This window comes from Trichosurus vulpecula, chromosome 2 (assembly GCF_011100635.1).
Source record: "Trichosurus vulpecula isolate mTriVul1 chromosome 2, mTriVul1.pri, whole genome shotgun sequence".
In the NCBI taxonomy this organism is placed as follows: Eukaryota; Metazoa; Chordata; class Mammalia; order Diprotodontia; family Phalangeridae; genus Trichosurus; species Trichosurus vulpecula.
In genome coordinates, this window is record NC_050574.1 from 107,204,203 (window position 1) to 107,348,381 (window position 144,179).

The following is a 144,179-nucleotide window of genomic DNA, read 5'->3' on the forward strand; positions in this document are numbered from 1 at the left end:
TAAGATTCCTCCCTGCTCTAAGAATCTATGATCCTTTGATTCCATAAATTTAACTTGTGTAAAAGAATATAGCTTCATTACAAGCAATTTCTACTTTTTGCCATTTTGCCAATGTACATTTTTAGGTATCTGACAGTGCCTTAAAGATGCCAGAATTTTGTTTCTCATACTAATAATATTTTCTTTCTCAGCTTCTCCCATTCCCCAAAATAACCCAAGTAACACAACAAGACAAAACCCCAGACTTAGAGTGAGAAAGACATAGGTTCAAATCTCACTTCAGATACTATTAATTGTATGACCCTAAGTCACTAAATCTCTCTGGGTCTCAGTTTACTCATCTATAAAAAGAGGGGGTTGCACTAGACTTGAAAAACACTTCCAGCTCTAAATCTATGATCCTATATTCCTGTTTTCAGAACATAAACCATCCACAGTCATTATTTGTCCTAAACCGTGTGTTACTGCCATCTGATGGCAAGAGAGAACTTCAGGTTTACAGTTAAAGGAAATTGTGCGGAGGCTCAAATGTTTTTTTTAATCCCCCCAGACTGTAAGTTACATGACAACAGGATTATATCTCCTCTCCCCACTAAGATTAGCACACTACTCTATTCACATTAGGCACTTGGTAAATGTCTGTGCCTCCTCATCCTGGGCAGCTCTCTTCCAGCAGGTCTTCTTGTAAATCACTCAAAGAATGGACCTAACATGTTAGATGCCTTTCCCTAGGGTCTCTGTGAGTTGCCATGGCCAAACTGTTCATCAACTAATATCCCAACTTTCCGATTGGACAACTAGCTAGGCTACATCTTAGACCACCAATACTGTGACCAGTATTCTATTTCTGAGCTTGGTAGACAGGGTCACCTCCATGCCACGAGGAGGCGAGGCAATCCTGTAAGACTTCAAACAGAAGAACCCTTCTGTTGCCCTACACATTCTTGAGGTCAAAACCTATGAAACAGCTAAGTAAACTAGTAAATTGAGACCAGACATATTAAGGCAACTAAATTAACAGATATCGCCTAGCATGTCTACATAGCATAACTAATCTTTTAAGAGTGAATCAGCACTTTAACGGTTCTTTTACTCCACTGTCAAATAGAAATACACACTTGAGATTAGCGTAATTGTTAGCATGATAAAATGGTAGCCATAATTTATAACGCTTTTTAAAAATAACTGTCATTGTGAAAACTCCAGACACTTTTAACTTCACCTTTATCTTACTATTCACAATTTTTCAAGTGTCATACTCTCTGGTTAGCTTTCATTTCTTTTTCAAAATAGTCTAAATGTTTATTCCCCTAAGTACAGACACGCAGTCATACATGCTTTGATTCTAATGGTAACAGTTCTCTTGGCAAAAAGCAATGTTACTGTGAGAACAGCCTTTCAAAGATCTTAAGTTCCTATGCCCAAAGGGCTATAAATCTGTGCATGTGCTTTGATCCAACAATACCACTACTAGCTTTAACCCAAAGAGATTTGTTTTAAAAAGGGGGTGGGGGGAAGACCTATTTGTACAAAAATATTTGTAGCAGCTCTTTTTGTGGAGGCAAAGCATCGGACGCTGAGGGGATGCCCATCATTGGGGAATGGCTGAACAAGCTGTGGTATGTGATTGTGATAGAATGTGACTGTATTGTAAGAACTGATGAGCAGGTTGATTGCAGAAAATCCTGTAAAGACTTACATGAACTGATGCAGAAGTGAGCAGAAGCAGAAAACTGTACACAGTAACAGCAATATTGTGAGATGATCAACTATGAATGACTTAGCTATTCTCACCAATATGATGATCCAAGACAATTCCAAAGGACTCATGATGAAAAATGATATCTGCAACCAGAAAAAGAACTAAAAACTAATGGAGTCTGAATGCAGATCGAAGCATACTGTTTTTCATTTTTTCCTTTTTTTGGGGGTGGGAGGGTCTGCTTTTTTTCTTCACATGACTAATATGGAAATATGTTTTGCATGACTGTACATGTATAACTTATACCAAATTGCTTACCACCTCAAAGAGAAGAAGGGGAGAGGAGAGAATTTGGAACTCAAAATTTTAAAAAACATGTTAAAGATTGTTTTTACATGTAATAGGGGAAAAATAAAATACTACTTAGAATAAAATAAAAAATTTAAGTTTTTTCTATGATTTCACTGCAACTATCTGATAATCACTCAGTCAGGTTTCTAAGTCTTTCTTTAGAAAAGAGACTAAATCAATCCTTCTAGAAAGGGACATCTATCCCACACTGTAATGGATTCATTAATAGCATTCTTTGATATTATTAAAAGTAATTACCTAATCTCATACCTATTAGATTAGATTCTCTATAGCTATACCTATTCCCCATATCTATTGGATTCCCCCCACCCACCCACTGGAAGGAATGTAGGAAAAATGAGACTTTAATGTACTGCTGGTGAAGCTGTGAATTGATTCAACCATTCTGTAGAGCAATTTGGAGCTATGCCCAAAGGGCTATAAAATCATGCATATCCTTTCACTTAGCAATCTCACCATTAAGTCTATATCCCAAAAGAGATAAAAAACAAAAAGGAAAAGAATTTATAGGTACAAAAATATTTATAGCAGCTTTTTCTGGGGTTAAAGAATTAGAAGTTTAGGGGATGCCCATCAACTGGAGAATGGCTGAACAAATTGTGGTATATGAATGTAAAGGAATACTATAGTACTATAAGAAATGATGAGTATGATGCTCTCAGAAAAACCTGGAAAGACTGGTATGAGCTGATGCAAAGTGAAACGTACTGTGTGCAAACTAACAGCAACATTGTGAGATGATCAACTGTGAATGACTTAGCTATTCTCGGCAATACAATGATCCAAGACAACTCTGAAGGACTTGAGACGAAAAATGCTATCCATCCCCAGAGAAAGAACTGTTGTTGGTGTCTGAAAATAGATGGAAGCTTAATTAAAAAAAAAAAAGTAATTACCTAGTTTCAATTCTTAATAGTTATTTTAGTACAGTGATTTTCATTACTTATCTATGGTATCAAAACCAAGCTTTAAAACCAGACAAACTTTCCCTCACCAGTTGCACTGATGTGTATATAACAACCCCAAAGGCACTACTACCATTTGATAAGTTCATGATTTCCACTTACTCTTAACTTCCTACCATTTAGATGTACAATGACAGGATTTTCCCAAGATCATGCTTGTTGGTACTCCAATTTTTAAAATGGAAAAATCAGCAGTTTTTGGAAAATTCAAAGTTACTTTAGGAACTGAGGAAGATCAGAAAAGGTGCTAAACTGCAGTTCACAATAATTAATAGACCATCCATGTTTCATGGATAAAACATAAAATGGAATTAAACTTTGAACACTTGACTTATTATACTTGCTTGATGCTCAAACTGCTGGAGGGAAGGTAAGGTAGTCAGAAAGACATTTTGTATTTAGAAAAGTCAAAAGGAGAAAAATCCTTACAAGAGGTATACAATCCTATTCCTCTCCTTCATGGCTTTAACTTGATGGTGAAACCATACCATGCACTGGCAATGTGCAACTTAGTAAGTATGCCAATCCCCATCAGTCTTACTTAGAATTAGTAAAACAATTTTCTCTTTATGTAAAAATGTTGCTTCTAATTGTGACAAGTATACATATATGCAGTACAGATGTGATAATATGCAACTAGCAATCCCTTCCATGTTGAATTACATGTAAAAACTATTATTTGATTTAAAGCTACAATTATTATACTTATGAGCCTGCCTGTTAAATGCTCACTCTTACCAACATTATCACCCTAATGCTATCAATAAATCTGTCATGTCCCTGGGCCATGAAAAAACGAAACCTAGAAAAACCAGAAGCAAGTATATACATGAAGTAGACAGTTCTCACTTTATGGAAGTGGACTGATCTGCAGACCTCTACGTACAGCAATTTTTACGTAATGCAAATTTGCATGCAGACCCGGGGAAATGAGGGAGGCAGAAAAGGGACCATCCACCCACAGAGGGACAGGGGCCAGCACAAGGTTCTAGAATAGGTAGGGGTAGGGCACAGGGAAGCAAGAGCAGAAGCAGGAACACAAGGGGGCCAGGCCAGGGTGGGAAGGGAGCCAGCCTGAACCAAGAGGAAGAACACTGTGGGGAACAGACATGTGGGGGCCAGACATAGACAGGAGAGGATTAGCAACATGGGGAAAGGAGGAAGGGGATAGACACATAGTACCTAGCAGGGATGGACAGAAAACAGGGGCTGGACATGTGGGCAGAGCAAGGCAAAAGTCTCCCCTCTTTGCCAAATATCTCAATCCAAGCCCTCAGTCCACAGTGAGGTGGTAGAGTGTCAGTTCTTCTGATTTCACTTGGAGAGGGTTTGGTTTTGTTTTGTTTTTTGTGCAGGGGTGGCAGGCCTTAGCACCTAGCAGAGGGGCAGAAGCAGACAGAAGGAGTACAGTACTGTTCTGTAAAGTTAATATAGATTTTTTTTTTGGAATGTGGATTTCTTTCAGAATTCTTTACATAAAGTCAAATCTCCATAATGGGAAGGTACATAAATCGAGAACTGTCTATATATGACAACGCTCTAATTACAAGGCAATTTGTCTAAAGAAGAAAGTCAGCATAGTACTATACAGTGAAGTTAACGTGTTCTTTTGGAATTCTTTCGGAATTCTTTATATAAAGTCAAATCTGCGTAGTGCAAATGTACATAAAGCAAGAACTGATTGGGAAGCTCTGGTTTGTCTAAATACAAACATTTGGACCATTTTGATCCAAAGAGAGGCAGCCTATTTTTTCTGGGAATTTGATCAATATAAAACCAGTGCACAGTCTAGAATCAGTGATATTTTTCATCCTGTGCCTTTTTTTATTTTTTACACTTTCAGTAAGATCTTATTTTAGGGGTGGGGGGAGAGGAGAGGCTCTATTTGTACCAAATGCTTTAAATACAAGTAAACTATTACCTTTTGGCTGCCCTCCCATCAAATAGGCACAAAAACAATATCACTTACACAATGTTTATTTGTGTGTTTTTTTAAAAGCATGAAGATTTTTCAAAGTAGAAAAGTGTTTTTTTTATTCTCCATTCCTCCCTCCGACCAAGTTTACTCTAAACATGCACAGTTAATGAATTTCAATATTCTATAAACCTAGAGCATTATTCATGCTCATTAATGAACATTACTAAACATGCAGAGAAAAAAAATGAGCTTTCAGAATATAAAAACTGCAGTCACTTTTCTTAACTTGAGACTACTTTAATCATAATAAAAAACTAGCCCTGTTACTTTCTAATACATGGAAATTTGTATACTTCTGAAGTTTTTAGAGGGAGAAATCTACAAAAGAAATTTTACATAACTGGTTATTGAATCTGGAACAAAATTTTTAAAATAAATTAAAGAGATTTATCAATGTGATGCCATTATTAGTTAAGTTTCATATTGCTCTTAGAGGCATCAAAATCATGACGGTTAAAAATCTATTTTAATTAGTGCATATTCAGATTAAATGCTTTTATTCTTTTTGAATAGGTTTAATCTGTAAAGAAAAAACACATTATAGATTTTCTGTTTTTAATTTAATTTTTAATTTTAGTTAAGTTTAATAATTCAGTTTGGATTATTTTTCTTTTATCCTCATGCTTTTAAATGGTGGTTGGTTTATTATCTTCAAAATATGACAATGGTTCAGAACCCTTTAAAAATTCTTTTATTTAAATCATGTTTTCCAAAAAAGAGGGTTCTGGGTTAGTCGCCTTTGAAAGTTTTCATACCTAGAAAAGAAAGCAAACACAATTACACGTAAGAAAACTAAAATGGTATCTTACCATCTGCCAAATTATGCACAAGTCAGGGCACAGCAGAAAATGAAAACAAGTTAGCAAATAAAAAAGGGGGAGAAGCAATTACCTGGTAAAAAGTTACAATCGGGTATTTTAATTTCACCGGTATTCACTGAATTTCAAATCCAAAGCAATCAGGGACAATAATAGTAGTAATGTTAATAGTGGACATTTATGTTATTTGAATGTTTACAAAACACTTTACACACACTTTCTTATCTGATCCCCCAAACAACCCCACTTGAAGTAGGTGCTACAAGTTTTATCTCCATCTTACAGATGAAGAGACTTAGCTGTTTCCTCGAGTGGCTTACAACGGTTACAAAGCTAGTAAGAGTCAAGAAGCTGGACTAGAATATAGGTCTCAACTCCAAGCCTAGGTTCTGTTCAACTCCTACGCCACCCATGCTGACAGAACTAATTATTATTAATGGCTGAAATGTATGTAGAGCTTTAAGGTACAGAAAGTGCTTTGCCTTTACATACATTACCTCATTCCAAAATGTTGTCCTACAAGGTATAAAAAATATGGAACTTGAAATCACCTAGAACTATAGATTTGGTAGCAAACTACAGAAACATAAAAATGCCACAATGTAGCATATCCTGATATTTATGAAGACCATTACTGCGTCTAAATTGTAAATTCTTATTGAAGTTTGATATGACCAAATTTTAAGTCTTTCTAGATATGTCTTCAAAGTACATGTAAATTAATTTAAAATCTTTAACACAATATTTCTAAGAATCTCCAGATAACATTTCTGGCTTTTATGTGTTAAAAAACCCTCCCTGGTTTTAAAATCCTCTAGGGCAGTAACCACACACATCTATGCACGGGAGTCTCTCACATATACCATTAATCAATTTTGTGACGATATGACATCAAGGGAAACAACTTTATAAGATGTAGCTCCATGTCGAGAGAAAACCAGAGCTGTGGCAAGGAGCACAGATGTGAAGTCAGAAGACTTGTATTCAAATCCTTTTACTTACCACCACATAACCTTGGACAAGTCACTTAACATCTCTATGATATGAGTCAGGTGGACTAAAGTAATGTTGTCTACCTCAAGTTAGAAATGGGTTACCCATCCCAGTGGCCCATACTGACTTAGAAAGCCACTTCTTAACATTATGTTCTATTGTACAGTTATCCCCTCCACATCACAGGGGTTAGGGGCACAGCACCTCTGTGATATGGAAAATCTGCTTAAATTTTTTGGCTCTCCCTTCGTACCAAAGAAGATATTATACAATACCATACATATATTTTATGCATTTCTGAGTTTCTAAACTTTTTCTGTGTCACCTACTGGCCTTCGCATATTATCTCTGGCTTCTGCAAAACTACCAAAAAATTCCCATTTAATTTCTAATGCCAACCCGTAATACATTGTAACCATGATGGGAAAAGTCACAATGTGGAAGAGCTAACTGTTTTTGTATTTATTTTGTTAAATAATCCCAATTGCATTTTAATCTAGTTTTAGCAGCACCAGGACTTGTCTGATACTCTGGGCTAGAAAACATTATGGTATAGGGGGAAAAGTAGTAGCTTTGAAGGTAAGAGGCCTGGCTTTACCTGTGTGACCTTGGGTAAGTCACTTTACTTGTCTGGGTCTCAGTTTCCTCATACAATGAGCATCTGGACTCAATGCCTTCTGGGGGTCCCTTCCAGCTCTAAACCTATGTTCCCATGGTCTTATACTAGGATGGCATGTGGGAGAACCACCTGGGAGATAAAGTGCTAAGCACAAGAGTGTAACAAGGACAGGGTGGTCATGGTAGTGTTTATCAACCATGTGTGAATAATATTATCATAAATGAGCGTGGTTGGCACAACTGTACTAACTCCATAGTACCTAGTTTAACATCATGCAAGTAACCAGCTAATGAGTACTGTTAGTGATGAGTTAAAGACAATTTCTTTAAAAGTCTACTTGGCTATAAAATGACAAGATCAACAAAAAACAGAATCATAGAGATTATCTGACGAGTAAAATGAGACCCAAAGGTCAAATAGTTAAGAAAAAAACTCTAAAGCCATCTACTCATATCTCATTTTACAGATAAAGAAACTGAGGTCCAGGGAGATTAAGTGATTAGGTCATGGTCACATAGATAGTTTATTTCAAAGAAAGACTTGAAGCCAGGTCTTATACCTCCAAAGTCAATGTTCTTTCTACTGTAATATGCTCTCTGGTAAATGGTAATTTGGGGTTCAATCACGAGTCCACTGACTCCAAAGTCAGTATTCCTGACAATATAGAATACATTCATTCCCTCTGATTTTACAAATATACAGTCAGGAAATAAATGTTATTAAAAGTGAAAACATATATTTTCACATACCATTTCAGAACCACATTTGCTGGAATGAAAACTTCAGATGGATTTGGTGTCATCTGGGCCTGAGACACAGCAAATGATGAAGCAAAATTGTAGAAGTTGTCCAACATCTTCTGAGTAAACTGAAAAGCAAATCAATAGTTTATGAATTACTATGCATGCTAAAAATATACTGTTTATTTGGTTCTTCAACTTTTTTATGTATTAATAATTATGTCTAATTATTTATTAAATGAAATGAGATTCCTTTCTCATCTTGTCAAACAGTAAGTCTTGAACTATTTATTACTCATGCCCCAAAGTTAACTGCAATCTTAAAATGTGGGCATCTTTCCCTTAAATAGGTTTTAATAGATTTATTTATTTTCCAGCATGCTATATTGTTCTAGAAGTCATAAGTGTTTCTCTAGTACTGTCTTTATAATTCAAAAGCAGTCCTTATCAAGTAGTTTCAACTTCCAAACTTACAAAATTTTAAGAATGTGTAGAAAAAGGAAAAGAAAATGTTTTTTCCAACATAAATACTCCCAGCCCTTAAAAAACAAACAAACAAAAAATAATCTCAAAGCTTTGCCCAGGACAGTATAAACAGTTAATTAAACTAGACACTTAAGTCACAGAGGTGAAAGTTAACTAAGTCAGGTGCTAAGTACCACTTTTTTGACCACTAGAAAATTATTCTCTTCCCCCTTTCACAGAAACAAAAATTCAGCATCAAATGCCAGCTGCAGGCAACACTTTTAAAAACTTTATAGTGGAGGATCCTCCTTAACAAGAAGAGAATTAGAAAAAGTGCTTCCGAAAACAATCATACTAAAATATCTATGTTAATAAGAGAAGGAATTAATTCTAAAATAAAGGGGAAGGAGGGGACAAGGTGGGAGAGTGAACAAAAAAATTAAACTATTTGAGCTATTATTAATGGATAGCAAATCAAATAACAAAGGCATATATTTGGGAGATACTTTTTATTCGAAATCAGTTTGAGTTAGAAAATTTGAATTTTTTATGCTTTAAAGAAAAAATATTTTAAATGGATAAAGAACAAAATCTTTCCCCCAGTCTAACAGGAATAGAAATAGGGACTGGATCTATAATGTCACTAGGGTAGGGGAATCCCTCATCAATGCAGTCTGAAAGTTTCTCTAAGACTTGGTCTCAGACAGCCACCTACAACACTTGCCCCAGGTCACATAGCCAAGAGGTGTCAAAGGCAATATATGGACTCTGCTTTTTCCTGGCTTCAGGGTCAACTCTATCCATTTTGACCCACTGTCTCTTTTAAAAAATAAACCATAAACATACAGGTTTCCATTTTTTAAGTAATTAAGTGAATTTGCATCACTTTGTGAATAACAGCACAAGAAATACTTGCCTACTATGTTATAAACTCATTTTAATTCACATACTTTATGAGAATTTATTTGTTGTTTTCCTTAATACGTCTGCATTAGATGCTATTAATTTTTAAATTCAATAAGCAATGTGATAGCATATCACAAAAAGAACCTTTTTATATTTAACACAAAAAGAATCTCTTCTTTATACTTAAATCCTTTTTCCGTATTCTAACTTTGAAAAGAGTGCATTTTTAGTGTTCTGATCTGAAGTAGATAAAAAATACTACAGATCTTCCCCTCCTCAGTTAAAGCAGAGTGCTGATGCACTCTGATGCACAGGACTTTATAACATGTCAGAGACTCATAGGTCTCAGCCCCTGACAGGTTTGTGTAAATGTCAGTTGTGACAACATTCCACTTAAATTCACATGACTAATCTTCCGATCTAAAAAATTAACACACTGGATATTTCTCAACTGATCAAAATACTTGGTGGGAAAACAAGTAGACCAGTTTCTAAATGCAGAGCTTGTTAACTAATAATTTGTGATTTTTTAAAAAATGTTTAATTTGTACAACTAACAGGCTAACATTTGAAGTATGCGAAATTATTCTCTATTTTCATTACATTACCTGAGTGAATGAATCAACCGATGACACAGCAGCACTGCCCACAGGAGTCAGCTGGGCCAGATTATCCAGTAATTCCACTGAAATGCCAATCTGTGCAACAGTTGGAGTACGGGTAATATTCATGGCTCCAAAAGGATGCTGACTGCCTTCCCCTGAAAGAAATATGGCAAGTACAGGATTACATTTATGATAATACTGACCCACATACATTAACAGATCTGTATAACATGGTAAAAGTTTGGCCCATATATAAAAGTAAGTAACAAACACTTTAAGAATACTAGTCTATTGTTTATATTTGGAAGCCAAAAAAAAGGGTTGAGTTTTTATAGGTTTTCTTACATCAAGAAATAGTTTTTCAAAACTCACAAAAATTGCTTTAAAGTATGACATACATGATACTAGAGAAAGAAACAATACTAGGTCTATGGGATAATTTCCTAAATCTACAAAATGTTGTATAGCTCTTCATTGCTGATCGTTTCCTCTAACAAAAGATAATTAAATTGTCATCATGAATGGTCAACAGCAAACATTTTTTACTATCCTGTAATTAGGTAATTTTTTGGACTGCCCATGTGCTAATACTCAAGGATCAATGAATCTGCAGTTTAGATAACTTAGTCCACCACTCTAGGGGTAAGTCTAAGATTCAGAAAAATAACTATGGCTTAAATGACTTTCCTAGGGTCAAAAGCAAGTTAGTATCACAGTCCAGACTTCAACCCACGTCTTCCTGACTCCAAAGAGAGTTATTCATTTTATCCACTAGATCTCATTGCCTCTTTAAAAAAAAATCATTTTTAGAACTTAAACTACTTTATTTTCCTGACATCCAAAGTTGACTCTCCATTATGTTTCTAGACCCCTTCCCTCTTAAATGTAAATCACTAGGTGCTCACTGAATGCATGTTAATCTTAATTAGTTTTCATCTAAACACAATTTGATAAAGTCTTTTATGTTATTCTTATGGAAAAGATGTAGGCTAAACAACAGATGGATTTAGACCTAGCTGAACAGGCTTCAAAAAGAAAACCCAGACAACTCTCCAAGTTAACTAATTCTTGGGAAGTGGTCTCCAGCAGAAAGCCCAGGGATTTTGCTTAGTCCTGGGCAACTTAATATTTTTATCAACTATAAATGATTTGAATCAACTATCAACATAGTCTACAGATGATGCAAAGATTAGAGGAATAACTAACACTCTGGATATCCCCAAAGTCATGATACAAAAAGAACTTAACAGGATAGAAATAAGTTGAGCAATAGGCTGAACCCAATACAATTAAATTTAAGAGAAACTTGTTAAATCTTACACCAATGTGATTTTAGGTTGAATAAAGGAAGCTGTTAACATCCAGAAATAAGGAGAAGACAGGGGCAGCTAGGTGGTACAGTGAATAGAGCAACAACCCTGGAGTCAGGAGGACTTACTAGCTGTGTGACCTTGGCCAAGTCACTTAACCCCAATTGCCTTGCCTTCCCCCCTCCAAAAAAAAAGGGGGGGGGGGGGAATACAGCAATAAGGAGAAGATAGTCCTCCAGAATTCAACCCTGGTGACACCACACCAGAAGTATTATATTCTATTCTGGACGCTGTTGTTGTTTAGTTGTTTTCAGTTGTGTCTGACTCTTTGTGACCCACTCTGGGGTTTTCTTGGCAAAGATACATTTTACAGATGAGGAAACTGAGTTCAGTGACTTGCCCAGGGTTGCACAGCTAGTAAGTATCTAAGGTCAGATCTGAACTCACCAAGATGAGTCTTCTTGACTCCAGCGCCAGTATTCTATTCACTATACCACCTAGCTGCCTGTCATTTTACAAATGACATTGATAAACTGGACAGCATCTAGGTGAGATGATGAAAGAAGGGCCTTGAGGACTAGCAGAAACCTCAAGGATTACAGGAATATCCAGTCTGGAAAAGAGCAGACTCAGAGGGGATTTGATAGCTATCTTTTAACATCGAAATCCTTCAGCTGGAAGAAGTTCTACTTAAGGCAGACACAGGAGCAAAGAACGGAAACTGCACGAGGGCAATTTAGGCTCAATGTCAAGAAAAACTTCCAAACAAGAGTGATCCGTAAGTGGATATCCACAGAGGTGTCTCAGCAAAGGCCAGATGACCCCATAGCAGGCACATTGTAGAGGGAATTCTCTTCTGGGGCCTGGACTAGATGGTCCCTGAGGTCTTTTCCACTCTGAACTTCTGTGGTTCTATATACGCTGGTGTTAGCCTATGACGATTAATCATAAAGGTCAATCTGCTGGGGGGAATTCAAAAATGCTTTCCCAAATACAGTGCCCTAAATAAAGTATCTTAATAAATGCTGGTGAATAATTCTTAATTATCTCTTTTCACAGATTTGGATTCACATTCTATATGAATATATGCTATGTTTTATGCTATAGATGTTGTATGTTACACATAGCTCTTCATCTCTAATGTAGACAACAATAAAAATCATATTTATATAGTGCTTCAAGGGTTTACAAAGGCCCCTCCTCACAAAAACTCCACGAAGTAAGTAGAACAATTATCATCCTTTTTACAAAGGAAGAAACAGGCTGAAAAGGTTAGGCGACAGAGGGCCAGAGGGGTGAGGTGACTTTCCTATGATCATGCAATGTTTCAAATTCAAGTCCCCTAATTAAAAATCCATCATTCTATTACCTTGAACTACTTACCCATAACTCTTAAATGTTTAACAAAAGTATAAAAATGGAAACATGGGACTCGAGAAAAATAGTTCAAAGAAATAGATACTCTATGGGTGCAAACTTCAACACTTAAAATTTTTTAAGCTTTACAAATAAGTGAATTTTACCAAAGAAAAAAATCTTGCAAACAACTAGTTTAATTTTGAACAGTTTTAATATTTCTACATGATTGGTTCATTTTGAAATGTCATGCAAATTCAGAATTTATGAGACATGTTAAGATTCTTTTTTTGCCTCATTTAGTAAGCAGCATCCAAAGCATCCTATGACGGGGAGGGAGAGAAGGAGAGAGAGAGGGAGAAGGGTAAGGAGGAAAGCTCTCTACTGCTATCACTAATGTGTGTCTAGAAAGAGACATGTTAATTCTTGGAATCTTTACTCTAAAAACTCTTAAACCTCAAAGCAAATGGGAGCAGTCCAAAGAAGGCTCTAGGAGTAAGGGGAGGATGTTTGTTAGCAGAGACTGTTTCACTCTTTGCATTTGTATCCCCATAACCTGACACAATATCTTGCATATTAGGTGCTTTAAAGATGCTTGGTAATTGACTGTTAGTACAGAATTCCACTCTACAGAGATAGTATTAATTCTCGAATTAAATATTCTGCTTTCGTGTCAAGGCAATGAGAAAGCCTTTGCATGGCTTGAAGAAACATCATACAGGGTAAGACTGACACACCTCCTCAGTCTCTGGTAGCACGGGATCTGCAAAGTCTACAGCTTGAGACCTTCAAGTTACTAAAGGGTTCTAGATGTTCATGACAGCAAGGAAAGGTCAAAGAATAATGACTGTCTTAACTGGAATGACATCACTAAGATAATCACCATGATAATGACACAGGACAGGCTAGACAATCTAGAAGCAATATGGGTATCTAATTTTGATACAATAGAAAGACAAATCAAATGGCGCTCAGTAAATATGGTCTTTTACTCAACATAAAAAGTTTACTCATGCACACTTAGATGTTTTCCTTTTGCTATAAAAACTTAAATACTACAATTAAAGTAATCTTTACTGTCAATTTAGCAGAAAAAGCAATGAACAGCTAACATTCAGAATTTTATTCTTCTTTTCAGTGTCTTCTAATAGGTGTTTGGTCTTTTATACAAAAAAAAGGGTCTAAAATTGGATTACCCTATCTATCTAGCTTCAGAAAGCATGTGAATATAGATGTGTGATATTCACTTAGTAAGCAAACCAAATCTTTATTGTGCCCAGAATTTTGCTAGGTACTCTAGGGGATGTCAAGGTATGATGGTGCTTGCTTTCAAGGGAGCTTACAATCTGGGAAACGAGACTAATATACACTAAAAAAAAATAAAGGAATACAAAAAGCATATATTTAATGGTGAATTATATAGTACAAACTTTAATGACATTCTGGGAATTCACGACATAATAAATAAAGACCAGTCAGCTGACTAAATCAGATTTACAAAACTTCTTCCCCATTCTATACCTCTTATTCTCCCCTCACTTCACGTGGGGGGAAAAGCATCACCCTTCAGAAGGAAATATAGCAGTCTGAGTCCACGGTGCCTCTTTACAAGCATCATTCATTCTTTCCTCAGAACAGAAATTTGCAAAATAAGTTGGGCATTACTGTCTTTCCTAAAAACTGAGCTGGAACGGGAGAAAAGGAGACCATGAGGATCAAGAGATTCTTAATGAGCCATACACTGAGGAAAAAAACAACCAAATATGGGTAGCTAGGTGGCGCAGTGAGTAGAGCACCAGCCCTGGAGTCAGGAGGACCTGAGTTCAAATCCAGCCTCAGACACTTGACACACTTACTAGCTGTGTGACCTTGGGCAAGTCACTTAACCCCAACTGCCCTGCCTTCCCCCCACCCTCCCACAAAAAAAAACCCCAATCAAATAACAAAAACAGGAAGTGAAAAAGAAAAAAGGACTAACTGAATATTATCCCTAACTGCTTATTTTAACTCCAAGGTCATCTTCATAGTTACAGTACTAAAAAACAGTAACATCACAAAGAACAGGGAGTTACAGAAGCAAAATCAACAGGGAGAGAGGCAATCTCAAAAAATGGAAAAGAGAAAGCCGAATCCTGTTTCATTACAAACTTTAATTTTAAAAGAGATGACAGAGTTGTTCTTTTAAAATTCCTCTTCAATGCTTAGTTTTCTTTCCTGGGAACATAAAAGTTTTGAAAATTAGCACGTAAGTAATATAAATACTCTAACCCTTAATACAAGGAGGAAAATGTGGAAACAAGTGAGGGAAAAAAAGAACTTTGGAACTGTTTCCCACACTCTTAATACTGTCTCACAATAGTACCTCTAAGATAAAGTAAAATGAAATAACGAAGAGCCTCATCACATGACAAATTCAGTTGTATTCCAAGTTTTAAAAAACTGCGTTCTCTGAGAAAACTGTGGCGCATATCTCTTCTCCCTAAAACATTACAGCCAAAGGCTGGGGTTTCACCATGGTCTCCCAATACCAGTATGATTCTACTGTTTCTGCTCTTTTATTTCATCATCCTGAGATTAAACACAACTATGCAGTGAAAAGTATTATAGATATGATATTAAGTATCTTTAAAGCCAAACATAAAAACAAATACTTTTATGATATACACTATCTTACATCTGAACTAATGTCCTACTCCCCCACCTGCTCCTCCAATCTTGGCCTCTTCTGTTTCCCATCCTTCATACAATTTTCCACTGTAGATGGCACTTCCGCTGCCCCATCTGGAACTCTCCCTGCCTGAGACATTGAGCCATTTCCTCTTTGTATCTTGAGACACTTTACAAATAGTCAACCTACAATGAAAAGGAAGGTTTTAGGTTGAGCTTTTAGGGTATGAAAAAGTATAAGGGGGTTGTGTTTATGAACTCTTCAAATACATATCTCTGCATGGGTAAGATCATTGCAGAGGGAGAGTCCAACAGTTAGAAGATTATAAAGCCATCTTGACAAAAAACCAAATAGGATGTATAAGGCAACCATATGTATTGCTTCAATTATATATATCCAATAATAATAAAGGTCTTCCTATTTAAATCCTGAATTAAAAGTTTTAAATTTTTTCTTATTTCTGAAAAACATTCTATGATGACGATGATTTGGTCATAGCAGAAGGAAACTTAAAATTGGTAATTTTTGGCTTCTCATATTCAACATAGATATGGGAAAGATGTTTAAGTTTCTATAAACAGCCTTATTAGTTTGCATACCATCTCAATTCTGATTGGATTTTCAAGTTTGATGATAATACAATTTTAGTAGCATGGCCTGTATATAACACCACTTTCTAAACTCCTGATAGGAATAATAATGGATAAAATCCTGAGTCCATGACAAAATGTCAAATATGACAAAATCTCAAAATTTGACAAAACTGATACTGCAAGATTTAGAAAACAATGCTTTGCTATCAACAGAAAATTTATTTTAGTTTCTAACTACAAATGTTCCTTATTATGGAATGGTGAGTAGAACATAGCCTGTCAAATTCAGTTTCTCCATGGATGTCAGTAATAAAATTGAATGCCACTGAGGAAACTGCCAGCATAAAAAGAAATCCTCATCGTAAATTTCATCTCAGCTCCAGCCCAGTTTAAGCCAAAGCACCAATTAAACCATTTGACTTGCTTCTGCCATTCAGCCTAGTAGGTTTGAAGAGAACTGAAGGACCAGACAGCCAAGACATCTTGCAATGCTTTTCTGATTCCTACTTGTCATCTGATTACATTTGTTTTGGCAGTTCCAGAACTTCAGGAGTTTGCTAACATTCACGACAATTTTAATGTACTCCCAGATGCTGACAATGTGCCATGGTTATAAATTAGCCCTACAAGGCTTCCACTGAGATTTGGGAGATATAAGCCTACCTCAAAATGTTTCACACCAAAAACAAATCTCTTTATTATCCAGCTTATAGGATAGAGATAGTGACAGGACCTGTGATTTCAATGATATAGAGAATTCCCAAATAAGGAAAACTCTTACCAATGCAGGTTGGCACCTTCTGTGCAACTTAATCTCTGAGAGAAATGCCTGGAGCACAGAAAAGGGAAATTACTTGCTCAGGGTCATACAACCAATATGTGTAATAGACAGGATTTGAACCCAAGTCCTCTTGGTTCTAGGGTCAGCTCTCTAGCCATCACACTGGGGCTGACTTTTATAGCCATTTATTTAAACTAATGTTATAGGCAAACATTAAATACAGGATAATTCAAAATTAGTGCATTTTTAAGCTATGAAAATGTGCAGAGATAATGCTCTTCCTTGGAGCAATTTATTAAAGAAAATGAAATGTCCAAGATAAATGATATTTCCTCATTAATTCTTAACTAGTCCCAGAACAATTTATGTCCACTTCATTTCTAAGATGGCAGAGAAAGCACAAGAGTTAAGATAATCTAGGTTCCTTTCAATTCTAAGATTCTATGAAACCTTGAATCTTAACTTGGGTGTCAAAAACTGATGCACTCAACACCATGTATACACTTCCTGTTTTCAGACTTCAAAACCATTCATTGTTTCTCTCTGCTACCAGGAGACCTGTTTCCCTTACAGCACAGGATCCTGAATCTTTCTGTGTTGAGAACTTATTGTGTTCCTCACATAAAACCTAAAAATTAGTAAAGAGAGTAGAGTATCAAGGAAGTGCTTGTTTAATGGTAAGGCTTTTTAAAGTGGTGGGACTCACGGACTCTGCTGCATGCCTATCTCCACATGGAGAAACACCAGTGAGACCTGGGACAGAGGCAAGGTGGGACCTACAAGCCCAGAATCAGCTAATTTGAGATCTCTGCCTTAGGGGATACTCTCAACACTTGTTTCTCAGCCAGGGATCCTCTTTTTAATTTATGTATGATTCTGGTAATTAAAAAGCTCTATAGTTGTTTACCTTAACAACCCATACTTAATGGTTCTTTTAGAAACTGCTTCAGATTCATAGTTTAAAATAACCATCATAAGAGCTGAGAGAAAAGGAGAGGAGTAGTTATACATAGAGATTAAGATCTCTGTAGAAAAAGGCTTCAGGTCCAGTGAAAGGTTAGAGGCTTGTACCCATGCTTAAACAAGCCATCTCAGAAGGGCATGACATAGGCAGTCAGGGGGTTGCATCTGGCCAAGGAAGAGCCTGGCAGGAGATTCGAATTGGGAATCAATAAAAGGACTGGCGTTTGTCTGAGTCCTTGTACTCTCCCTTGTACTCTGTTCAGAGGATGTACCCATTTATTCAGAACGAATAATTAAAACCTAAAAAAAAAAATCATCAAGGATGCAGACAAAGCAATGGAGCATTAAGTGTTCCTGAAGCAAGCTTGAGCTATGAGAACAAATGTAGATGACAGGGGCATTGTGAATGAGCAGTTCCTATAAACCCCAAGGAGATCATTGACAGGGAGAAAGGTCTCATTTATACAAAAATATTAATAGCAGTACTTTCTGTAGTAGAAAAGAGCTGTGGGCATTGGGCACACACAACTGTTGTACTCTGGAATCAAAGAACCAAAATTCGAACCTGCTTTTGTCGCTTATTTCCTATGTGGCCTTGGGCAATGGAAGAGGAAACGTAGTAGAAAGACAGTTGCTGGTTAGTAGACAGTGATAAGAGCATCAACAAAACATTTTTAGAGGGAGTTTTTGGCAAACAAACAAAGACTAAGGCTCCTAGACCCAGAAGAAAGCCTAGAAAATATCAAGTTCCTGTACCAAGTGGTGAAATTCCGAAGTGGAACAGAAGCTATAGACAAGGGACAGAACTGTGATGTGGTGGGGCAAACCTAAAATATGACCTTCAGTCATACAATAAATTATAAAGATTAAGTAGGTCCAGGGGTGGAAAGTGCTCCTTAATGCTTTCTTCTTTTAGGGATAGGCCTCAATCCCAGGGTATTACTGTTAAATCTGAAGAGTTGAATGTGTTCCTCAAGGAGGTGGGGAGCAACAAAGGAGAAGGTGCCAGATTCTATAACAACCCTAAGTGTTTTTCCCATATGTTACTTTTAAATCTTATTTCTTTTAGGAGAAAGTCAAGCTTATGTTAAAACAAAAGAGAAAACTTATGTTTATAACAAAAGCATGAATTTCAATTTGAAAGATGTTTAAAAAACATAAATTACAATCCATATAAACAGTGGAAGTTTGTTTTCCAAAAATGTCAATGAAACAAATAATTACTGCCTAACTTTCACACATTAAACTTCAAATGCAACAAATCCATTGTACCTAGTACTAAAGACACACTTGCCATAAAAACCACAGCAATATGAATATAAACCTTCAATCAGTAAAACCAAAAGTATATTACATGAATGTTAAAGGGATTGCCATTTATTCTGAACTTGTTCTAATGACTGTGACAAGTAAAGGAACCTTTCCCTAAAATTACTATCCCTCTACTATTTACTTAAATATGTAATCAATTAATTCTATAAGTTTTCCTCTGGTGGTTTTAATATCTTGAGGAAATCAATGAATACTTGGGTTATCTATTTTCTTATTTTTAATACATGTTCATTTTATCTCTTTGTTGCCATATGCATCCTTAAGAATGTCTTTTATGCACAAATCATTATAAGTAATATGTTACAGCTTACTTACAACTAACATTATCCTTTTTAAATTACTTGCAGTTTAGGTTCTTCTAAAATTGTGTACTGTAACTGCTGCCATATGACATTACTGGGAAAATATTTGTGTTAAAAAGTTTTGCTTTCATATCCTAGTTTATTGTTTATATGCAGTATCTGTTCAAAACAACTATGTGCATGGACTAAGATGGCTGTTATAGTCTGAGGAATCCATTGTTCATATACTGTTTTTTCAGTGTTGGTTTAAAAGATTTCTCTCAAATAACTGGTAAACTATCATCTCTGAGTAAGAACATTTAGAGAATTCTATTGTTTAGACCCTTTGTGTTAACATTTTCCATGACAGTGGTAAGCATATAGCTCTCTATTTTATGAAATACTTGGTATTAAAACTCAGTGGATCAGTGTATCAAGTTATTCAGTAGACACATTCCACAAGGAGAATCTTGTCCTATTTTAATAACATATTTTGAAGACACCTGGTTTTATGAGAACCCTCAAGATATTTTGTTCAATGATGTCAACTTTTTAAAAATTCAATAAATAAGACCACGGAATATTCCATTCTCTGTATTTTGTTCATAGGATCATAAATTTAAGAGCTGGAAGGGGCATCAGAGGCCATAAGAATGGGTTGTAGCTACTGATATTTTCAGTTGCCCTTTTTAGTAAAATCCATTCAATAAGTACTTACTAAGTATCATGCCCCCAGAACTGTGTATCATCCAGGATCTTTTACACTCTTTTGGAATCTTCCCCTCTTTGAGATTCTGTTGTCTTCTTGATTTATACAGAAATTCAAACAGGTTGATATGGCTTAGTTGGTTCACATGCCACATCTTCTTCAGGGTCACTCTCTCCTCAATTGAGTGCCTTTTACTCTTTCTTGAAATAACTGCTTGTAAACTGGCATCATCACCTTCTATAAACTTGTACTCTATGGTGTCCTTGGCACATCCTTACATCATCAAGGAGATAAAGAGTTTGAGAGGCAAGGCATTTTATGAGTTCTTTCAGCCTCCTCATTGTAGCAACCTTATTACACTAGTTACATTTCTCTACAGTGGTCAATATGAATCAATTATTTTGCTTTTGTTCATTTCCCAAAGTTGATAACCTGGTTAAATAAATCCAATTAGAGTTAATATATCCATGCATAGAGTCTTCTGATCATTATCTATCTCCTAATTGAGGAAATAGAACCTTTATTCTAATTAGTGCATATCAGACAGCAGACTGGGCTGATTATGAAGCGGAATCTATTCATCTCTTCCAATCTATAAAGTCAACTTTATTTTTGGTGATAGTTATGCTCTTGTCACATCCAGTCTTCAATTCTTTTTTCAATATTCTTTATGACATATGAGAATCAGACTCCTGAGTACTGTACAAGTACTTGGCTTCTTTAATTTCTTGAACCCAAACCACATTTATAGTGAGAATGTCAATATGGATATGGTTCAGCTCCCTTGCTTTTATGCTGATCTGCTGGTTACAAAACAAAGATTACACATTAAAAATCCTTATTTGGACCAGATGTGTGATATTATTGGTATAGGAAATTTCTGGTGAGGAAAACTTCCTCTAGAAATGCAGATAAGCAATTGTTATTTCAACTTAAAGCTTCTGATAGCTACCTAAGGCAATGTGAGGTTATGTGTTGCTCAGAGTCAAACAGCCAGTATATTTAAGGGGAAGAATTTGAAACAATATTCTGACTTTATGGATAGTTAACTCTATCTTTTATTATGCGATATCTTCCTAGCCCATTAAAAATACCAATAGTTATTGTGTAATTAGATAAAATGAATGTGTAATTTAAAATCCTTAATACTTTCTGACCCTAGGTCCATCATCGTCACTTACAGAAGTAAAATGGTACAAAAGATCCATTTGTATTTCTTTGGAGCAAAACATCTGAAAATATAAATCATGATCCTACGGCCAAGCTCTACACTTAGGTAGGGTGATCAAGAGCTGACCGCATCAAGTATGACTCAAGACCACTTCTGTTTGGAAGAACTAGATAGAATTTGTGCTTCACTAGCAAAGCCTTCAAGAATCTAGAGAAACCTCTAAACCATGATGAAGCAATGGACATTATGCGTAGAATCCCTCTACCACTATCCATCTGCAAATACATCTTTCATCACATCATCTAAGCTTTACCAATCAAAAACAAACATTTATTAAGCATTTACTATGTCCCAGGCACCGTGCCTGAGGAAAAGTGGGGAAACAAAGAAAACGAAAAAAGAATCACTGCCCTCAAGAAGGAGCAGAGGACACAGAATTGAGAACACACAAGATAAATCCAAAGTAGAAGGAAGGTAACCTTAGAAGGGACAGCGCTAACAGCTAAGGAGACCAGAAAAGAAGTCCTCAGAGGAGGTGGCCCTTCGTATGAACCTTAAAAGAAGCCAGGGAATTTAAGTCAGTGGCTGGAAGGGAAGCATTTCCAGCATGGGAGACATCCAGGGCAACGGCACGCAGACAGGAGTCTACATATCACGTCCAAAGAATTCCAAGTAGGCCAATCCGAACAGACAACAGAGCGTATAGAAAGTAGATCAGAAAGGCAGGAAAGAAACAGTTTGTTAAAAGTTTTAAATGCCAAAGGAATTTATATTTGATCCTGAAGGCAATAGGAAGCCATAGAGTATATCGACCGGCAATGACGTTGATACGTTCAGTCCTGTGTTTTAGGAAAATCATTGGGGAAGCTAAGTGAAAGCATTAGAGTAGAGAAAGACTTTAGGCATGGAGACCCCTTAGAAAACTATTGCAACAGATCAGGTGTGAGGTGATGAGGATAGGACGAAGGCTAACAGCTGTATGAGTGAAAAGTAGCCATGTGAGAGATGTAAAGAAACTACAAGATTTGGAAAATGACTGAATATGGGGTGAACAAGATAAAGGAGTGGAGAACTGTGAAACTGGGTGACTGGAAGAATGATGGTACCCTCAACAATAATTTAAAAGTTCAGAAGAGAGAGCTGGGAGCAGGGGAGGCAGGTGATATGAAGGAATTCTTTTTTGGACATGTTGAGTTTGAGATGCCTACAGATTATCCAGTTGGACAGGTTCAACAAGCAGCTGATAACGTACAACTAGAGTTCCAGACAGAGACTAGGGCTAGATATATGGATGTAATAATCATCTTCAGAAAGGTAGCAACTGAAACCTTTGGGAGTTGATGAGATCAGCAAATGGGAAAGTATTTAAAAAAAAAAAAGAAAAAAGAAGAGGCCCAGGATAAAGCCTTGAAGAACACCCACATTTAGTGGACATGACACAGATGAAGAAACAGTAAAGGAAGTTACAAAGGATTAGTGAGACAGAAAGGAGAACCAAGAGAGTTTCCAAGAGAAAGGTGATCAACAACGTCAAATATACCAAGAGAGAGGTCAAAAGGGAGAAAAGGAGGGAATAAGCGTTTATACAGTGCCTACTACGTGCCAGGCACTGTGCTGGTTTTTACAAATATGATCTCATTTGATCCTCAGAAAAACCCTGTGAGGCAGGTACTATTATTATCCACATTTTACAGTTGAGCAATGTAAGGCAGAGGTTACGTGGCTTGTCCAGGGTCATACAACTAATAAGTGTCTCAGGCCAGATTTTAACTGAAGTCTTCCTGACTCCAGACCCAGGACTCTATCCATTGTGTTGCTCAGCTGCCTCTAAAGGATGATGATTCTCAAAAGGGAAAGGATTTAGAAGACACCATGTTAGATTTGGCAACTAGTGACTGGAGAGAGCAATGAAAGCAGAAATCAGATTGCCAGGGGTTTAGAAGAGAGTTAGTGGAAAGAAGTGGAGGCAATGACTTGATTTTCTCAAGCTTAGTTGAGAAGGGCAGGAGACATACAGGATAATAGTACCTAAAGTTTTTTAAGCCTTGAGAGACATGTATTTGTAGACAACAAGAAAAGTACCAGAATACAGGGAGAGACTGAATATTAGAGAGAAAGTGGGGATGATGGTGGAGTAAAGAGTTGAAGAAGACAGGAGGGGATGGGATAAAGGGTATATGTAGCAGGTTTGGCCTACATAAGCAGAAAAGCCACCTCATTATCAGACACTGGGTTAAAGAGAAGATAGTAGGAGACAAGGTCAAAGGGGATCTGAGCTGAAGAGGAAAGAAAAGAAGGAAGCTTTCAGAAGATGACCTCAAATTTTCATTATAAGTATGAGGCAGTATGAGCACAGGGAGGGGCAGAAGGGAGTTATATGGGAGAACTGAAGAGAAAAGAAAAGCTTTGGAACAGCTGCTGCAATAAGTGGGATGGGGAATCAATTATTGGGGAGCGGGGGAAGGGGGGTGTAGTAGGACGGCCTGCTGTGGCGAGCATGTGAATGAGATTAACTAGCATAAATTTATAGTGGATCTAGTGAGCACATACACTTTCATGATTTCCTCTGTTTTGTTCAGCAGCACAGACACAGGAATAAAGGCAGCAGATGGTGGGAGTTAATACAGGGCTGGACTTTGGTAAGGCATAAAATCCCAAAGGGACAAGGAATAAGGAATTCACTGAAGGATAAAAAATTAAAAACCAGTCTGACAGAAACTACATATAGACCAACATCTCATACCATACACCAAGATAAGCTCCAATTAAAAACATGACTCAAATATAAAGGGTGATATTACAAACAAAAAGAAGAAGTTACTTTTCAGATTTCTGGATCACAGAAAAGTTCACAATCAAGCAAGGGATAGAGTGGGTCACAGAAGACAAGAGAGAAATTTCTATTATATAAAACTATAAGAGAAAAAGGTGACTGGGAAAATATTAGCAGCATATTTCTCTGATAAAGGTCTGGTTTCCAAACTACATAAGGAAATAATTAAAATTTATAAGAAAAGCTATTTCCCAATTGAAATATGGACAAAAGTGTATGGACAGTTTTCAAAGGAAAAAATCCATTCTATTCAAAGCCACACAAAAAATGCTTAACTTTAGACTTTCAAATAATATAATATCCTCCTTCACCCCTATTTTCCCTATGTCCCATGCCAGTTCTGCATACCTGTATTGGCAATCAAGATGGGCTCTCAGCACTTATTCAACCAAATGCCCTTGAAGAGTTTGGCCTCTACATTCCTGGATTAAATTAGGAGCCCTTGATGACCTCCTTGCCTCAAAGGAAAGCCTAGTTTACATGGGTTTGAGTGACATGTTTGTGACATCAGAGGCTTTTAGACCACGTGGGTTTTAAGTTGCATTTTTGTGACACTTTTTGGTCACATGGGTGAGTTGCATGTGTGACTCACCTTTGACCCTGAAACAAGATATATAAATCCAGAGGTTGGCTTTCTCCCTTGGAGCTCTGAGCCATAGCAGGAGTGGCGTGTGACTGAGCCAGACGTTGTCAAGCTCCCAGCTGAACTCGGATGTTGATGGCTCCTTGGTAACTGAATTGTATTTGGTCTGTTTATTTATATGTTTGTAATTTGTATTTGCTCTGAAGTTCAGGGTGCTGGCTTTTCCCCCTAAACTAAGCGAATGTTATTTGTATGTTTGATTAAATTGAGATTGTTAACCCCCTATGTTGCTTTCCTTAGTAAAGCAGATCAAAAGCATCTGTGTTGGCAGCTTTCTGTGTGCTGGTTGTTGGTGGGTCTTACACCCCTACAGCAGCTGCCAGCCAGATTGTTGCGACAATACCCCTTCTTCTTTTCCCTCTGGAACACCTGCTCCACAACTAACAAACTTGCCTTTCTTTACCTTACACCTCTTCCTTTCTTACTCCTTCCATCTTATGGCACTCACTGAGACATGGTTCCCTCTGATGATGTTTCTTTCCTTGCTATTCTTTCCAGTACTTTCACCCATACTTCACATCACTGGACTGAAGGATTATGTTCAGTACTACATACATCGATGGATTTCTTATCCCCTTAATTATCCATGTAATCCACATTATCCTTGCTATAAACTTCTTAAACCATTCATTCTAAAAACCAACTAAGGCTTTTACTAACATTTTAACTTTCCTTTTTGACCAGAGCTGCAAGAAGGAAGGAGAGAATTCAAGCAAAATTATGCATGACTACTTCATGTGCCTAGCACTTCCCCAATCACCAGAACTAAAAAATTTAAGTTAAGATTACTCTCTTTGGCTTATTAATCCCAACAGCAAAATCTGAGATATGGTTCATCTATATCCCTTCTTCACCATCCCCATTGCCAAGCCTCTAAACCTAGGCCATTATAACCTCAAGCCTGTATTATTGCAAAAACATCCTAACTGGTCTCTTTGCCACCATGTCAAAATCTGGCCCTATCATACTTTTCCAGCCTTATCTCTTACTATTCCCCAAATGTGATCCTCACTGGTACTTTCACTGTTTCCCAAAGGAATCATTCTCATTTCTATCTCTCCAATTTTGAATACTCTCCCCATTCCCACTCTACATACACAAATTCCATAAAGCTTTTTCTAACCATGTTAGCCCATTTTGCCTTTTCTTCCCTTAGAATTCCTCTAGGACTCATTTTCCACAGAATTCATTTTGACACTTAACTTCATCTAATATTGTTACTGAAATGTGTCAAATCTCATGGTCAAATCTTGTCTCTCAGCTAGGTTGCAAGCTTCTCAAAGGCAAGGACTCTCTCAAATCCTTTTTTTACAAACACCACCATGCCTGGCTAAGAACACATATTCAATAATGACTTGTTACTAAATGAGATAGTAAAACAAGGTACATCAAAAAGGTGTTTCAATTGTGCATACATAATGTTTTCTCTTGCTCCACATGAAACAGAAGAGACTAATAAATTTACTCATGTTTCCCCAAAACTTTTGTTCCATATTTATTTTTTAATAGCATGTGCAAATTAATTTAAGAAAATATGACCATAGCAAAAACAACTACTGTGATATGTAAGGCAATTTATAGAACATGATTATATTTTTAAAAAACTATGACATATCTCATTTTGTATAAATGATGCGTTCCTGAAAAGCTGAATGTAAACTCTATTGGACAAAATGACTGTACTAGCAGTCCTGGGTGACCAGGAAAGGCCTTTCTTCAGAAGATGGGATTTGGCCTGATTCCTAAAGGAATACAGGGAAAATAAAAGGTGGAAATGAGTGAGAAGAATATCTTCGGCTCAGAGGCCAACCAATGCAAAGGCACAAAGTCTGGATATAAATGATCATGTTCAAGAAACTGCAAGTAAGCCAGTGTAGTTAGACTGTAGAGCGGATGAGTACACGGAGGGAAGTAGAATGTAAATAGACTCAAATAGCCCCAATAGATAAGGATATAACCAAACAGTCCTCAAAAGAAGAACTGCAAAGTATACACAAATACATGAAAAAAATGTTCCAAATCATTAATAATAAGAGAAATGCAAATTAAAACAACCCTATGATTTCACTTCACACCCTGCAAATTGGCAAAAATGACAAAAAATTATAATAGTCTATATTGCAGGGATTCTGGAAAGGTAGATACACTAACACGTTGGTGGAGCTGTGAAATGGCACAGACATTTTGAAAAGCAATTTGGAATGACACAAGGTGACTAAAATGTCCATACCCTTTTTTACCTGAGAATCTAATACTGGGATAATACCCCAAATGAAGCCAATGATAAGAAAAAAGTCCCCATATACTCCAAAATATTTATGGTAGCATTTTTTGTGCTGGATAAAAATTGGAAATAGAGTTGATGTCTATCAAATGAGGAATGGCTAAACAACTATGGAACATCAATGTCATAGAATATTACTGTGCTATAAGAAATAATGTATGTGATAAATACAGAGAGGCACAGAAAGATCTATATGAACTGAAGCAGAGCGAAACAAAGACAAGAAAACAATATATGCATAATAATGTAAATGGAAAAAAAATGTACCACAAAATCAAAAGTAAATGTAACAAAAGTATAAAGATCAAGTGGGATTTGAATGAAGAGATATGAAAAGATACTGCCAATTTACCCATTCATGGAGGTGGGAGGTCCACAGGTATTACACACTGCATGTGTTTTTGGGCTTTTTCAATGTATTCTAAGTTGTGCTGACTTTTTTCTCCTTTAAATAATACTATTTGTCATAATGGCTCTTTAGAAGGGAAGGATTATATGGGATACTATGGTGATGTAAGACAGAAAATATAAAGTAAACCCTAATTAAAAAAAAAAAAAGACTGTAATGGCAAGGTAGGAAAGGGCCAGGTTATAAAGAATTTTGAATGCCAAACAGAGGCATTTATATTTGATCCTAGAGGTTAATAGGGAGCTCCTGGAGCTCATTAAACAGTGTGTGACAATGGCAGACCACTGCTTTAGAAAAATCACCTTGGTAACTGAATGGAGGGTGGATTAAAATTAGGAGAGACTTGGGACAGTGAGAACAAACAGAAGGCTACTGCAGTAGTCCAGGCCAGTATCTTTTTTTTTCAGTTATGAAAAGAAAAAGAATTAAGTTACTTGTGCCTAAGTTGCAATTCCCCCAAATTTTGTCGATTATAAAAAGAAAAAGCACACACCTACTTTTGAATCCCAATCTTACTACTTCCTAGTTTGACGCTGACCAAGTCACTTAACCCTGTCCTCAGAAATCATACACCACCAATCCTGTCTACTTCAAAAGGTTACTGTGAAAATCAAATGAAACTATATTATGTACCAAAGTTCCTGTAAACTGTAAAATGCTAGCCTAAAATAAGGTGGTATTACAATCATTGTTCTTCTACTCTCCAAAGTTTGTAACTATGTAGTCACCTTTGACTCCCTCTCCTTTATCCCCAAAATCTAGTAAATCTGTTTTGTTCCTCTGTTTTATTCATCAAATCTGACCTTTTGTTTATATTTTCACAGACAGCATACTATTCCAAGCTGCAATACCATCCCTATATTATTGCAATATTCTACCAAGCTGGCCTCCCTGCTGCCAACCTGTTCTTTCTTTGTAACACAGAGCAGAAAAATGTGCTTCCTAAATGCAGTTTTGACCATTTAATTCTCTTTATCAGTATCTCACATTAATCTCCAATCATCTCTCAGAGTCAAAACCCAGAACTTGCTTTAAGGTCCTTCTCCCATACTTAATAGTCTTCTTTTTTGGCATTTCAGTCCAATTTGTGGTATTCAATTAATTCACAAATATTTAAATCCCTGCTAACATGCTAAATGACAGAATACAAGAGAAAAACAAAAAGTACTTGTCATCGGGGTTTCATTCTTTACTGGGGAACACTATGAACACACACACACACACACAAATATATATAAAATTACAAAGTAAGGCAGGCACTAGCTGCTAGGAGAAGCAAGAAAGGCCTCCTGTAGGAGATAGTGGCTGAGCTAAGCTATAAAAAAAGCTAGAAATTCAAGGTACCAAAAAACACGCAATACCCTTATTACCACTATCATTTTTGAATGAATTCCTTCCTCTCAAAATTTAGAGTTGAAAGGGACTTCAGTATCAAGTCCAATTTATTACCAAGAAGGAATCCCTAAATATACCCAAGTGGCCATCTAGCATCTACTTGAAGACCTCTGATTCAAGGGAACTACCTCCTAAGGCAGCCTTCCACTGACATCAAGCCAAAATTTGCCTCTTTGCAACTTCCACCCATTGTTCCTGTTTCTGCTCCGAGAAGAATCAGAACAAGTCTAATCCCTTTTCCAAAGGAGGGCCTTTCAAATATTTGAGGATGCATCATGTCCCCCTCAGTTTTCTCTTAGCCAAGCTAAACAGGTCTAGTTCCTTTAATAGATGCTCAACAGAAATGGAATTAAGCCCTTCACCAATCCAGTTACCTTACCTTGGACACTCCTCATCAATTATAATACTCCGGAGATGGTTTGACCAGGACAGTGTATAGTGAAATTATTATCTCCTTATTCCTAGATGTTTTGATTCTCTTAATGCAGCCCAAGAGGCCATTAGCTTTGGTACGTGCAACAACCCACTGCTGACTCAATCACTAAAACTCTCAAAAGTGACTTTTCACATCTTACCACTGTTTAATTTAATATCATACAACTTTACATTTATCTCTAATGAATTTCATTTTATTAGCTTCGGCCCAATATTCTGTCCTCTCAAAACCTTCTTGGATCCTGATTCTGCTATCCATTGTGTTAGCCATCCATTCCCATTCTGTATCATCTGCAAATTTAATAAATATACCACCTATGCCTTTAATGATGTCATTAATAAAAAATGCTAAACAACTCAGGACCAAGCACAGATTCCTGGTGCCCTCCACTATAGATATATCTCCTTTCAAGATAATAGCAAACCATCACTATTCTTTAAGTCCAATCATTTAACCAGTTCTTAATCCACCTAACTGTATTATCATCTAGCCCACACCTCTCCATCTTTTCCGTTAATGTATAAGATATTCATCAGACGCTCTGCTGAAATCAAGATAAACCATATCTTTAGTCTTCTTCCCTTCTTTAGATCTCTGTTTATGATTCACATCCCACATAAAGACATTTCAACCTAACCCACTGATCTCAATCCTACCTCAACTGACTTCTCATCCTGGAACTTCCCTCAATGCCTGTGGCCTTCACTCTAAAACATCCTTTCACCCCTGCAGGCCCCTTCTCTCATTGTTGAATTCTTTGTTGTTGCTGTCCAGTCATGCCTAACTCTTCATGACCCCCTGGACCATAACACTCCAGGCCCTTCTATCCTCCACTCTCGAAGGCTGATCAGGTTCATGCAGATTGTTTCCACAATACTATCTATCCATCTCATCCTCTGCCATCCCCTTTTCCTTCTGCCTTCAATCTTTCCCAACAACAGGGTCTTTTTTCCATTGAGGCCCATCTTCTCATTATGTGGCCAAAGTATTTAAGCTTCAGCTTCGCTATTTGATCTTCCAGTGAACAGCCTGAATTAATTTCTTTAAATGTTGACTGATAGGACCTCCTTGCTGTCCAAGGGACCCTCAAAAGTCTTCTCCAGCACCACAATTCTAAAATGTTGATTCTGTGGTGCTCAGCTTTCCTTGGAGTCCAGCTCTCACAGGCACATGTTGCAACTAAAAAAACCATAGCTTTGACTATACACACCTTTGTCAGCAAGGTGATGTCCCTGCTTTTTAATACGTTATGCAAATTTGCCATACCTTTGCTTCCAAGGAGCTAGTGTCTTTTAATTTCATGGCTGCAGGCACTGTGTGCAGTGATCTTCGAGCCCAAGAATATAAAATCTGATACTACTTCCATTTCTTCTCCCTCTATTTGCCAGGATCTTAGTTTGTTTGGTTTTTTTTGTTAAACTTCAAGCTAGTTTTTACATTGTCTTCTTTCAGCCTCAAGAGACTTCTTAATTCTTCACTTTCTGCCATCAGAGTAGTATCACTTACATATGTGTTGATATTTTGTCCCACCAACCTTAATTACTGCTTTTGACTGATCCAGCCTGGTGTTTCACATGATATATATATTCTGCATATAAGTAAGGTGACAATATACAGCCCTGCCTTACGCCTTTCTCAATCTTAAATCAATTAGCTGATCCATCTTCAGGAGACAAGTAGGTTGAGCTGATACTCTCATCTCTTGGAGGACTTGCCACATTTTGTTGTGATCCACACAGTCAAAGGCTTTAGTATAGTCAACAAAGCAGAAACGATGTTTTTTTCTGGAACTCCCTTGCTTTCTCCATAATCCAGCAAGTGTTGGCAATTTGGTCTGTAGTTCCTCTGCCTCTTCAAAAACCAGTCTGCTCTTCTGATAATTCTCTGTTCACATATTGCTAAAGCCTAGCTTGCAGACTATTAAGCATAACCTTGCTGCTATGTGAAATGAGGACAACCATTCATTAATATGAACATTCTTTGGTACTGCCCTTCTTTATGATTGGGACATAAACTGATCTTTTGCAATCCAGTGGCCACTGTTGTGTTTTCCAAATTTGCTGGCATATTGAATACAACAGTTTAACAGAATCATCTCTTAGGGTTTTCTTTTCATTTCTATTTTTATCCCCGATGCTTAGCAAAATGTCTGGTACAAAACAACTGCTTAATAAATGCTTGTTGACTGACTGATCAGTCACATTAATATAAATTAATATAACTTTATAGATTATCTGCTTTGTACCCACTTCTTTGTTAAACAACAAAGAAAATACACACACAAAGTAGAAGACACTGTCCTTTGTTTCTTTAAAGGACTCAAAATCTAAATGAGGGAGCAAAAATAAATCTGAAACACAGAACACTTTTTAAAGTCTAAACTATTTGATACTTACTATAAATCCAAGTTCAGTAGAAGGACAGATTAATGTGGACAGGAGTTAGAAAAACATCATAGAGGCAATAGTGCTTACCTGATCCCTGAAGAAAGAGCAGAATTTTGAAAAGCAAAGAGAAAGGATGACACGACAGCATTAACAAGAGTGAGGTGAATGAACATATCATGTTCTTGAGAACATCAAAGAATGAGCAGACCTTCCCTGACAGAAGCAGATGACCGTGCTGAAGTTAAGAAACAAAAGGTAAAAAAACAAAGCTTGATATGTATGATAGAATCAAATTATAGAATATTTTGAAAGGCAGGTACAAGAGTTTGGACTTGGTATGGTAGGCAATAAAGCAGACTGCTGAGCAGAAAACTACAAAATTAGCCATATACTGTATAAGCAAAAATTTCCAATTAGAACTGACCAAAAGTAGAAAGGGCTGCCTCTGGAAGCAGTGAGTTCTCTACACCTGAAGTTCTTCAAGCAGATGCTGGAAAACATCCAATAATCGAGGGTGTTATAGAGGTGATTCCTGTTCAGATATGAGTTGGAGTAGATGCCCTCTAGGAGTCCCCCCCAAGTCTAATTTTATATAATTCTATGAAATGTAGTTGGGTTCCTTGTTTCTACCACATCAAACAGTTAAATTCCCTTCAGGGCAGGAACCATACCTCCTCCCAACAGTGTTGGGCTCATCAAAAACTAGTCTTTCTGCATTTATGTGTGTAAGAATCAAATGTTCTTCCAAGTTTCAAGTTAAAAACTCATTATTTGTCCAAGCTCTCTAAGTAACTAAAATATATCCATTCTTTGCTAAGATGCCCTTTTTCGTTCTTCACCAACATGAAAACACAAGCAAAATAGGTCTAAGTAATTCTAAAATAAGTCAAAAATGACATATACACATGTACCATGACCAGCAAGTAATAGGCAGATTTTGCGGCTTAGACTCCCAACAAACAACATTGGTTCACATTTGATCACACATATCCTTGGCTAGATTTAGCTAAGTGTAAAATATAGAGAGTATACAAAACTAGGAATGATGTCTATAAGGCTTTAAAGTATAAATATATTTCAAATTCACCCAAAAATGTTTTAATATGCCATTTCCACTGTTGGATATTAAATTTGCTCTTTTATCAGATATTTGAGGTTAAGTATTTAAAAAGACAAGTGTTTTTCAAAAGACCTCCTCATGTAAAACATCCAGAATGGTTCAAGAATAACCCACTCCCCATTTAATAAAATTTACATGTTTCAAGCCACTAGAAGACAATCTAATGATCCTGTAATTTCTCCCTATCACTGAATAAATCTTTAACAATTGGATTGTTTCCCTGGAAAAAAAGTGACTAACAAAAGGCTCCAATCATATTACAATATAAGTAATACCACGGAAAACAATTTAAAGGAAAAGACAAAAGGATTTTCTTCCCATCATCATTATTTAAATTAAAACGGCACCCTAAACTTTTACATCACTGAACCAAATAAATTTTTAGGAAATATAACTCCAAAGTAATAATAAAAATATGCCAGTGTATAACAACAACTGAAGGCAAAAATATAATCACCTATTGGTCTAGTTCATCTGGACTAAATTTTCTTCAGATTAGCTGAAAAAAAACCAAAAAGACTATGCCTGGCCTCATATTGTTCTCTATCCTCAACCAGTTATCAAGCAAAATAGGCAAAAGATGAAAGATGGCAAAGTATAAGCCAAGAGTTTCTATATTTTTTGTGATTTATAACTCCTCAGAGCTCTGAGATACAAAGGCAATAGGGAAAGAGAGTAGCAAGATCCTGCGATTAAAGTGCCTGAACTTTGGGGTGAGTGGAAAGGGGGAAGAGGAGAGGTGTAATTGATAGTAAAGTTTCTGAGCAAGGTTGGGGTGGGGGGGAAGAGGAGTGCTGATTGTAAAAGTTCCTATGTGAAGCCAGAAAGGGGACAGTATCTCTAACTACACTGCCTTGGGGACTTAGAACACTGATAAACTACCACAGGGAGAGGGATGTTGTAATGGCACCAAACTTAGTGATCTACCATATAAGATTTGAAAATTGGCATTACATTTTGAATCCTCTAATTAGAAACCAATGTATAAATCTTCTCTGTGTTTATTAACTGATATGTAAATCTTACTGACAATTTTAAGTCCATCATAACCTATACTCTCTTCACTGAAAAAGGCACTTCCTTTATTCCAAAGGTCTGCTCAGGTTAGACCACATCTGGAATATGTTCCTTTCTGCGCACCACATTTTGAACAGGACACTGATAAACCAGAGTGTGGCCGGATATGAAGACCAGCTAAAGGAACTGAGGGTGGTTAGCCTAAAGAAGAAAATAGGAAAGAAAGAATATATTTTCAAATATCTGCAAGGTTATCAGGAAGAATCTGACTCATACTGCTGAAGTCCAAATGGCAGCAATAGGAGCAAATAATGCAAATTAGAAAGAGGCAAATATAGGCTTGATGTAAGGAAACTTCCTAACAATTGGAGGCATCCAAAAAAAAGTGGAGTAGGTCACACTGAAAAGTAGGTTACCATTCACTTGGGGTCTTCAACGAAAGACTGAATGAACATTTGCTGGGAGTGTTGTAAAAGGGATATTTTTCCAGGTAGACTGTGAATTAGATGGCTTCTGAGTCTCTTCCATCTCTGAAATCTGTGATTTTTGTGAAAAAAAGTATAGCTGGCTACGAGCTCATATATACATGCGTGTGTGTGTGTGTATATGTATATATACACACAGACATACACACACACAGAGCTATCATCTTCAACACTCTATTATGATCGTGCTATTATTATTGTTATCTTCATGAATGAGCATCACAAAGATTGATGTCTGGCCAGTAATATTTCCAGGACTCTAGGCAAAAATACTGAGCCTACAGAAACACCTATTCCTAAGGAAAACTTTCATTTTTCAGCTCCCTAGGATTTAGAGGAAAACTGGAAGATCCATAAGTTTCAGTACTGAACAATCAGTTCAGAACGGATCCATAAGTTTCAGTATTGATTGCCACAGTTATAATATTTGTATTCAGGAGCTTCATGCCATTCTCAGGGGTTTGGCTCACTACATTGCCACAGAATGTGCACTATATCAGAAGTCAGGTATCCTGAGCTTGAGTTCCAGCTTTGTCACTAACTTTTGGTATGACCTTGGGCAAATTACAACCTTTCTAACCTTACTTTTTCACATGTAAATCAAAGGTATCTTACAAATCTATTATTTTTTTTTTATTCTCTTCTCCAGAATTTGACATTTTCAGGACTGGCAATGGATGTTTTCATGACCATATGAAACTAGGTTTGCATTTTGACACAAAGAGCTGTCATATCTCATCTCAGTTGAATCTTTGTCTTATCTCAGAAATCAGAAATTTATATTGTGAATTACTAAATGTCTGATTTATCTTTTGACTTTTTCCCAATCTATTTATTAATATACCAACTGAAAGAGGGAACTTCTTTAAAGAGTCACACAATGTTTATGAAAGAATATTAAATATTTAAATGTAGAACTATATAAAGCTTACCAGATTTAAGACCTGAAATTTTGAAGATGGCACTTGGTTTCCCATTCGTGACAAACCCCAAGAGCTGCCATACTGGCATTCCACTTGAATCAGGATATGAAAAGTAGACAGATCCTCCCATGCCATCAGGAAATGGGACTGTTCCCAGCATAAACACCACGACATGGTTGATACTTTGATAATCAGGTAAGTCAAATACAAATTTATCCTCTGCCACTTGCTGTGCAACTGTTTGCACCTAGAAAATAAAAAATTCTCAGATGAAAGAGTTTGTGTGGTTCTGCAACCCTCAACCATCCAATGGCCACAATTAACTGTGTCACCAGGCATAGTCAGAGTCAAAATATTCTGGCTAGCCTAGTATTCAGATCAATAGTTACTATATCTATCACATATGGATTAGCAATTTTCAAAGTATTATAACACAATAAAACATATTTAACACTAAAACTCCTCACTCCCACAAAAGCTTTTCTCTTTAACATCAATTTTTTTCCCAATGATGCTATCATAAATTGTCACAATCTCAGAAGAATCAAAATTACAAATAGTGCATCTTCTTCTGGTAGGTGCAGAAAATTACCAAGAATAACTTGTGTGAGAAGTAAACAATGACATCAAAAACATGTATGACCAGAAACAGAGATGGGTCAATCTAAAGCAAGACTAAGACACAACAAACGGATAGCCAAAATGCTAGGCTGGCACCCCCCAGATAGTAAGAGAACCTAAGAAAGGCCCCCCAGTGTGTAGAGTAGATTTTCTATGGAGAATTTAGGAGATATCATGGATAAGAATCACTGGGCTATGACGCCATAGGAGATTGCAACCTATTATCAGTTGAGGGATTACCCACAGCAATGAAATCATGGATTCATGTATCAGAATAATGTGAAAACTATAATGAACATAATTTAATATTTCTTTGCCATTCTAGAATCCCCTCATCACATCTTACCTAAAAAGTACCATCAACTTTGGAATGTCAAACCAACTTCAACATTTATACTCTAGTAAGGGGTCTTGTGATTTGTTTAGTGTATGTGTGTGCTTGTTTTTGGAGAGGCTCTGTTCTACACAAAAAGAGGTAAGCATCACCTAGATTTTGTTAGATGAGGTGCCTGGCACTTGCCAAGTATAGCCTTTAAAAACCCCATCTTTTGTCATTTTCAACAAAGAAATGAACCTAACAACCAGTTCTGAGGAAGGAGAAGTAGAAAAGAGAAATGGGAAAAGAGGAAAAGGTAGGATCTCATTTTGAAATTCAGAAAGTATTCTTTCACAGGAATACAAACCACAAGAGATCATTCTGTAATTATACAGACATAAGTGGGTTTAATCAAAGCCTTGGTTTTTAAAGACTTGCCAGATTTGTAGGTAAGAATTTACTATATTACTAAATTCTACATAATTGGTACTCATTAGCCAGATCAGGAAATCTGAGTCACTACCAATGAATTACTTTAGGAAGGAAAACAGTCACTCTAAATGGACAATTTTCTTTCCCAAAATACACTTTCTTTTTCCTTTCCATGCATATACCTATATATTACTGAAATTACTGAAATATTATTGAATGTGCCTAATAAAACTTAGTATCTAGAGAAGGTTGTGAAGAGCTATATGAAAAACATATAATTATAATTATTGGAGTATTAATACCCTCTAAATTTGACTTTGGGTAAAGAGTACAATGTTTTGTAGACAGGGTTCATTTCTAAAGTTCTTTTTACCCTGTTTAGCCACAACATAAATAGCAAAGTGAAACACTGTATTTCTACTACCTGCCTTGATTAATATTCAATTTTGGTATTTATATGACCTCTAGAAGGCTTTAAAAACAAATCTTTTTAGGTCTAGAAATAACCAGGTATGTATGGAAAAAGATACTTGTAAAGAACCTACTCTTTTCATGATACTTGACATTATATATTCATATAATTACACATTATGAAAATCAGATCCTTGCCCCTAAAAATACACATATTTTGGTTAAGAAAGAATTTTCAGAGAATGAGAAAATATTTCAAACAGAAGAAAAAATTGATTCATTCCTTTATAGAGTTGTTTTTAAGGGCAAAACATCACTAATTTGTTAAATGGACCCTACCTACCTCAGAACACTGTTGTACAGAAAATATTTTATGAAACCTTTAAGCATGATATAAATGTGAACTAGTACTAAGAGCTACCCAAATAATATAACATCCCCCCCAAAATAGGCTGTTCTAAAAAATCTGTTCCTCAACATGACTGTTATGAAGTGTTTTGCATGACTATACATGTATATCAAATTGCTTGCCTTCTCAATGAGGGTGGGTGGGGAAAGAGGAAGGGAGAGAATGTGGAACTCAAAGTTTTAAAAACAAATGTTAAAAAATTGTTTTTACATGCAACTGGGAAATAAGATATACAGGCAATGAAGTATAGAAATCTACCTTGCCCTACAGGAAAATAGAAGGAAAGGGGATAAGAGAAGGGGGGCAAGTGATAGAAGGGAGGGCAGATTGGGGGAAGAGATAATCAGAATGCATGTTGGGGTGGAGGAGGGGGTAGACGGGGAGAAAATTTAGAACTTGAAATCTTGTGGAAGTGAATGTTGAAAACTAAAAATAAATTAACAGGAATGACAATAATAAAAAATAATCTGCTCACACAAACTGAGTGATGCATGAAGAGCTTAAAGTGCTAGGTACTGCACAAAGTATGTTGCCTCAATATAAACTTTTCAAAATTGCTGCAAACCATGGAGGTAAACAAATACAATATACCAACCATGAAATATTTTGATACTACAAAGAAACAATGTTTTATAAATTTTACAAAATCGCCACAGAAGTCTTTGTACCTTTGATACATGTTTTCAATATGTACCAAAGACAATGGGACAATGTAGCACAGTCCCCAACCACCCACTCAAAACCAAAATCAGTTATTACTTACTAGAGGTTCTAGTATTTTTTTTTAAATTTATTTAATATATTTAGTTTTCAACATTGATTTTCACAGGAGTTTGAATTACAAATTTTCTCCCCATTTCTACCCTCCCCCCCCTCCAAGACGGCATATATTCTGGTTGCCCCGTTCCCCAGTCAGCCCTCTCTTCTGTCACCCCACTCCCCTCAAAACCCCTTTTCCCTTCCTTTCTTGTAGGGCAAGATAAATTTCTACGCCCCATTGCCTGTGCATCTTATTTCCTAGTTGAATGAAAAAAAAAATTTTGTTTGTTTGTTTTTGAACATCTGTTTTTAAAACTTTTGAGTTCCAAATTCTCTCCCTTCTTCTCTCCCCACCCACTCTCCCTAAGAAGGCAAGCAATTCAGCATAGGCCACATGTGTATCATTATGTAAAACCCTTCCACAATACTCATGTTGTGAAAGACTAACTATATATTGCTCCTTCCTAACCTATCCCCCTTTATTGAATTTTCTCCCTTGACCCTGTCCCTTTTAGAAAGGGTTTGTTTTTGATTACCTCCTCCCCCTATCTGCCCTCCCTTCTATCATCCCCCCTTTTTTATCTCCTTCCTCCTCCTTTCCTGTGGGGTAAGATACCCAATTGAGTGTGTATGTTATTCCCTCCTCAGATCAAATCCAATGAGAGCAAGATTCACTCATTCCCCCTCACCTGCCCCCTCTTCCCTTCCTACAGAACGACTTTTTCTTGCCACTTTTATGAAAGATAATTTACCCCATTCTATCTCTCCCTTTCTCCCTCTCTCAGTATATTCCTCTCTCCTCCCTTAATTTGATTTTATTTTTTTAGATATCATCCCTTCATATTCAACTCACCCTGTGCCCTCTGTCTAGATACACACACACACACACACACACATATATATATATACACGTACATATAATATACATACATATATACATGCATACACACATATATATCCATATATATATATAATATATATACACACACACACACACACACATATACATATATAAATACATATGCATATTCCCTTCAGCTAACCTAATACTGAGGACTCATGAATCATACACATCATCTTCCAAGTAGGAATGTAAACAAAACAGTTCAACTTTAGTAAGTCCCTTGGGATTTCTTTTTCTTGGTTACCTTTTCATGCTTCTCTTGATTCTTGTGTTTGAAAGTCAAATTTTCTGTTTAGCTCTGGTCTTTTCACTGAGAAAGCTTGAAAGTCCCCTATTTTATTGAAAGTCCATATTTTGCCTTGGAGCATGATACTCAGTTTTGCTGGGTAGGTGATTCTTGGTTTTACTCCTAGCTCCATTGACCTCCGGAATATCGTATTCCAAGCCCTTTGATTCCTTAAGGTACAAGCTGCTAGACCCTGTGTTATTCTGATTGTGTTTCTTCAATACTCAAATTGTTTCTTTCTGATTGCTTGCAGTATTTTCTCCTTGATCTGGGAGCTCTGGAATTTGGCAACAATGTTCCTAGGAGTTTTCTTTTTGGGATCTTTTTGAGGAGGCGATCTGTGGATTCCTTCAATTTCTATTTCACCCTCTGGCTCTAGAATATCAGGGCAGTTCTCCTTGAGAATTTCTTGAAAGATGAGATCTAGGCTTTTTTTTTTGATCATGGCTTTCAGGTAGTCCAATAATTTTTAAATTATCTCTCCTGGATCTATTTTCCAGGTCAGTGGTTTATCTAATGAGACATTTCACAATGTCTTCCACTTTTTCATTCCTTTGGTTCTGTTTTATAATATCTCGATTTCTTATCAAGTCACTAGCTTCCACTTGCTCCAATCTCATTTTTAAGGTAGTATTTTCTTCAGTGGTCTTTTGGACCTCCTTTTCCATTTGGCTAATTCTGCCTTTCAAGGTATTCTTCTCCTCATTGGCTTTTTGGAGCTCTTTTGCCATTTGAGTTAATCTATTTTTTAAGTTGTTGTTTTCTTCAGTATATTTTTCAGCATTTTTTTGGGTCTCCTTTAGCTAGTCCGTGTATTGCTTTTCATGGTTTTCTCGCATCATTCTCATTTCTCTTCCCAATTTTTCCTCTACTTCTCTAACTTGCTTTTCCAAATCCTTTTTGAGTTCTTCCATGGCCTGAGACCAGTTCATGTTTTTCTTGGAGGTTTTTAATGTAGGCTCTTTGACTTTGTTGACTTCTTCTGGCCATATGTTTTGATCTTCTTTGTCACCAAAGAAAGATTCCAAAGTCTGAGACTGAATATGAATGTGTTTTCGCTGCCTGGCCAAGTTCCCAGCCAACTTACTTGACCCTTGAGTTTTTCAGCAGGGTATGACTGCTTGAAGAGTAGAGAGTACTTTGTTCCAAGCTTGAAGGGATGTGCTGTTGTTTTCAGAGCTATTTCTATACAGCCTGCCACACCAGCACTCCTTCCCCAAGAACCACCAACCAGGACCTGAGGAAAGTCTTAAGCAGGCTCTGCATTCCTGCTCTGATCTGCCACTTAATTCCTCCCAGCAGGTGGGCCTGGGACCAGAAGCAACTGCAGCTGTAGTTCTGTAGCTGCACCTCCCTCGCTGCCCCAGGGGCGGCCGCCAAACTGAACTCCTTCCACTCTGTCCCAGCAGCTTTTCCCATTGACCTTCTCTGTTGTCTTTGGTGTTTGTGGGTTGAGAAGTCTGGTAACTGCCACAGCTCACTGATTCAGGGTGCTAGGGCTTGTTCCGCCCAGCTCCTGGTCTGGTTGGTCCTGCTGCTGCCCACGCTGAGCTCTGCTCCCCCCTGCTCCCAGCTCCATGCGTGACAGACCTCACCCAGCGACCATCCAGGTTGTCCTGGGCTGGAGCCCTGCCTCCCTCTGCTATTTTGTGGGTTCTGGTAGAGGTTCTAGTATTAAACACAAGTGTTTTATGAGCAGCTAACACTGTTCAATGAATGTTATTTGATAGTCTGGCAATCAATGATTTAGATAAAGGGGAGGAGGGGGAGGAAAAAGTATTGAGATAATAGAAAAGCACTAGTTTTAGAATCAGAAGATCTCTGAATTCAGCTTTGCCACTTACTAGCCATGTGACTAGACAAATCATTTCTCTGAGCTTCATTTTCTTCATCTCTAAAAGTGGATAATAATTTTATACAAACTAACTCAAAGGATTGTGAAATCAAATGAGAGTATATTTGACAAATGTCATATAAATTTAGCAAGGTATTATTATCATTACTTTGACATTCCATGATTTCAATAGCATGGGGACTCCTTCCACTGATGCTTATTCTAATCTTCTGGCATCTTAGTAGGCTTTCCGGAGTTGTTATAGTTTTAAAAAAAATACCATGTGGTCAACTCTTCAGTCATAAGCCTCATTGAACTCAATTAGTCTGGTCTTTCAGTAAGAAACACCAATGAGTACTAACAAGTCATTCAATAAGCATTTATTAACAATCTATTATATGCCGCCGCCACCCCTCCAAAAGGTCCCTTACGTGAAAAAGCTTACGTTTAATTAGAAGGAAACAGTACATACACAGACGAGTAAATACAAAGCAATTTCAACAGGTTGTGAGGAAATAGGACTAATGAGGGAATCAGGAAAGGCTTCTCTCACAAAATGTGGTACTTGAGCAGTGCCTTGAAGGGAGCTAAATGTTCCAAGGCTGAGATGAGTAGAAAGGACATTCCAGGTATAAGAGACAACCAAGACAAAAGCAAAGAGACAGCAGATGGAATGTTATGTATATGGAACAAGCAGCAGACTGTGTGATATAAAACGTATGACAGGAATTGGAGTAATGTGCTGTCAGCTTAGAAAGATAGGGTTGGAGTCAGACTTGGCTTTAAATGACAAACAAACAATTTATAGTTTACCCAAAAGGTGAAGGGGAGCCACAGGAGTTTCCTGAGCAGCAGAGTAACACAGCATATAAACTTTATAATGATTAATTTGGCAAATATATAGAGGATGGATTGGAGAAGAGAGGCTAAAAGAGATCAATTAGGAAACTACTGAAACAGTCCAGACAAAAGGAGATAAAAGCTTGAGTCTGCCAGAAGTGGCTGTTTGCACAGACAGAAGGGGATAGATGTAAGATGCTGTAGAGGCACAAATGTTGTTTGTTGTTCATTCTCAAAGAGGACAAAGTTATCAGGAAGGTGAAGTCTTTTGACCTGCAAGTGAACTGGATTTAGGTGAGGCAGAGCTGTGCAAAGCCATCAGCTCTACTTTCTCCTCCAGAGTCATAAGATTCCAGTGATGTGATACAGACCAGGACAAATGGGAAGGGCAGAGATGGGCAGGAGAACACCTCGGCCTTTTTAAGCTAAGGTCTTTAACAGGTCTCAGCATGACTGAGGCAATGTCCATTCAGTGACTAAAGCTAGGAAAGAATTGAGGCAGAGGATAATCTAAAAAAAAAAAAATTAATCTGGGAGGGAAAGACCCTTAAGGTTGCTGGCTAAAAACAACTGCTAGTTACATTTACTCTGAGCCAATCGGGGCCCAAACAATGACCAAGTGGGACTTGGCTTGGGACCTATTGTTAGTCAATCAGTGAGAACAAGGGGGATTTTAGTTTAAAGGCATAGTTAAGTAGAAATGACAAGATTTGGCAACTGTCAGGTTATGATGGGAGTTAGAAAATGAATGTTCAGAACAGGCAGAAACAGGAGAGTAAGGAGGAGTAGATTTAGGAGGAAAGTTTTGGATGTGTTGATTCTGAAATGTCTATGAGATGCCTGTAAAGAAATTAGTAATGCAGGACTAGAGCTCAGGAAAGAGATGAAAGTTGGGTGTGTATATCTGAGAGTCATCTGCACAGGGATGGGAATTAATGAGATTATTAAGAATGAGGGGAGCCCAAAACCAAGAGACATGGATATGCCAACATACAGGGAGAAGAATATGGAGAACAATCCTGCAGAAAAACTTTGGACAGACACACAGGAGAACCAGGATTGAAGAGTACCATAAAAAACCAGGGAGAAGAGAATATCCAGGAGGAAGAAGTCAGCAAATGCTGCAGAGGGAAGGAAGAATGAACACTGAAAGGACATTAGATTTAGCAACAAAGATCACTGGTAACCTTTAGCAGTTTCAGTAAAAAACCAAGTTGGAAAGGACTGAAAAACAAGTGAATTAAAAAGTAGATGCCGTAGGAGTATATAATTGCTTATAGTACTTTGGCTGTAAAGGGGAGGACAGATGTGTGATTATAGCTTGAGGTGACAGCAAATTCAAGTGAAGATTTACAAAGGGTAAAGAAGGTCTAGGTATATGGAGAATGAAAGAGGGGATGACCAAAGGGGTAATTAATTTCCTGAAGCAGAGAAGAAATAGGATCAAAAATACCCAGAGGGGTCAACCTTTGGAAGAAAGATCACCTTTTCATCAGAGAAGGAAGACAAGGAATAACAAGAAGCACAGGAAATTGTGTTTCAGGGAGAGAAAGTTTTTCTACTCTGATAAAAATCTGTCAGAGCATGAGCACTTTCACAAACCCTTCAAAGAGTCCATAGTCACCTGAGTGCCACAAAGAAACATCTGAGCAGGGTTACAGGATAGCATTATATACTGAAGAAATTAATGAAGAGAATATCAACTCTTTCAGGATTAATGTTCTCTTCCCCCTCAAATTACTTTGTATTTACTTATCCATATACATTATGCATCCCCCAGTTCCTCGAGGACAAACAGTAAAATATTAGTTTCTGTAAACGCATTATCTACCACATTTCTTTGCAAAGAGTAGGACCTTAAAAATTATTAGTGCCTTGGCCCTGCAGGCAGTCCACAGTGTACAAAATGTGGAGCTTAGAGAACTGTAATAAAATGCTATCTAGAACATACATGAGCTAAAAGACTTTGGGCAAGTCACTTGACTTTTAGGAACTTCAGTTTCCTTATCTCTAAAGTGCAGATTTCATGGCTAGGCTCAAATGGGGTAAAGTATGCCAAGTGCTTTGCAAACTTTCAAGGGCAAAAAAAAATTCAGTTATCATTATTATAGGTGTTCAATATTCAAACAGGATCTTAGCCCTATTTAGCCCCTTTTTTAAAAATCAAGTTTATGCCACCATCCTGTCCAAAGTACTATAATAATTTCTAGAAGGGAATGGAAATAATTTATATGCAGCCTACTACCTGCCAAGTGCCTTTTATAAATATTATCTCATTTAATTTTCATTAACGACCCTGCAAAGTAGGTACCCATGCTCCCCATTTTACAACTGAAGAAACTAAGGCTCACAGAGGTTAAGTGACTTCCCTAGCGTCATATCACTAGCAAGTATCTGAGGCTGGATTTGAACTCTAGTGTTCCTGACTCCAGGCTCAGGAACTGCCTCACTGAAAACTTTAAGCAGTAAAATTTTCTTTCTAACTATCTTTTTTAAACTAGAAAGACTGGATCTTAAAAATACTAGATTGACCCAGAGTATTCTTTTTTTTAATCCATAAAGGAAACAGAGATAGTCAGTGGAAAATTTTTATTTCATAGCACATTTTTTCATCAATTGATGTGCCTGATCCTTCTAGTGTCAATCTGCTGACTGTGAACTTGTAATTTTTTTTAGAATTTTGATAACTATTTCAACATAATTCATTTCCTTGTAATCCTCCATATTTTATTTACAGCATTTAAAAAACATCCTAAGAAGGGGTCCATAGGCTTTTCCAGACCGGATTTATGACACAAAATGGTCTCGAGCTCATTAGGTAAGATAACCTAATCCAACCTTCCATTGCACAGATGTGAACCCTGTAACCTAGAGGTGAAGTGACTTGCCCATCAACCCCCTCAATCAACAAGCATTTATTAAGCTCCTACTACCCAAGTGACAGGCACTCTGCTATGCAGGTGCTAGGGCCTACAAGGACAAGGAAGTAAAAGAATTCCCAGCTCATGATGAAATTCGGAAAAGCAGAGCAGGCAGATTCAATGCCAGGTCTTGTGGTGGTTGTAAATCCAGAGCGTCTTCTGATTCACCACGATGCCTATCCTGCGCTGATGCAGGTGTGTAAAGGATGGCCATTTATGTATGTGTGCACACAGAGATGTGCACGCAGACATACACATACACTGGAACCCTCCGAAAGCATAAAACTGTATTTATAGGACCTAACACTGTCACACAACAAAAGCGATAGCACACACACTATACAGTACTTACACACTACAATACATTAAACACACTACACATGCGCACATTCAAGCACTACACACATCGTATATACACACATTACACACACACTACAACACATTACACACACTACATATGTGCACACGCACGCACACTACACAATCACACACACGCATGCACACACACACACCCATCGTCGGTCCCAGGAGTCCAAGACCCGGACTATCCCTCCTCCTCCCCGAGGGAGAATCCCCCCAGGCCCGGCACCGCCCCGCCCACCCTCGCTGCCCCACGGCCAGTCCCAGTCCCTTACCAGCCTCCCAGCCACCAGGCAGCCGAACATGGCGGCAGTGGCGGCTCCTCCACCGAGCGGGAGCCAGAAAAGCCCCAGGAGCTTGGCGAGGACGGCCCCGGCAGCTGCAGGGGCCACAGAGCTCGCGACGCTCTTTCTCGCAGGAAGTTTCCAGAAGGCGCAGCCACCCCTCCAGCCGGCGAGCTACATATCCATTGAGCCGTCCCGCTGAGGCGGTGTCTGACCTGCAACCTCTGACCTACGCTCCGAGCCCCCGCCCCCCACCCAGCTGGGGCCAAGCGCTTCCGGGGACGCCACCGAGCTCCGCCTGGGTGCGGAAGGAAAGGAAACGCGAGAAAACACACCCACACTACCCCCACCGCCACCCCCAAAGCCCCTCAACATACACACACGTAAGACTACAAATCCCAGCATGCAGTTTTCACCATACTCCCCCCCCGGTGGGCGTGGCGTCGGAGGCAACGCATGCTGGGATTCGTATTCCAGAGACTGAGTTGTGTACGTAACTTCGTCTTGAAATCACGGTGTGCTCTCCTCAGCTCTAAGAGGCTAAATTGGAGAGGAGGTGCTGGCTTGCATTTTCTGAACTAGTCCCTATTCTCATTTTAAATTTTATGGAGTACCTTACTCACAATAACCCGAGGAGTAGGTAGTCCAACGACATTGTGAGCAAATTTGTGAAGTGTTCTGCATGTTTAAAGAGCTAATATAAATATGTCCCCCGCCTACCCCACCCCCAAACTTCAATGGTTCCCTATAACGTCCAGGATCAAATACAAAATCCTCTGTTTAGCATTCAAAGCCCTTCATAGCCAACCCCAATACACCCACACACAAACACACACCTCTTTACAAGTTTTTTACACCTTGCACAGCCCCCTTTCCCATTTGTTTTTGCAATCCGATGAAGTTGAACTGCTTGATGTTCCTTGAACACTCTTTTCCCAACTCTGAGCATTATCACTAGCTGACCCCCTTGCCTAGATTATTCACCCCTTTCTTCTCTGCTTCCTGACTTTTTTGCCTTCCTTCAAATTGAGGCTAAAATCCCACCTTCTACAAGAAGCCTTTCTCTATCCTCTTCAATTCTAATGACTCCCCTCTTCTGATTATTCCCAATTTATCCTGTATATAGCTTTTTTGTACATAGTTGCTTGCATTTTGTTTCGCCCATTTAAACTGTGTTTGTTGAGAGCAAGGATTGTCTTTTGACCTTTTCTTGTATCCCTCTTGCTTAGCTCATGGCTGGCACATAACAGGTGCTTAATAAATGTTTGTTAACTGACTTCTCAATATCCCTAAGCAATTCTCTAAGACCTTAAGTTTCAAGACAGATATATTCTGCATTGGAAGAAAGAAATTTCTCTAACCGATGTGGAACATTTTATACCATTTTATATAATTTTTGTAATTTCAATAAGACACAGAGTCTGAACTGATTAACCAGAAGAAAAGCCTGGTCCTAACAGCTTTTTTGTTCTCTGAGTAAGCTCCGAGATGCCTCTTCTTATGTCAACACACTCAGATAGAGCATTCCTTTGTCTGTCCATGGCCATTAAGGGTGAGAACCTTGCCCCCAGACACTATCTTGAATTTTGGGACTTCCTTATCTTAATATTTTATGGGCATATACTATATTATGGAATGTTAATGGCAAATTAAACACAGAGATCCTGGGTTGTAATTTCAATTGACACTTTGTCAACTATCTGACTTACTGTATTTACAATCTATCCCATTAAGGAAAATCCTTGTCTTGTATCATAATTAACATACATGGGAGTCATAAAAGTGATGTAATGCAGGCTGCTGTGTTGGGACCAAAAAAAAATGTATTTAAGCTTCCTCATTTCTTTGTCTGGGGAGTCAGACTTAGTCTGGCCCCCAAGCATGCATGTATCCGCTAAGTTTAAGGGGAATGAATAAATAAATAAGCAATATGAATTTTTCTATCCCTTAGCCTGTTGTTTCCTTCAACCAACTTTCAGGTTCAACACTCAGAATTCCCTATACCTGATAAAAATCATTTATTCAGATACTGGAGTAGTTTCCTATTTCCTCCTCCAGCTCATTTCGTAGAAGAGAAAACTGAGGCAAACAGAATTAAATGACTTGCCCAGGGTCACACAGCTAGTGTCTGAGGCCAGATTTGAACTCATGAAGATGAGTCTTCCTGACTCTAGGTAAAGCTCTCTATCTACTGCCCCACCTAGGACCTTGACAAAATTGCTAGTCCAGACCAAAAGAAAAGAAAAGAAGAGAAAATGGAGTTAAGAATGTGTAAGCTTTGAGTCAGTCCTTCTCACTTGGTATAAAAGGTTTTAGGGACATCTTGAAGAATTCCAACTCCTTTGGGTCACTGACTTCACTCAGGTAAGCTAGGAATCTAGTATTTTACATTACTCAGGGTGTTATCACAGTTCCATTTCAAGCCCATGGTTCACAAAACTTAGAGGAGAAAGCATTTATTTATCTATTTATTTATTTTAGAAAACATTTAGATAGTGTTGACCTGAGAGTTTGGTTAAAGGAGGCAAACAGAGCTAAGTGGTATAAAAATTTATATTACTTATTCATTTATTCCCTTAAGCATAGCAGACAGACATGATCATGGAGCCAGACAAAGGTCTGACTGCTGGACAAAGAAATAAGAAAGCTCATGTACATTTTTCGAACAGTCACAATTCAGCATGTCTGTATTACTTCACTTTTATGATCCCCATGTATATTTAACCATGATACAAGACAAGGATTTTCCTTAATGAAGTAGGTTGTAAATACAATGAGTGTTGACAAGTGTCAGTTAAAACTACAACCCAGCGTTTCTGTGTTTAATTTACCATTCCATAACATAGTATATGCCCATAAAATATTAAGTGAGGTAGTTTCTCGGGATTGGGGTCTCATCCTTTAATGGTTAACAGGGGAAAGATTGTTCTTAGGTCAGCCCTATCTGGCCTTGTTGACAAAGGAAAAAGGTATTCTCTGAGCAAACTTCAGAGAACAAAGAAGCCCAGGTCCAGGCTCCTCCTCCAGCTGATCATTAATTCAGACTCTGGGTCTTATTGAAATTACAAAAATGATATAAAATGGTATTAAATGATCCACAATAGGAACCCATAGAAACAATAATTCCTGCCAGAGAAAAGCCCTTTCCTAAACACTTGTGTAGCCTCAGTCACTTACAGGTATCATGCAAATCTCAGCTCATATTTCCTATTGAGGTTTTCTTGGTCTTTTCTTCTTCTACCTTACTCCCCTCTAAGGCCTTTATGATCCTTGCACAAGGATCACTTGCATGAGATGCTCCATCTCTCACCTCACAAATTTTCACTGGCTTTTCTCTGTCTGAAATTCTCTCCTTCCTCCTACTTCTGACTTCCTTCAAGTCTCAACTAAAATCCTGTCTTCTACAACAAGCCTTTCCTGATCCTTAAGGCTAGTAGTGCCTTCCCTCTCTTGATTATCTCCAATTTATCCTGTGTATATCTTGTTTGTGCACAGTTGTTCAAATGTTGTCTCTCCCAATAAACTGTGTACTTCACAGTAGGAATTTTTTTTTAATTATTGTTGTTTATTTTGGTTTGGTTTTGCCTTTCTCTATATACTCAACCTTTAGAACAGTGCCTTGTATATAGTAGACCTTTAAAATGCCTATTGACTCTTCATCATCATCTCTTCCATGATTGTTCTGTTTCCCCAGCCCAACTCATGCTCTCCTTAGAATTCTCCATAGTTCCCTGCATATGGTAGCATCATAGCTCGACTCACTGAATTCCACCCAAAACTCCTATATTCTCTTTCCTGGTTCTCTGAGGAATTCCCCATTGCTTTTTTCCACCCTACAGTCCTCAGCCAAGAGTATCTTAGTCTGGTTGATCCTTAAGTGAACCCTTTCCTCAAAAGAAGGAACTATTTCCAAAGATCTCTTGTTTTAATTAGAGATTTTTGTATCCCTTGCATCCAAGTCTAACAAAATGCCAAACAAAAGTCCCTATTCTGTGTTTCTCCTTTGAGTGACAATTCTGACATTCTCTGGACTCATGAAAATGTGCTAAGTAACAGCAATAATAATCGCTAATATTTATATAGTGCTTCAAGGTTTGCAAAAAAGATTTAAAATATTATCTCATTTTATCTAAGTCATCAAGAATATGACACTCTCCCTGCAACTGTGTCCCAAATTATCTTTCTGGCCAAATTTCAGGCTTCTTCCTTCCAATCCAACAATATTTCTTGGAGTAGGTAAAAATGAGTGATGTCCTTTGATTCATGAGTAAATTAGATTTAAGTGAGGCAGAATTGCATGAAGTCATCAGCCTCACTTTCTCCTCCAGTCATCACAGTCCAGTGGCAGAACCAGAATCAAGACAACTGATGATGGTTCAGGATGCAGTGGATGACCTTGGTGTCTTCGATGTCTAACCAAGCTCAAGTGCTCCACAGCACCTACTTCAGCTGTTTTTATGGCCACTGGAACAAATTGTTTTCATCCACCCATTCCACCAGAGGAAGTTTTCACATGCTTGGGGTAGACACCCCCCTAACTCACCAATGAGTTTGAGACCCCTCAGTTACCCTCAACCTGGTTTCGCCCATCTGCTGAAACGATTTACCCGGGTGTGGCTGCTGTGCATGCTACAGCTTCTTGGAGCCACAAGTTAGAGTTGGGTGGAACAGATGGACACCAAAAGTGAAAAGCAGCCTTGAAAAGAGCTCAGCAGCCATCACACGAGAGGTACCAGTCCTCCCTGAACACATCCTATGCCCTTGGAGTAGAAGGAAAGAAGCCAAGTACTCCCCAAGCCCAGTCATGGTGGTATCATAAGGGAAGGGAGAAATTTTACAATTCTTTACACATATTAAAGATTAGACAGAGACAAAGGAGTCCAGAGGTGGGAAAAGAACCTTTAAAAACTTTAAAATAACTCATTTCTACTGAAAACACTTGAAAGTATAGGTATAAATGGATTTTTCCTTAAATTGATAAAAGCATTTATCTAAAACCATCAGCAAGCATTATTTGTAATGGGGATAAACTAGAAGCTTTCTCAGTAAGATCAGGTATGAAACAAGTGTGCCCACTGTCACCAATATTACTCAATATTGTATTGTAAAGCCTAGTCATAACAATGAGAAGAAAAAGAACTAGAAAGAACCAGAATGGGGAATGAGGTAATAAAACTATCTCTTTTTGCACATGATATGATGATATACTTGGAATATCCCAAAAAGTCAACTAAGAAGTTAGTTGAAACAATTAGTAATTTTAGCAAAGTAGCAGGATATAAAATAAAGTAAATCCACATAAATCATCAGCATTCTTATTTATCACAAAGAAATCCCTGCAAGAGATAGTAAAGACACCTCATTTAAAATAACTCTGGAAAATATTAAATACCTGGAGTATACCTGCCAAAACAAGCCCAGGAACTATATAGATAAAATTAATTTTTAAAAAAACTTTTTATATAAATAAAATCAGATTTAAATAATTGTAGAAATATTCATTGTTCATGGGTAGGTAGGCCAATATAATAAGAAAATAACAATTTTACTTTAATTTATATATTCAATGTTATCCCAATTAAATTAACAAAAGATTATTTTACTAAATTGGAAAAAATAATAACAAAATTTGTTTGGAAGAAAAAAGTCAAGAATAATGAAAAAAAATGTAAAGGAAAGAGGTTTAGCAGTACCAGACCTTAAAGTTTATTATAAGGCAATGATTATCAAAACTATCTGGTACTGGCTAAGAAACAAAAAGGTATATCAATGAAACAGGGTAGACATACAATTTACAATAGCAAATAAATACAGTAACCTTGTATTTGACAAGTGTAAAGACTTGAGATTTGGGGATAAGAATTCATTATTTGGTTAAAATTGTTGGGAAAACTGGAAAGCGGTCTGACAGAAATTGAGCACAGACCAATATCTTATACCATTTACCAAGATACGATCAAAATGGATACATGACCCAGATATAAAGAAAGATATTACAAGAAAATCTGAAGAACATGGAACATATTACTTATCAGACAGATGGACAGGCAAACAATTTATAACTAAACAAAAGATGGAGAGCATTGTGAGGTGTAGAATGGATGATTTTGATTATATAAATAAAACAAATGTAGCCAATATCAGAGGGTGGGGAGAGAAATTTTTATAGTTTCTCATATATAGGTCTCATATCTCAAATATATAATGTACCTTGTCAAATCTTTAAGAATACAAGTCATTCCCCATTTGATAAATGATCAAGGGACATGAACAGGCAGTTTTTAGATAAATCGAAACAATTTATAGTCATATGAAAAAATTCTCTAAATCATTCTTGATTAGAGAAATGCAAATTAAAACAACCTTGAGATATCATTTTATACCTATCAGACTGGCCAAAATGATTGAAGGGGAAAGCAACAAATGTTAGAGGGAATGTGGAAAAATTGGGACACTAATTCATTGTTGGTAGAATTATGAACTGATCCAACCATTTTGGAGAGCAATCTGGAATTATTCCCAAAGAATTATTATACCATGTATACAGCTTTTGACCCAGCAATACCACTACTAGCTCTGTTTCCAAAGATGATTAAGGGAAAAGAAAAAGAACCTATATGTTCTAGAATATTTATAACAGTTCTCTTTGTGGTGGCAAAAAACTGGAAATTGTGGGGATGCCTATCAATTGGGGAAGGGCAAAACAAGTTGTGGTATATGATTGTGTTAGAATACTACTGTGCTATAAGAAATGATGAGCTTGATCTTAGAAAATCATGGATAGATTTGCATGAAATGATGAGCAAAATGAGCAGAACCATGAGAACATTATATGCAGTAACAGCAATATTATTTTAAGGACAAATTGAACAAATAAGTCATTTTGGCTGTTACAAATGCTCAAATTAACTACAAAGGACATATGAAGGAAGCTTCTATCTGCATCCAGAGAAAGAATTGATCAAATAGAAGTATAGAATGTTTTTACATATATATATGTATTTATGTCTAATGGTAGCCATCTCAAGAGGAGGGGGAGAAAAGAAAAAAAAATAAAAAAAGAAATTTACATGACAACTTTATTATATTTAAAAGGAACAGCAAGTTGCACATTAACAGATTTGCAATTTCATGTGTAATCATCTTCTATTATACTGTTATGGAAATGCCTGTTTTATTCCATAAATTAAAAATAAATAAAAATTTAAAAAAATGCTTTGACATGGGAAACAAGCCTGCCAATTAATGCTAAAGACAGCAACAACAACAAAGCTTTTTTTTTAAGTTACAGAAATCAAAGAAGGGGTAGGACTAGTGTATGATATGTCATGATAAAGAGAAACCAGAACTATTCGACTCATTTTCTTTGTCTAACCAAATAAGAAGAAAAATAATCAACAGGAAATTGAAACCCAAAACAATTAGGAAAGCACCCTGGTGCCCTACATGAGCTCAAGTTACTAGGATAAACTAAGATACCAGGTACTGAAATAAATGGCAAATGTAGTTGCTGAATCAGTCAGTGAGTGATCTTTGAAAAATGGTGTAGAGGTTCCAGAAAACTGGAGGAGAGCAAATCTAATTTTTAAAAAAGTCAACAAGCGTTTATTGAACACTTTCAATGTGTGGCCATAGTGCTAAGCACTGAGAAAAAAAAATACAGGCAGAAAGAAATATCCTACAATGAAGAAGTTTACATTCTAATGAGGGAAGACAACAAATTAAAGGAAGCTGGAAAGGGTTGGAAAGAATAAAGGTACTTAATTAGCTCTGGATGTTGTAACATCCTGGAAGAAAGTCGAGAGTGCAGCCTTGAGAAGAATGAAGGCATGGTGTGGTCTGGCCATCCTACTTGAAATGGAAGTTCTGGGAAGAACCAGCCAGGCAGAAGGAGGGAACAAAGAGGTTGAGAGTACTTAAAATGTGTGAAGTCCAAGGCTGAAGTGAGTTTCCTCTTCCTAGAGACGTTTGAGTTGTTGTAGGGAAAGTCAGGGAGGAATGTGCAGCTTGGAGAGGAAAAAAAAGGGAAGGGGATTGAGGCTGGCCAGTGAGTTTGACTTTAATTCATAGGAAAATTCTAGATTCTTTTATCAAAGGGGATGTTTGTTAGCACCTAGAAAAGGAAGTGTTGATCATTAAGAACCATCCTGATTAAAAAAAAAATCATGCCAGAATAACCTCATTTTTTTTGATGGTTATTAGACTGGTAGATCAGAGGAAAACTTTAATAAACATAGCATGTCTAAATTTAAGATTCTTTTCCCTCCACTTACCCCCATTCTCCTTGATTTCTTGGCACTGTTGATCACACCCCTGCTTAGCACTCAGTTCTCCCCTGGTTCCTATGTTAAAACATGTCAATGGTTCTCCCAACAGTCTGACTCCTTCTTTGTCTCATTCAGTGGCTCCTCATCTCTCTTTCATCCCTCAAAAGTGGGCTTCTCTGCAGAGGAGCTCTCCTTGGCCCTCTTTACTCCATCCAATATTGATTTCATACTTTTCCCTATCTCCAATTATAACTTCTTTGATGTTGACTCTAAAATCTTATACCTTCACTATATCCTCCCTAAGCTCTAGTCCCACATTTCCAAATACTTGATGGATATTTCTCCCTACATATCACACTGGAAACATAAAACTTAGTAAGTTTAAAATCAGATTCCAAAACCACCCTTCCCCCATGGTTCAAAGTTTGCTGGTCAGTATTCTATCCTTTTGGAACGAGAGAGAGCTGAATTATTTCCAGGTCTTGCCTATTTCCTTCTGAGGAAGTTGTTAGAGAAGAGGTATCAAGCACACGGAACACTGGCTCCATGCTCCCTCAGCACTCCGCAGTGCTCCAGAACCAAATTAAAATGTAATTGGAGAATAACAAAATAAATAAAAACTCAATAAAACATAGATAACATTACATTTTAAAACTAAAAATATTTTCCTTGAAGTTTTATTATAAAAATGAAAATTTTATTGCCATGTTTACTAATTCTTGTTTATGAGCATTGATTAATACAGCCATTGTTGATCTTAAAAGAATATTTTCCACTTTCACATATCTAGTTGTTATTGGTAATTTTGGAGAAGGCAAAGAGCTGATAGGTGGAAATAGGAGGTAAAGAGGTGGTTTGGGCAATAATCTGATGGTCAGAGGGGAGGAACCTCAGGTGGAGTGGTTGGGAGAAGAATGACAGGGAGGGAGGCACAGCTTGGCAATGAAGCAGATGTTGGAGATAAATTTGTCATACATAGAAGGCAGAGGTCAGTACCTTACAATCATATGAGCAAAATGGCAACACAACTCTAGGCTAAATAGTCCTAGAAGTCTTGTAGTTCACTGCCAAGCTCATATCTTTTGCAAATCACAATGTTTTTGGTGCAAAATGGAAGAAAATATTCATTATAAATAATTTTGTGATTTTTTTTTTTTTTTTAGTATCTGGAGGGTTATTGGTCAAAGGTAGAAATGTCATTTTTCCTTTGCATGGTAGTTGTTGCTGTGGTACTGTAAATTACATATTTTCATTTGACAAAGTGCCTTGTAACACATTAAACTCTTAGTCATGTTGTCCATTCCTGTGCATAGGGACTGATTCTCCTGTGAAGTATCGAAGCAGGTCTTGGGTTGGCCAGTCTTTGCTTTTAAGTCAAAGTTTCATTCATGTTGGCAAAGTACCATATGGTAAGTAATCTTACTCCTAGTTCTGGAGTCCATATGGAAACCAGGCAATCAATCAATCAACAAACACTTATTTAGTGCCTACTATGTGCCAGGTACCATGCTAAGCACTTAGATATAAAAAGAGGCAAAAGACAGCTCAAGGAGCTCACAATCTAATGGGGAAAACAACATGCAAACAAATATATATATACATATATCTATCTATATATATATCTATATATATATATCTATATATATATCTATATATATCTATAAAGCAAGTTATATTTAGGATAAATAGGAAATAACTAATAGAGGAGAGACACTGGAATTAGGAGGGGTTGGGGAATGCTCCCTGTAGAGGATAGGATTTCAGCTTTGTCTTAAAAGAAAGTCAAGGAGGTCAATAGTTGGAGTGGAGGAAGGAAAGTATTTTAGGGATGGCAGACAGCCAGAGAAAATGCACAGAGCTCAGAGATGGTATCTTGCTCATGGAACAGCAAGGAAACTAGTGTCACTAGATCAAAGAGTTTGTGGCTGGAAGTAAGGTGTGAGATTAGAAAGGGAAAGGTAGCTAGGTTATGAAAGGCTCTGACTGCCTAATGATGCTGAGCTCCCCAACAGTAGAAAGGAGGAAGGAGTCAGCCATTGGAGAATGCCAGAACAAAAAGAAATTAACAGCCCTGTTGTGTTTTATTTTTCACACTTTTACATTTCTAAACAATGAAAATGAACATGCTGCTGCTGTCCTTTTTTTTGAATTTTAACGTATCTTCTTCCTGCAGTGTTTGGCCCAGAGTAAATGCTTAATAAATAACTTTTCCATTCTTTTTTCCATTTTTCACAGAGTCTTAAAATTCTTTCATAGAATCTTGTATAATTTTGATATGTACATGGGGAAAGCTTGTTGGAAGCCTTAAGAAAGCATTTTGCTCTAACAAACTATGCTATGTAATTAACAGTGGGAGAGTATATTCTCTACATCAGAGGAGTCAAACTCAAATGGAAACTGGGGCAACACATAAGGATCCCCATGGACTACATATTGACATAGAAAACCACATTATCTATGTTCTACTGTATTTTTATGTATTAAAAAAAATTTATTTCCCAACTACATTTTAGTTTGGTACCAGCCACTGGGTGGTGTTGTAGGCCACCACACTCATCCCCCATACCTGTTCTACGTCTCATCTCACATCAGATGCCTTCCTCCGCTCTCCTTCACTCCTGTCTCACACAAAGACATAGTTCTTGCCAAGGCAAATCTCGAGGCATACACAAGTGACCTAGTTTTCTAGAGTAGATTGCCCAGTCATCCTCACTCTCACCTTTTGTAATCTATCTACTTAGGCTGTTTCTTTGCTATCACCTGTTCATTTCCCCATCCTCAAAAAAATTTGTGCCAGATTTGTCTCTCTTATAGATCATCTCTTTCCTTCATTTCACTGCTTGGGAATGCTATTATAGGTATTTCTATTTCCCTTCCTCTCTCAACTCTGAAGTCTGTTCAACTGAAACTGTTATCTTCCAAGTTACCAATTATCTATTAACCAATTGCCAAACATAGTGGCCTTTTGCTCAATCCATATCTTTCTTGACCTTTCTGTAGCCTTTGGGTCAGTCAGCCTCTTACCCAATGTAAGACTGGCTTCTGTGTAGGTTTTTGTGACCCTACTTCCTCCAGGTTTTCCTTCCCAGACTTTTTTGCTGAATCTTTGTGCAGCGCATACCCACTACCTGGCCAACCCTCAAAGCTTTGTCCTGGACCCTCTTTTCTTCTACACAATTTTGCTTGATCTAGACCTTCTTAAAGCAGAAGAGTGACCACGTTAACCTCTCCCCCACCTCCATTTTTATAAACTTTAGTAATTCCCTATTACCTTTAGGATCAAATAGTAGTTCCTGTTTGACTTCTAAAGCTCTTCATAGCCTGGTCCTTTTCTACTTTTCCAGTCTTCTTACACATTACTTCAGACTCCATAATAGTGACTCTAATCCCCTTGCTCAAGACATTACCATCTCTTAACTCTGTTGTACTTTTTTTTTGGCTGTCCCCCACACCTGGAATACTCCCTCATCTGTCTTCCCTAAAATCTCAGAAAAAAAAAAAAGTCCACCTTCTACAAGAAATCTTTTTTCATTTTTCCTTAATGCTCATGGCTTCCAAGATTACCTCAAATTTATCCTGTATAAATTTTGTTTTTACATATACACATGCTATCTCTCTCATTAGAATGAGTTCCTCAAGTCCTGGGCCTATTTTTGCCTTTCTTTGTATCTCTGGCACTTAGCACAGTGCAAGACACACAGTAAAGTGCTTGACTAGAAAAGTACATTTAAACCAGTATGGCTGGAACATAGATATAATATGTAAGGTATCTGGAAAAGAAGAATGCAGCCAGGTGGCAAAGTGCTTTAAATGTCAGAGGAGCGTATATTTGATCCTAGTGAGAATAAGGAGCCACCACTGGAAATTGTTGAATGGGGAGAGGGGGAGGGGAAGGGAAAGAGAAATTTCATCAGGTAGACCAATACTTTATATGACTGTGTGATCAGAGTTCAGGTCTGCAAGAAATATCGTGGGGCTAGAAATGACAAGATTTGGCAAATGACTGGACATGAGTGAAGGCTGAGGATGCTGTACTTTTTTTCCTATGAAATGTTAAAACACAAAACAGAAGGCCTCCAGCACACTGGACAGAACTTCTGGAGTATTTATTGGTTAAGACAACCAAGAAAATATGTATAAGCTGAGAAGGAACAGATAGGTTTTCAATCTGTACCATAACAAACATATGTTACAAAAAAAGACTTTAAGGGCCAGAAAACATTTTAAAAAAATCAAACTGAAATGGTGTTTAGATTTATCTAAATACTTTATTGCTAACAGATTTTACATAAGATAATTTACTTTTCCCTTTATCATTTTAGATTTATCTAAATACTTTATTGCAAACAGATTTTACATAAAATAATTTACTTTTCTCTTTATCATTTTAAAAGGCATAAAAATTTCAAAGATTAGAGATGTTTCTGAAAATATTAGTGCCTGTGAAACACATTTTTACATATTAAATCAATTTTTCCTTTCATTATAAAAATTAGAGACATGCTCTTGCCTGGTCTGTAAGGTATACTGGAAAGAATGCTGGATCTGAAGTCATGGGGCTGGAGTTCAACTCTTGGTCTTTCCTCTTATTGCCTATAAAGACTTTAGAACCTCTGTTTTCTCATCTGTAAAACTGGAGTAGATGACCTCTAAGTTCTCTTTTTGCTTAAACTGTAATATACTGAAAAAAAAATCACGTTATGCAGCAAATCTTTTAAAAATAAGGTATTAAAAATTATTTTTCTAGACAAACAGAAACAAAAAGTGTTACCAAAAAAAACCCCCAATACCAAGTAGTTATGATTATTTTTAACACTGTAGCTTAAAAGACTAAAGGGAAAACTGTTGTCAACAAAAGTTGCCTGGAACTTACAGTCAATCTTCTCTATTCTTGAGTAGATTAATACTACAATTCTTTGCAGCTTGGCCTGTGCTCCTTAGCACTTTATGGGAACTAAATAAATGTCAATACTTTATGCTAAAAGTGGGAAAAAAAAACACCTAAAACCACTTAAGCATTCTTCAATAACTCTGGCCTGTACTATCCTTTGCTGCTTCTCAACTATAACTCACATGTAAGCATTGTTTCATAGTTTATTACTCAGTTTTACTGAACAAGTCTCATCTCACCAAGATTATCAATTCCTAAAGGGATGTCATATAACTCTGTAGCCATGTCACTTTTCTTTTTTTGGTTCCCATTCTCCCACCCAGCATGAGAAATATATTAGGTACTTAAATACTTAAGTTTCTTCTCCTAGTACATTTAAATTTTTCAAAACAGCCAAGAATATGAAAATTCTGTCAAGTCTTTGTATAATAAATATTCCTATGATTATAAAGAGAAATATTTTTTGACAAGTCATAATTAACTAATTTTTTAAAATAAGCTATTATGCTTATAATTTCTTTCAATGAAGTGTACATAATTTAATCATTCAAGTGTTAGGATCAAAATTATATTCAGAATTCATTTTGAAATATGAAAGGGTCATGTAAACTCTATTTTTTATTGCCTATAATAAGAATAATTACCAAAAACAATAGTATAACTGTGTTAAAGGCTGTAGAGCATCTTTTAAACACAATAAAAAAGGAAAATGGACTCAATACAGAGAGCTTTACAAAAATAAATTTTTATTAAAAGCTGTAGAGTCTGAGCAGGAAGACAGTACAAAGAATGTAAACAATGTAAACATCACTACGTTCAGCTCAGGCTGATTGTACACTGGAAAAAGACAACACAACTCTAAATGCTAGCGATGCTCTAGGTGCTTTTACTAGCAAGACACAGTAGAAGATTATATTGTACAAAGAAATCGTCTACTTTCAATTAATAAAAAGTAATTTATCGAAGTCTATCCCAGCGCCAAATGCTAGCATCATCACAAACAGCTATAAGAATACTGCTATCCCTGCTAAAACTGGTTTGTCTAATGGCAGCAACACATTTTGGATGAGTAAGTGTTGTACATCTGTGGGGAAAAAAAAAAACAAAAACCAAGACTAAAGGTTAAAGGAGCACACAAAATACTGGCAGTAGCAATCACCATTAATTATTTTCTCTACAATAAAACTACAAAATGAACAAATGTTTCACAATCACATAAAAAGTACTTCAGTTAGACAAATCACTTTATTCTAAGGTAATATAAGGTAATAGCTTTCCATAAAACTTGAGGGAAATTATCAATTAAAAGAAAAAATAAGTTTTTAAAGAATCCTTATGTAATCATAGCTCAACAGAAATAAAAGCACATTTATTTAATCTATCAATATTGCTTCAATTTAATAATGTCCATCTAAGGACATCAAACACAAAAGGTTTGTTAAATAAAGATAACAATGTACTATTTACTGCTTCCTAAATTGTTGGGGAGATGGGAATAGGAAGCATGAAGAGAAATTTATGAATACTCACTTGGCTTTATGAGGGTCTTCTACTTCTAAATCCCAAACATAAAGTTTGCCAACTTGATTGCCCAATGCAAGCATCTGAAGAAATCATTAGAAATATATAAATAAAAGTTTCTGGGTAGAAAGCATGCCTAAAAAATGTAGAAAACCTGACAATTTATATTTTTTCTACTGAAGGAAAATATCAGCACCTTCCTCTGATTGCACTCTCAACAATCATTACTTGGACTACATGTGATATAGTTCATATTAAAAGAATGGCAGCAAAAACTATACGAAGTGATTCAAACTCTTAGTGAAAGACATTTCAGGGTAATTTGTTGTCAACAATTCTTAGCAAATTTCTGTTCTGTTTAAATAACTGACATGTTTCTCACCACCTCCTTCTCTACTATTTCTTCTCAACTATAAGAATTTTTCAGGCAAAGGGCAGAAAACTGCTAAAGAATAACCCTTTAATCTTTTGACATAATAGCTTAGTAACAGGGGTTATTTGAAAAAAACTTAATACCCAACTGCCAATTTCACTCATAATAAGCACTGCAGATGGTACATAAACCCAGAGACAGCACCAAATATCCTCTGTAGATAAAGAAAGGAAATCAATCCACATATCCACATGAACATTCTAGATAAACAGACCAGAGGCACAATAAAATACAAATTGAACTACAATTTTCTAAATATAAATCATTTTAAAAGTATGAAAACAAAGTATTACCTTCTGCCAGAAATCCATTGAAAACCTCATGTACCAAATATCACATTGACTATAATCAAATCGCCCAAGAATAGTCACATTTGACTCACTAGGTTTAATTTTATCTATCTCATCTTCCATTTTGCCAGGTTTCCAGCACACAATGGCATTTTCACAAGACTGAAATACAGAAAGATGATAAAAGGAAAAAAATTTAAAACAGGGCTTTCCCCCCAATTATTACTTTAGTTAAATTTACAGAACTGTAAAGTTTTATAATTAGAAGGGAACTCAAAGCTAGTTCAACCTCCCACCCAAGGCACAAATTCCCTCTATTGTGAAGAGACTGAAGTAGGAAATTCAGAAATAAATTGATTTTAAAGTTCCATCACATTTAAGATACCTGATATCGCACGTCATCTGTGGACACATTTCAAAGCACTAGTTTCTCTGATGTAAAGTACAAGATAATGGCTATACAATAGTCTGTTTTGTGCCTTTGATAATTCTCCAAATCCAAATGCTTTTTTTTTTAAATGGGATAAACTATACCTAACCTTGATATGGATTCAGAGAGACTTTCAGAATTCCCAGTGAAAACAGTAACGCTTTCTGATTCTATTTTAATACTCATTAATACACACAATTATACTACCACATACCTTTTCCATGAGATCCTTTGCAAAAATCCATGTTTTTAAGACTTGACTTAAAATATGAGATTTTAAAGTAGAAAGGTTATTATCTAAACAAGTTTCCTACAAAAGGGTTGAGAATAACTAAAATTCAATGCTCTAATGTTTTCTAAAATAATTTTGCGAACTTAAAAAATCTCAAGGTACCTGGGACAAATAGGTAAAAGAATAAAAGAAGCCCAGCAGAACACTTTCTATCACCACTGACAACTATCAAGATTAGTTAAAAATAGAAGATTATTCTTTGCAAAACCAAATATTTGCTTTTGGTTAAATAAACTCCCTATTTTCTGTCAAAGAAACACAGGGCACTTATGATTTGGAAACTGTTATACAATTTGTCAAGATTCATAATAAAACTAACTGTATTCAATTGGCAAACTCCCTAAAAAGGAGTCCCAACACACACAAAGAAATACAGCTTAACAACAGCTACTATACCTTGGAAAGTATCAGATCTCCTAACCATCGCACACAATCGACATAATTCCTATGTATGTCTCTGGTTGAAAAGTCAGGGAAATGAACTTTCTGAGAAATAAATGGCCTGCAGGAAGAATGGATATGTCAAAACTCAAAAAAGGAGAACAGCAGTGGCACATTCATTTTCACTGTTTAAAAATGTAAAAGTGTGAAAAATAAAACAAGAGGAATATTAATTTCTCTTTGTTCTGGTATTCTCCAATGGCTGAGAACTTACTCCTTTTTTACTCATGGAGTGCTGCCTCATCAATCATTTTCATGATCAGTTTTTATTTTCTACTTTCTTCTTTCAACTTAATATTTTTGAAAAACACGCCTGAAAGAAGTAACTTAAAAGATGGCAAATTCTCTTTTCTTCTATTTAAATCTAAAGAGCTTTAAAATGCACTAATCTTTTGAGACAGGCTGGAGAATTATAAATATTATAGCTAAAAATTTAGTTTCACAGCTTTCTGAATAGACTGAGTAGATTTATTTAGAACAATAAATGAATCCCAGTCAGAGATTAAAAATCCAAAGGTGTTAACTATTTCATTTTAGGAAACCATAAATGAAGTGCCAATTCCCTAAAGTTCTTTTTATGTTATTCTCACTTTAGAGGAGATTAATGTAAGCAAACCAAGGGTAGACTTTAACTCTAGCACGGAGGGGAAGGCAGTTTGCCTTATATTTTTAAGCCAAAAAAGAGGGGCCTTCGGGTGTTTTTTTGTTGGTTTGAACAACAGAATCTACTATTTTTGCTGTTAACTGCTGTGTGGACTTGTACATGTCATTTAACCTCTAAGAGTTTTAGTTTCTTCCTCTGTAAAATGAGATTATTTCCAACAACATATCTAGCTCTGTGATTTATGACTCTAAATTTGCTATGAGACCATGTTAAGATTAAAGGCCAAGTTTGTCCTCACAGTGCTTACAAAGAGCTGTCATATATAAAAGTCTGATTAATGGATCTGGTTTTATATTATTTGTCAAAATTAAGTTAAATACTTTTTTGGCAAGCAAATTAGGGATTTGCTCTAAGTGTTCGGTGAAAAATAACCCTAACTAAAAAATGAGCACACAATTTTAAGTGACAGTAATTTTGCCTTTGCTTCCAGAAATATAATTTGTTAGTAATATTCCTAGATTAATTAATTAGGCAGATGTGGCCAGTTACTCCCCCATTCTTTGGTTCTGAATTAAGTAAAGTTATAATAATTCTTTAGGTCACTAAGAATTGAGAGACCCATACTAGCTGACTCAACAATCAAAGAGAATTTAAATTCATGTTTTTTAGCACCTCTAGTTCTTAGTAAGACATTATGTGAAAATTTAATACATATAAAGGATATATACTCTCTACAATGGAAGCATCACATAAAGCTTTTTTAAGGTTCTGAAAACAACTTAAGAAGTTTTGACAAAGAAGATTAAGGAAAGGTCAACCCCTTCCCATCTGACTTCCTGTAGAATGTCTTCTGTTTTTTATTTAACCCAATCTTTAATAAAATGGGAGATAATTTGGCATAAAGTAATAATGTTTGTTAGAAATTGAGACCTAAATATAAAAACCACAGACCTTTTTTTTTAAAGAAATGTTTTATATGGCATATGGTTTACACTAAGCATGCAGACATAATGGAAATAAAAATTTTTAAAGTAGCACTGGAAAGTTATTTTGAACAACTTTGTCCACAGTCTTTAGATGCTAAAATTGAAAGTTTAAGTAATACTTTTCCCTCAGACCATTGTTGAACAGAACTTGAGATTTTATTGACTATATAACTGATACTTTTTAAGTTTCTGAATTGCCATTTACTGTCTCCTATTTCTTTGCAGTAAATAAAATATGGTAATATGAAGGTTTTTGTCCTTTATTAAAAACATCTAAGGACAGAAAGTGGAATGATATCTAATTAAACAAAAATTTTTCAAAAATGAAAACAATTCTGACAAAATGAATAGAAAATGAACGAAAAACATGAAATAAACCAGACCAAGAAAAATTAATCTATTAATAAGTTATTTTTAAAAATCACTTCCCAAAATTGATTTTTTGAAGGGTTAAAAGCAATTTTTGTAAAAATAAGCTATCACCCATACTTATAATTATCTGTTTTGTATGGGAAGAGTTTTGTTTCTTCTTAAATAAAGGTCACAAATGTTACTGTTACCTGTTGGTTTTATTTGGGTTATAGTCATAAGAATCCTTAATTGCATTCATCATTCTTTTTGAATTGATCCTCCAGAGTTTGAGAGAATGATCCATTCCACAGGACATTATTTTTTCACCAAGAAGATCATAATCCTATGCAGTAAACAGTTTAAATCAAGAAAATAAGTCACAGTATCAAGTTATGCCATTTATCCAAATTAACTTGATGATACTCAAAATGATATCAACTATAACACAAATTGTATGTACATGGCTAATTTTGGGGGGGGGCTTTTCTCAATTTAGTCACAAATTATAGAAATGCCCACTAAGTGGTCATTCAGCCTCTGCTTGAAGCCTAAATAAGCCTTTTTGTAAATTCTGTCCTCTGGGGCCAAGCAAAAGAAGTCCAATCCCTAGTCCACTTAACAGTCCTGCAAATACCTATACATAGTTTTAATATCACCATCCCAACATTATCTTATCTCCAGCTAATTATTAAAAATTCAGCTATTACTTCAACCGATCCATATGTGGCATGAACTTGAAGCCCTTCACCTTCTGGTTGTCCTCCTGTGTAGACTCTCTTAAGCATTTGTTTCACCTCAGATGCAGTCATACCATGTAAGTTCAGCAGGCATTTCTCCTCGAATCTCGGTAGCTATTCCTCTCAATGCAGTCCATGATACCATTAGCTTTAGTGGTTATGAAATCACACTATTGACTCTTTGTCAGTTTGCAGTCCTCAGAAACCCATTTAATCTTTTTTAGACAAACTGCTACCTTTCTATATCTTGTACTTAAAAAAACATTTTTTTTCCAAACAAATGTAAACTTTTACACTTATCATTTAAACTTCATTTGTCATATTCAGAACATTTTAATCTGTCAAAATATTTTGGAAACCTAACGAAGCATCTAGGAAGCAAACATTTATTAAGCACCTACTATACTAGGCACTTATGCTAAGCCCATTACAAATATTATCTCATCTGACTCTCATGATAACCCTGGGAGATAGGTGCTATTATTATCTCCATTTTACAGCTGAGGAAACTGAGGAAGACAGAGGTTAAGTGACAGGAGCACACTGCTGTAAGTATCAGGCCCAATTTGAACTTGGGTCTTCCTCACTCTAGGCCTAGCAGTCTATTCATTGCAACACTTAGCTGCTAGGAATATATTTTCAAGGGCAATTGCATCTGATGTCTTAGTTACCATTTCTAGTTTTATGTCACCTGCAAATATGATAAGCATTCCATCTCTGCTAACCAAGTCATTAATAAAAGTGTCAAAGAGAATAAAATCAGACACTTATCTTTGGGACATAAGACATCCTTCTGATTTTACTCAAACCACAAACTTTCCAAGTCCAGTCATTTGCCTATTTCCAAATCTACTTACTTGCATAATCATCTAGCTCACATATTTCTATCTTTTTATGCTAGAACAACAACAAAGGAGTTTATCATGCACTGCTAAAGTCTAGGTAAGTTTTATCTATAGCGCACCCATGAACAATTTAATAAGGAAATACTGTTAGTGTTGTATGAGCTGCTCTTGATGAAAAGCAGGCTAATTCTCTGTGATCAGCACTTCCTTTTCTAGATATTCACCAAAGCCTCTTTGCTTAATTTTGAACAAGTAAAAGCTGAATCAAAATCTTTTCCCACGTGACAGGCATCTTTTACAGAAGGAAGTAAACAATGAATTTTCATTCATTTTGTGGGTTATGTGAGACTCTCACTAATGACATACAACTGTGTACTTAAAGAGACAGGTCAATGCTCAACTATGAACGTCAAGAAAGAAGGTACAGATAGATTCCAAAATTCCAAAATAAATTTTAAAAAACCTTTAAATTCGGAATCTTCCATTTCCTTCCCTATTAAACACATTTAAAGGTATGAAATAGCCAAACTGACTGATATGACTCAACTATTTTGCTTTTCTTTCTCATTCTGGTGGATAGAGATGCTAAAGAGATGTCAAATGGCCACAAAACTACATTCATGAGCAATGAGTCTGTGAATAATTTATTTTTAGCTATCTGCTATGAGTTCACATCTTTACTAAGTTTACTGCTGAGATAACTGAAGAAAATTATCACATGCTTATGGTTAAAGGTTTTCTTTTTTTTCAGACAAGGTATCTGAAATCAACATAACTTAGCATGCCATTAATGACTGTACACTGGTACAGAAATAGCATTGCCTGCAAAAGATACATTAACAGGCATCAGCACCAAAGGGCCAAAACAACAACCAAATCAATGCTAAATGCTAGCCTTAAAGATACTAAAAACAGGTCTTCCAAATAATTTGCTTAATAAGAACTTCAATTCAGAATAATTTCCTAAAAAAGAACTTTCTATTAAGATACATTAAAAAAAAAGAGAAGTAACGATTAAAAAATAAACACAATTTTGTGTCTATTTTATAGCATGAGCCTACTGCAAACATCCTGTCAAACCAGTAATTTCAGAAATAAGTCTTCTGGGTTAATCCTGCCTCTTAACTCGGTTCAAAACCAAGCAATTTAGAAGTTCAAGAAGTGAGAATTTTGCATCAATTTCCTTCTATCCCATTAATTTAATCATACAACCTTGCTAATTTTCAAAATATCAAGTGAGGTGACTAAATTTCAATGTACAAACTAAGCTGACAAACCGTAAAAACAAAAGAAAAAGCTTAACAACTTACTTTTTTAAAGTGTGACATTCTTAAAAAGCTGTAAATAGTACCTCTCAAACTAAACCCAAAATCCAACAGGGTCATGTATTCATAGTTTTTTCCTCATGTAAATTACTTTTTCAAAAATAACAGAAATATATCAAGTTCACTGACTTTGATATATTAAATTTCAGAGGTGAATGAAGCATTTCAAAACATGCAAGTTAAAAGTACAAGAAAAATTCTAAAGATATCTTATTACCCACCCAAAATACCTATGAAGCTGGGCTATCTGCATAAAGTTGTCATCATCATCCCCAGGCTGCAGTCTACAATTTCAACATATCATAGAATAGCCAATATCAAACCAATTTTTAATAATCCTGATACTTCAGAAAGTTGGTTTAAAGCATCTTGAAAAATAAAGTTTCTCTTGCTATCAAAAAACTATTTCTTCAAAGAATGCTACTTCCTTAAAATTACAGGGTGGAAGAATTCTTAATTGAATGTTCACAGAAATCTCACAGTACTTAAGACACTTTAATGCTCAGAAAAAAAAATGTTCTTTTTGAGAAGAATAATTTCATAACCTATACTAAAGAATCAATCCTACGAGATGGACCCACAAGCTACTGTAATCCAAGAAACTAAAACTTTAGTTCACAAGCCTGGCTGCTTTGTTTCTAATCATTTTACTTGGGAAAACCAGTATCAACAAGGCATTCTTCCTTAGATGGTAGCTCTAAAGTTACAGTTCATGATTTAGGGTGATAGCAGCTTGGGTTCTTCCATGTTAAGACTACTCTGCAGTTCTGTTGCCACCTCAAAAAAAAAAACAAAAAACAAACCTTATATGACTACATGTATTTGAATACTACAGTGTTTGTGGCTGAACGTCCCTGACTTATAAACTCAAGTTAGGGATATTAATTGTGTGCCTGATGTGTCCTTGCACTCTCCAAAATTAAGTTGTTTCTCATATAAGCATTAGATGGGATAACTTTTTAGTTACTACAAGAATTATGCCACAAAGTGGCCAAAATTAAGTTGAAAATCACATATATACAACAAGGTCTTTTTTTAATTGAAAACTGTTTAGAATATGTTACAGCAAACAGAGAATAGGACCACATGTGCTCTGAAGAGATTGAAAGCTACTATATCCCTAGTCTCACAGAGACATATAATTCACACAGAAAAGCTGGAAACAGTTATCTCTTTGCAACATGAACTATAATGGCAAACATGATGTTTTCTAAATGTATTTAAAAATCCAATTTTTTGAGGTACCAGACTTGTGATTTCGTTGGTTCAGGGAATTCGCTCTGAAGAAACTTCTTCATCAATCCCCACTGGCACCCGCTGTGCAACTGATAGTATTAAAGAGCTGCCTGGGGCACTGAGAAGTTAAATGACCTGCCCAGGGTTATACAGCCAGTATGTGGCAGAAGCAGGAAATGAACTGAGGTCTTGTGGACTCAAAGGCCATTCTTCATCCATTAGTCCATTCTATAACCTCACAGAAGATAAAAATTAATAAGCTTCATTAGTCAAAACCTATTCTTTAGTTTTTGCTTTCTTTCACTATTCTCTCAAGATTTATCTTAATGCAAATGAAGAAGAAATACTACAACTATTTGCTTCATTCAACCAATAAGATTGAAGTATATATTATGGATAAGTGAAATGATGGCCTGAAAGGCTATACCATAGAAACCATATGCTTTCTTGTAAGGAAAGCTATCAGTGGTAGTAATTTACAAATAAATCTCAGTCACAAATAAATAAATCACTGCCCTGTGGCTTTCTACTTACAGCACTTAAAACTTCATCTCTGTGCCCTTCTACACCTCCAAATATTGCAACCAGTGTGTCTGTCTGGATGTTCCACAGTCTCAAAGCATGATCTAGTATAAATGCAAATAATTAAGATTAACCTTTATCACTTTAGCTCTGGCCTTTCAAACCTATCCTACCTAATGACAGGTAATAAAATCTTAAGGTAATTATCAAAATGATTTAGATTTGCAATAGGCTTTCTTTGCACAGTTAAAGGCTACTTGAAAAATGGGAATGAAGATCGTAGGCTCAAAAAACTTCTTCATAATTTATAGAATAACACACCTTTTCAATGTCTTTTCATCAGCGTCATCTTATATCCTGATGAATCTGAATAAATTTCATTGAGACCAATTTTTAATATTTATTGAGCTCAAAGTTTATCTTTAAAGAAAGTTACTTATCAGCTCAATTGTTTTAAGGGACAAGGTGAAGAATGAAGATATAATCCTATTTTTGAGTTATAATATTTTTAATGCTCACAGCTTATAAGAACTTTTTTCAAAAATAAAATGGAGAAGTGCTATATAAGGAGGAATCGTGTTTAGACATTTTATTAGAAAATATTAAAAAAATTATGCTGCTTGTCATTAGACATTCTTCTTAACACTTATGCTTATACTAAGAAACAGATGGGAATAAGCAGATTTATAAGAAATCTATAGCGAGTTGAAATTATGATTGACATTGGTCCAATCATACACAGCTTTGTAGTATACTGCTCTCCATATTCTAAAATCATAATTTCAAATTCTTCAAATGTTTCGTTTTCTTTTAACATGAATGCAAGAAAAAGTACAATAATGCCCTAACTCAGAATTGGAGGAAAAAAAAAAAGCCAATCAGGGAATGTCAAGTATCTTCAATAGCAACAATGTTCAACAATGTGTATCAATAGTCAAACTTCTTGTGTGTCTTATCAGATTTTTAAAAATAGAGGACCTCAAAATAATATTAATGGCAATTCCAGTCAATTTCAACTCACTTTAAAAGTTTACTTTGATAAATGTCTTCTCCACTTTTAGATACAGAAATGAATAAAAAGCTGGGCTTAAAAGCTGTGCTAATTAAAACAAGTTAATTAAAACATGACTTGCATTACACACAGAAGTGCATTTGAGCCCAGAAACTCTTGCCTGTTTTGCTCACCACTACCAAGAGGGGAGGTAGTGAAAAAAATATTTCTACTCCTCTCTTCTTACTTCTCAGAGGTGGTGACATGTGGCACAGTTAGGAGCTGGAGGGTCAGAGGCCTAAGGTATGAAACACACAAGCATGCTTCATATACATATGTACTTTATATAAAAACACTTCGGAAAAAAATTTTTTGTAAATTAAATCATTTAAAATTCATTAGGACATTGCTTCACAAACCAAGATTTTTTAATCTGTGGTACAGCTGGAGAATAGGTCTGTGAAAAGATTACATACACTAGACCATGGTCACAGAAAAGGAGAGAAAACATGGGATGAAAATACACATGAGTACAGACCCTATGAGCACGAGTGACTCGGTTGTCTTAGGAAAGCAAAGGTTACTAATCATCAACTTCTAGGAACCCAAGGTGAGTTTGAGTGATTTCAGATTTAGAAGAGACATGGATCAATGAAAGGGAAAGCACACACAGATATGATGTCCTTGAAAGCACACATAGTGCTAGAACTACGCACTGTCTAATGGCACTTTATGGAAAACCTTTTGTAAATCAACCTTTTTTAAAACAAAATCCCACTGTTTTAGCGGTTTAGTAAATACATATTTTCATAAATGTAAATTAGTCAAGTTATATTAATGATATCATGGTATACAGATTATACCTACATAGGAATTTAAGGAGTGAAAATTACCTTTCGCATACTAGTTTGTAAAACATGCTTTTAAAATATGTCTATATATAACATGCTACTGACAACATGCTACAAAAATTTGATGACTTTTAGAATTTTCAAAATATCAGTCTTCTCTTATCAACTATACTATTCTGAATCCCCTAGCACCATCAGCATCATTTACTTTGGTAAAATGCCACAAGTAAATGTCTTCTTTTCAGAACTTACATCTTAGTCTGACACTTCATCTAGGCTTATGCTTTTATTCCTTATTGCTATAAAATTTCTAATATTTTTCAGTATAACTTTCTAGTACAATTATTGTTCAACCCCTAACTAAATGGAAAGAACATATAATTCATTCATATATAAGTAGGTCTAAAGAGTTGCTGGGTCTTACCTTTGCTTACTGAAAGAAGAAGATTTGGATCTCTCGGATGAAATTTCAGTTCATTAATAGCATTTCCATGGCCAACATAGTGCTAAAATAAAATTTAAAGATAAAGTTCATATCCCTAAGACAAATATCTTTCTCATTGCACAGAAATGGAAATCACTTTCATTTTAAGTGACTTGTACATTTTACATGTTTTTCTGCTTAAATGGGCTCCATGTTACCCTTTCTAAATCTATATGCAAGCATTTAAAACTGAGAGAAGCACAAACAGAATAAAAAAATCTGGGAGGGCAGACTGGAGGAAATTACAAGAACAAACAAGAAAACCCTATACTTTCCCTCCTTCCTTTTCTTTAGTACACTTTTTCCAGACATGACAAACATGAGAGCCTAAAAAATGGGAATCCTATGTATTTTTCTATAACTACATAAATACGTACAACACAAAACACACTTTTAATGCAGAAATTCACTTTAAGTATATTTGCTAAAGCAGTTTTAAATTACCTTAGTCCAATGAACTCTTAGGAAAATATAAGCATTTTACCTAATGCCAAAATTCAAAATTTCACTAGCTACAAACTCTGCATGACAAAGCCCCAATAATATACATTCAGGGAAATTAAATCTATGGTTTTAACTTTCAACTTACCTTTATGCACTGCATTGTTATGGGATTAATTATCCTAATTATGCCTCTAGATCCAGCCACAGCTAAGAGAGGATGGCTTGTATTGCTATCATAAGTCCAAGCACAAGTATAAAAGTTTTCATCAGCCTAAGAAAAAGTACTGTTAAGGAACACATTTTAAAAACATAACTTCTAACCACACTCTTTTCATTATCTGTGAAAGATGTGTTTAATATTTTATGATTTGATTCAAATATACTAAAACTGCCAGTTTTATCAGTGCCTGACAAGTAGTAAACTCTCACTTCCTGTCCTCACTCAGAAAGTAGGGTCTAAAATAACAATGAATAAACAAATTCTAAACCAATCAACAAAAAAAATCACAATGTTTTGTTTTCCCACCTAACTCCCTATTTCACTTTAGTTCACTTTAATTGCAAAAGATGCTGATGTTGTCTATTTGTGGTCAATTTTGTAATAATAAACAGCTAACATTCATAGTGCTTGAAGGTTTGGGAAGTGGTTTACATACACTAAAAGACAATTGTGAGTGAATATCTAATTCTTCTCCTGTGTTTTAGTCATCAACAATGTACATAGAAATTTTCCCTTTCTTTGTGTTCCTGCTTCAAACTAAGTAAGAATTTGATCACCTCAAAATTCGTATTCTTCAGTATAAGAAGAATCTGAATTATAGACATGGTTGAGAATCATTTAATTATAAAATGCTAAGGTGAGAAGGGAGGTTTCAATAACTGTAGTAAAGAGATATGAGATTTCCAACCTCGCTGGGTTGCTTACATGGTCTCACTTATTTCCTGGTATTTTGTTTCCTGGTATCTTGAACAAGTTATTTTGACCTCTCTGGGTCTGTTTCCTAACCTGTAAAATGCAGGACTAGATGACCTCTACAGTTTCTTCTAGCTCTAAATCTAAGCTACAAACTTAAATTAAACATGCAGTCTGAGTCTGAGAATACTCACCTAGATAAACCTCAAAGCCAGGAACAAAAGCTTGAGTCTTTTAAAATGCTAGGCATTTATGAGATGACACCCCCCCCCCGCACCCCCACCACACACACACACCTGTAAAGCCAAAGATTTTTTGTCTTCATTTAAAGTAAGACTTTTCTAAAGATCGCTAACTTGTCAAACTAGAAATATGCAACCAAGATTGATCCTTGGTTGGTTTATAGATGAGACACCCAATTAGCTAAACTGGTTGCAACCTGAGGACCTCTGAGGTCCCTTTCAACTCTAAAGTTATGCTTGTATACTCCCATACATGATCTCACTGAGGATCAATAGGGTCATCTTTATATACTAAAGTCAACACTTAGCCATGGACATGTTTAGCCTGGAGAAGCGAAGGCTCAGGGAGTATGTAACAACTATCTTTAAGGCAGATGAAGTGAAGATTTGTTCTATGTGGCCTCAAAAGTAAAAAATAGAAATTCCAAGGAGGAAAAGTTAGGTTTGATATACGGGAAAAGTTTGTTAACAAGAGCTATCTAAAAGTAGGATAGAGTACTAAAAGTAGGATAGACTAACTCAAAAGATGGCAGGGTCCCCCTCCTTCGAGGCCTTCAAACATAGGCTAGACAACCACTTCACTTGTAAGCTATGTTACTGTGGAGATTACTTTCATAAAGGAGTTGGACTACAAAACCCCTGAAGTCCCTTCAAACCCAAATTCTGTGATTTTGTACTGATCCTGGAATAAGAGTTTTATTGAATAAGTATAATGAAAAAATATTTCTAAGCAGTACCAGATCTCAAATTGTACTATAAAGTAATAGTAATCACACATACTACTTGACACTGGTTAAAAAATAGAGAGGTCGATCACCAGAAAAGATCAGATACGCAACACACCAAGGGTAAATAAACACAGTAGCATGATCTCAGTTATTAGGGAAAGGGTTCATTTGATAAAAATTGCTGAGATCAGAATGACCATTTAAGTATAAATGTCAACAATACTAAACACTTAAATCTGAGAAATGATGCAAACTTTTTACAATATGATACAAAGAATCATAGAATGAACCCAAGAAGCCATTTAGTTCAACGTACAGAAGGTGCACAAGAACCACAGCAATGGGCAGCTGCAATGGAGGCAATGGGTGGCTCTGGGCAGAGAGGCCCCTGCCCTGGGATTGAGGAGCTCCAGTACCAGCAAGAGGCGCCCCTAACATTCAGAATGGTTCAACCTGTGGCTCTTCCTGCTCTACCACTATGCTCTCACTGTTCATCTTCCCACTACCCTGAAAGAATAAGCTGATAACTGTTGAAGGACTTTGTTTCTAGGATGCTTCGAGGATGAATAACTTAGAAGAACGCTAATAGGTGCAATAAAAGAGTTTCCAATAGCTGTGCAACTACTGTTTATTTTGCTACAAATCAATGGATCTTCTAATAGCCTGAGAGATACTACTTTGATACTATAATCAAAGGGTGGTTAAATCACTGCTAAACTGATGCAAACATCCATCAGTTCATGTTGCAATGACTTTCACAAATATTCAATGGCTTTATAGAGGCTTGTTAGAATAGAATTTTACTCTATTTATTATATGTGTATTTTATATTGAGAAAAAAAAGATATATTCTTTTATTTTAAAGAACATTATCCCTCATCCTAAAAAATTCCAAGGTAACAAGATAGATACTGAGACTACTGTAACTATTATCATTTTTTAAAAAAACTAGCCCAGTATTTAGAATCAATAAGAAAGTTACCTTTCCAAAATAAATTGTTTTTAATGTCTACATTCAAAGGAAAAAATCCTTCACAAAGTCGTACTATGATTTCTTACTACGATGTAGTGGTGAACAGGGATTCTTTAAAACTTCACCAGTGGAATACAAGCCTGGCAAGTCTTATTATGCTGCAAATGCTTTGAGTAAGGTGCCAGTAGCAGACTAAGCTTATTTCTGAGGAACTTTCTAGCTAAGTACAGAGATGCTCATCTTAAGTAGGCAGGTCACTTGAGAGTTAACTTTTTAGCTGTGGCAGCCTATGAAACAAAGGAAAATACAAAATGATCCTCATTTCTATGAAGTTTCATTCCATTTTTGCATCAATGGTAGCAGTGGAGGAAGAGAGAGAAAATGCTAAGAATCATAGTTCTGAGACCATCCATAAACAATCCCTTTGCTGGTATCACTCTAAACGTGAGAACCTTGTCCAACAAGCAAATGGATATGCTTTGGAATAACAGAATCAGAATTTTTTTTTTTACCATTACTACTACAAAGGGAACAAGAAGCTTAAAAAAAAGTTGCAGCTAAATAGAAGGATGACTTCTTCGAAATTCCTTTAACAGTGATAATCAACAATCTGTCAACAAGCATTTAATAAGTCAGACAAGACATAAAACAAGCAAACATATGGTCACTGAAGGCTTTGATCACTGCCATGATGGACATCTAGCACTGAATGGAAGGTAAAGGAGTCTCTGTGAATGATAGTAAGGCTCTCCAAATGCTCTACATATTTGTGATGACAGCAAACAAGTTGCCTTCCCCTCTAAAGCTACTTTATCTTGTATGTATTGATTTACTTCTATGGTGTCTCCCCCATTAGAATGTAAGCTCCCTGAAGGCAGAAAATGTTTTTACTTTTTAAAAAATATTTCTAGCACTTCACATAGTACCTACAACATAGTAAATGCTTAATAAGTGCTCATTGGTTGAGTGGATCAAGCTCTAGTACCCAGTATTCTGGAAGAAATTTGTAATGAGTCAAAGGAGTTTAATTTAACCACTGATGCAGGAAAACCCAAATGGACTTGGAGATTATGACACGCAATTGCATGGGTCACCTACAAAGCTCATCCATCAGTATGTATCTCTTGAATAAACAGTACAAATGGACTACGAGTTGGACCCAGAATTAAAAAGTAGACGAGCAAGATAGTTTTGAGGAAATTGCAATGTTCCCTCTTAAGGGTTCTAAACTTCTTCCAGAAGCAAAGTCCTATTATTTGAATAGCAATATCCTACCAGCATTGATGTATTGTTTTAAATCATGGAACATCAGTTTCTAGAGTATTAAGGATAAATATCAAACAGAAGGCAAAGAAAAGGTGCGTGGTTGGTGTTTGCAGGCTGCAAAAATATGTAACAAATATGAAACTTCAAAAAATGAGAGTAAAAGATATTATCAAGGAACTGATTGATAAAGTTCACTATGCTGATCAAATGATGAGAACAAGGGAGAACCAGTGGACAATCTATACATTCCACTGGTATCCTCAAGATGTCAGAAGTAAGCAAGTAAAGTCTCTGTCACATTGCATGGTGCTCCTATGGCGAACTTATCAAGGGACACAGACTAAAGTATGGACAAGAATGGATGGGGTTCAATCTCAATTATTAATCTTCACATTGATGAAAACAAAGATCCATCTGAATAACAAATATTTAGGTACTTAAGAAAATGTCAAAACAAGGCAGTAACTAAATAGTTTTTGAATAATAAAAAGATAAGTAGGAGAATTCTCTAAATATCATAACTTTAAAACAAATAATTTTACATTTTCAAGGGCTACAGTATTATCTACACAAAGGGCATCAAGCAAACAACATTAAAAAGTCAGCTTAAAACTCACAATGAAAAATGCTGTCCACTTCCAGAGAAAGAACTGCTAAGAGTCTGAATGCAGACTGAAGAATACTTTCTGTTAAAACCTTCTTTATTTCTCCTGGTTTTCTGGGGAGAGGGGAGGAATTTATATTTTCTTTCACAACATAACTAAAAAGGAAATGTTTTGCATGACTGCACATGTATAATCTAGATAAAATTGCTTGTCTTCTCAACAAGGGGGGAGAGGAGGAGGGAGAGAATTTGGAAGCCAAAAATTTTTTTTAAAAGTGAATGTTAAAAACTTTTACATGTAATTGGAAAAAAGAAAAGAAAATCACCTTAGAATGAATGAAGAATACCGTTCACTATAAATGAGTGAATTATATTATGAAGAAAGCCAAAATTATTAATAATGTCTTTATGTATTCAGTATACATAGACACCATCAGTGAGAACAGTTAAAAACTTACAGGCTGTGCAAAACCCAGGAGCAATCCAGCCCAGTATTCTATACTGATATTAAAAATGAACTTTCTTATGGAAGGGCTAAAGAGGCATTCCTTGACATATATTCCATTACCTTAATAATCTATTAAGAGTTTTTGTCCTTTATGTACATAATTCTTTTTGAACCTGGTATTATTTTCAGCTTATACTTATACAGCTTCTTGGGGGTAATGACTTTTTAAAGTTTCTTACCTTTCAATCGAAGTTACTACTTTATTCCAAACTTAATTCTTTCAAGTTTCAAGAGAAATACCTTAAAATCCAATACACTATTTAGTAAATGCCTGTTTACTTTGTCTACACCACTCACAATTTTTAAAATTTCAATCATATCCCCAAATCTCTCAACTTTCATCTTTCTATGATAAAAAATCCTGGTGTTTTCAGACTGTCTTAACACAGTAGTCGCCCTCCCTTAATCATTTATAAAACTCCCTTCTGTAATACCCCTCTAGTTGAACTAAAGCATAGAGGCACACAAAACAGAAACATGCCCACTATTTGATGTGTGGAAAAACTAAAATTTTGTACAGAGTAGGGTGTTTCTGCTTTTATTCCTAATGCATTCTCAATGATAAAGCAATATTTTGAAGGCCTTCTGATTGCAAATGATTTCCTAGTCTTTTCCTAGATTGAAATTGATGTTTCATACTCCACTATTATAACTGACATATCACATTTCCCTAAGAGGATTACTCTGCATTAGCCTGCAGTGAAACTCATCTACCACTTTTCTACCTATTCATTTGGTCTCAAAAACTTTCGCTGCAGCCAAGTTCCATACATTTTATTTCATTTTAAGGGGGAAAATGGCAAATTTGTAGAGTAGTAGTTCTCAAACTTTTTGGCCTCAAGAATACTTTACACTCTTAAAAATTGAGAAATTCCTAGAGGGGTTTATGTACAGTATACCTATTGGCTTTTATATTAGAAATTAAAGCATCTTAGTATTGTTATGAAAGTAACTTTCACCTTGGGGACCCCCTGAAAAACTTAGGGACCCCAAGAGGTACCTGGACTACACTGAGAACCTAGAGCAATTAAGCACAGACACATCTGCTAATATTCTACAGCTTTAAGAACTGTTAAAACATCAAAGCAATCATTACTTTCTTTTTTTTTTTCATTACTTTCAATAAATCATGCACTATCTATCTTAATACAAAATTACACCTATGGCATTTTTTCACACCAATGTTAACTATATTAATGAACTCATTGGTCGAGTACCCACATTTCAAGGAACTAAACAATAGGCCAAATTAAAATTAAGTAACAAGGCCAAAGAAAAGTGTATTAGTATTATTCCTTCATTATCTCTCTCCCCTTCCTGCCTCCAGTTTTTCCTCTTTCCATTCCCTCATGCATAAACTACAAAAATGTTCCTCAGTCACAGTCTGATCATGTCACCCCCCCATTCATCCTCTCACTTTGAATATTATCCATTACCTTTAATATAAGTGTAAACTTGAGAATAAAGAGCATAACATTTTTCACCTTTGTGAGCCCAGTGACTAGCACACAGTAGGTATTTAATATTTGTAGAACTGAATGTGGTTTTAAATCAATAATTCAATTGATTCTTCTGGATTCAATTAAATTCTTCTGGAGACTCATCCAATTATTTCTACTTCCAATTTCTCTGATATTATCACCTCAGCTTATTGATCTGGACAAACTTTTCAACTTAAAATCATAGAATCCTAGAGTCGGTAGAGACCCTACAAGTCATCTATCTATCATTACTCAATTCTACGGCTGTGATCCATGTTCCTATGCAGCAATCTTTTGCATGAACACATACCTAGAGGTCTTCATCCTTTGAATACTTTCGGTCACTATCTCAAGAGGCAGTCTGCTCTTCTATTAAGAGGTTCAATTGTTAAAAATAGATATCAAGTGACTAGACTATATAATATACTCTTTATCAAAGTTTTGGAGAATGTAGACAAAGATGACAGAATAGTTGAATATGATGGCTAAATCCAAATATTTGTATTTACTTATGTGAGAGCAACCTGAAGTGGACAAACACACAAGATTTAGGACTCAGAAAGGAATAAGAGGATTATTCTAGGCAAAGGGAATAATATGAGTAATAGCTCACAGGATCACAGATCTAGTACTGGAAAGGATCTTAGAGAATGTCAGTCCAAATTCTTGATTTTACAGATGAGGAAACTGAGGCTCAGAGAGGTTAAGTGACTTGCCCAAGGGTCATATCTGTAATATGACCTTTGGTAATAAGCAACAGGTATAAGAGATGGATTTAAATTGAGGTCCCGTGACTCCAAATTCAGCATTTTTTTCCACTGATCAAGCTACCCTCAGAACAGAGACAGGAATAAATAAAGTATATTCAGTAATCAGGAGAGTACCTGAGGGTTTATGTTGGTGGTTAAAGGGATATAAGGTTAGATGAGGCAAGCAGAGCTAAGTTATAGATGGCTGTGCATACTCCATTAAAAACTCTAGGATGATATGCAAATATTTCATCATGAATTATTAATGCTCTAGGTTACTTAATAAGGTTGGGGACAACAGAAACCTTTTCAAAGCCTCCTGGATCCAATCTTCACAGTATTGCTATTGACCATTTCAATCAATCAACACACATTTATTAAGCTTCAGCCACCCTGCTAAAGTACTGAGACAAAGACAAAAACAAAACAGTTCCTACCAGTAAGGAGTTGGTGTTTATTGGGAAAAGCAATATGTACGTATAACTGAATATAAAATATACAGAACATAAATAAATATATACAAATATTGAGTATCATGACACATAACCAGTAAGATAACAAATTAGTCACTTTTTGCATGTTCCTTTAACTCTCTAACCCTTAGAAAGGAGAAAATTTTAATCCAGATGTAGAGCAATTACAACTCAATCTACTCTAAATAAGAAGCCCAATCTTTATCAATGAACACTAGGCAAGTTTAATCCTTAAACGCTAACTTTAAGCATATTAGCCACTAGCCAACATATTTATCTGGCAGGGACACTAAATGGACTCCAGCACTTGTACTTGGGTCCATCTTGGGATCTCCACTCCAACCCCCTGCTGATACTGTCAAAACACTCCTTCCCAAGACCACAGACTCTGAACAATGATGTGAGGTGGAGGGAAAGGGCTGAAAACAGTACAGTCTTCTAATTCGGTTCTGGCCTAGATTAGAGACTAGCAAGACTTCACACACTCTGCTTGAAAAATCTGCCCCATCCTGCAAAGAGGCACAAGGCAATGACTCAGCTTAGCCCCAAGAAATAAAGGAGAGCCAAAGGAGGGCTTAGGGCAGGGGAATCAGTGTCTGTAGGGGGCTGTTGTAGGTCCGAAGGAATGGGGACTGAGAACAAGAACTTTAACACCAAAAATATTCAAAATAGACTAGTGACCTCTATATTCCTCAATATAGGAAGGCTGGGGAATAGGATGGGTGTGCCCACCAACAAACGGAGATAAGTCAGAAATTGTTTAACCAGTGAATATATAAAAAGGCTGAAACACTAAAGACTTTAGGAGGGAAAAAAAAACCTCAGTAAAAGTTCAGAAAACAAGTAGATAAATCAACTTAGAGGATAAAAAACCAGAAGAAAGGATGAATACTAAATCCTTAAAGAGGTTACAAAGCTCTCAACAAATTCATAAGAAAAGTTAAATGACCTAATGCATGATGAAATCCAGAAATCCAGAATTCTCTCCCAAGAGAGAAGAGAACAGTAAGAAACTCCAGAAAGGCTCAAAAGAAAAAAGAAATTCATAGAAGAAATAATTGGGAACAAATATATAACAGAAATTAAAACTCTCAAAGCAGAATTTCTGCCTCTGACATTTACCAGCTGCACCATGACAAAGTCACAAGCTCTCTGATGCTATTTCCTCTTCTGTAAAATATAGGTAATGATACTAGTAATACCTTAAAACCTACCTCACAGTATTGTTAGAAAGAGCAAATGATATGGCTGTAAAATGCTCTGCAAACTTTAAACACTATGCTAATGTCAGTTATGTTATGGGGAATAACAAAGTCATGGAAGAAGGGGTAGCACAAACAGAAATTAATGAAGATCAATTCAAATTTTAGGGGAATAATTAATTTAGAGCATTTTTTTCCAGGGGTGATGTCCTTATCTCAAGTCAATTCACATATTCACAAAAAAACATGCTGTACTTTAGAGAAGGATACATCAGCATCCACGTAAGATTGCAATAACCGGATTTCTCCTTGTGAGTGACATTCATATAGAGTAACCTGATAAAACAAAATGAACAGTGTATTTAATCTTGAAAAGCACAGAAGTTTATTCTGCAGGTTTTGAAGAGGTTTAAGAACACATATTGAAACCCTATAAAACGTTGCTTCAACATAGAAGTTCTAGGAAGTCTTAAGTCAACCATGATAGTCTTACTTCACAATATATATGATAAATAATGTTATAAGATTTTCCCCTTCTTTCAAATAGTTTTTACAAAGTCCTTATGTAACTTGAAACTTGGATAACTGTGACTGTGTGCCAAATAAACAATCAGTAATCTTTCTGGTAACAAATGAACGTTATGGATCTCAAGTATGCTATCTACAGGAAAGAATGGACTAATAGATATGAGTGACCTCGGAGTAAAGAATTTAGATTCAAATCTCAACTCAGACATTTACTGTGTGACCCTGGGAAAGTCACTTTACCTTTCTTTTGACTCATTTTCCTCATATGTAAAATGGGGATATTAATAGTACCCAACTTACAGGGTTATTGAAAGGATCAGAAGAGATAATTATGTAAAGAACTTTGCAAACCTGAAAGCACCATATTATTCAAGTTTTAAAATATATAACTTGATGAAGATCCTGTATCTAATTCATCACTATTCATTAAAACTCAAAAGTTACCCACATCTGCATTAAGTATATAAAAAAACTCCTTTTTAAGATAATTGTTTGGTTATCAAGATACACTGCTGTCCATTTTATTTTAGAACATATAATAACAGAAACTTTAATCATTTTAAACCAATGCCTTTCATTGACAGTAAGCTCCATGTCAGCTTGGACTAGCATCTTTTTTTTTTTAATATCTTTCTAACACACAGCAGAGCCCATTTGATAAATCATTGATTAAAATTCCTCTGTAGGTTAAGCTTTGAAAAGGGAATTTTTTTTAAGATGCCTGGCAAAACACATGATTAGAAGTTGAATTTTGGTATTAGTACAGGAGGCAGCATGATGAAGTGGAAAGACAGCTGGCCTGGAAAGACTGGATTAAAGTCTCAACTCTGACACCTACGTATGGGCTCTGTTATAATGCTAGCTAAATCATTTAACATCTCAGTAAACTAGGCAACTTTCTAAAACTATAAACTGCAGTGTAGTTGTTAAGCTGTGTGTAAAGGGAGTTTTCTTGTATGGAATCCCCTATACTAATTAAAAAAAAAAAAAAGGTCTAGTTTACAAAAAACCTGTATGATCAATTGAGTGGTATATAATTTTTTTCCCTAGATTTCACAAAATGTTTTAAGTATCCTTAAGGTAATTAATGACTATGTTTCCCACAAAAGGTACTGAGTAAGTAGCCTCATTCTTCGCTTAAAACTATTTTTGTTTCTCTGTATTCTTTTCAAGGCTAGAAAACCAAAGGTAAAAATTAAAATGGAAGAGGTATATATCTTATTTGCAAAGTAGAACTTTTAAATGGCATTTCACCATGTTACCAACTTCAGTGGTGAAATCTTGGGAGAATATATATATATATATATATAAACTGAAATTATATCACTAGAGACAAGAGTAGAACAGGTATAAGGAAGCCTCAATATCCATGCAAGAGGATTCCCTTTAAAAGATAAGCAAGGTGTTTTTTTTTTTTAATCTGGAGGGGGAAGGCAGGGCAATTGGGGTTAAGTGACTTGCCCAAGGTCACACAGCAAGTAAATGTGTCAAGTGTCTGAGGCTGCATTTGAACTCAGGTCAGGAGGACTCCAGGACCGGTGCTCTACTCACCAAGCCATCTTGCTGCCCCAAAACAAGGTGTTTTTGGTATTGCAACAAATCTAATTATATATGAACCATGAAGCATCTACCTTATACCAAATTCCACTTTATAGAAATCTATAAAGAATGAAGCAGTTGTTCACAAGAGCTTTTATTCTTATCTACTTTGAAGTTTTCGTTTAAAAAAAGAAAAGAAAAAAAAAGGAAGAGACTTTTTGGGAGACTCTCTTAAGTAGAGAAATTACTCTACTAAAGTGACAGTTTAAAATCTCTTAGCACTTAGGTGATTTTAAAAGTGAGATCAAAGGAACAGAACTAGTGAATTTCAAGTTTCCAGATGAAAAATCGATGACAATTCTTAAATTCTGGGAGCTCAAGAGCCCACAATTTGAAGCAGTTTAGCTTCAAGTTTCAACAATATATGGCACTTGAGCCACAGATGATTTTCAGTGGTAAAGGTTCTAAGGTTGTAGACAAAATAGTGAAGCTGATCAGATTTGTCTTAATTCCCTTTCTACCTTCGGATACCAATCTCAACCCAGAATCTCCAAAAAAGCCCTAAGCACTATCACAGCTCCCAATCCAGTTAATCTTTTCCAAAGTGTTAATTGATTACCTAAACTGTCAGCAGGTAAGGGTTTTAGGTTTAAGGATCTACATTTTAATAGGCTATCTACACCACAGGGTAGTACAAAGGAAATAATGCTTCGCTAAAGTGAGATGATTAAAGGAAAAGATTTCCTGGAACACAGTGGATATGCTTCTGCCCTACTCTATCCATTCATACTAACAACCATCCCACAAATAAACAAATTTTGGCTTAGTTTAAAATCAACAATAAGTGTAACAACATGGTTCTTTTTCAAACAATTCTTATGTTTCTGGACTATTTTGACTTGCTCAAGGGAAAAAAAAACCAATTATTTATTGTAAATAAATCAACAGAACAATTTTTTTATATCTTATAATTTTAACTTAGATTTTGAAAAACCATTTAACATCTTTAAGGGTCTTTTTTATCAGCTGGTTTCTAAATCACATTCTTAAATTTCCTGATGGTAAAGTTATGTCTACTAACTTCTTTCAAAAGTAACCCCATACATAGTGAATTTACTTAAATAATGAGGGACATCTAAATCCATTAACTCAAAAATCTTTAAAGTGTGTTTACAGTTTGCATAAAAAACCAGGAGATATTTTTGAGTAAGCAATTTTAATTTGAAAACTTCTGGATAGTTCGTTTACATTAGGGATTTTTTCTGAGTGTTCACCTATAGTTTATTTTTTTTTTTGATCTCAGACTATTTGTATGAAAAACTCCAGTAAAATAGAATAAACTCCTTCAGCACAAAGACAATTTTGTTTATCTTTGCATCCTCAATGCCTAGCACAAGACAGGCATTTAATAAATGTTTATTTAATACCTAAGTGAAAAGAAAACACCTTTAATACTATACTCACTCTGTTACTCCCTACAGTTGCAAAAACTAAGGGATCTCCTTCCTTACTGTGCCAATTAAATTGCACTCCAAATAATGGTTGGTTGTGGTCTTCCTGTAAGAGAAACAAATACCATTAAGAAAGACCAAAATGATTTAGAAACCTAAGACTTGAAAAAGCATATTACATATCACTTTAGTATCACACATGAATCAACCTAATGAAAAATAGCCAAGTATTTTAACTGTATGCCAAGTTTACATATTTCTAAATAGAAGGTGGGTAGATTAATAAAATCAAAATATTCGAAAACTCAAATCATATATTACCTAACAATTATATTTTTATCCACAATTCCTGAATATATCTTATTTACATACTTGGGCCTAAGTAAAGCTGTCTAAATGTAGTATTTTCAACTGTACAAACTATTGTCACCTATCATACCACATTTTCCAGATCATAGTATAGGACTTACTTTCTTGGAACAAGCAATTGTGAAATGGTTGTTTCCCTTATAGAATAACATATAACAAGTTCCTCTAAAATAATAACATAGATTTCTATTGAACATGTAGTCACAAAAATTCAAAACCTTAAGTTCAGGATTTGAGAAACACATAAGACTCAAAAAGGTTTACTTGAAAAAAAAAACCACTACTCTCACAAAAGCAACTTAGAATATTTATGTGAACTTAAAAGGAAAAAGGGGGTTATCAACATCATTCACAAAAGCTTTTGGGGGAATCAGGAATTTACTGGCAACATAAAAGTTATTTTTCCCCTATTCATCTTCAGGATAGCTAACAGTAAACTTTTGTGCCACTTCATAAAAAATACCTGAAATTTCATTTCTTGTCACTTGGAAAGCAATCATTTTAATTTCTTAAGTATTTAAATAGTAACTTAAAGAACTGAAATAGCAAAGAATAATTTTCAGAACTGCCATGCTTACGTTAACATATAGAGCAAAGTATAATGATCACTTCTATTATTACATTCTGAAATTATACTTCCAAAGAAAAGTAGTTTCAAACAAAAATCAGTTACCATAAATGTCTATACTCTTGCCCCAAGTATATTAATTAGATACTTAGAAATCAAAACTAATCTAAGCTTTAGTTATCTTATTCCTACAAAAAGAAACTTGAAAACAATTGACATTTAAATTCTACCTTATTCTTTAAAAACATACATGCACATATATCAGAAATAGATAAAAAAAAAACCTCTACACAAATTAAGCCATCTGGTTCAATTTATGCTGACTTAAAGCAAATGGACCATGGGCAGTCTTTTCAATTAGCTGGTGCCAGGAAGTAGGGTTTTTGAAAAATAAAACATCTTATTAAAAGAAGGAAACTTTGGCCAGTGGGAGATAAAATTGAATAATAAGCAGCCTAAGTTACAAAATATACATTTTGTTTTCAAAGTAATCTAGTATTTGTAGCACACTTTGAATATAAAACATTAGCCATTGCAAAATAATTTTCAAGTTTGTAATTCAAGCTCACCGGTCTGTATACATACCTTAAGACTATTTACACATTTGAAAGAATATTTGCACTTCTTTGACTTCCATTTTCCCTTCCCCCAACTCTTCCTTCCAGGAGCATTTGGAGTATTTGTTGGAGTATCAGGTCGTTCAGTGTTCGGGCCACTTTCTATACTGATAGCATCGTCCTGCAAAGGCAAATTAGGAAATATAACTAAAAATTACAGAACTGCATTTAGAAGCAAATGATTTTGTTGCGGAGAATGATCATTCTCAAAGAAACAATTCATTAGCAAGGTGTGCAAGAGGGTGAAAGATATCTCATATCAAGTTTAAAATTTACCCCACCAAACATAGTGGGAAAGGCAGTATAAGACACATACAAAGATATGTACTGGGAGTCGGGAGACTTGGACTTGACCTAGTTCCAATTCAGTATTTTAGGTAAGTCATCTAACTTTTCTGTCTCTTTCTGTATATGTAAAACAAAGAAAATGGTCTAGATTAGTATTTCCCAATCCGAACTATACGTTAAACAAACAAAATGACCAAAAACTTTAATACTCCTCTACAGCTATCACTCAGGATTAGGAGGTTAAGGACCAGGAATCAAAGATGAAGACACCAGAAGACAAACAGGAAGAAAAACAGGAAGAAAAACAGAAGTCAAGTTTTAAAATTTCAGTCTTTAAGTCCTAAAAATAGTCAACAGTAAACATTTTTGGTAAAATGCTGCTACAGTTAGTCCATAGGCCTATACTTCAGAAACACTCAACTTAAAAAATGATCTCTAAAGACCCTGCTATCCTTAATATTCTGTAGTTATTTTCTAAATGTGTAAATATGTGCCTAGCACAAAGCGCTGCACAAGGCAGACACTTAGTAATGTTTGCCAAACTAATCTACCAACACATCAATATACTACTCCAAAAAGTCAATGAGAAAATAGAAGCTGTTATCCTGCAAGAATTTAATCACTTGAATTTTTTTTAGTTAAAAATTCATTCCCTATAACTGTCCTACAGGTATCACAGATTTAGTGTTCAGATCCTTCTGTATGCCTCTTCATAATAGTTACCCTAGTAGAGACCTGTTTATCAGATGTAGCTACTTAAGATAGAGAAAATTGCAAAATCTTAAAAAAAAAACAAAACTTCTATATTTATGACTGAAACCTACATTGAGTACTCCTGGAGTGGTTTTTTTAAACTAGTGACCAGCCATGGGTGAATTTAATATCAGACATGAGAATTATAGAATTCCCCAAAGTTAAATCAACAAGGTAAGTACCTCTTACAATCTCTTAACTCTTCCTTCAAGTTCTCCTTTTTAAGGGTGATTGAAGGTTTGCAGAAATCCTTTCTACTGGGAGCTTACATATGCTTATTTTGAGGGAAGAAAAAGAATAACGAAAAAACTCTGACGACATTATGGAAGCATTCAAAACTAAGTGAAATATGTATAGAGGCAGCTTCCTAACCGTCCTTGATAACGTAGTTCAATGACTCAAAAATCTTACAATTATGAAGTTCTTCAAAACGCCTGTTTATTCTTTGTGATACAATTTAAGCTAACTTTGTTTCAAACTTTCTCAGTGGGATCAAACTATAACTTCTAAACTAAAACCATCAAAAGAAGTTCCCCCCTACCCAGGTTAGTGATTCCCAAAGCTGCTTTTGTGATACAACGTTTCCCCAATGGAATATCATGATATCATGGATATCATGAACTATTCAAAATAAAATTAATTGCAACTTAATTATACGCCATGCAGCACTTTTTTTAAACACTGCAACTTATATGACATTAAATACATAGTGTTTCAATTATGGAGACCCTACTCCAAGGAGAAAAAATTAGATAAATGAGGTTTATTTTTTAAAAGGGCATAAAACATGAAATTTTCAAGTTAGGTACATGAAAGAAAAGAAATTATTCTCTTCCCTGAGTATTTCTCTCTTCTTTCACACATCTAAAACCTACTATACTAGTCCTTAAACTGTGAGACATAGACCCTGAGGTGGAGGGGCCTGCAATAATAGCAACGGCTATATCTCATTCAGGACTACATAAAAAATAAGCAAACATTCCTTTTCTAAACTGGATAAACAAAACTTCTCACACATGTTTTTCTACTATTTTTCAAATGTATGCTAATGTTGTTGTAAAAATACAAATACATTTAAACAGTCACTAAACTCATACATAATGACGAATGGTACATATCTTTTCAATATATATATATTGGGAATTGTGTTAAGGACAGGTCCCTAACACTCAAAGATCAGAAACCACCGAGAAATAGAATGTGTAGGCAATTTCTTTACATTTTGGCTACAATATCCTGTCATCAGTAGCTTAGCAATTTTCTATTTTTTTTTGTATTTCTCAAAATTCATTCTTCTTCCACTGATAAGTCAAAATCATAGAATCACAGATCTAGAGATTGAATGGATCTCAAAAGTATCTGATTTTAAGGTGCTGTTCAGTCTATCTTCTGCATGAAACCTTTTCTGATCTCCCCAACTCCAAGTGTCTCCCTCCCCCAAACTACCTTGTATTTAACTACTGACTTTTATTAACTATATTTACACTGTATACATTTTTATATGTGCTCATCTCTCTAACTAGAATGTACTCATTGTGAGTCTGAATTGTTTCACTTCTTTTTAGTACCTGTATATCCAAATACAGTGAGGGCTTAGCACATAGTAGGCTCTTAATACTTGTTGATTATCTAGTCCCTTCATTTTACAGATGAGGAAACTCAAGCCCAAGGAAGTTGTGACTCATCCAAGGTCACACAGGAAACAGAGAGAAGGAACATATGTGATCTTTCCACTATACCGTGGTAATTAACTTAACAGCTTTAATTTCTCTTTAAGGCAGTAGTCAACTTAATTATTTTGATTTGTTTCTCTAATCTTCACTTTCCAGTGCAAAAATGCATAGATGTAAGATAAATAGAAAACATTTTATATTTATTAAGCATCCAATATATATGCATGCACACACGTGCACACACCCTCACTCTTGCCGCCCCCCGCCCCCCCCCCCCCCCCCCCCGCCCCAGGACTATGCCCAGTGTTAGGAATAAAAAGACAACTAGGCTTCAACTAACCTACTTTCTACCAAATGGAAATAACAGTTACATAGAAAAATAAAGATAAATATACATAAAGCCATTTTAGGATGGGCGGGGGGGATCAGGAAAGGCCTCAAAAGAGGTGGCGCTTGAGCTGAGAGTTTAAAGGAGTTATAGGTTCCAAGAGGTAGACTTTAGCTGAAAGAGCATCATCTAGGTATGAAGAACAAGTCTATGCAAAGGCATAGGGACAGGACATGAATGTTAGATACAAGGAAACATCAACTAGACAGGCATAGTTGGAATACACAGAACTTAAGGGGGGGGGGATGCATAATCAAACTGGATAGATAGGTTAGATGCAGATTAAAAAAAAGCTTTAAATGTTAAACAGAATGGTTTTATTTGATCCTAGAGGCAATAAGGAGCTACTGAAGCTTTTAGAACAAGAAAATGATGTGGTCAGACCTCTACTTCATATTTAAATAGAATTATGATTCACATCTGTGAATTCATTTTACATTCCTAATCAAACATTTAACAAGTGCTTACTTAGCACGTGGCCAAGGTGGTAGGGAAATACGTTTCATTTCACAGATGAAGAAAACAGGAACAGAGTGATTAATTTGTCTCTAAAACTCATCACTTATTTTCTCAAATTAGAATTAGGTCTAGAACCCAATTCTCTTAATTCTTAGTGCCTTACTTTCTCCCACTAAACCAGGAATTATTTTTATTTTTTGGGATGCAGTCAGGGTTGAGTGACTTGCCCAGTGTCATACAGTTAGTAAGTGTCTGAGGCCACATTTGAACTCAGATCCTACTGATTCCAGGGCCAATGCTCTATCCGCCGTACCACGCAGCTGCCTTGAATTAGTGCTATTTAAAAAAGAGAGAGAGAGAAAACTGCTTCCCCTCTCCTACTTCCTGTGAGCTAGGTGGTTTTAAAATGACAAAAAAAAATCCCCCATGGCTAATTCAGTACACTGCTCACAAAATGTTCATGAATGTATTACCATATATTCACCCTTTATTTAAAGTTAACAATAAACATTTACGGTACCGAATATTTCATATAAAACCCCAAATAAGCACTGCCATTTCATCAAATAGATTAGGGCTGGTTTTCCATTAAGGCAACTGGCAACTGTCATCATCAGACTTCTACTGGGACATTTCTATCACACCTTTCCACTATTTCTGGAATTTTTTTCTTGTTCTTCAGTACTTCAACTCAGAATTGTAAAATTATTTTTATTTTGACTCTTCTCTCACCCTTCTATTACACTTTCCCCTAACCTACCTCCCTAACATATAGCTTTTCTTCCATATATACGTTAGGCTTGATTCCAATAGTGATAAAGTGACCTCTTTCAAATTAACTTAGTTTTGAGTATGTTAACACTTTCCTCTTTAAAAAGATCAGGAAAAGGCAAAAAAAAAAAGGTCAGTGACCTTTTACTAATTATTTACGTGTATGATTAGAGTATTTCTTAGTCTAAAATAAAGTATTTATCTGTAAAGCACAAGCTTTGTTGTCTCAGCACAGTTTGAGAGAGCAATGAGTGTGGGACTTAGAAGCAGAGAATTTAAGATTTGAGTCCAAGCTTTGCTATGCACATTTTTCTGTGAACTTGAGGAAGTCATTTAATCTCTCCAGGCCTTTTTTTTTTCATCAGTGAAATAAGAGAACTGTACTAGATGACCTGGAATCCCCTTCTCTGCTCTAACTCTATGATCCTCATTTGTCTTATTTTTGGGTACATTACAGGACCAGCAATAGAATCTTAAGACCACAAAAATCAGTTGCTTTGAAATACAACACCAAAATGATTTTGAGACATATTTCATTGTAGACAAACTGAATACAAGAATAGAGAGAGGGCCTGTCCTGTGATTTTCCTGCCACAGGAAACATCCAAGTGAGAAAAGTACATTTACCAATGCAGGTTGGCACCATCACTGAGAAATTAACTTGCCCAGGGTCACAAACCAGTGTGTGACAGAACCAGGGATTGAACTGAGGTGTTCTTGGCTTTGAGGGTAGCTTTCTATCCTACTATATCACACTGCCTCTGATATAAGAATGCTGGAGAACTTGCTGATTAAGTTTTGGTGTGCTAATCAAAATATTTCTTAAAGACCCCAATCACCTATTTCTTCCAGGAAACCTCTCAAGGTTCCAGATTTCTATTATACAATATCCCTCACTATTCTTATGTAAAAGATTCTTCTTTCTGTTCAGGGTGAGGAGTGGAAAGAGGGATGGACCTGGATTTAAATCTTAGTTCTGCCACTTAACATGTATAACCTTAAGCAGATCATTCTCTCCTTCATGGCCTCAGTTTCCTCACCTGCAAAAGGAAGGAGCTGGATTAGATGACCTCTAAGGTCCCTTCAACGAACAAGTAATTTACTAAACACCTAATACGTGCCAGGCACTGTGCTAATTGCTGGGATACAAAGGTAAAAATTAAAATCTCTGCTCTCAAGGTGTTTCCAATCTAGCTATGGAAAATGTTTCTACATGTGTATGTATGTAAGCATACACATAAACACATTATGTGTGTATATATGTACATACATGTAAAAATGGATTGAGGAGCTAATTTTGGAGGTGAAAGGACAAGCAGCTGGAGTGGAAAGGGGGAAGGGGGTGTTTCAGAAAAGATTTCATGTAGAATGCTGAACCTGAGCTGAGCCTTAGAGGAAAGAGAAGAATTCTAAGAGGTAGAGGTGAGAAGGGGGTAGATTTCCGGCACGGAAGATGGTCAGTGCAAAGCCAGAGACGCGAGACGGGAGTACGCAGGGAGAAGGTGTATTAAAGCTGGAAGGGATGGTTGGGGCACCACCCAACACCGACTTTCTTTCAGTTTAAAGTTTTCCAAATAGAGTTTGGCTCTTGTACCACTCATCTCTCTATCCAGACACCCTCTTAGGCCAAGTCCCTTCATTTCATTGGGCTCCGGTCTCTTCAACTGTAAAATGCTAGTTGGAGGTGCGTAGGTGACGGGCAAAGCTCCCAGGTGGGAGGCACTACCTGTCAAGTCCACTCCAGGTCTCCATTCTCTCCCTCGGACACAAATGCCGTCTCCCCCACACTCCCCTCCGAGGTATCCAAGAGCCACATGCCCACGCTTTAACACCCTGACCTCTTTACACGACTCGCTACCACCCGGGGCATTCCATACGCTTCCTCATCCTGGGGTGGAGGGAGGAAGAAGCCGGTGACTCAGGTGAAGTGTTCGCCCCCTCGGCCCTCCCCCTCCCCCACAACAGAAATACTTCCCAAAGAGCCCAGGGACGGGGGAGACGGACACGTAGTCACTGCCTCCTGCCCAAGTGGTCCCGCCGGCCTCCCGGGTCCGCGAGGAAGCACGACCGCCCACCCAGGTGCTCTTCGCGTTCCCCGACGCCCCCCTTTCGGCGGGATGACATTCGTCCCGCCCGGACGGAGGAGCCACGCAGGAGCCGGGACGAAAGGCTTCCCCGTGGGCTCTCTTTGCCTTCCTCCCCAGCCCCGCGACCGGCGGCAGCGGCGCCCACTCACGTTCTCGTCCCCGGACAGGTCCGGGTTGCTGTTCTCGTCACTGCTCAGCTTCTGCTTCTTGGCCGCAGGCATGTCGCTTCCCGCCGGCGCTGTCGAGACTTCCCTCTCGGACATGTTCCTGCGCCTCCCTCCGGGCTCCTGTCGCCTCGGCCGCGGCCTCCGCCACACCGCCGTCAAGCAAGCCCGGCCCGCGCCGGCCGCAAAGCCGCCGCCGCCGCCTCCTCCTCCACCACTACCGCCTCCTCCGGCCCCCCCACCGTCGCAAACCGCGCCCAGCCGCCGAGGCGGGCGGGCGTGCGGCCCCGCCACACTGCTGAAAAAGGGGCGCGCGCTCGCGCGCGCCCGCCCGCGCGGCCTCCGCTCCCCCTCCCCTCGCGGCTCCCCCGGCCCCTCCGCGGCTCACCCCACTACCCCCACCAACTCCCCACCGCCCGCCCGGCTCCGTTCACGCGAAAGGGCGTCGTGGGTCCGCGGGCTTTCAAGAGCTCTTTCCCGCGTGTCCCTCAAACCCTGGTCCTTCTGCCCCTTTCCTCGCCACCACCTTGAAAAATGAGTGGCGGGAATGGAAGGGACTCTCCCTCAACCCTTCCGCCTCCCAAAGCCGTTTAAGCCGCAATTGGCCGAAACCTTGGATCCCCTGACGGGTTTCGGGGGCCTGAGAGTCGGCGGAATGGATCAGACCATTGAACCGCCTACGGCGGGGAAGGAGGCAGAGAGATGCCTCTCTTCCCGGGAAATAAGGCTAGATATCGCAGTCGTGCCTTCGGCACTGAAGTCGTCATATCACTTTGTTTCAAAGGACTGATGCAATCTAACTCCAGATGCCGGAATGAAAGTAAAGAACCTCTGGTATTGATACCTTCGGATCCTCCACCGAAAAAAATGGAAGCTACCCATGAAGGAGCACGCATGCGCGAGGATGTCGTATGATACTGTCTCCGCAGTCGGATTGAGCCCCGCCCACCCTGCGGGTCCCGCCCCAAGGCTAGCAGCTCCACCTCCTACTAAAATTGCAGTGGCTTAGTGAGGGCTATCGGGATCGTTACTGTGCTCAAATTCAGCAGAAAAGCGAGGAGGCTCGTTGGGAAAATCTGCAGGCTGTTCTTTGCTTCCTTTCTTTTTGTCTGGCCTTATTTGTTTCCTTCATATTTGCCATTCAAAGAGTTTCACAGGACAGAGCGCTGCCACCGGAGTCAAAAATACCTGAATTCAAATCCACCTTCAGACACTTCCTAGCTGTGTGATCTCGGGCAAGTCGTTTCACTGCTGTCTGCCTCAGTTTCCCCAACTGTAAAGTGGGAATAATAATAGCACCTACCTCCCAGGGTGGTTATGAGGATCAAATGAGATAAAAATTGTAAAGTGATGCTGCACAAATACTTATTATTAATTATGTTTAGCATAGTACCTGGTGATTAGCTAGGTGGCACAGGACATGGAGTTCCTGGGGCCATCGGGAAAACACTTTTCTGAGTTCAAATCCTGCCTCAGCCGATTAATAGCTGTGTGACCCTAGGCAAGTCACTTAACCCTGTTTGCTTCAGTATCCTCATCCATAAAATGAGCTGGAAAAGGAAATGGCAAGCTACTCCAGTATCTTTTCAAAGAAAACCCCAAATGGGGTCAGAAAGAGTCCCATGACTGAACAGCAAAAATGGTTCCTGGAACATAATAAGCTCTTTAAAAAAATGCCAATTTCCTTCTTTCCTGATCTGACCCCCTAACCCCCTTTTCCAGCTTTATTACATATTTTCCCATTCCCACAACAACTACTACGAGGTTTAGCCAAACTGGCCTTCTTATCCATTCTTTATACATACCGTCCTGCTTCTTTTTTGTTTGCTTGTTTTTGAGAGGAGGAGTGACTTTTGGACTGACTTCTCCATGGTTGAGATGTATTCCCTCCTCACCTCCATTTCTCAGAATCCCTAGTTTCATTCAAGGCTCAGCTCAAGTGCCACTTTCTATGTGGAAAATATTCCTTATTCTCCTCCTGCCCCTTTTCTCCAATCCTATTGTACCTTATATCAATTTAATAATTATATATGCATATATTACCTCCCCCAACTAGACTGTAAGCTTTTGGAAGGTAAAGACTGCTTTACCTCATTCTTTGTATCCCTAAGATCTAGTACAGTGCCTGTTCCTATTAAGCATATAGAAAGTGCTTAATAAATGCTTGTTTATTGATTGAAATGCTTACTGCATTTTCCTTCACTAATGAAAGTCCTTCGAACCTAGAATGTTATGGTACTTCCTTCTCCCTCTTCAAAACTCTCCCTGACTCCACCCTCTCAGCTAATGCCCTGACCCCCCATACTTACAGAGAAAATAGAGACGGTAGGAGTGAACTCCCTATTCTCTCTTTTTCATGTCAAAACCTCTTAATGTCATTCCTCAGTCTCTAGTGCTTTAATTTAGTCTCGAATAAAGATGTAACCCTTACTCAAGGCCAGTCCCTTTTCTTATATCCAAAATCTCATGATCCCTCTCCTCTACAACATTGCCCATCTCAACCAATTCTCTTTCCCTCTTTTCCTTTCTTCCTCCTTCCTTCCTTCCATCTCTCCCTCTTTCTGTTCATATCTCTTCCTCTCCCTCTCCTTCCATCTTCAGATTCCGTCCCTGATGCCAACAACCCATGCACATACCTATATCACCTTCATCAAGCTATCATCCTATAGTTTTGATCTCTTTCTCAGCCATACTCCTAGAATAACGGCTGTTACTTCCTCTCATCTCATTCGTTCCTCAACCCTTTGCAATCTGGTTTCTGACCTCATCACTCAACTGAAACTGCTCCCTCCAAATTTGCCAAAGTTGCCAAACCTTATGGACTTTTCTCAGGCCCCATTCTTCTTGACTTCTCTGTAGCACTTAACACTTCTGAATACTCTCTCCTCTTGCATAGCCTCTCCTCTCTGAATTTCCATGACACTTTTTTTCTTGGTTTTCCTATCTCTCTGTCTGTTCTTTTTCAGCCTCCTTTGCTGGCTTCTCATCCATATGACAATCCTCCTTCTTCCCCCAGAGAGAAACACACACACACACACACACACACACACACACACACACCCCTCTATGTTCCAACAATCTGTCTTGGGCCTTCTCTTTGTATACATTCTCATTTGATAACCTCATTTATTGCCATGGGTTTAATTATCATCTCTATGCAAATGACTCTGAGATGTTTATATTTAAACTTAATCTCTCTCTTGAGCTCCAGTCTCACATCCACATCTGCTTATTGGACATTACAAACTGGATGTCTCGGAGAGATATTTCAAACTCAACATAGGCAAAATAGAACCCATCATCTTCCCCACTACACCAAACCTATCCTTCCCTATTTCTCTGCCTCCTCTAAGCTCTTACTGCATTTTGTTTAAATCTTTACATATTGCCTTGTATGAAAGTTATTTTTGAACATGTCTTATCTGTCCTGTGTTTGTAGAGCTCTGACAGGTGCCCTGATTAAGGACAATTGATTGGGTTTGTCAAGTGGAGAGTCCTCTGGAGGAAAATAGTGGTCCCAGTTTTGACCAGAGAGAGTAAAGGAAGACCTAGCAGGTTCAAGTCAGAATTCATATGAATACAAAATCCAAAGGCCAGGTCAGGAAGCTGAAAAGAGTTTGTGCCAACATTTTAAAGCAGAGAAGTCAGTGAAGAATGTATAAAAGGTCATGGGACTGTAGGTTTTGATTTGGAAGAAATTATCTAGTCCAAACCTCACCCCCACTCCATTTTGAGATGAAGAAACTTAGGCTTAGAAAGGTGATACGATTTGCCAAACACTACTCAGTCACCAGGTAAAGATTTGAACTCATGTCTTCAGATCCCAGATCTAACAGTCTTTCCACTTTACCAGGCTATTGTGCTATTCTTGAAAAAGATGATGGGCTGGTCCTATGGCATTAGCAGAAGATCATTAGTGGACAGCCCCTGTATTGTTCTCTTATCCTGGCAACATCAGGAGAAAGAGAGCAAGTCATACAGCCCACACACCCAGTAGGTTTAGGCGTACACCCTGTGGCAAACTTAAAAGGCTATAGACAAGATTTGCAAAGGATGGTAGGAAGAGATGGGTTTAGATCTGCATAGCTGGAGGGAAGATTTTTGAGGGACAGGAAAGAACTTCACATTGTCAAAAATAGAATCAACAACGTAGAGTAAAAAATACTATCATAAAGCATCCTGATGGCTAGTTTAATAGTACGTTGTTCAGTGATATGCAAGGGATGAATCAGTCAATCCATCAGCAAGCATTTATTAGGTGCCTACTATGTGCCAGGCACTGTGCTAAGCACTGGAAATAGAAAGCACACAAAAAGGCTATACACAGGATAAACCGAAAATAATCAGTGGAAGGGAGGCATTAGAATTAAGATAAGGAACGGTTTTCCGCAGAAGATGGAATTTTTAGTGGGGACTTGAAGGAAACCAGGAGGCAGAATGAGGAGGGAGAACATTCCAGTCATAGGCAACAGCCAGAGAAAATGCCCAGGAAGTTGAGTGTCTTCTTTGTGGACCAACATGGAAACCAGTGTAACTGAATTTAATAGTACACAGTGATCGGTAAGATGTAAGAAGATTGTAAAGGTAGGAGGGTACTACGTTAGGAAGGGCTTTGAATGCTACACAGGGGATTTTGGATTTTATCCTGGAGGTGATAGGAAGTCAACGGAGTTTATTGAGTTTGAAGGATGATATGGTTGGACAAGTGCTTTAGAAAATCATTTTGGCAGCTGAATAGATTATGAGTTGGAATGGGAAGAGACTTGTAGGAGACAGACACCGAAAGGCTATTACAATAGTCTAATTGTGAGGCAATGAGGGGCTGCACCAGTGTGGTAACAGTATTGAAGGAGAAAAAGGGGAGTGTATGTGAGAGATGTTGCAAAGGTGAAATCCACAGGGCTTGGTCACCAACTGGACAAGGGAGTGAGAAGCAACGAGGAGTCAGGGATGGCTCCTAGTGATGAGGGTTTGGGGTGAGAGGTGCTCAACACCCCAAAGTACCGACACGCCGGTCCTGCCGAAAGAATTCGACTCAAGCCTTCTCAGCCAAGGGAAGGGATAAAGTTTATTAAGAGTTAGCCAAATAAGCCTGCCCCGAGAGATCCCACCCCTTGCGACGCCTGTAAGGAAAAAGGGCCAGACCCATCTGAGCTAGATTGGTTCTGACCTCCTTCATGGAGGCAAGATGGAGATTATATACACAAAGGTTGTGGGAGGGATTGAGGGGTTGTCTGGGGTGACCAGAAGAGGGGTCTAGGGAGGGACTTAAGGACGAGGTCAGACTCCAGGGTGGGGGAAATAGCTGAAGGCTATATGGAAATGACAGACCATGAAGGGCTAGGGTAACAGAGCTAGGGTATAGATATTTTGATCAGGATTAAGGATGGGAAACAGGATTAAGGGTGGGAAACAGCTGGACAATTGAGGACTGGGCAAGGTAGGCATTTGGGCTTAATGGTTATAGCCTCAGGCCAAGGCCAGGTCAAGTGGCAAGATTCAAGGAGAGTTCAAGGGTTCAAGGGGTTCCCAGAGACTGTGCCCTCATCACTAGGTTGTGAGCCTGGGGAACTGAGAGGATAATCGTGCACTTGATAGTAATAGGGAAATTTTGAGCAGGGGTAGGTTTAGGGGGAAAGAAAATGAGTTCAATTTGCATTTAAGGTATCTATGAGATATCTAATTTGATCTGCCTGAAGAAGGTTGGAGATGCAAAACCTAAGGTCAGCAAGAGATAAGGGCGAGATAGGTAGATTTGAGAATCATTATTATAGAGATGATCATTAAATTCTTGGGAACTGATAAGATCAGATCACCAATTGAAGGAGTATGGGGGGCAGGGGGGCCGGGAAGAGAAGAGAACCCAGGGAAGACCCCTGTGGGAAACCTATAATTAGTGGGCATGATCTGGATGAGGGTCCAGCAAAGGGAACTGAGAAGGAATAGTCAGATAGGTAGTAGGACCAGCAGAGAATGATGTCCCCAAAATCTAGAGATAAAAGATTATCAAGAGGGTAATCGCTAGTGTCAAAGTCTGCAGAGAGATCAAGGCCAATGTGGGTTGGGAAAAAAAAGGCCACTGGTTTTGGCAATTAAAAGCTCATTGGTAACTTTGGAGGGATTAGTTTTTGGTGGAATGATAAGGTTGGAAGCTGGATTTGAGTCAGTTAAGAGAAGAATGAGAGGAGAGGAAGTAGATGAAGGCACCTGTTGGAGGTGGACTTCTGAAGGAGCTTAGCCACAAAAGGCAGAAGAAAGATAGGATGATATTAAGTGGAAAGGAACAAGTGAGAGTTTTTTGAGGATGGGGAAGACATAGGCATGTTTGTAGGCAGTATTAGACTGGAAAAGATTGAAGATATGTGAAAAAATGGGGATGACAAGAGGGAGCAATCTGTTGGAGGAGATGCGATGGAATGGGATTGCTTTTGCAATTAGAAGTATTTGCCTTGGTAAGGAGTAGGGCCACCTCTTTATGTGAGGCAGAGGTAGAGGAGATAGTGGCAAAAAAAAAAAATCTGAGTCGTATAAAATTAGTAAGAAGAGAGAAGGAGGAGCTCATGGCAAATGGCCTCAATTTTTTTTTTTCTGTAAAAAATGAAACAAGTTTCTCAGATGAAGGGGAAGGGAAGGGGAAGCCATGAAAGAGAGGTCTAGAAGAACCACTGTGAAGAGTGGAATAATGAGTTGATAAGGGAGGTATAGGAGGGCTGCTTAGTGGTAGTGAGAGCTCTGCTGAGGTTATATAACATAAATCTGTAGTACACCCAGATAGAATAGCTGCATGATTTTCTCCACCTTTGTTCAGCAGCACATGTATAGGAGTGAAGATAGAGGTTGGTTGGGAATTATCCAAGGCTAAAGTTTGGAAGGAAGAAATTGGCAATATGATAATGGAGCCAGGGACTTATGGGAACAGAAGTTATAGAGTTAAACTGGTTCACCAAGAGGTCAAGATGGGAAACAAGAAGAAAGTGTCTAGTTCAGGGGTGATGGTCTTGGACAGAATGGAAATGTTGAGGGATTGGATTGTTGTTGCTTGTCCTTTATTCTGGACCATGATATCAGGAAGGTGACGATTTGCAAGTGAATTGGATTTAAGTGAGGGAAGGCTATGCAAAGGACCAGCCTCACTTTCTAGTCTAGAGCCATCAGGGTCCAGTGGCAAGATATAGATCAGAATGACAGGAGATGGCCCCAGATGCTGTGGGAGGCCTTGGCCTTTTTAAGCTAAGGGCTTTCTGAGTTCTCACTTTGGCTGAAGCAACACCCATTCAGTGATTAAGGATAGGTAAGAAATGAGCCAAGGAATGGCCCCTTTTACCTAATAATAAAAAATTAATCTGGGAGGGGAAGACCCTCAGGGTTTCTGGCCAAAACAGGAGCAATTACTATTTACATTCCCTCTGAGCCATCAGGGTTTAAATAATTACCACTAAGTAGGGCTTGGGTTGGGAACTATTGTTGGCCAATCAATGAGAGTCAAAGTGAATTGGGTTTAAGTCATGGTCTTTAAGAAAGAAATCCAACCAGCAAACCCCAAGACATCTTGCTAAGTTTCAGCCATCAAAATTTATATTCCTTTGGGCATAGCACCTGCAGGTAAGCATATATCCTACATAAACCAAGGGAGAGGAAAGAAGGGAGCAGAGGGAAGGAGAGGGAAGGGGAGAGAGAAGAAGGAAGGAAGGAAGGAAGGAAGGAAGGAAGGTAGGAAGGAAGGAAGGAAAGAAGGAGCTTCGTTGTCCAACTGGAACTGACCAGTTGGGTCGCCAGTGGGGCATCTTGGACTACTGTCAGGTGGATATTTGTCCTTCATTCTCAAAGAGGACCATGACATCAGAAAGATGATGACATGACTTGCAAGTGAATTGGTTTTAAGTGAGGGAAGGCTGTGCAAAATCACCAGCCTCACTTTCTCCTCCAGAGCCATCTGGGCCCAGTGGTAAGATACAAATCAAGATGACTGAAGATGGCCCCCTGAGGGACTGGAGGTCACTGTATAAAAGAAGAGTAGGGTTTGGTAAGGGCAGGCAGAGGGAGAGGTGGAAAACCAATAGATTATGATCAGATAAGGGGATTTCAGAATTCTTGAACATGGAGGTGGTGATGTGGGTAATGGCAACATCTAGGGTATGACCATCTTTGTGTGTAGCTAAAATGGGGTGGAGGAATAGGGAAGTGAGTAGGTTGAGTAACTAAATGGTTAGGATGTTAGAAGGAGAGTCAGGAAGTATTTTGAAGTTCCCTAGTATGAGGGCAGGAGTTGGAGAAAAGAGAAAAATTGTGATCCAGGTACTAAACTCATTGAGAAAGGAAGGAGAGTGACTTGAGGGGGGGTCTGTAAACAGTAGCTATCAGGATTTTGATTGGATGGTAGATGTGGATTATATTGATCTCAAACGAAAAGAGGTTACTGAGTGAAGGAGGTGGGGAGAACCAGGAAATGACAATGGGGAGCAAGGAGTATTCCAACTCCCCCACCTTCCTCAGTAAACTGAGGGGAATGAGTGAAGGTGCAGTTAGTGCTGGAGTTTTCAGGGAGCTGTGTCATCAGTATGGAGCCAGATCTCAGTGGTTACTAGAAGACAGAAGGAATGGGAAATGAAAAGATTTAAGATGAAGGCAAGTTTATTGCCTATTCTACAGGCATTCCAAAGGGCACATGGAAGTAGTTATTATTTGATTTGGACTTTGGAATAGAAGGGTTGAGAGCAATAGTAATGTGTGGGATGAAAGACCCTCACCAATTAAATTTATAATAAGGAGCCATATCAGGGTGGGAACAGAAATAAATTTTATTCAGTTCTCAAGAATAGGGTGTCCTTTGCTAGAACAGATCTAGCAAGGAAGACGCTTTACAAGTGGCAAAGCACCAATAATTATACCTAACACAATTCCCAGCCACCTCTGACCCTTCTCACCATTGGCTGGGAGGCGGGCTTACAATCTGAGCATGAAAGCTAGACAAAGAACCAGGAAATGGAGGCACAGAAACTCCAATTCTCATTCCCTTAGTTAATGATTACAACTGAGGTGACATCTATAAATCTAAAGAAGGAGAATAGGATAAGGGGATGGGGAGACCCTCTCCATTCTTCTACAGTACTTTTACAGTAAAGGAAAGCAGGCCACAGTGACCCCATTCTTGCTGAACAAATCTTTAAACCAGAACCAGAAGAAAGAGCAAAAAGTTTCAGAGTAAACTTTCCCAGAGGCTGAGCCATCAGACTCTCACAGACTCAGAATTTTCCACTTCCCTATTTCTTGATTTTTTAAACATTTCTTAGTATAGACATATCTTCCCTGTGAAGTCTTCAAATTTTATTTACCTCACACAGTAATAAGGAATTGGAAATTGAGGGATAAGGAATGGGATTCAAATGATGAACTACAGGGTTCAGAATCACAGATGTGTGGAGTGTGACCAGGTGTGAATGTTAGTCATTGAATAGAAGGTACTACTCCTCTTCCCAGACGAAGCTGGAGATTGGGCTGGAGATAGAATAGCAGGAGATGGAAATTGAAATTGTATAGCAGGTGATGGAAGTCTCATTCCCCACCAACTTTCCTCTCCCTCTTCACTCAGGGGACAGGCCCAACAGTGGATGGAAGGCTCCTGGTGAAGGGGAACATTACTCCTTTTTGTATGTGGAGGCTGGAGATCTGGTGGTTGGGGGCATCAGGAGGTAGAAGTTGCCTTGAGCTGGCACAGATAGAAGTTGAGCTGCCTCCCTTCAGGGGAAATGAACAGCAGGAGAGAGAAGGTATGTGGTCAGATGAATCAGTAGAAAATTGAATCCAAAGAGCCACAAAGGACCAATAGGACAAGTTGGGAAGGAGTAGAGGAACAAGTCTTGTACCATAGAGAAGGATTGTAAATCACATACAATTTTCTATATAGCTAAGAAGTAATCTTGTGAAGCAGTCACATGAGAAACAGAAGAAAAATAAAACTGCATGTAGCTGGTGAAGATCAAGCCCATCACACAGTCTCAGGGAGCAAGAAGGGCTATCAGTTTGGGGAAGACAAGCGGGAACTGAGTTCACAGGCACAGCATCATTTCTACAGGTGTTAGATGCAGGTAGGGATGGGAGTAGCCAGCTGCCTCAGCTTAGCAGGTAGTTTACTAATGTCCAGGGCTTGACATCCTTATGTCCAGCTCTCTGCAAATTTCCCTTGTGGGGGATGATGACTGCTTATAGGGCATATAATGGGGGAATCTTGCAGAAGAAATATGCTTGTGGTTGAGAGACTAGGACTTCATTTTTTTTTTCAGCAAGAGTGAACATCTGAATGAAGTATGGGAGTGATAGAGAAGCAGGTTTCCTTGGGATATGTAATAGTTCTGGTGTCCTAGGGAGTTTGGGTTTCTCCACCCTCATCTGAGTGTGGGGTTTGTTCAACTTGACTGAATACTGAACAAGGCATTTCTATATCACTGTTGCCTTTGGGGGAGTGGTTGTATGTATCTGGGGCATTAACAGCATTAAATAATTCAAGTGTCCACAAACTGCTCTGTTAGCTACATGTGCGATATATTCTGACTGAGGTTATGAACATTTTAGTTAAGTCAGACAAACCAGTTAAGATGGTTTCCATTTACAGCTTCTTTCCCATGTACCAATGGTATGACATTCCTTTTGTCTTGTCCATCTGTGTTTGTCTATTTCTGGGCTCCTCTGCTGCTATGGTTGATTCTAAGAAGAGGGTCCTGTTTGTGTGTATCTAAGATGAAAGGGACCTCTGAGTGGAGGACTTACAGGATTATGGGTCTAGAAGAAATTTCAGAAGTTATCCAATCCAATCCCTTCATTTTATGCATGGGGAAACTGAGGCCCAAGAGGTGAAGTGATATTTCCATGGTAATATATCTAGTAAGTGTCAGGAGTAGGATTTGAACTCAAGTCTTTGGACTCTAGAATCAGTCTTTCCTTTGTACCATGCTACCTTTGCCCAATTAATGAAGAGCAAGATTTTGAACCCCTGTCCTCCAACTTTAAATCCGGGGTATTTTCTGCGTGTGTTTCTGAGGCTGCACTTAATTGAGATGCCACACCCAGAGGAAAGAGTAGTTTCTTTGCATCTTTGCACTTTGCACTAAACCTAGAGCAAACATCACTTGATTTCTTGAGGATTTCAAGACCCTTATTTGCTAACAGGTGGTAGGACAACAAATATGTAGTTCTAGAATACAAGCAGTTTTGAGTGATGCTAACAACAGCTTTACCAAGTTAGGTGAATATTGAGAATCATAGCAGGATACCAGAGCAATTGTAGTTATTGTAAAGGGGGCTTTAAGCATGAAGGCTAAAAGAAATGCATGAGAGGCTAAGGTTGCCTGGAGGCACAGCTCTAAGCAATGGAAAAGCAGGGGCTGCTGGGAACCAAAAATAGCAAGCAGACAATAATACTTCCATGTGGCAATCAAGATTAAGGCAGCTTTCTTAGAGCAAAAACTTGGGGCTGGATGAGCATCTAAGTGTCAGAAACAAAGAATAAAGAACAGCCAATCATAGAGTAGTAGTTCTAGTGGTTGTACAGGGCACAGAAAAAAAAAAAAACCTGTTGGTTTTTACAAACAGAACATGAGCCCCTCAAAGACAGAGACAGTCGCATTGTTTTTTGGCTTTTGTATCCCCAGCACCTAACACAATTCCTTAAATGTAGAAAGTGTATAGTTTCATTGCCTTGGTCATTTCAGCCACATTTCAGCATGCACAGACAGCAGTCAAGTCAGTGGTACAGTCATGAGATGAGAAGGGTGGAAAATGGTAGATCCAGGGGTAGTGAACTTGCAGCCTGGAGGCTACATGTGGCCTTTTACGTCCTTGGGTGTGGCCTTTTGACTAAGTCCAAGTTTTACAAAACAAATCCTTTTATTAAGGGGATTTGTTCTGTGAAATTTAGATTCAATCAAAGGGCTGCACTTGAGAATCTAGAGGGTCACATGAGGCCAGAGGTTCTCCACACCTCAATACCATGAGGCAGCTAGGTGGTGCACTAGAGTGCCAGCCTGGAGATAGGAAAACCCGAGTTCAAATCCAGCCTCAGGTACTGAAGTGACCCTGTCCAAATCACTTAACTTCTTGCCTCCCTCAGTTTCTTCATCTGTAAAACGAGGATGATTATAGAACGTGCCTCCTAGGGTTGTTGAGTATCAAATTTTAAAAAATTGCAAAGTGCTTTACAAACCTTCTTCTTGGTCTTGTTGTCCTCTTCCTCTTCCTCCTCCTCCTCCTTCCCTTCCTATGTAGGCAGCAATCCTGGGTCCTGTTTCTTGTATTTTTCACATATTTGTTGAAATTTTATTTCCTGGGCTTGTCCTAGCTCTTGATCTGACATTGCAAATGTATTAGAGATTAACAAGTCCATAGGGATTTTGACTGGCCTGTGTTGGAAGGGTACATTTGATGAGGGCACAGTCTCTAGACTCCTTCCTTAAACACCGCCAGTTGGGGAACGCACTATTTCATGAGGCAGCCCATTCCATTTGTAAGCAGGCCTAAGCAGGCCAGGAAGCCCTGGGTTATGATGAGGGTTTGGGGTGAGAGGTGCTCCACACCCCAAAGTACCGACACACCGGGTCCTGCCGAAAGAATTCGACTCAAGCTTTAGCCAAATAGGTGTGACCCAAGACATCCCACCCCTTGCGACACCTGTAAGGAAAGAGGGCCAGATCAATCTGAGCTAGATTGGATCTGACCACCTTCATGGAAGCAAGATGGAGATTATATACACAAAGGTTGTGGGAGGGATTGAGGGGTGGTCTGGGGTGACCAGAGGAGGGGTCTAGGGAGGGACTTAAGGAGGAGTCTAAGGAGGAGCTTGAAGGGACTGGGATGAGGTCAGACTCCAGGGTGGGTAGAAATAGCTGAAGGCTATATGGAAATGACAGACCATAAAGGGCTAGGGTAACAGAGCTAGGGTATAGATATTTTGATCAGGATTAAGGATGGGAAACAGGATTAAGGGTGGGAAACAGCTGGACAATAGAGGACTGGGCAAGGTAGGCATTTGGGCTTAATGGTTATAGCCTCAGGCCAAGGCCAGGTCGAGTGGGAAGATTCAAGGAGAGTTCAAGGGTTCAAGGGGTTCCCAGAGACTGTGCCCTCATCACATTTAAGATATGTAAAATCTATAACACCCTATTGCCTGTCTCCAAGGGAGAATGTGATTTCTACCTTTGGGTGGAATGGGAGGCACTTACCCCTTCATTTTCTTGTCTCCAAGAGGGGTAATGGGCTAGAATTATATCAGATATTTGTAGTCTAGGGGCATGATTTCCTTTTAGGGTTCAGTATAAAACTACTTTCCCCTGATTGTCCTAAAGGGGAAGATAACAATTAGGCTATGTTTGGCCAGCTTAGCTTCTTCCTACCAACTACTTGTACAAAAGAAGCTCACAAGTAGCAAGCAAACATTCAATTAGTCAGCAAAATAGAAGTTGGGGACATTATACATATTAGGTTAGAGAGTAAATGGGCTATTCAAGTTGGGAGCAAGAAAAAAAAAATCTCAACTCAACGAAGAAGAGAATAATCTCACCAGAGAAGTCTCCTCTTAACTGTTTTGGGTGCTGTAGGTGCTGGGAATCAAGTTATATGTTGCAGGGCAGATTTCCCCTATATGTCTGTGTGGGTCTGAGACCACTACTTACATTAAAAATAAAGACTGTTCTTGAGAGAAGGCAAAAAGGAATTTTATTGCTTTCTCATGAGAAAGGATACCACCCAAGTTGGGGGCTCTTTAATTATGTTTTACATTTATTCAGTCTGAATAAATGGGCATGTCCCCTGAACAGAATACAGGAGAGTACAAAGGACTCAGATGGACACCAGTCCTTTTATTGACTCTGCCTTCGAATCTCCTGCCAGGCTCTTCATTGGCCAGATAGAACCCCCGACTGCCTATGTCATGCTGTCCTCAAATGGCTCGTTTAAGCATGCATACGTGCCTCTAACCTTTCACCCCGGAGCTTTAATTAGAACTAGTTCTAACCAGTCACCTGACTCTTACATTCTGCTAAAGCTGGGGGGGAGGGGGAGAAGAGGAAAGCTTTCAATTTTGTGGAAACAAAACTGCCCCCCTCCCTTCTTACATGTCCATAGCTCTAGAGGTTTCTATTAGCCATTCAGTAATTCATGCTTTGCCTCTCTTGCTCACCTTTTCTCTCCCTCAAACTCTGCTTTTCTCTCTCCAAATCTCTCTCCTTCACATACCCGGTTGTTGTTATTGTTGTCTCAGAGAGGACCATGACATCAAGAAGGTGATGTCATGACTTGCAAGTGAATTAGATTTAAATGAGGGAGGGCTGTGCAAAGCCATCAGCTTCACTCTCTCCTCTGGAGCCATCTGGGTCCAATGGCAAGATATAGATCAAGATGACTGGAGATGGCCCAGGAACTGGAGAGAACCAGGACAAGAAGACAGGAAATGCGTGCTTTGAAGGAAGCTCAGAAATTTACAAGGGGGAAAGGAAAGAGGAGACTCCAATTCACTCCAGTGAAAAGACTCCTAAATAAGGAGAGTTTCACAAGCCACATCTAAAACAAATGCAAAGCTCATTTATACTTCAAAGCAATGTTTTATATGACTGCACATTGCATAATCTATATCAAAGTGCTTGCTTTCCCAAGGAGGGAGGAGGAGAGGTAGGGAGGGTAGGAATTATGCTGAATATGTCCCCAGTGCCTAAGCAGTGGGTGACATCAAGGGAATGTTGGCAGAATGGACAATGGCGGCATGTAGGGACTGAGTTGTAGATTCTGTGACCTGGCTTGTATCCTCGAAATCGCCATTTTGTATACCAAAACTAAAGAACCTGTCTCCTAGTGAGTGGTCTTTCACAAAAGAGTATGTTTCCTTAAACACACTGTTGCCAGGGTGTAAATGGGCCCCTCATGAGAACTGGATTTAAATTGGATCAGATTAAATAAGCATTATTCAACAAGTGGATAAGGTCATGTATGGGATGATAACTTATTGCTTCAAAAAGAGTTATAAATATTTTGTACATTTGTCAATCCTATTTTTAAGGAAAAATCCTCTTTTGATGACAAATATATTAACAGCTCTCTAACTAGAGGAAATTATTTTCAGGCAATAAAAAAATGGAGTTAAATTTTTTTCTTCTAGTAATATTTGTTTAAAAAGAAGCATCAATAAAAGTGCTTTGCAGTTTAAAGAATGTTTTTATTTTATTTTCTCTCAATTACATGTAAGACATACCCCGTACACAGAAGCTTAAAGGTCTCTCAGCCAATCAGGAGTTATGTCTCACTACACGTAAGCAGCCACACAGGGCTATCCTTCAGGGAACTGCCAAACCTGCCTGGAAAGGGGGTATTATATAAGAATATGGCTATATGAGTATTTGGGCTCTCTCACTTGCCACTGGTTTGGTCCAAATATGAGCCCAAAATAGAAAATAGCAACAATACTGTCATTTCTGTCTATGAAGGAGATAGTAGGGAGGTCTGAATAACAGTCATAACTAGCAAGGGGCTTTCCAGAGCTTCACGGCTTTGCTGAAGGGCAAGGCCCTCTCCCTTCCTTCTTCTTGCAGGGTGACAACATGAAGGAGCATTTCCTTCTCAGAGGACCAGCTAAGGAAGCATGCCCTGATATTGGGACCCCAGGAAGAGGAAGTGTGTTGAAGTATGCTTTCCTCTTCCTTCTTCGAACCCCAGCATTGCCAGGCCCCTCAGGGTTTCTTCTACCATCCAACCCCTTTTCCTGACCTGAGAATCTGCTTCAGACAGAATGTTCTAAATTTGCCCATTAGCCTCAAGATGCTCTGTTGTTTCTGTCTCTCCCTTCCCAACTCATTTGCCCCAAGTGCCAGAAGCCCTAATATTGGCTCTGCTAGTTAAATAAACTCTTGGTGAATATTAGGTTACTGTAACAAGCTGGATAAAATTGTAACTTGCTAAGTTATGAAATGGATACTGTACAATGTCCATGCTATACAGCACATGAACAAGGAAGGGACTCTCCCATTCCTGTTGCTACTCTCAAAAACAAACTTGGTGGGAACTCTAGTAAGTCTTCAGGTAACCCTTGATCTTCTGTGTACTGTATACATGTACCTCATTAGTATGTTCTTTTAGTTTTGAGCTCACAAGGAGCCTTGTGAATTTTCAAGGATAAAGCGTGACCTTAGTTTGGAGATATTGCTTTATAACTACTTTTCTCGTTAGAGTTTAATCAGTAAATTCCTAATTGATGTCAGCTGGTGGATTAATAGTGAAGAGCACACTGAAGGGGGATGGTCTTAGAAACTCTAGCCTATAAGGGTCACCTTTTGATAGAACCCTTAGAAGATGACCAACTGCCATCTGAGATCCAGCTTATCTGTAAGATCGGGATTAGAGAAGTAGCCCAGAGGGGGTCCCACATGGGACATACAAGAAAATATGGGTAAAGTCATAAAGGATTTAAAGCCCACAGTATGATGGGGAACAGTTACTTGAATAGTTGTTAGAACAGAGACTACATGCAGGGGAGTAGAGGGACGTAAGCCTCAGTACAATATCTAGGCTATTTTTTTTTTTGGTCATGGCATTCACAGAGTCCAATGATTCTTAAAATTGTTTTCCTGATGACCACAGAAGCCAAGTGTTTAAAATGAAATTAACTGAGAACTGGATCTTTGATTTTTTGCATCTCAAAATATGAAACTAAGACATTAAATAATAATAATGAAGCATATTCACTCACATTGGTCTCACTAAAATACCATTATTAATCATAATTCCATAACACAAATATTTTGTACCATTAATAAATAAAGCCTTATTTCATCCTTCCATATTTTTGTTCAAGTTTTATAGTACATAATAATCATTAGTACAATTATATATATGCTTTATAAGTGAATATATACATATACATATATAAATATATGTATATGTGTATATATATATTGATGTGGTGAAACATTAAAATGCTTGAATCTTACTGAAATATAGGATTGAGCCTGTGAAGTGAGGAAAGAGAACTCAGAGCAGTAGTAAAAACTTGAGGAAGTATTGGGTAGTGCAATGGATAGAGTATGGTATTTGGAGTGAGGAAGACCTGAATTTCTATCCTGTCCTAGACACCCTGAGCAAGTCACTTAAACTCCTCCATGCCTCAGTTTATTGATCTGTAAAATGGAAGAAATAGTAGCACCTACCTCACAGGGGTGTTGTGGGAATCAAATGAGTTAACTTATGTAAAGGAAACTGGGAGGATAAAAAGGGAAGATAAATGACTTACCACCATTCTAAGCATGTTATATCACTTCTGAGTCCTCTAATGGCTCTTAATGTACCAGTTGAGTGTGTGTCTGATCAGGATTTTGACTCAGGTCTACCTAACCCCATGTCCAGCATGCTACCCATTGCGCCACCTTGTGAAAAAAGGTATTGGCTACCCATCAGGCAAAATATCTTCTCTCTTTCCTTGTTTGGAAATGAGCAAGGACCAGGTTCAGTGGACCTCTGTGAGGGGCCTTGGGCTCTCTCCCACACCAAGAGCCTATTTTCACTTCCTAGGTCAACATGAAACCACGATCAAATGGCCATGCTATTGCTTTTGCCTTTTGGCATCAAGAGGTTTGTGATCTGATGAGCTTTGAGGGGTCAGAAGAATGCCACATTGGAGATAGAGGAACTGAAGCCCATGCCAATTTATGGGCAGAGCATACTGCATACCCTCTGAGGGCAACGTTCCCATTGTCCAGTCCCTGCCTACTCCTCTTCTCCCCTCTCCCCACCTTTACACATTCATTTGTTTACTCATTCATTTACAAACCTCTTTTAGCTCCCAATCTACGACCCCATGCATTCATTCTCAGGATACTGAAACGTGGACCTCAACCTTTGATGACCAATATATTTTGTTTTTAGAAATACATTTAAAAATGATCTCGTTACTGCTTGTAAAGTTTCCAGTGTTCCATCACTCATCCCAAGTAGGAGAGAAACACTAGACCACAGAAAAGAATTTTAATGCTGGAATGAATCTTAGAGGTTGAATCTGGTCCTCCCACGCTGTCAACAACCAGCTAGAAGTGATCCATCTTGGACTCTGAAGTCCTCTGGTCCTGCATTCAATCCAACCTAACAAACATTTAAGTATCTATTCTGGGCAAGGCACTGAATACATGATGCTTTGTGTGGTTACTTATCTTTTCAGGGAAAGGGAGACCTGGAGTGGTGAAGAAACTTTTTTCAAAGTCCCAAAGACCCAAGTCTCCTGCCTCCCAGCTTAGTGCCTGTTCCATTAGTCACAATTCTGCACCCCTCAACCCACTCACATCACATCTTGAACTGTTAGTTTTCTTTACAGATGAGGGGATTTCTAAAGAAAAATACTTCACAATCCATACAGCCTTTTTTTTTGTTTTGTTTTATCAGGGCAATTGGGGTTAAGTGACTTGCCCAAGGTCACACAGCTAGTACATGTGTCAAGTATCTGAGGCCAAATTTGAACTCAGGTCCTCCTGAGTCCAGGGCAGGTGCTCTACTCATGCCACCTAGCTGCCCCAGAGCCTTTTTTTTTTTTTTTACAATTCAAATGAAAACTGAGAGTGCCACTAAAATGTTAAATATTTCAATTAGTGTTTTCAAATGCTAATTCCCATTCTCTTCTTGCATTGAGATCTTCTGGAACAAATTTTGATTTTGAGTCCACAGGACAAGGACAGTGTCCAATGAAGCATTAGGTATCAAACTTAAGTTGATAACTATCTATAGGATATAGACTATGTCTAATTTAATTTCTATCACTAAACAGCACTGTATTAATTAGGAAACTAAATTCTACAAGTACTCATTTATTATAAGTACCATATAAATGATTGTTATCTGTTCAAGAATGATAGAATTTGATGCCCAATCCCAAGATGAAACTTATGTCCCTAACAGAACCAGGGACCCAGCTAGAAGAGAGATTTGTGGGTTGGTTTTCACTTTTCAAAAACATTTCTTTGAATAGTCTAAAGAACTGAAAGTTAACTCTAATACCACCTACAAGGCACAGTCTGCCTGAACTACTTTGAGAGATATTGCTTAACTACAGATCATTAAGGTTGAGCCTTTATAAGCAGAAAAACTACTTTTTGGATTTCTTTGTCAATATTTGGTTTTCCTTCTTCCTATGTACCTATTGGTTTACTGTATTTTGTCACAGATTTTATGATAATTTTTTTTTTGGCAAAAAAAGTGTGTCACGACCACTATGTGAAGCTTTTTTAAAAAAAAAAATTGTGCCAGTATTACTTGTCTTTTAGTTTCTACCAGTCTTGTACCAACTTTTCACTCACTGAAAACTGTCTTTCCACAGCTATGTTTCCATGCTGTTCAGTGAGCATACTTTCAGCTTGAAGCCCACAGAATAGTTTTTATACCCATAATCAGAAAGAAATGCTTTTCACATTAATGTATCACTGGCAGATAAACTGTACAGTTTAGCTAGCTCAGGAAGATGTGAGTCTTACCATATCATGTGACTTACTCATGGCAGCTTCACCTGCCCGCCGGCTCCCTTTGCACCTAAGGCTCTTCACTGGGTTGAGTGACAATACCGTTAGTACTGCAGTGCTTTAAACAAACAATGCAAGTGGGCTTTCAGAAATATACTGACAATGCATGTGCAATGAGAATTCTAGGCTCCCTGCTTGCAATGCAGGAGAGAGAAATTCATATCCATATGCCACTGGTGCTATATTGCTGCTTTATTTACCTTTTAAGCTATGTGACAAGCAATTATACCATGTGATGATTGCAAGGTTATAAACCAATTCTTGGACTGGAACAAGGGTGCAACCATTATGTGGTGAAATATGGTATCATTGCAGGGTGTTTCCAGAGTATTAGCCTATAGGCTTGGATTCTCTTGATACTGCTAGAGTAAGAAAACAGGACTGAAGTTTGGTGTTGAAACAAAAATACATAAATTGTCCCGATCCTGTGAAATGACATGAGCACTTCCCTTAAAACAGATGGCATGTGGATCAGTTGGCTTTGACAGTATGCGATCCACAAACCATCCCTGTAACCAAGGAAAGAGAGCAAATATTTCTGCATGATTGACAATATGCTGCTTTGAGGTTGGAAGGGTGCATATAAATGGAAATATAGCTAATGTGAAAGGGGCCAAGGGAGAAGATGAGTCTCTGGTCCATGTGAAGATCAGATTGAGATTGCCATAAAAATGCAGGCAGCTAAGAAGGTGTTAACCATTTGAATTATGTATCATCAATTTATAGCCCACTGTTTCTTTGGTGTTTGTTTTATTTCAAACCTTTGGGTGTTGAAGTTCATTCTTGGCAAAAGGTGGCTTCCTGTTACTAAGAACAAAGACTTTACCAACTAGCTAAAGGATTCTGGGGTAAGTTTTAATGTCAAGCGGAGCCTTCAAAATATTATTTTGATAAGGCAGATATAAATTAATCAGAAATAGATTAATTCTATCCCTACAAAATGCACATTGGTTTGACACAGTAAGCACTTGATAAATTCTATTTAAGGATTAAGGAGAAAATTCACTTGGTAAAATGCTTTGGGCAGTTTTTTGCTCCCTACCCCTGCCTTTAAATAATGCTTAATGCATTAGGTATGCACTAAGGGAAGCCTTGAAGCCCATTTCCAGTGTCCATGGTCAAGTGGATTGGAGTTCACTTGATTCCCTTTCCAGATTTTATAAACCGACACCTTGGGATTAGGTTCCCAAGTTAACTGTCATCAGGCCTGTCTCACTGAACCTGAGAGCTGGAATAGCAAAGTGTTGCCTTTTCAATTAGAGAGAGAATATAACCATGGATTTTTAGATCTGGAAGGAAGCTTAGAGATAAAGTTAGTTCAACCTTCTCATTTTATAGACAGGGAAACTGAATTCTAGAGAAATTAAGTGATTTCCACATCTTTCATGTGATTTACTCTTCAAATCAGAAAAAAATAGGAAAAATTGTTCAGATCAGAAGATTTTGACATTAAAAAATAAACCCATGGTGGTATCAATTAAAGAAAGGTTTAAAGCAGTGCTTTCCAAACAGGAAGCAATTAATGTGTAAGTTCATAACACTACCAGGGTTTTGGTTAACACCCATTTAAATTTCCTGGTGTTAAATTGGGAACAGGTGAATCCCCCTAGTGTTCAGTGGTTTTGAAACACTCAATTAGTGGGAAAGCATTTCATACAAATAGAAACACAAGAACATAGATTGAATGTGGCATTTTTGATGCTGATTGTTAATTTTGTGTGCACATGAGTATTTCTTAAAAGTCTAACCTGTGAGGGAGTCTGGTGGAAAGAGCTCCAGACAGTGGCATAAGACTTGGGTCTAATGCCCTGCACTTAGTCTTGGCTTGACTTCTCACAAACTGTGTCCTGACCTACCTATGACCTAGCTGTGTGACTTAACTTTTTTTTGTCTCAGTTTCCTCATTTGTAAAATGGGGATAATATTGTGTGTATTACAATCTCACAGGGTTATTGGTTGGTAAGAACTTTATAAATTGAAAAGTGCTGTGTAAATGTGAATTGCTGTTATGAATGTCAGGATTCTTCTGGCTATAAAATATTAACTACAATTTATTTAGCATTTTTAAAGTTTGCAAAGCATTTGCCCTGATTTCATTTGCATCTCACAACAACTCTGTGACTTAAGCACTACACATTTTATCCCCATCTAACAGATAAGGAAACTGAGGCTAGGAATCTGAGGCCCAAAGAAATTAAGTGGATCACCAAAGGTCACACATAGAGTAAGTAGAAGAGCTGGAATTAGAACCCAGAATCTTTTGCCTTCATATCCAAAACTCCTCCTGAAAAAGGTTAAGGTGGCCCTCCAATATAGCCACACTCCATGCCCCAGGTTATATGAATTCCTTTAAAGGGTATAAAGAAACATCCTTCCTTAAGCTGTCGATATCACATAGAACAAATAATAAAGAACTGGAGAGCCTGGTCACATGAAAACAACTCTGGGCATCATCTTTGCCTGTCGCCCTTGCCTGGAATGCTCTACCTCCTCATTTCTACCCACTGTCTTCCCTGGCTTCCTTTAATTACCAGTTAAAATCCCATCTTTCATGGGAAACTTTTCCCATCTCCTTTTAATTCTTATATCTTCCCTCTCTTAATTATTTCTTATTTATCCTCTATATAGTTTGCTTTGTATATATTTATTTACGTGTTGTCCCTCCCATTAGATTATAAACCTCTTGAGGGCAGGGACTATCTTTTTGCTTCTTTCTGTCTCCCCAGCACTTAGCGCATAGTAGGTGATTAGTAAATGGCACATAGTAGGCACTTAATAAGTATTTGTTGATTGATTTCATAGTCTACATTTCCATTTTTAAAAAGCCAAAGTTTTGTCTAATTTGAATTGAAACTTGATAGTCATATTCTATTAGAGAAGGGAAAGAAAATAAACATTTATATAGTGCCTACCATGTGCCAGAGGGGCATAGGGTACGTTCAGGGAAGACCAGTACCTCTGGTATGAAGGCTGTTGAGACCTTTTCAGGGCTGCTTTCTACCTTTGGTGTCCATCTGATCCACCTAACTCTCACCTGTGGCTCCTAGAAGCCATAGCAAGCAGCCACACCTCAGTAAACCTTTCTGATAGATGGGCTAAACCAGGTTCAGGGTAACTGAGGGGTCTCAAACCTGTTGGTGAGTGGTGGGGTGTTGTCTATACAAAGCATGTGAAGACTTCCACTGCTGGAATGAATAGATGAGAGCAATTTCTTTCAACTGCCATGAAGGCAGCTGAAGCAGGTGCTGTGGAGCACTTAGAGCTTGGTCAGGTGTTGAAGATGCCAAGGTCATACACTGCATCTTGAGCCATCACCAGTCATCTTGATTCTGTCCTACCATCGAATGCACTCTGAAAGAGAAAGCGAGGCCAAGGACTTTGCAAATCTGCCTCACTTAAATCCAATTTGTACATGGATCAAAAGACATCACCTACACCATTTTACCATTTTTACCTATCTCAAAGTCCTGTGGTGACAGGCAAGTGATGAAGCAGCAGGTGCAGATACACTGGGAACTATAGTTACGACCCTGCACACAGGTGGCTCAAGCCGTAGGGTCATCTTCTCACTGGAAGCAGAAGTAGGACTCAGCAATCTCCCGGGTATCTAAGCAGACTTTTAAGGATTGCAGTGCTTACCTCCTGGTGTGAGGAGGGGCTCGAAAACGTGCCCTAAAGGTGTCTGCTTACCCAACCCTGGGTCAGAACACTCACAAACATCAAGACTGGTTTGATGCAAATGATGGGGAAATTCAGAAGTTGATAAATAAAAAACGAGAACTCCACAGGGTTTTATCAGCAGAATAGTTTATCCATCTCTAAGAAGGCAGAATTTAATTCCATCAAAAGTAAAGTACAAGTGAAGCTTAGAGAAATGCAGGATTCTTGGCTCAGTAAAACGGCAGATGAAATTCAGTTTTATGCTAATGGTAGCAATCCAAAGCACTTTTATGATGCCCTGAAGGCTATTCATGGGCCAGAGACCTATGGTACATCTCAACTACTCAGTGCTGATGGAGCCACATTGATTAGTGATAAGAACATGAGCCCAGAAAGATGGGCTGAATACTTCCATGGTGTTTTCAACAGACCATCATCAATCAATGCTTAAGCCATTGACCATTTGCCTCAGGTTGAAGTCAATCCCTCCCTAGATGAAGTTCCAGCTGAAGAAGAGGTTTTGAATGTCATTAAGCTCTTTTGTATGGGAAGGCATCTGGTGCTGATTCTATTCCAGCTTAGATTTACAAGGTGAGGGGCAGGGTTCATTGCTCATACAAAAGCTGACTGAAGTTTTCCGGCTTTATGGCAAGAGGAGGTTATCCCCCAGGAGTTCAAGGATGCCTCCACTGTCTCTATAAAGGTAAAGGAAATAGACTGACCCATGACAATCACGGGGAGGGGGGAAGCGGGGGAGGTGGTGTCTTTCTCTTAGTCATTGCTGGCAAGATTCTTGCCAAAGTTCTCCTTAATAGGCTGATCCTTCACTTGAGAGCTGGTCATCTACCTGAGAGTCACTGTGACTTCAGAAAGGGCCAAGGAACAGACAATAAGGTGTTTGCTGCCCAACAACTCCAGGAGAAATGCCAGGGAGCAGAACAGAGGTCTGTACACAATGTTTGGAGATCCAACCAAGGCCTTTGATACTGTCAGTCATGAGGGTTTATGGAAAATTATATCAAAATTTGGTTGCCCTGAGAAGTTCATCAGTATTGTATGTCAGTTTCATGATGGCATGCTTACCAATGGAGTGAAACAAGGCTGTGTCCTTATATTTGTGCTTTTTAGCATGATGTTTTCAGCCATGTTGTCAAACATCTTCAATGAAGATGAACACGGCATCAAGGTCAGCTACTGCACTGATGGTAAATTCTTCAACTTGAAAAGGCTACAAGCCAAGACTAAAGTGGAGGGTGTGTTGATGCATGGGTTTTTTTGTGTGTGTGTTTGTAGATGAGCCTTCAATGCAGGCTCTGAAACTCAGATGCAACAAAGTATGAATTGATTCTCTGCTGCTTGTGCTATTTTTGGCCTAACAACACCAAGAAAATGCAGATGCTCCACCAACCAGCACCACACCATTTATAGGTGGAACCACTGGCTACAACAAATGGAGAAGTTTTGAATATTGTTCACTTACCTTGGCAGATACCTTCCAGGGATGTACATGGATAATGAGGTTGACACATGTATTGTAAAAGCTAGCTCATTGTTTGGGAGGCTCCAAAGGAAAGGGTGGTAGAGAAGAGACTGACTACCAAATTGAAGGTCTACAGAGCCATTGTGCTGACCTCATTGTTATATGCCTGTGAAACCTGGACAGTATACAGCACCATGCCAGGAAACTGAATTGCTTCTATTTGAATTGTCTTAGGAAGATTCTGAAGCTCACCTGGCAGGATAAGGTACCAGACACTGAGGTTCTTTCTTGAACTAAACTGCCAAGCACTCTGCTTCAGAGAGCGTGACTCCGATGGGCTGGCCATGTTGTTTGATTGCAAAACATACACTTATCTAAAAGACTATTTTGTGGAGAACTCACACAGGGCACCTGTTCACACAATAGTCAGGAAAAGTGATACAAGGACACTTTCAAGTCTCTTTTAAGAACTTTGGAATTGATTGTGTGACATGGGAGACGATGGCACAGGACTGCCCAGTATGGCATGCCCTCATCAGGGAAGATGCTGTGCTCTATGAGCAAAGGAGAATTGAAGGAGGTCAAAAGAAATGAGAGATACACAAATTTAGAGAATCTAACCCAAATGTTCACATGGACTATTTGTGCCCGACCTGTGGTATAGCATTCCAAGGTTGTATTGGTCTACTCAGCCACAGTTGGACATACCGTAACTCTAACATAATGATGTCATTTTGGTCCTCTTTGAGAACGAAGGGCAACAGCCAACCATGGGCTAGGCACTTTGCTAAGAGCTTTTTACAAATACGATCTCATTTGGTCCTCGCAACCCTGCAAGGTAGGGACTATTATTATCTCCATTTTAAAGTTGAGGAAACTGAGGTAGACAGAGGTTAAGTGACTTGCCCCAGATCACACAGCTAGGAAGTGTCTGAGGTCAGATTTGAGTTGGGGTCTTCCCAAGGTGCTTCCCAGCACACTCTATCCACTATGCCAGCAGCTACCTATTATTAAGTAACTAATATTATTAAAGGTCGGATTCCACTTTTTTGTATATACCAACATCCCAACTGTCATTATAATAAAAACATTTCTAAACTTTGTCCAGTGACCCATAGTAACAGAGTTTTGCTGAATTTATTTACAAAGAAATTGCTTGCTATTCATGTGATACAGCACACAAATTTTTATTTGCAAAAAAAGCAATGTGGAAATATATATACATATATATATATATATGTGTATATATATATATGGCTGAAAAAGGGAGTGTGCCAGTCATGTAGTGAGAGTGAGGGAGATAACTAGTGGGCAGCTCACATGCTGCACTGGTATCCACCTAATGGCAAGAGATATAAAGATAGGCCAAGAAAATTCGGGTGGAGCCCTCATGTAGAGGATCTTTGCCAGGCCATCGGAGAGAGTAGCATGGGGAGAAGTTGGATGGGTACTGATCTGTTCTGTTAGAGGAAGCACCCACATGGATCATCCTATTTGGTCTCCCTCCCCAAAGTCTCTCCTCTCAGTAATCCATCTTCCATCTATGTGGATGCCAAAATGATATTCGTAAAGCACTGGTCTGACCGTGTTACTCCCCTATTCGGTAAATTGCAATGGTTTCCTACCACCTCTGGGATCAAGTACAAATTCCACTACTTTGTATTTAAAGTGCCTCACAACCTGGATCCAGTGACTGATTTATTATATACTTCTCACTTTCACAAACTCTTCAGTTTAGACAAACTAATCTACTTGCTATTCCCTGAATTCCGCTTTCCAGTTTTGCATTTGAGTCATTTTCCAGGCTGTCCTGGTGGCTGGCATTTCCTCTTCCCTCATCTCCAGCTCTTAGAATCAGTCCTTGGCTTCGTTCCAAGTTCGGTTCAGTTGTTACCTCCTCCATGAGGCCTTTCCTGATCTCCCCAGCTACTAATGCCTCCTTCTTCAGAAGTCACCTTGTAATAATTTTGTATGTTTTTGTGTAGACTTACATATGTATACATCATTTTCTCTAATTTCCTCTAAGCTCCTTAAGAGTAAAAGGCAAGTTCATTTTCATTTTGTATACATAAATAAACATAACAGATCACTCCAATGTCTTAGTATAGTACCTAATACTTAAATGCTTGATTTTGTAAGCAAGTCAATGTTTGATGGACTCATTGATGAGATCACAGATGCATTGAAATATTAAATAATTTGATGCTGTAAATACTTCCCTCCAATCCTAATCCATATCCTGTAATAATAAGAAAATTTTAAACCCCCCACTAACATCTAATCGTATAGGGCACCCCACCCAGCCCCAGCCTGCTAATTTGTATTTAATGGAGTATGTTCCAGGGGGTGGAAAGAAACCCAAAGCACCCTTTATCTCTGGGCTCATTATGCCAAGCACTCTCCTTTACCCAGACTGGATATCAGTAATCTCCAGTGAGATAGCCCAGAGTCACAGACTTCCTCATATTAACAAAAGGTTTACTGTTCTATAATTGCATCCAGGTGATACTGGAACCGTTAGAGGAAGTTTTAAATTGGTATTGGTGTTTATTCTTTATCAAGAATTTAGACACCCTTTGAAGTTCCTGTTAAGGGCTTTGGCTACCATCATTGACAGGTAGGTAGTTTGAGACATTGATAGAGACATCTCTCCACTAGATTTCAAACCTCCCCAGCTCATCTTGTTTAATCCTTGTCCCTTTGTCTTCTTGATCCTCTGTAAAGGTACTTGCTGTCAAAACCTTGAGAACACCTTCCATAATTTTGTGGGGTCTTATGATTTTCTGTTTGTATTTCAGCTTAGACCTCATGTGTTATTTGCTTTCTCTTATCTCATTCAGAACAGTCAGAAATGCAGGCTGGCAAATCTGTTTTATATTCTGCCTAATTGTTGTTTACCTTGCAGTCTAGGGCAGCTAGGTGGTGAAGTGGATAAAGTGCTGGTCCTGGAATCAGGAAGACTCATCTTCCTGAGTATCCTCAGATACTTATTAGGAAATGGCAAACCACTCCAGTATCTTCGTCAAGAAAATCCCAAATGGGGTCATGAAGAGTCAGACACAACTGAAAGGACTGAACAACAACTTTCAGTCTGATTTATAAATTCTGTTCTCAGAATCACAGAATTTCAGAGCTAGAAAGTACTTCAGCATCCATCTAATCTAACTGATACCTCCAAAAGAATCCCAAAAACAGCATATCTGTTAAGTGGTCATCCTGCTTCTGCTTAAAGCCCTCAAATGGAGAGAAACCCACTACCTCCCTCCTTGACATCAACCTAAATTTGCCTCTTCACAACATGCATCCATTGCTTCTGTTCTCCAGGGCCAAGGAGAACTAACCTGATCCTTCTTCCACATCTTTGGATGACCTAGTTTAGTTTGGTTTCATGCCAAGCTTTTTGGAAATTAATAGTTAAACAGTGCCCTGGATTCCTTGTCCCTCTTCCCCTCAATCCCCATGGATTTTCACTGTTTCATGAAGCAGTAATATTTATAATATCTGCCATCTTTTGTATTTTTAAAAATGAGCCCTCTAAATTGATATTGTCCTTGACTGACATGTCTGCTAGTTCGCCAAGAAGATCGGGTATTGGCACACTGAAACTATTTGGGGGCTTTTTTTTACTCTCTTCTTTGTGGCAACTGCTTTCTCTCAGTTCAGTTGGGTCCAGTTTACTACAATTGAATATGACAAGCATTTATTTAATAGCCTAGTATTAAATACCAGCCATTATGGTAAGTGCTAGGGATGCAAAAACAATAACATGAACTCAAACGATAGTCTGGTATTAAGGAACTCATATTCTAAAACAACCTGTATAGATAAGTTAATTCAGCTTATATGAAAAAGAGATACAAAGTACTTTGACAGGGCAGAGAAGAATACTAACACCTGGAAAGACAGGGGGAAAGTCTCCTCTAGGACATGGCATTTGAGCTGAGCCTTGAAGGGATCTAGATTCTAAGAGGTGGAGGTGAAGAGAAGGTACAGGGCAAGGGGAAGAGCAAGTGCAGATGTAGTGGGGCAAGAGATAGGATGCCCTGTATGGGAAACAATAGCAAGTAGGTCAGTTTGACTGGCATGTCGAGTGCGTAAAGAGTAATGAGAAATCCGGATAGGGAGATCAGTTGATACAGTTAAACTGTGATTGGAACAGTGATGATCAAAGTCAATGTCATTTTCCACTTTCTGCATCAATGGATTGTGTAAATAGGTCAGGATGGGACTGTTGTCATTGGACACATTGCTGTAGTTCTAATCTCTATTCTTTTCTCTAAGATACAACTCTGAATCATAGACCACCAGGGCAGGGAAGTGACTTGTCCAAGGTCATAAAGTAATCAGTGGCAAATCCAGGACTAGAACATAGTTCTACTGATTCTTAGTCTGGAATCAGGAGGCAGTGAGGTGGCTCAGTGGATAGAGTGCTGGACCTGGAGTCAGGAAAACCTAAGTTTAAATCAGGCTTTAGATACTCACTAGTGGGTAAGTCACTTAACCTCTGTTTATCTTAATTCTCTGGAGAAGGAAATGGCGACCCACTCCAGTATCTTAGCCAAGAAAATGCAATGAACAGTCTGAATATGGACATGAAGAGACTGACAGCAAGGTGGCACAGTGGATAAAGTGCAGGGCCTAAAGGCAGACAGATTCATCTTCCTAAGTTCAACTCAAACCTCAGACACTAGCTGTGTGACCGTGGACAAGTCACTTAACCTTATTGGCAAACCCCTCCAGTATCTTTGCCAAGAAAACCACAGATGAGGTCACAGAGTCCAATATGACTGAAACAATTGAACAACAAAGTCCAGAGTTGCTTTCTCTACCATCTGCCTCTCCTGTTTAAGCATCTTTTAGAAGGATGGAGGCAAGGCAGCCAGAGATGTATGCTTTTTAAAGCTTTCCCTGCCTCCCCCCGCCCCCACCTCACACAGGATTTTGTTTTATAACTATCTAATGTGCTTATCTTCTAATATGGCATATTTTAGCTATCTCTGTTGGTGTCTATCTCCCTAAAACACAGCTAATAAGCACCTTGAGGGCAGGAACTATCTTATGTAAATTTTCCATCTCCTCCTTCATCTAGCACAGTATTCTGTAGGATATAGATACTTCACTGCTAAACATATGGGAGAATTAAGAGGCAAGACACTAAAATTGTGAATTTTGACTGGGCTCGGAAGTTGACAAAAGTCACCACCTCTACTCCCCTTCCAAATGCAGTGCCAACATATTTCATTAAGCAGCACATCTGCTGAATGGTTGTCCCCAACATCTAATTATGTGATAAATAACTCAGAGCAAAATGATGTTGAAACCAACTAAAGGAAGGAGTGGGAAGGGAGGGCTGTAATTATTGAATAGAGACATATTAACAATATAATTAATTTTCCCATATAAGAACTAGGTGGGAAATAAGTTGCAATGGAATGCTATTAGAGATAGTGAATGGAAGCCAAAGCTAATGCCTTTTTTTCTTATAAAACACCAGCTGGCAACATTATTGGCATCATCTTCACAACCCATTTATTAACTGTGAGCAAACCCTCTGACTTGTGGTACAGGATGTGGTATATTGCAACCTTCTCACAAGTCTCACCACCACTAATGTCAAGCTGTATTTAATTCTCAACCCTGAGACAAGCATCCTCTTCATTCTCCATTGATTTAACCAGGCCAGGGCTAGGGAACCTGAAGCCTTGAGACCACATGTGGCCTTCTAGGCTCTTGGGTGAGGCCTTTTAACTGAGTCCAAGTTGTACAGAACAAATCCTTTTTTTAAAGGGATTTGTTCTGTGAAGTTTGAATTCAGTCAAAGGGCCGCACCTGAGGACCTAGAGGGCTACATGTGGCCTAGAGGCCATAGTTCTCTACCCCTAAACCAGGCCTTTCAAAGCCCCACGATGAATTCTCCTTTTCCCCATGTATCATAAACATAAAACCAAAGAATGTCAGAGCTGAAAGGAATGTCAGAAATTGTCTAGAGACTAGACTGTAGTTCAAGTCTCTAACCCCTTAATTTTATTTATTTTGATAGTTCAGTGGATCTAACAGCTCAACTTTCCAGTATTACATTTCACAACCTAGCTACAACTCCTCAACCTGTGTTTTTCATTTAATAGTAATAATAATAACTCAAATTAAATGGTGCTTTAAAGTTTGCAAAGCCCTTTACTTATTTTATTTCATTTGGACACCTTGCTGTAATTACCTACAATTACTTTATGAGGTAGCTACCACAGGTATTATTATCCCATATTACAGCTGAGGAAACTGATTCCCAAAGGGGTTAAATGACTTGCCCGCAATTACCTAGGCACTAAGAATCAGAAGCAAGATTGAACCCAATTTTTCCTGACTCACAGGATCACAGAACTTCTGAGCTGGAGGGGCCTTCAATGGCCATATAATTCAACCTAGTCGTGGAAAAGAATCTCCTTTATAACATATCCAACAAGTGGCCATCTAACCTTTGCCTGAAGACTTCCAATGAGGGGGTATCTATTACTTCCAGATACTTTAAAATACCTGTCATGTCCCTCCAAGTCTTTTCTTTTCCAGGTTTAAACATCCCCAGCTTCTTCATCCTTTACTAATATACCCTGAACTCAATGGCCCTGACCACCATAGTTGTCTCTTCTCTGGACAGTTTCTAGCTTAACAATATCCTCCCTGGAACATGGTGCCTACAGCTATTCTAGATGTGGTCTGACCGAGTACAGTGATACTTTCCCATCCTTAGTCCCGAATGTTGAATTTCTCATAATTTTCCCCAAGATCTCAATAGCTTTCTTGACTGTCACTGGACCCTGTTGAATGATACTGAGGTGGCAGACTAAAAACAGTGACATTCTTCATATCTTGTGTCCCCTTTTCTACCACTCTGGGATGATCACTTTAGAAGTAGGAAGGGGTCATATAGGATAGGGAAATTAGGAGATAGGGAAAATGAGCCCTTGAGAGGTTACCTAAGTACCTAAGGCTACTATACTGAAAGGCAGCCCGGTGGTACGACGGATAGAGCACTAGGCCTAGAGTCAGGAAGACCTGAGTTCAAATCAAATAGTTACTAGCTGTGTGACCCAGGACAAGTCACTAAACCCTGTTTGCCTCAGTTTCCTCATCTGTAAAATGAGCTGGAGAAGGAAATGGCAAACCACTCCAGTACCTCTGCCAAGAAAACCCCAAATAGGGTCACAAAGAGTCTGCCACAACTCAATAAAACAATGCTGAAAACAATGTGTAATCAAGAAGAAGGTGTTAGGATGGTTGAAAGAACACTAGCCTGGGAGTCAGGAAACTTCTCGACTATCCTTAGTTCTGCCACTTTCTTGATTGTTTTTGGTCAACTCTTTTCACTTTTATAGGCCTTGGTTTCCCTATTGTCAAAGAAGGGATGGAAATAGATGATCTCAGTGATCCTTTCCAGATCAAAGATTCTGTAATTCTAAAACAATGTGCACATTAAACTCATCTATTTGGTGAGAGCTTCAGGGAATAGAGAGACCATTTCTTAATTTTCTTTGTATTCCCCTATAGCTCCTAGAACAGTGCTGAATGAGCAGTACACAATCAATAAATTCTGAGTGTTGGCCTGATTACAATGTTACATGGGTATAAGAGAGTAAAGTATTTATACCTTCGATAGTTCAAAAACATTTATTAAGTGCCTCTTATGTCCTAGGCATTAATGCTACAAAGACAAAAATGAATGTTGGGGTTGATGACACACACCTGCAATCCCTGCTGCTGGGGAGGCTGAGGTGGGTGGTTAGATTGAGCTCTGGAGTTCTGGACTACAGTTGGGCTGATGCTTATAGGGTATATGCATTAAGTCTGACACCAGTATGATGAGCACCTAGGAGTGGGGGATGACCAGGGTGCCTAAGAAGAGGCAAACTAGCCCAGGTCAGAAATGGAGCAGGTCAAAATTACTGCACTGGGGCTGGGCCAGTGAGTAGTGAATGAACTTACTTCCAGCCTGGGTTAGATAGGGAAAACCTGTCTCTAGAAAAAGAGAGAAAGAGAGAGACAGAGACAGAGAGAGAAGAGGGACCAAGAAAGAGAGAGAGAAAGAGAGAGAATGATCCCTACCCTCAGAGTAGTTTGTATTCTACTGGGGAAAGGAGGTAGGGGTTTCGTAGGCATGCAACAGGTACACAGGTAAGCAGATAAAAAGTAATTCAATGAGGGTAGTTTTAATAACTAGGGAAATCAGAGAAGGCTTCATGGAGGAGGCAATACCTCTGCAGAGCTTTGGAACAAGATCTTGGTCTGAAACTTGATACCTCTAATGACATCTGCACAAGTTCAATCCATGTAAATTTGTAAATGTGGGATACTGACCACATAAGTGGTATAGGATTGACATATGTTAGTAATTAAGGGCAATTAATAGGGCTAGACTAACAAAGAATGCTGTTGCCAGTTTAGCAGATAGATCTCATATAGACATTTTGTTCTTGCTTCCAGAGTATCCACATACTTCCCAGGTGTCCCAAAATTTTAATTTCTTTTTTAAAGTGCATTTCTCCAACTTAATAAATAATGGAGCAAAGGTATTTTAAAACCATTCAGACCAATTCATCAATATGTTGTTGTTTAGTCATTACAGTCATGTCTCTTTGTGACCCCATTTGGGGTTTTGTTGGCAAAAATAAGTTTGTCATTTCCTTCTCCAGCTCGTTTTACAGATGAAGAAACTGAGGCAAACAGGGATAAGTGACTTGTTCAGGGCCACACAGCAGCTAATTGTCTGAGGTCAAATTCGAACTCAGGTCTTCCTGACTCCAGGCCTGGTACTCTATTCACTGCATCACCTAGCTGCCCAATTCATCAGGGTACCGGAAGTAGATGAAGATATCAGCAAGACAAACTGCCCTTCATTGGCCCAATAGGTCTTGAAATATCGAATTCCTGAACTTCTGACCAGCTGCAGAGGCACTGAACAAATATAAGGACATAAACCAATAAACATATAGGCCATACAGGATGGCCATCTTTCATTGAACAGTTTCCCATATCCAGATCAGATTATGTTGGACCTGTAGGTCAAATTGAGTAGAGAGGTGTCAATTACAGAGGTTGACTAGTCCTAGATGGCCTTATTTTTCAAGGGTCTATAGTTATAACTCCATGCTCTTCCTGGCAAATGGTGCCAGGCTTCCACTGGGAGGTAATGTAGACCTAGATGAACTTCTTTTTCTGGTTCTTACATAGAAACTCTTTTTGAGCTATGGCATCTGGCCTAGGCAATGTTTTGACCAGAATTGGTGCTTCCAGTACAAGGCTAATTGTACCACCTTACAGGCTATGTGGCAGCGACTACTCTGCCTTGACAGCAATACAAACGTATTGAAAGTCCTGGGGCTTTAGGCTATAAATAAGGGATAGCCCGGGGCACTATTGCTGAATAGGAGTATGCCTCTGCTCCAAATAATGCTTCTGGCAGTATTAAGAGTGAAATGTGACTTTCTGTATCCTAATAGCTGAAATCTGAAGTGCCAGCCAGTGGTTTCCTGATGCCACTGAGAAGCGAAGGAAATGGTTATTCTGGCCCATCGGGATTTAGTCTCTAGGGTCATAGTGTCTTGTTATTTCACTTCACATACTGGGATTGCAGGGATACTTGCTCTAATTGGGCAAGGATAGAAAACTTCTTCTGGGGGCAGCTAGGTGGCACAGGGCCTGGAGTCAGGAAGACCTGAGTTCAAATCCAGCCTCAAATAGTTACTACCTGTGTGACCGTGACTGTTTGCCTCAGTTTCCTCCATTGTACATGGGGATAATAATAGTACCTACCTCCCAGGGTTGTTGGGAGGATTAAATGAGACAATAATTGTAAAGCACTTAGTACAGTGCCTGGCACATAGTTAAGCGCTATATAAATGTTACTTTTTCTTATTATTACTATTCTGACTGAGTAGGATGGAATTCTTTCAAGTCTCTGTTAAAATTTCACTTTCTATAAGAAACCTTTCCCAGTCTTCCTTAAGCTCAGTGCCTTCCCTCTGTGATCATCTCCAATTTATCTGTATACGAATAGTTGTTTGCCTATCGTCTCTTCCCAGTAGTGTGAGAGCACCCTGAGGGCAGGAGTTGTCTTTTGCCTTTGTATCCTTTGAGCTTAACCCAATGCCTGGCACACAGAAGGGCTAGACTTCACTTACAGGACCCCTTCCCACTACTAGATTTCTGGGTGGTTTCTAGCACAATCAAAAGGAGGCTTTATGAAAGAATACAGACAAGAATTACTCAGGATGAGATAGCATGGATGGGATCTGACTTCTGTTAGTACAGGGAATTGCCACATGAAAGAGATCATGGATCCATTAAGCAGGGGTTCTTAACCTGGGGTCTGTGAACCCCAGGTTAACTTCATTATTTTGATCACTATTTCAGTGTAAATTGGTTTCCTTTGTGATCCTATGATTTTTATGTGTTTAAAAACATTTTGAGAAGGAGTCCATAGGCACAGAGACTGCCGAAGGGATCTATGATAGACAAGAAGATTAAGAACCCCAGCCAACTAAAGTATAGTATTTCTTTAGATTAGGAAAGTTACACTCATTTAAAAATGTTACTGTATTATTGTTGTTGGGCATTTTCTCCTCAGACTTTTGCTGATTAATCACATCATTAGTCATGAATAAAACAGTCACCACCAATACAGCAGAATCCTACTTATTCGGGATGGGAGGTGTAGTGTTCAGTCTTGGACTTTGAGATCCACAGTCCAAAAGTTCTCAGGATATGTAAAGCATGTAAAGATCAGGAAGGAATGGGCACATTCCCTGGCAAGGAAGTCGGGTATTTTACACCTCAGGGCCTCACTCAGCCCCACTGACACTCATTTAACCTATATTTCTTTTTCTTTTCTTTTTGTCTGAGACCTGTGATTTCATCGTATGAATTTCCAATGAGGAAACTCTCTACCCTGCAGATCAGTAGCTGCTCTTCAATTCACTGTCTTAGAAAGACACCAAGGTCACACAGCCAGTATGTCAGAGGTGGCACAGGAACCCACATCTTTCTAACTCTGCAGGCTTGCTCTTTATCTGCTTGAGCTACTGCCTTTGACGCACAATTCCTAAGAAACTGGCTATCTGATATGTCATCTCAGAACAGATTAGAAGCAAGAAACTTGAATACTAGAAAGGAGTGGAGGTTAGAGGTGGGGGTAGATAGAGATCGGGGAAGGTCAAGAGTAAACCTGCTGTTAGAAGCAGATAAAATAACAGCAGAAGTCACAACTGACAGCCTGACATTGAGGCAGAAGACAAAAACAAAAAGGCAGACACAATTATATTACAGCATAGTTACATAGTTACACCTTCATGGTGACTCTGAACTTTTGGGAAAACATTAATCCTCTATATCCTCTGTCTGAGAAGACAAGCAAGTATGATATATTTCAGAAAACTTTCCACCATGGTTGGAAGTAAGGAAGTTTTTGGTTTTTGGAAGACCAGTTTATACTTATCTGGAAACATCACATGTGTGGGATAACTCATTAGATGACAGTGCCAGATCAAGGAAGTGTGCCTGTAGGAACACAATACCTCAGGGAATTAGCAGCCGTCAGAGTCTCATGTGAACTTGGTCTCTCCAAACCTGGCCCTTTTATTCTCTTCATCTGCCACCATTTAATATTTTCTCCTTTTTGATTGACTTCTAAGTTCTTTTCATCTTCTCTTCTGTTCTGCATTTGTTGGAATCCACCTCCAACAAATAGTTTTCATAGCTTCATAGACCACAATGTGGTTGGCTAAAAATTTACTGAAAACATGGTTGGTGTACAGCTCTCCTTAATCAAATTCGAAAATAGTTTGTACTGGAATTGAAACTTCTACTTGGGGGCAGTTAGGTGGAGCACTGGACAGAGCACTGACCCTGGGGTCAGGAGGACCTGAGTTCAAATATGACCTCGGACACGTACTAGCTTCATGATCCTGGGCAAGTTACTTCAAACCAATTGCCTCCAAAAAAAAAAAAAAAAGAAAGAAAGAAAGAAAGAAAGAAAAGAAGCTTCCAAAACCTGAAATGGCATAGGAGAAGAGTCCTAGAGGAAAAAGGAAGAAATGATCTGATCAGAAAATATTTTCAGGCTGATGGAAAACCCAAACACATAAAAATGCCTCAGTAATGTGACCATCTAGAGGGAAAAAAAGAGTTTCTGGGATTTTTATTGATAAAACAAAGACATATCTATTCCAATATTTTTACTATCCTATACATTAAACCTCACAAAAGAAAAGCTGCGATTCCTCTCCCTACCCTCAAAAATGTGCACATGGTACAGAATTTCTATCACATGTCAGTATACCTGGGCAAGTAGATGTTCGTGACATTCTTTTCCAGCTATTTTTTTTTTTCTTAAAAGAAAATTCTCAGACCTTCTAATGGTCTGCTGAAGGGGTATCTGGAGAAGTCAGTTATTCATTTAAAAAATTCAATTCTGCATGGCATCAGTTCAATTCAGATGTTACCTCCTTGGTGAAATTCTCCCTCATTGTCTCTCCTCAAATATTCTTAGCCCATGCTGACTATTCTTTTGCTTGGCTTCTGTCGCATTCTACTGTTATTATGGTATAACAGAAAAGAGATTTGGACTTGGAGTTAGGAAAGACCTGGGGTCAAAAGCTGACCTTGGAAACTTACTAGTTGTATGGTCCTGGACAAGTCACTTAATCTTTCTGAAACTCAGTTTCCTCATATATAAAATGGCAATACTAGCATCTAACTCACAAAGTTGTTAAGGATCCAATGATATAATGTTAATCACTTTGTAAACCTCAAAAGTGCTATATGAATATTTGCTATTGTTATTCTTTGTATGTATACATGCCATACCTTTCCTATTAGATTATAAACTTCCTGAGGACAGGGATTATGCCATTTTCCATCTTTGTACCTCCTGGGACAAAACAATATGCTGATAATAAGCCTTGAATAAATGGTTGCTGAATTGAATTAACTGAATATCACAGATGGCGTTTTTATAAATATGATATAAGATTGAGCAAGACCCTGATTCTCTCTGGGCTTCAGGTTCCTCATTTGAAAGGTGAGGGGATTTAGAATAGAAAAGGGGTTCTAAGCCATTTCTGTGTCATAGACCCCTTTGAGTCTGGTGAGGCATAGGATTATAAAGGAAATCAATTATATGAAAATATAGTTATCAAAGTATTTTAAAAGGGTCTATGACACAAAATAGCTTACAACCCCTTTCCTAGCAAAAAAAATAAAAATAAAAATAAAAAAAGAACCCCTTTCCTTAATCTAAATCATCTCACTTTATGAATGAGGAAACTGAAACCCAGAGAGGATCAGGGACTTGTCCAATCTTATGTCATATTTACGGAAATGTCATCTATTTTTTTTAAAGGTATCTGAGGAGATATCAGCCACTTTTTGACCTTTATAAAATCCTGGTGAAAATGGTTTCTGCAACCATTAAGAGAAACCTTTTTTTATTTAAATTTTTTTTATTTTTAAAATTTATTTTTAATTTATGGAATAAAACAAGCATTTCTATAAATTAGTATAATAAAAAAGATAATTGCACATGAAACTGAAACTCTATTATGTACAACTTGCTATTCCTTTTAAATATATAATAAAGTTATCATGTAAACTTTTTTTCTTCCCCCCTCCTCCCACCCCATCCTAAAGATGGCTACCATTAGACACAAATATGTATGTGTGTAAAATTATTCTACACATACTTCTATTTATCAGTTCTTTATCTAGTTGGAGATATTATCTTTCTTCATATACCCTTTATTTTTAATTTGTATATTTATAATAGTCAAAATAACTTCTTAAAACAATATTGCTGTTATTGTATACAACATTCTCGTTTCTGCTCACTTTGCTCTTCAACATTTCGTGCAAGTCTTTCCATGCCTTTCTAAGATCATTGAGCTCATCATTTCTTATAGTGCAGTAGTATTCCATCACAACTATACACCACTGTTCAGCCATTCCCCAATTGATGGAGATTCTTGCAATTTCCAGTTCTTTGCCACCACAAAGAGAGCTGTATAAACATTCCATTCACATTCAAAGTTCTAATCACTATATGTGAATGTCTCTCCCTCTTATTTATGCTCCCCATAGTTATCCCTTCCACATCACAAGGCTTGAGAGGAGTGGTTCCCCTGCTATCTGGAAAATCCCAGTAAGATTTTTTGGCCATCCCTTTGTACCAGAGAAAAAGTCTGAATTTTTTTCTTTTTCTTTTATGAGGTGTTTACAGTACCTTATTGTAAAATTTGAATTAAGTATTTGGTCATAGGCTCTGTGTCTTCTGCTGGCCTTCACATGTGTCTGTGGCTTCTGCAAAACTCCCCCCCCCCAATTCCCATTTAATTTCTTAGGCTGACCCGTGATACATCAAAACCACAATGGGGAAAGTTGAGATGTGGAAGGGATAACTGCATTTTCCTTCTCAGCCTCTCTTTTTATCCTATCCCTGTTACCTTATCTTCTCCTCTCACCCACCCATTCCCCATCCCACATACCCCTCCAAAAGTCCCTCCCCTCTTCCCCCCCTCCCCGCAATCCCAATCTACAGACTCCTTTAAGAGTATCTTTAAAGGAAACATGAGGAGGGAACAGGCACGCTTTCACCAGAGGATCTTCTACCACAGACCACATCTTTATAGCCACACAAGCTGGCTAAAAGGTGTAGAGAATATAAAATTTAACTGTTTTTTAAAAAAAAAATTAGAACAAAACATAGCCTTGAAGGTTCTCTTAAAACAAAGCATCTCCTTTGTATATATTAAAATTATACAAGACTAACTGATGCAACTTCACAGATAACTTTGTTCCCCTATTCACTGATAACTGACATAAAGTGAGGCATAGAAGTAGAGAGACATAGGCTCTCTCCAGGTATTCACTTTGTCATGATAAACCTGTGATTAAGAGAAACTGAGGCACAAAAGTCCTAGTATAACCTGTTTGCAAGGCTAGCAATTGCCAATAATAAAAGTCAGTGGTCCCTCAGTGACCTGAGTGAGGAGTAAGACACTACAGCTTTTTATGCAGTTTGGTGGCTGTATCAGGTCCACTGACACAAACTAAATAAACTAAGTATGTGATTGGTCAGTTTAGAGGTAAAGATGGGCTTTCATTTGGCATAATCATGCTGACTTTCAAGAGGGGTTCTCCGGAATCCAAACCAACAGGGAAAATACAGAGTTGAGTAAACCCCTCTGGAAAGTATGAACCAGATACCCTGTTTTCCCTTTACCAGAAAGATCCAGTGCTAGGAAAAACAGCTTCTGAATATTTTGGATTATCCTCCGTCCAGCTGCTTTATCTCACTTAAGAGGCAGGACCAGTCTTAGTTGTGCGCAGTTTCTTGCGTGGACTCCTCCAAACTTTTCTACCAAGGCCTATACAAAATAAATCCGAACCTAAGCCCTAGAAATTGGTTACAGTGATTATCAAAACTCTTAATTATTAATCATTAATCAATTTAGCAACTTGTGTCCTGGAGAATGTCTTGTACTCGATCCAAACAAGAGGATCATTCCCTCTTATTTACAAGGTTCTCAAAATGCTCTTGTTTACACATGACATTGTATTCATTTCATCAAGCCCCAGAGCACTACAACAGCTCTTAACTGAAATACATAGCAAGATGTAAAGGTTTGGTTTAATCATCCATATTGGAAAAACAAAGTGGATAAAAATCACATAGATAAGTATGCACCCATAGAACACATACATACATACATTTATAAATGTATATGCATATATTATGTATATCTTTCATACCTAGCACACTGGCAACATCAATTATTCAATCAACAAGCATTTATTAGGAGACTACTATGTGCCAGGCACTGTGGCAATAACTAGGGGTATGAAGAAAAAGGAAAAAAAAAAGTCTTTGCCCTCAAGCAACTTTCCTTCAAGTAAGGAAATCAGTGTTCATAAATAGGTCCATGCAAAGTAGAAAAAAGATCACCATAGAGGGGGAGGCATCAGCAGTTGGTGATAGAGATGGAGAGGATTGAGAAAGGTGTCATCCCATTCCAGCTGAGTCTTAAAGGAAGCCAGAGATTCTGAGGGGTAGAGGTGAAGAGGATTCTGGGAATGGGAATTATAGTGGAAAGTCATGAAGATGGAAGACAGAGAACTGTGTGTAAGGCATAGCAAGAAAGTCAGCATAGCTGGACTTTAGGATATGTAAATATGCTAGAAAACTTGAAATATAGCAAGGGGGCAGGTTGTGAAGAACTTTAAATGCCAATTCGAGGTGTTTATATTTGATCCTGGAGGTAATGGGAAATGAGTTTATTGAGTAATGGAATCCTTCGGTCCAACCTGTGTTTTAGGGAAATCACTTTGGCAACTATAGAGAGGATGGACTGGAGTGGGAAGAGAATTAAAGGAGAGGTCTATGAAAAGGGAATTGCAGTAGCCCAGAAGAGGTGATGAGGGCCTGAATTAAGGTGGTTGCTGTGTGAGTGAGGGGAATGGCACCTATCTAAGAGATGCTGTAGAGAAGGAAGTGGCAAGTTTGGAGAATTGATTGGATAGCATGAGGGAGCCCACCATGGGGGCCTGGAGAGATGGTGGTGCTCTTGACAGTAATAAGGGAGTTCCAAAGAAGACTGGGTTAAAGATAATGAGTACTTGGGGTTTTTTTGGACTTGTTGAATTAGAGAGGACAACACATACAGTTTTAAATTTCCAATAGGCAGTTAGTGATTCAGGCTCAGAAAAGAGATTAAGGCTGCATAAGGACAGTCATTAATCCCATGGGAACTGATGATATCATCAAGTGAAATAATATGGAGAAAGAAAAGAGCTCAGGATAGATCTTTGGAGGGACACCTATGGTTAGGGAGTATAAAATGAAGGCCCAAGCAAAGGAGTATGAGAAGTGGTCAAACAGATAGAAGGAGAACCAAGAGAGAGTAGTGTCACAAGAACAGAGAAAAGAGAGTATCTAGGAGAAGATGGTTAAAAGTATTAAATGCTGCAGAAGCCAAGAAGGATGAGAGCTGAGAATAGGTCATTAGACTCGTCAATTTGGAGATTACTGGTAATTTTGAAGAGAGAAGTTTCAGTTGAATGAGGTCACAGAGGTTTTAGAAGACAGCGAGAAGAGATGTGGAGGCACATTGTAAGTGGCTCTTTCAAGGAGTTTGGCTAAGAAGGGGAGGAAAGATATGGGACAATAGGTAGTGGGGATGGTAGGATCTAGTAAGAGTTTTTTAAGGATGGAGGAGAGATAGCCATGTTTGGAGGCAGCAGGAAAGAAACTAGGAGATAGAGACAGATCAAGGGTTAGAGAGTGAGGATGACCATGGTGGCAATCTGCTGGAGAAGATGAGAGGGGGTGGAATCTGGGTACATATAAGGAAATAGCCTTGGCAAGAAGAAGGGCCATCTCTTCATCAGAGACTGAAGTGAAGGAAGATGTGGAGGGGACGATGTTAGAGGAACATGATATGGAGAATAAGGAGCTCTTGGCAAACAGCCTCAGTTTTTTTGGCCAAGTATGAAGTGAGTTCAAGCACAGCAGATAGATGATAGGCTGGGCCCTGAATTGAACGGGCAGAGGAGATCAGGCTGTATCCTATTTGAGAAACTGAACTGTACTTTCAAGAGTTAAAATTAAAATTGCTTGCTGCCAAAGCAAACAAAAAACCCCAGTCTTCTCTCTAAAACACTATTACATTTCTGGACATGATTATGTGGTTGCAAATCATGGAGCCCTGTGATATAACAAAAAAATCAAAATTACAAGTAACCCAAAGCACAGTGTAAAGATATATGTTGGGTGTAAGTAGACAATACCATAGTCCCTGGCCTCAGGAAGCTTATAGTCTAGTAGAGAGCATAAAACAAATATACATAATTATGATAAAAGTTAATAATGTACATGATAAATATAATATTTATGATATAAACAAAATAACATGTGCATTGTTATTGTTTAGTCATAGCCAACTCTTCAAGACCCTTTTGCAGTGTTCTTGGCAGATATTGAAGCGGGGTTTTGCCATTGTCTTCTCCAGCTCATTTTACAGATGAGGAAACTGAGGCAAACAGGGTGAAATGACTTATTCAGGGTCATACAACTAGTAAGTACCTGAGGCCAGAATTGAACTCAGGGAAATGAGACTTCCTAATGCCAGTCCTGGCATGCTACCCACTTCACCCCCTAGCTGCATAGTAGAAGTTCAAATAGTTACTCTTTTTGGTAGCTTCAAGAAAGGACAGATCATTAGTAACTGGGAGGATTAGGGGAGGCTTCATAGAAGTAGAGTTGGCTTCACAAGAGATAAGAAGCTCTTAAGAATGAAGTTCTAGAGACAAATGATGCCAAAGAGGAAGAAAAGGGGAACTGTCTGTGGAAGTGTATTTTTAAAAAAAAAACCCACTCCGTTTTTAGTTTCTCTAGAGGTATTATTTGTCCAAGCCCTTTCCAAATTTTTTCCCTTTAGTCCAGTGAGAAGAACAAAAGCAAGGCTTTCCTTTGAATGGAGGAAGAGTGATAACCAAGCTTAACTCTGACCTTAGAGAGTGATCATTGCCTTCCCACCCACCTGGAGCGATCGACATCATGACCTACCTAAGGACAGCATGTTTTCTTTTGAAATTGGACGTTAAATAGGCAGAGGCTAAACTCCACTCTTGCACCCTAATACTAAGATTGTATGAGGCACACAGCAGCCATGTAGACTTATGGCTCCAGACATCACTCCCTATACCAGAAGCTATCACTGGTCTCATTTTCTTCCCTTCTTCTCCTAGTTGTGATCTTCTGGAATGCCCTGACCATCCCCAGTGCTTGACCCTAAAGGGCTCCTGCCTAAAGTTTTCCTTCTCTCCTTTTCAAGTGGTTTCTCTACTCCTTGTGTTGTAGTCCCCAACCCTTTGATAAAGAGAACCAGTACCTTGGGCCTCATCACCCTGAAATCTCTGGCCCCTAGACCTCTGAAAAGTAGGATCCCCTACCATGATCCTAACCACTTCCATATTGGTCCCGTCCAAGCATCAAGCTCCCAAATCCTTCTGTCCTAATACATTTGCAGCTGGGGGCAGGAGGGAAGTTTGTGCCATATCTCAAGAGCACAAGCATCTGTGGAGGGGTGGAGGGAATGGGATGGGCTGCAGCTCTGAGGAATAAATCTACCCAGAGAAGTTATTGCCCCTGACTTGGACTCTTCCACTCTCAGCCTCTGGCTCTTCCTGAAGAATTCCAAGGAGTCATGGGGCAAGAGCTCATCTCACCCCCTACTATATCTCAAAAGGATGCCCTTGTCTTCTTTGTGCTTTCCTTCCTTTAATCGACCTTGGCCCTAGTAGCTGGTTTCTGACATAGTGGATGGTGGACACATTTCAATCAACCCAATAAACACTTTCATTAGCAAGCCCACCCCCCCAAATATATCATGGATACATTCATTTTTTTCCAGAGAGCCAGTTGCTAAACATTTACCAGCATACCCCTAGGTTAGGGCCGTTTCTCAGGGCAGATGGAACAGTGATAATGGATGACAGAGGGAGCAAAATTATTTGATTCTGAATTTGTTTCTTTGCCAAAGAGAATTATCTTTGGATTGGAAAAGAGACAATAAACATGGTTAATAGGAAGCTGAAACTTGAAATAAATAAAGATGTGGTAAGAGCTCACCCTCAGTGAATTCAAGTCTTTAGCCCTGATTCAACTTCATTCCAGGGTAGTGAAAAAAACCAGCAGAAGTATTTGCTGACCTTCTGTCAGTGATCAAAGGCAAGTCTTGGGGGAAGATAACAAGTTCACTTTGGGAGATGTTTAATTTGAGATGATGGAGAGAAAAAAGGACGTCCAGATGGAGATCAGTAAAAAGGTGGAAATGGAAGACTGTCATAATGTGGGAGACATAATTAGTTGAGCTACAGGAGCTGGAAGGCAGCAGCTTCTGGCAATAGCCCTAACAAAGACCTCCAACTTTAAGGCTGGCTGAAGACAACATATCAAATCAAGGGAAGCCCAGGCTTCTAAACTGGTTTTCCTCAATTGGTCCTTTAATATGGCTACTTAGCTGAAAGTTTTGACAGGCAGCAAGAGAATCAGGTTATCGAATAGTTATGTAACTCTGGGAAGTCTGGTTAAGTGATTTTCTTGTTGTGCCTAGGTAAATGTTCCCCTATGTTATATATGTTCAAAGGAAAGTCTTAAGCATTGGGCTATACTGTCAACTGCCTGATATTGTAGGTGAGGAGTGCTGGGCTATGATGATTGTCTCACAAGGTCAGGGGCAGCTAGTCTTTGCAATGTCTCCTAGCTCCTCCTGTCTAAGCCACACTTTCGTTAAACATATGGTCCTTGCCCTTCAGGAATTCACATTTTGGGGATATGACAAAACAAGTACATAAAAAACTACCATTTAAGTTAGTATGGGAAAAGTGCCATAACAATGATATAGATATTAAGTCCTTTGGTGTTGGAGCGGTTTGCCATTTCCTTCTCTAGTTCATTTTTTTTTAGCTTTTATCTAGTATTTCATTTTTCCCAGCTATATGTAAAACAACTTTTAATATTCTTTTTTAAAACTTCGAGTTCCAAATTGTCTCCCTTCCTCCCTTCCTACCCCCCATTGAGAAGGCAAGCAATTTGATATAGGTTTTACATGTGTACTCATGAAAAACATATCTATAATAGGCATGCTGTGAAAGAAAACATAGATAAGAAAAAAAACCTCAAGAAAAAAAGAAAGTAAAAAGAAAAAGTAAGCTTCAGACTGTATTCAGACACCATTGGTTCTTTCTCTGAGATTGTCCAGCTCATTTTACAGATGAGGAAACTGAAGCAAACGGTTAAATGACTTGCCCAGGGTCACACGGCTAGTGAGTATCTGAGGCCAGATCTGAACTCAGGAAGATGTCTTTCTGACTCCAAGTTCAGTGTTCTATCCACTACGTCACCTAACTGCCCTAGCTAACATTTATATAGTGCTTACTATGTGCTCAGTGCTTTACAATGATCTCATTTGATCTTCACAACAACCTTGGGTGGTAGGTACTATTACTAACTCCATTTTACAGATGAAGAAACTGAGGCAAATAAAGGTTCAGTAACTTTCCCAACATCACATAGCTAGTGTGTCCTCTTTCCTCCCCTCTCTTCCCCTCTTTTGTGTCATCCCCTCAGGGCAGTTAAAATCTACATTTATCCCCTCCTCACAGCAGCTGTTCAGGTGCCATTAGAAAAATCCTGCCTCCTCCTCTTGTCCTCCATATCTCCTCATGGCTATGTCAGACATCTCTCAGAAGGTGGTCTTTTCACTTGGGGGTCATGACTGATGAGTGAGAGCCCTGTGGCCCTCCTTGCACCCATTTCTCATTTGGATGAGACAGAAAATCACATAGGAAGAGCAGGGATGTAGGGACTGAGATCTATATTACAGATCACATTACATTATCTTTCCTCTCAAACCTACCCTTCTGCTAAAATTGCTTCTTACTGTTGAGAGCATCACCATCCTTCCAGTCACTCAGATTTTTACAACATTGATGTGTCATCTTTGACCCCTCACTTTCATTAATCTCACTCACGTTTAAATATCCAGTCAGCTGCCATCTTGTTGTCTCTACCTCCGTATCTCTCATATCCATCTTTCTCTCTCCATTCACACAGTCACCACCCTAGCTCAGGCTCTCATCACCTTTCACCTGGAATATTGCAACAGCCTCTAATTGGTTTCTCTGCCTCAGGTCTGTTCCCACTACAATTCATTCTCAACATAGCTGCCAAAGTGATTTTCTTAAAGAGCAGGTCTGACCATGCCACTCCCATACTTAATAAACTCCTAACACTTTATTATCTCTAGGCTCAAGTATTATCACATCTTAATATCATTCTTTTAAAATTTATTTCATCTTTGTTGCATCTTTTTTAGGTTTATTTTCTTGTAAGTTTTCTAATATGCACAATTATTAGCACAGCAGTACTCGTATATAATTTACAAATAAGTCAACACATTATTAGGAGTGCTTACTTGACCATTCATTTTTTTTTCACTGAGGTCACTGCTTTAGGTGCCCCTGTCGATACATTACATTATGCTGTTTTTGCCAAGTCCTGGACCATGGCAGAAACTCCTAAATAATATCTATAAAGATTCAAAGGGGTTCAGCCCAACAATCCATGAAGGAAACCTGTGAATACCCTTAACACTAAATTGACATTGAAGGCAGAATTATATACTGTGAGAGCTGTAAGAGACACTAGCGATCATCTAATTCAAGTCTCTCATGTTACAAATGAGGAAACTGAGATCCACAGATCTTACATGGTCACACAATTAGTATAATGTATTCAATACTATGTAATTTCCCTTTCCTTCTCTAAAGAACAATTCTGATGACTTCTTGTGGCATGGAGGCATCACCAAGTTGTTAAAGGCTATACCAATATAGTAGGAATGCCAGCAGGTCCTACCAAGCTAGAAGAACTTCAGGTGCCAACTTAGTGTTAGGTTGCTTGCGGTCTGACATTGCCTAGCTAAGTGTGGAGAAGCTCATCACTGGAAGGTTGGTTACCAGATAATGAATTCATTTGGCCTCAGCAACTTGTGAAAGTTTGCTTTGCAATGGAGGGCTGCAATCTTTACCAGTAGAGTGAATGCCCAGACAGATGATGATATATTGAACTACCTTTGCATGATTCAGAAGGCATATCAAGATCTTAGAATGCTTCATGAGAAACATCAGTTACTACTGCACTGAAAAGGTCAAGGCTTCTAGTTGGTTGACAGGATCTTCCTGGTTAAAAGAATCCCTGATAATTTACTTCATTTTCAGTCACAATCTTTCAGGCTTTTATTTCAGGTACACACAGAGAAACAAAGACATACATATATATATAGCAGGGAAATTAACTATTTTATGCTGATTTTACTTCCATCAAGTGCCAGGTATACTTATGGGTATGAGTGCCTTTTACTTAAACTTGTTTTCTGTCCTTGATCATTTCTGTGGGCATTTAAAGCTCTAATGTTGAGATTATGTTAAAAAAAAAAATTCTGGACCTTTGAGAATTCAGATGACTCCTGAGGTCACTTCCAGTTAAAGATCTATGATTCTACAAATTCCGAGTGTGGAAACTTCCTCCACTGGCACAGATTGGTAATTCTATAATTAATTGTCTTAGAAAGCTGTTTGCATCATCATTAAAAGGTTAAATGACCTGCCAACAATCATACAGCCAGTATATGTCAGAGTCAGAGCTGGAGCCAGAACTTTTTCATTCTCAAGCCAGCGCTTTTTATTCCACTCTTCCTTTCTTGGGATTAATCAGGTAAATGGAGAACTGAGATAATTATGTGGATAATTTGGGCCCCAACAGAACATTTTTTTTTGCCAGAATTATCCAGGAAACCAAGCCAAAGTTGGGGCATCATGGAAGAAACTGGAGTTTATATCTTCCAGATAGTTGTTGAAGTGCACATTCTCCCAATTTCCACATGATAAAATCTTTCTCTTCCTTCAAGATCTAGTTCATATGCCATCTCCTCTATGAAGCCTTCCCTAATTCTTGCAGCTGAAAGTCATCTTTCTCCTCTGACTTTCTGAGAGTATTTTATCTAGTATCACAGTTACCTGTTTGCACATTGTAGTTCTCATACATAACCCCCTGAAAACAAAAACTATATCCTTTTTCATCTTTGTTTTTTCCAGGGAACAGATCAGTGCCTGGCAGCTGGAAGGCCCTTAATAATTTTCATTGAATTTGATTGCCCAACTTTACACTTCATCATAAAGACCTTTTACTCTTAAATGCAGGAATATATGAATACTTAAGAATATGAGCTAAAATCACAGAACATTTGAGAGGGTAGGGAACTCACAGATCACCTGGTCTAGACTCATCAATTTATTGTGAGTCCTGCGTTAGAAGTTCTTTTCTTGACACAAAGGGCTTGGCTACACTTTGGAGACCTTCTCTGGCTTGTGGGACTCATCCAGATGATCTGGGAAATTAAGTATCCGGCACCCCTCAACTGTACTGTCCAGCTTCTTTTAGGAGCACACAGAATCACAAGTCTGAAAATATAAACAATCTTAGTTAAAATTGAATGGAGACAGATAGACTATAAGCTCTCCAGTAGCCTCGAGGGTAGGGACTGTCTTTTATCTTTATTTGGATCTCCAGCACTTGACACTTGACTACTGGCACACAGTAGTAATGCTTAAGAAATGCTTTTTCCTTTTCCCTTTTCCTTCCTTCCCTCCTTTGTATCCTTGGTGCTTATCGTAGTGCCTGGCACATAGTAGGTGCTTAATGAATGCTTGTTGACACACACACACACACACACACAAACACACACTCTGACTCAATAAGATGTACATCTATGATCTTAGAAGATAACGATTTTACTGCCCCCCCCACACACACACTTACACACGGTCACACACATGAAGTGAACAATTCTCCTCAAGAGACCTATAGATTTAGTATATCTTCATCTCCATGCCATATTGACTGGTTCCAGTCAAGGATGGTCAGGGTTTGCCTTGTATCGGTACTCATCTCCTGCTCCTCTTGGGATGCTGTTTCTTGCCTCCTGTAGCTCTCCTTTGCTCCCAGTAGGTGGCAGTCCTTCCACCACTGTCCTTCAAAGCCTCTTCAAAGCCTTTCTTGCTGCTCACTTTCTATTGCACTGTGATCTGCAGTTCATCTGTCCTCCACCAGATGGTTCTTCGTTGACAACCCTAGGTTGCCCCAATTGTGTTTCAGCACAGTTTGCCTCCTCTCTCTCCCAGAACCTAGACAATATCTCCTTGCTTAATAACATACTACATGTTCTCTCCTTGATGAAGCAACAGATCTGGCTTATTCAAATTACCTGTGTCTGAATCCCAGAAGGGAAAGATTATAGTCCTCACCAGGACTTGAACTCTGGTCTTCTGCTTAGAGGCAGTTAGGTGTCATGGCAGATAGAGTATTGGACCTGGAGTCAGGAAGAAATTATTTCAAATCTGGCCCCAGACACTAACTAGCTGTGTAACCTTGGGCAAATCACTTAATCTCCTGCTTCAGTTTCCTCATCCATAAAAGAAGGATAGTAATAGCATCTACCTCCAGGGTTGTGGGGAGGACCAAAGGAGATATTTGTGAAGTACACAGTACCTGGCACAAAGCAGATGCCTAATAAATGTTCCTTTCCCTTCTTCTGAACCCTACTCCAGTGTTCCTTCCACTATAACACAACCATACGTGAAATAGCGATGTACTTCTGAAATTTGCCTCTTGATATGTCTACCTTGCAGTCTGGGTGGGGCAGCGACCCCTGTTAGTATTTGTATCTGGTGGATTTTCTCACCCATTTTTATTTGTTCCACCCGTATTTTGACTTCTAATTAGTTCTATGTTCATTAAGATAATTTTCTGAAGCATAGATGTTAATGACCCTTTAAAAACAGCGAACATTTACATAGAACTTTATGGTCTGCGATTAGATTATTGGAAATGCCCCTAGAATCTGCATGTATTTAAATAACGCCCATACTTATTCACTTCATAGAAATTCAGAGTTGGAAGGAACATCAGAGGTCATCAGGCAGGAATCATACTTGAAGAAGGAATCCCCTCTATCTGACAAAATGATCATTTGGCCTCCCTGTAAAGACCTGCAGTCACGATAAATCTAATAGCACTACTAAGATCCGAGAGGTGAGACAGTGTCAAAGATAAAAGACTAGTCTTGGCATGAGGAAAATTGAGTTTCAAATCTTATCACAGATATTTACTGACTATGGGACACTGAGCAAATTATTTGGTCTTTCCGTGCATTGGTATCCTCATCTGAAAAAATGAGAGGGTTTCACTCAATGGTCTCTGAGGTTCCTGCCCTTTCTAAATTTGTGGTCCATTTGGGGACAACTCTAATTGTTAAGGAATTTTTTCTTATGTAATCCAGGCTTCAATTCTGGAACATATCGTATAATGCTCTCCTAATTGGTGGAAAGAATGGTGGCTCCACGATGACTGTCTGCCCAAGGAGCAGAGTTGGTTGGAGAGCTTTGGAGAGGAGAAATATTCCTCATTACTACTTCAAGAGAGACACACATGTGGTTCTAGATTCTTTTTGGGACTCACTCCAGGAGGGGAAATAGGAAGACATTTTTGCAGACATGTAAGGGAAAGTTGGCTCCTTAATGTTTCCATGGTTTCCAGCTTGCCTCCTTAGAGAGGTCAGGGAATTTCTCTGGGATAAAATTGGGACCTTTTTCTTTGTTGAGCAAAATTTTAGCTCTCTCTCATCTAAAGAGTTCATTCAGTCTTGTGTATTTTCTGGTATAGAAATTCCCTGATTTTTGCTTGGATAAATGGATTTACTCACTATTCACTATTTGTGATAGACTTATGGGAAGGAATCAAGTCTACTAGTATAATCTTGGGTTGCCCTTCTTCTTTAAGAGATAGTGATCAGGGGCAGGTAGGTGGTGCAGCAAGTAGAGCACTGGCCAGGAGAACTTGAGTTCGAATCCAGCCTCAGACACTTGACACACTAGCTGTGTGACCTTGGGCAAGTCACTTAACCCCAGTTACCTTGCCTTCTCCCCTCAAAAAGAGAAAAAAAGAGATAGTGATGAGGGAAGCTAGTGGCTTTGTTGCTTTTGAACCTAAAAAAAATCATACTCCTAGAGGGCTGGTACCCTTTTCAGAAGAGGAAATTAGCCACGTGGTTTCTTTTTCGCTCCCTTCCAGACAGGAATCAAAGTGTCACTTGGAGAGGGGTAGACAAGGACCCCCATTCGTCAAGATTTCTATTCATGCCTCCCTGAGGGCTGCATTTAGGTAACCCACATGAATATATACATATTACATGGGCAGTGCACATACCTGTACTTACATCAAGCAGAAACCTGCTTCCTAGCAACTTTCACCCATTTCTCCTAGTTCTACTCCCTAAGGCTAAAAAGAACAAATTTCATCCCTCTTTCATATGAAAGAGAAAAGTTACTAAAAATTAATGACATATCTGTTGGTTTCACAAGATTATAAAATGTTAAACTTGCTATTGATCCTTTGACTATTAAAGTGATCAGATATATTTTCCTCTTTATTAGGTGTAATATATTTTTCAACATGACATAAAAGATAAGGAAT

At 38.1% G+C, this 144,179-nt stretch overlaps 2 protein-coding genes across 2 annotated transcripts; both read right to left on the reverse strand.

Annotated features, from left to right (window-relative positions):
- Positions 1 to 5,692: 5,692 nt before the first annotated feature.
- Positions 5,693 to 45,882, reverse strand: HIKESHI (heat shock protein nuclear import factor hikeshi). The gene is made up of 5 exons (XM_036742715.1): positions 45,628 to 45,882; positions 35,269 to 35,506; positions 10,167 to 10,318; positions 8,197 to 8,315; positions 5,693 to 5,772 (listed from the first exon to the last, which is right to left on the reverse strand). The coding sequence occupies exons 1-5, from the start codon at positions 45,655 to 45,657 to the stop codon at positions 5,718 to 5,720; spliced, it is 594 nt and encodes a 197-aa protein (XP_036598610.1). The 5' UTR covers positions 45,658 to 45,882; the 3' UTR covers positions 5,693 to 5,717.
- Positions 45,883 to 59,519: 13,637 nt separating this feature from the next.
- Positions 59,520 to 92,576, reverse strand: EED (embryonic ectoderm development). The gene is made up of 12 exons (XM_036747067.1): positions 92,357 to 92,576; positions 85,757 to 85,909; positions 84,248 to 84,340; positions 80,987 to 81,052; positions 71,723 to 71,848; positions 71,074 to 71,155; positions 68,820 to 68,911; positions 64,352 to 64,485; positions 62,157 to 62,262; positions 61,042 to 61,200; positions 60,325 to 60,398; positions 59,520 to 59,878 (listed from the first exon to the last, which is right to left on the reverse strand). The coding sequence occupies exons 1-12, from the start codon at positions 92,468 to 92,470 to the stop codon at positions 59,752 to 59,754; spliced, it is 1,326 nt and encodes a 441-aa protein (XP_036602962.1). The 5' UTR covers positions 92,471 to 92,576; the 3' UTR covers positions 59,520 to 59,751.
- Between the last annotated feature and the right edge of the window lie 51,603 nt (positions 92,577 to 144,179).

Bases quoted from the DNA above. Each gene is read 5' to 3' on its own strand.
- HIKESHI (XM_036742715.1), bottom strand. From the start codon at position 45,657: ATGTTCGGCTGCCTGGTGGCTGGGAGGCTG. The intron at 35,507-45,627 runs GTAAGGGACTGG...TTTATTTTCTAG, and splicing joins GCCTGGTGGCTGGGAGGCTG to GTGCAAACAGTTGCACAGCA. The intron at 5,773-8,196 runs GTATGTGAAAAT...TTTCTTTTCTAG, and splicing joins GCAAATGTGGTTCTGAAATG to GTATGAAAACTTTCAAAGGC.
- EED (XM_036747067.1), bottom strand. From the start codon at position 92,470: ATGTCCGAGAGGGAAGTCTCGACAGCGCCGGCGGGAAGCGACATGCCT. The intron at 61,201-62,156 runs GTATAGTAGCTG...TCTGTATTTCAG, and splicing joins GAGATCTGATACTTTCCAAG to TCTTGTGAAAATGCCATTGT. The intron at 60,399-61,041 runs GTAATACTTTGT...TGATTTCTTCAG, and splicing joins CAATGGATTTCTGGCAGAAG to ATGCTTGCATTGGGCAATCA.